Source organism: Solanum dulcamara, chromosome 8, assembly GCF_947179165.1.
Source record: "Solanum dulcamara chromosome 8, daSolDulc1.2, whole genome shotgun sequence".
NCBI classification, from domain to species: domain Eukaryota; kingdom Viridiplantae; phylum Streptophyta; class Magnoliopsida; order Solanales; family Solanaceae; genus Solanum; species Solanum dulcamara.
The window spans coordinates 67,352,339-67,474,234 of record NC_077244.1 but is presented as its reverse complement, the minus strand read 5'-3'; the positions used below and the strand labels follow the sequence as shown (position 1 = coordinate 67,474,234).

At 33.7% G+C, this 121,896-nt stretch overlaps 9 protein-coding genes and 3 pseudogenes across 15 annotated transcripts; 6 read left to right on the top strand and 6 right to left on the bottom strand.

Annotated features, from left to right (window-relative positions):
• Positions 1 to 12,554: 12,554 nt before the first annotated feature.
• On the top strand, positions 12,555 to 22,262 carry LOC129899856 (agamous-like MADS-box protein AGL11). Its single transcript, XM_055974863.1, has 9 exons — positions 12,555 to 12,679; positions 13,383 to 13,564; positions 17,916 to 17,997; positions 18,203 to 18,264; positions 18,375 to 18,474; positions 20,513 to 20,554; positions 20,659 to 20,700; positions 21,408 to 21,597; positions 21,985 to 22,262. The coding sequence occupies exons 2-8, from the start codon at positions 13,383 to 13,385 to the stop codon at positions 21,594 to 21,596; spliced, it is 699 nt and encodes a 232-aa protein (XP_055830838.1). The 5' UTR covers positions 12,555 to 12,679; the 3' UTR covers position 21,597; positions 21,985 to 22,262.
• Positions 22,263 to 22,634: 372 nt separating this feature from the next.
• Positions 22,635 to 24,778, bottom strand: LOC129900742 (protein yippee-like At4g27745). 2 transcript variants are annotated; one of them, XM_055975763.1, is made up of 4 exons: positions 24,658 to 24,778; positions 23,814 to 23,970; positions 23,087 to 23,166; positions 22,635 to 22,969 (listed from the first exon to the last, which is right to left on the bottom strand). In XM_055975763.1, the coding sequence occupies exons 1-4, from the start codon at positions 24,658 to 24,660 to the stop codon at positions 22,742 to 22,744; spliced, it is 468 nt and encodes a 155-aa protein (XP_055831738.1). In that variant the 5' UTR covers positions 24,661 to 24,778; the 3' UTR covers positions 22,635 to 22,741. The 2 variants fall into 2 exon arrangements, with proteins under 2 accessions (XP_055831738.1, XP_055831739.1); XM_055975764.1 differs by lacking the exons at positions 23,814 to 23,970; positions 24,658 to 24,778 and having other exon boundaries at positions 23,087 to 23,179.
• Positions 24,779 to 24,882: 104 nt separating this feature from the next.
• Positions 24,883 to 27,470, bottom strand: LOC129900741 (immune-associated nucleotide-binding protein 9-like; annotated as a pseudogene).
• A 10,600-nt stretch (positions 27,471 to 38,070) lies between these two features.
• LOC129900098 (immune-associated nucleotide-binding protein 9-like) lies at positions 38,071 to 39,390 on the top strand (annotated as a pseudogene).
• A 1,117-nt stretch (positions 39,391 to 40,507) lies between these two features.
• Positions 40,508 to 42,296, top strand: LOC129901639 (immune-associated nucleotide-binding protein 9-like). Its single transcript, XM_055976888.1, has 5 exons — positions 40,508 to 40,739; positions 41,109 to 41,386; positions 41,484 to 41,649; positions 41,745 to 41,878; positions 42,086 to 42,296. Exons 1-5 carry the CDS (start codon positions 40,508 to 40,510, stop codon positions 42,287 to 42,289), a joined length of 1,014 nt encoding a protein of 337 aa, XP_055832863.1. The 3' UTR covers positions 42,290 to 42,296.
• A 2,369-nt stretch (positions 42,297 to 44,665) lies between these two features.
• On the top strand, positions 44,666 to 49,775 carry LOC129900814 (putative methylesterase 12, chloroplastic). The gene is made up of 5 exons (XM_055975879.1): positions 44,666 to 45,359; positions 46,284 to 46,523; positions 46,627 to 46,770; positions 47,775 to 47,909; positions 49,132 to 49,775. The coding sequence occupies exons 1-5, from the start codon at positions 45,099 to 45,101 to the stop codon at positions 49,402 to 49,404; spliced, it is 1,053 nt and encodes a 350-aa protein (XP_055831854.1). The 5' UTR covers positions 44,666 to 45,098; the 3' UTR covers positions 49,405 to 49,775.
• A 1,018-nt stretch (positions 49,776 to 50,793) lies between these two features.
• Positions 50,794 to 55,192, top strand: LOC129900813 (omega-amidase, chloroplastic-like). 4 transcript variants are annotated; one of them, XM_055975875.1, is made up of 10 exons: positions 50,794 to 50,914; positions 51,022 to 51,138; positions 52,737 to 52,958; positions 53,215 to 53,314; positions 53,688 to 53,762; positions 53,840 to 53,918; positions 54,483 to 54,498; positions 54,580 to 54,660; positions 54,753 to 54,835; positions 54,917 to 55,192. In XM_055975875.1, the coding sequence occupies exons 1-10, from the start codon at positions 50,852 to 50,854 to the stop codon at positions 55,038 to 55,040; spliced, it is 960 nt and encodes a 319-aa protein (XP_055831850.1). In that variant the 5' UTR covers positions 50,794 to 50,851; the 3' UTR covers positions 55,041 to 55,192. The 4 variants fall into 4 exon arrangements, with proteins under 4 accessions (XP_055831850.1, XP_055831853.1, XP_055831852.1 ...); XM_055975877.1 differs by lacking the exon at positions 50,794 to 50,914 and adding an exon at positions 51,680 to 51,956 and having other exon boundaries at positions 51,029 to 51,115; XM_055975876.1 differs by lacking the exon at positions 50,794 to 50,914 and adding an exon at positions 51,680 to 51,956 and having other exon boundaries at positions 51,053 to 51,138.
• A 641-nt stretch (positions 55,193 to 55,833) lies between these two features.
• LOC129900812 (uncharacterized) lies at positions 55,834 to 59,539 on the bottom strand. Its single transcript, XM_055975873.1, has 5 exons — positions 59,392 to 59,539; positions 58,241 to 58,486; positions 56,857 to 56,988; positions 56,632 to 56,748; positions 55,834 to 56,562 (listed from the first exon to the last, which is right to left on the bottom strand). Exons 2-5 carry the CDS (start codon positions 58,484 to 58,486, stop codon positions 56,233 to 56,235), a joined length of 825 nt encoding a protein of 274 aa, XP_055831848.1. The 5' UTR covers positions 59,392 to 59,539; the 3' UTR covers positions 55,834 to 56,232.
• Positions 59,540 to 61,740: 2,201 nt separating this feature from the next.
• On the bottom strand, positions 61,741 to 63,135 carry LOC129900939 (uncharacterized). Its single transcript, XM_055976030.1, has 2 exons — positions 62,569 to 63,135; positions 61,741 to 62,476 (listed from the first exon to the last, which is right to left on the bottom strand). The coding sequence occupies exon 2, from the start codon at positions 62,441 to 62,443 to the stop codon at positions 61,943 to 61,945; it is 501 nt and encodes a 166-aa protein (XP_055832005.1). The 5' UTR covers positions 62,444 to 62,476; positions 62,569 to 63,135; the 3' UTR covers positions 61,741 to 61,942.
• A 26,982-nt stretch (positions 63,136 to 90,117) lies between these two features.
• On the bottom strand, positions 90,118 to 91,770 carry LOC129900904 (NAC domain-containing protein 1-like). The gene has a single exon (XM_055975987.1). It carries the CDS (start codon positions 91,723 to 91,725, stop codon positions 90,277 to 90,279), a length of 1,449 nt encoding a protein of 482 aa, XP_055831962.1. The 5' UTR covers positions 91,726 to 91,770; the 3' UTR covers positions 90,118 to 90,276.
• A 2,334-nt stretch (positions 91,771 to 94,104) lies between these two features.
• On the bottom strand, positions 94,105 to 110,458 carry LOC129898763 (uncharacterized). 3 transcript variants are annotated; one of them, XM_055973427.1, is made up of 11 exons: positions 110,089 to 110,458; positions 107,889 to 108,013; positions 106,230 to 106,671; positions 100,526 to 100,638; positions 98,306 to 99,020; positions 97,469 to 97,867; positions 97,189 to 97,377; positions 96,858 to 97,085; positions 96,013 to 96,334; positions 95,711 to 95,891; positions 94,105 to 94,769 (listed from the first exon to the last, which is right to left on the bottom strand). In XM_055973427.1, exons 1-11 carry the CDS (start codon positions 110,293 to 110,295, stop codon positions 94,289 to 94,291), a joined length of 3,402 nt encoding a protein of 1,133 aa, XP_055829402.1. In that variant the 5' UTR covers positions 110,296 to 110,458; the 3' UTR covers positions 94,105 to 94,288. The 3 variants fall into 3 exon arrangements, with proteins under 3 accessions (XP_055829402.1, XP_055829401.1, XP_055829404.1); XM_055973426.1 differs by having other exon boundaries at positions 95,711 to 95,894; positions 110,089 to 110,457; XM_055973429.1 differs by having other exon boundaries at positions 95,711 to 95,894; positions 107,889 to 107,944; positions 110,089 to 110,457.
• Positions 110,459 to 113,458: 3,000 nt separating this feature from the next.
• Positions 113,459 to 114,660, top strand: LOC129900867 (immune-associated nucleotide-binding protein 9-like; annotated as a pseudogene).
• Positions 114,661 to 121,896: the final 7,236 nt, after the last annotated feature.

Below are 121,896 nucleotides of genomic sequence, written 5' to 3'. Positions count from 1 at the left end.
GATAATACTACCACCAATTTCTCCAAAATCATTATACAACTTCCTTACCCAAGTCATCTCAAGTTAGATCACTGATAACATCCGAATTTCTGTTCGTGGCCCATGACCACGAGCCTAATTATGAAATTTCTCATTAAATCTCTTTATACTACACAATAGGTATAGATTTAACTACTCGGATAAGAGAAGCCTAGTCTACATGGGTGCCAAGTAGCTGTGGAGAGATAAATCGACTCCAATCCTTGGTTCCAAATATTAGATGGGCAAGACAGGCTTGAATTCTACTTGTTGGAATTCCTCCGGGGCTGAGATTCCTTCTTCCCTCCTTCCCAAGTATTAAGCAACCTTTTTGAGGGTTTTTCAATAACTCTCGCCCATAACTCACACTTTGGGAGCAGTATGAAAATAAGAAAATCGCGACTTAAGTTTCTGTCTCACGATTTCCCGCTCTGGCGGCAGATTTCCCACTGGAGCGGCCCTACTATGGCGGGATCGTGGTGCTCAGTTGACTTATTTCTTTTGCAATTTCTCCCGCCCTTAATTAACGACAGTTCGGATCGTTACATATATCTGAGTCATTTTTGTAATGTACGTAAGAATATATTAGGTCTTTTTCCCTTAGATAAAATACATATAATGATAAATATGTGGCAAAAGGAGAATTAGACATGTGGCAAGAAGGTTATGGACGCAATTTGATATTCACTCGCCTATTGATTGAAGTGGAGATCATCATCAAGTGTCTCTCTCCGCACTCCAACCCTTGCGCGTCAGTATGCGGTGTTCGGAAATATATAAGAAAAAATAGATGTGCGTGACAACGACGCCTCAAGATTCAAGGGGTAACAATTTTATTTTATTTTTGTTTTTTTCTTTTAATGTTCGATATCCACATTGAAGCCTGACTAAATCCGAATTTTCGAAAGTCACAATCTATCTAATCAAGGAGTCCATTATCTTCACGTTAGTAACAACTAATACGTGTGTAGAATTAGAGAAGGAAGTTAGTCTGATCAAGCCAAAATCTACCCCATAAATCATGAATTTTATCTCATCTAATTTTTCGCGGGAATATGACATTGATATCCACTGTTCACTGCAAACATTCAATTATTCAAGCATTAATGCATAATTCAAGTCATTTACATTACTATTCCAAGAGATCCAATAAGAATTTCTTTTTCTTTTACTATTTAAGTTCTTTCAATTATTATTAACTGCCCGCTTAGCTTTTTTTTCATTGTTTCAAACCTTAAATATCGGATTTACACCACCAAAGGACGTAGTCCAGTGGATGGTGATGCTCTTTCCTAAATCAAAGGTTTCGGATTCGAACCCTGTGTATGAAAAAATTCTTGATAGAGAGCGCTTCCCTCCGAATAATGTCTATGCGGCTTGAATCCGAATTAGTCGTGCTCCAATACGAATATCGGATATCGAATGAAAAATTAATCTTTTAAAAAAAGATTCACAAGTAATTTTTGAGTAATTTTTTTGCTAAAGACCTTTTTAAAACATATTCAGCAGATTTTCTTAATAAACGATTTTTAGGCTAAATAATACGGCTATCATGTAAGAAAGTTATAACATTAAAGCTACAAACACATGATAAAAAATTAACATATTTCAAAATTATGACATGCATATCATGTCATTTTTCGATAGGATTAATTTCGTCATATATATTCAACCTAATTGTTCTATTGTACCACACATAACCTTACCATACGTCAAGTATTGTTTTAACTCTCTTAAAACATAACTACACAATTAAGCAAGGATATATACATTCATCAATTTAACACAAAGAAGAGCAAGGATGTGGGTGTATATATATATATATATATATATATATATATTCAAAAGGAAAAAAATAATTAAATATCAATAATATTGTTGCATCAATACTTTCCTACCACGCTTTTTTTTTTGGCTTCGTTAAATTAACTTTAGCAAAAGTACATTACGAAATAGGATTTGGAGGTTAGAACTTGAACGAAAGTCCTGATGGATCTCCAAAAAACTTGACGAATCGATCACTGGAATTTTAGTATATAGAAATTGTGTCATAAGTCATAACTTTAAAAACAAATTTATCACAAGTCCTAATAAATCACGTGAAATATTCGATGGATCACCAGAACTAATTTGTAACAAATTAATATATATGTCGATTACACATAGTTTTTTTATCCCTCTTAAGAAATACATTTTAACATGAAAATGGAAGTTATTAGTTAATCTTGGAGTCACTTGAATTTCTGAGAACTAAAAGAAATTCAAAGAAAGATATGGTCTTATTGGTTTACCTAAAACTGGATGTGGTCCAAATTGTATAATGGACTTATAAATGGTAACTGACTCTATTTAGAATATTTCCCTTTTTAGTCTAGGAAATAACTCTTATTTCACACCATAAGATACGAACTTTTTCTTTCGAATATTTTCACACGAAACACCAGTTTTTCTTATTAGTTTTTTTTGGTTTTGATTTGTTGACTGTCCTACAAATTGAACCCACCACGAAACCAACAATATACAAATATCAATCTTATTATAATATTACTATCAGTGTGTCACATAATATGAATGATATTTTGTATGCTTGATTAGATCTTTCAATTTTAATTTTTGAGGATGAAGAAATTTTTGAAAGGAAATATTTTCCTCTTATACAATGTGAAATCGGATTAAAATACGATATATTGACCTTATCGTAAGAAGTCCAAAAGCGATATATTCCGTGACATGCGTTGTAACCTATACAAGGGCTTTCAACCTCCATTTGGTTGTGCTGCTATGATGTAACGTGCGCCGTACAGCATTTTGCTCGTCATAGTTTCCGATTCCGGATGCATTAAAAGATAGAACCTTTTAACACCATATTTTATCTTAACTATGCTTCAGGGACTTTCGTATTTTTCCATTTGAAATGTAAAAATAATGCATAATAGCGCACAGTAAATTGTTATCCCTGCTATCAAAATATAAACAGAAACATGAAAAAATAGTGAAAGAAAAATTTAGTTTCAAGCCCATAGAAAATTGTGTTTTCTTAAAGAATTTAATATCCTCACTATTGTTCAAGGTTTGGATTAATTCTTCCATGATAGAATGAAACACTGTTCTGCAATATTGGCAATCGATATTGCAGAACTTCGACGAGCTCAACAAACGTAGTATATCACACGACACTTTCTTGTTTTGGTTGAAAAAAACTTTTATGCTAAGAAGAAGAGAATTTCTTTTTGATTTCTGACTGCTTTTAGAAAGTAGAATATTTCGTTTTTCTGTTTGTAAAATGACGCGAAACCTCTAAAAATTTATAGCCATTCCCTGCCCTTAGTTCTCAATTCACACCTTAATTAAATCCAATCGTAAAATCAAGTTTCGGGCGATTAAGATTCAATTATTTAGTTCAATGTAATAATTGTAGTACATAAAATTATTGCTTAGCTGACTTTTCTTTTTTTGAATAATTAATACCCCATAAAGTACAATAATTTGATCCCCCTATTAAGCTAAACTACTCATGCGGTTTGTTGGATTTTTCCTTTCTAAGCAGCAACTTGTAAAATTCATCTACATGTATTGTTTGCCTTTATCAAACTGAGAATTGAAATAACTGATAGAAAATTTGAAAAATAGTATAGTATTTTGCTAGTGGAAGGGGAATTAATTACATCACAAAGACCTTTGACTACTCTTTCACCCTTTTGACCTTTAATTTTGTCTTAGTAATTGTAAATTTTATTATTCATAATTATTACTGATTTATCCGTGCAAGTCTCACTCATAAACAAATTAGAGGTTGTTTAGTAGTTGCTTAAAGTTGGACAGATATTAGTAATGCAAAAAATGGTTATGTGGAAATCAATGTATTGTTTGATGCAAAGTTTAGTTTTTCATATAATAGTTATTCTACATTCTAGCTTACTTACATAACTTATAGATGTTTTAGTTATACAGTATCTAAATTGCAACTAAATACTTTATTAGTTTTATACATGGATAATTTACCATCTAACCAACTATATATCAAACATGATATTACTTATACATACATAATTTAATATATATATAATTCACCGCCAAATCAACTACCAAATTATCCCTTAGGACTTGAATCTTCTACGCGGAAGTACATTAAAGAAAGGGTACATATTTGCTCGTCTCGAGTAGTGGTGTCCAATGGACGAATTAAGTTTTTGATGGGTTAAAATGTGTTGAGTTAATAAATGAGTAGGTTATAATCCGTCAAAAGTTACTTGAGTTGAAATGGGCTAAAACACAAGTCACAACCCAATAATTTGCCCAATCCTTAATAAGTTTTAATTACTTTGTTTGCTACTTCATTTTATAATTTTTAGTACCTAAAAAACTATTTTTTCTTTATTATGACAATATATTAACATATTAAATTTTAAAAAAATCACATGATTTCTCATGAATCAATTTGAGTTATATATCAATCCATATTTTGTTTTATGAATTGAGCTAAAATGAGTTGAACTAATAAATAAATGAGTCAATTATCTTCTCAAACTTTGAGCAGGTTAGAAGGATTATATTATCATGGGATAATTTTGTTATCTGACACTTAATTAACTAAACAAGTAATTAACCTTAAGAGTTAACAAATCAAAGTTAAAACTAAATGCATGTCACTTAGCCATATTAGTTACAAGACTTGTATTTTATATTTATTAATTGGTTTGATGTAAAAAGCGTGGGAATAATTTTTTACCGGCCCTAAAGAAAGTGTATGGAAAGATGAAATGGGAAACAGAAGGGAATGCATAAGACTTAGGACCACCTACAAATAAAGGAGGCTTGAATTGCAGAAGAGGATCATAAATATGAATACCACCATCTTTGAAATAGACACAAAGTGTAAACCAATTAACCCTATACTGCAAAATCCAATTTTTCTTAACCTAATATCTGACCATCTGATAACTAACCAAAAATGGAAAATGAAAAAGACTTCAAAGTGGTGGTCCAAAGTCGAGCCAAAATTAAATGAAAGAAGCACATGTGAAATTAATTTCCATCAAAACCTTGGCTTATACGCCTTTGAAAAGATAATTTATGATTAGAAAGGGAAATTTATTTGTTTTTGGTACAAAAGATAATATTTATATATTACTTATGCTTTGTAACAAAATTCATGCATGATCGTTTCGGACATTTTATTGTCCTAGTATTGGAGAGAGGATGTTTGTCCAAGTTTATAAGTGATTGACTAAAGTATTTTTTTGATTTATTTATATGTTTAGTCAACACTAAAAATACTAATTATAAGTTTAAAATTGGGACGAAATCATAACTTGGTCATCGCAACTTATGATGTTACTACAATTTTTCGGATGGAGGAATTAAGTATATATTTTGGTATTTATCTTTTTCAACAGTTAATCTTACCTTTCCTTCAAAGTTCCAAAGCACACATCTTTTATTCTCAATTGACCAGCAGATACTCTTCTTTGACTAAATATTTCAATATTTGTTATGGGAAAAAAGGTTCAAATCTGTCATCGAGCTTTGAGAAAATGCTTATTTATTCCATTAGTTAAAAGTTTGGTTCATTTATATCATTACCGTTAGAGAAAAGGTTCATCTATCCATTATTTTTTAACTCTGGTTTAGCAAAACCACCTAAACAACTTTTAACACTTTTCAATTGGATTTTTGAATCAAATGTACTCCTTTTGTTCCTTCTTCTTCAACAACATGAAGAACACAAACACCTCCAAATTTTTAACTTCTTCAATTTTCAAGAAATCACCTCAAATTTCAATAGTAGCATCCCTCCAAGCTAGATATCAAAACTCAATATCTTTTAAGCTCGAATTCAACCTAACCCAACAAGACACACTTAAAAGTTCTTGAAAGTTTCAAAACTTTAACTTCCTTTAATGGTAGAATTTTCTCCAAAACTCCAAATCACTTGAAATTTTGAACATAGACAGTTTGAACTTTAACATAGTGTTTTTTGAGTCTATATTCAAAATTTCAAATAATTTGGAGTTATGGAAAAAATTCTATTATTCAAGAAGGATAAATTTTGAAACTTTGAAAAAAAATTAAGTGTGTTTTGTTGGGTTTGGTTGAATTCGAGCTCAAAAGATATTAAATTTTGATATCTAGCTCGAATGGATGCCACTATTGAAATTTGAGGTAATTTCGTGAAAAATTGAAGAAATTGAAATTTTGGAATTCTTGGTGTTCTTCATGTGTTCTTGGAGATAAAGAAGCAAAAAGAGTAAATTTGATCCAAAAATTCAATTGAAAAGTGTTAAAAGTTGTTTGGGTAGTTTTGCAAAACCGCAGTTAAAAAATAATAACATAGATAAATCTTTTCTCAAACGATAATGACATAGATGAGCTAAATTTTTAACTGATGATATAAATAAACCTTTTCTCAAAGTTTTATTCCTTTTCCCTTGTTACAATAATTTAGGGCAGTAAATTAAAAGTAGACCATAAAAATATGATTCTTAGGTACAATCCGTCCAAACTATTTTTGATGTATTTAATTCATTCCATTTAAAACTTAGTTGATATATAATTTAAATTGACTCATCAGATATTTTATTAAAATATTTTTTTTATTTATTTAATATAATATATATAATTATAATTTTAAAAAAATTAATCAAAGATTTAAATAAATTATAAGAAAATAAACAAAAAAATTAAAATTAAATAAGACTTGACGTGCTGGTTATGATTCATTATTTAAGCTATTTTAATTGTCCAGTCCATTTTAGCTAAACTAACCTTGATCAAATTAATGACCCGTCCATTTAACGCTCCTAGAATAACTTATGAGGTTTAACCTTCATATTTTTTTTTTGTTGTTAAAGAAAATGGCGTATTTTTGTTTGTTAATCAGATATTTTTTTCTCGGTAAGCCATTGATAGACACAGAATTAGATAAATTATTTGAGGGAAATATATATCTTGTTAAAATTCATAAAGGAGAACAAATTGTAAACACACACAAAAAAAGAATTAACCTAAATATTGGTTTTCTAATACTGTAACGGGGAAGTAAATTTAGATTAGATAAGTGAGAAAAAAAATTAACATTAGATAAATGTATAGTCAAATCTCTATGTAGTGATAGCATTTGTCTGAAAGTTTCATGAAAACTATAGGGAGATCGCACACGGTACTATATTAATGGAAGCCCTACCTATCGAGGAACCACATGAAACGAAGAATAAAACTTCAAACTCCGATAGTATATTTTAGAAAATTATTGAGACCCAAGTTCAAGCAAAACGATGTATTATTATATATATATACTAACATTTGATGTTTAGATCTCATTCAACTGTAATAAACAAATGTATGCAAAATTAGACCATAATTGATAGACACTATTTAAATACAATTATTTTCTTTTAAATATTTGTACTCGGAATTTACTTTGTGTAATGATGATTACCATATATGTTTTAATATTTTATTTTATATATAATATATTTCTTATAAGATACTCATCACATAATATTCAGGGTATTTTATAAATTAAAGACTACTGTTATACATGTTTTTTTTGTTAAAAGTAGAATATTATTATAGAAAAGTAAAAGATATAACATAAAAGATCGATTTTGAAGAAAATCAGTTTATAATAGTGAAATATCATTATAACGAGATTTGACTGAATCAGTTATGATAAGGGTAATTAAGAATCTTCCATTTTCATTTAAGAGACATTTTAATTCTTTCATTTTGATGTCCTTTCACTACGTGTACGTAATGACAGCTCGAAAAATTTATCGTGTCAAACATATTTGATATTAATTGTTATACTTTTTCTTGCAAACACTGATAGCAATATATCTTAGATTCTCTGAGGGATTTTAACCTATGAATCACAATTCCTTTTTGTTCTTTTGGAGATTTTACTGTCCCCAAATTTACCCATCTAAGGTCAAGATTTACCATCTAGAGGAAATCTTTGAGTGGCAAAAGTAACATTCATATATTTATAGATCATCTAAAGTACATTTCAAACTATGCAAATCCACATTAAACACAGTGAAAGATATTGTGGACTTTGCCTCTTATCAGGAAAAAAAAGTTCTATTTATTCATATCACTATTTTATTTTATTTTCACAGAGGTTTTTATGATTAATAAGGGTGATTATGAAAAAACTAAAAAAATTAAAAACTGTTGAGAGAATGCATTAGCACAGTAATTCTTGTTTTCTCACTTCAATGAAGTTTCTTCTAAGAATTTAACTCACTCTATAAAGTTTCATTTAATTAAGCAACTTCTCCCTGGATTAAAATAAGTTAATATATAAAAAATTCAAAAACTATTCATGTTTTGTTAGTTTAAGTACTTTATTATAGGGTGTTATTATTACCTCCTCCCCCACCCACATGAGAGCTCAATCCTATATATGATATTAACATAGTATATTTATATACAAACAGAGTATAATAGTAAATCATTTCATAATTGAGCCGAAGGTCTCTCGGAAACAGCCGTCCTATCTTGATAGGAGTAAGGTCTGCATACACTTTATCTTTCCCAGACCCCATGATGTGGGATTTCACTGGATTAGGTTGTTATTGTTGTTGTAATTGTGATTATGCTGATGCCATGTTGATTCATGTGTGGAAAAAGAAGGATGAACAAACATAGCTAATTAGTTTGGACTACATGAATATTGACAAAATTAGTAAGAAAGAAAACAAATTAGGATAATTAATTTACTTTTATGAGCAGTTTGTGTACTTTTTCCAATTTTTTAAGATATTAATTCTTAAAATAATGGTGAAGTGTCATCGTCTATATTTATTATAAAGGGATTTGGAAAGTGTACAAACTAAGTTCAATTCCGATGAAAGAAGATATGAACAAAGGGTATGTTTAATATGAGTGAAAATAAGTGATTTTTTATATGTTTGGTAATTAGTACGTAGGTAAAATAATATTATCTTAAAAATATTTATATATAATTATATATGCAAACAATACGAAAGGAGTGGGTATTTTTATTTTTAATTTTTCTATTTTTACAAGGAAAGTTATTATCTTTATTTTTAAGAAATATTTTTATGAAGAAATATGTTTTTTTAAAAATTGACCAATTAAAAATAAAAAAGTTAGAATGTACCGCACACGCTCAAAATGGAATATTACATTTTTGTAAAATCAAGTTATTATCCCTCTAAAATCCTCATAAATAATCATATTGCATGTGAATTGCTTAATAAATTAACCCTGTGTCACGACTCAAAATGGGCCATGAGTGACACCCACACTTAACTTCCTAGGTGGGAGAACCAACGATACAAACCCCAATTAATAAAGTATAATAATAACGCGGAAGCTCAAACTTATAAAGTAAGAAATAACAATCCACAAGAGTTTACTACATAACGTTCCCCAAAATCTGAAAGTCATCACATGAAGGACATCTAAATTCTAAAACTAAGTCTGAAAATATCAACATCAGAATAAACAATTAACATAGTGTGTCCGAAAACTAAGGACACCATGCCATGACAAGAGATTCTATCGCTAGCTAGAAGGATAGCTCACCCTTCAACTCGATGAATTGGAGACTGACTAAAGCTGAGGTCGAGTCGAAGTCGGTGGAACACTCGCTGCACTCCACAAAATAAAACAAGAAAAAATACAAGTAGGGGTCAGTACAGGACAATATGCACTGAGTAAGTATCATCGGCCGACTCAAAATAGGAATCAATATGCAATAAGTAATAGCGGGAAATCAACCGTAGCACTTAACATGTGGCAACCAATAAGATCAAGTGACAACACAATGAACAATTTCATAACCAATCAACAATATCAAGATCACACAGGAGGACTCATGCCTCCACATCACACTCTTTTGAAAAATGAGTTATTGGAGATTGGGTAGCATTAAGTCATTTTAAGTTGTTCTCCTTTTATATTACCGTGCCAGAACGTGACACCCTATCCAAATATACCGTGTCAGAACGTGACACCCGATCCAAACATACCGTGTCGAAACGTGACACCCGATCTAAATATACCGTGTCAGAATGTGACACCCGGTCCAAATATACCGTGTCGGAACGTGACACCCGATCCAAATATAATTACTTTATCATTCTTTATTATTACATTCCACTTCATTAATAATATTTTATCAACCTTCTATATTCAAGACACGATTTTTGATAGGGCAAGTTCAAGATTATGGATTTCATGGCCTCGGGATTTCAGACCAATCACAACAACATATCAAGCATCCAAACCACAACAATTAAATGCGTAGTAAACTTCACACATTACTCAATGATTATCAATCACTATGAAGAGTCTATCTATGATATAGAATAAAAATCATAACCTACCTCAACCAAAGAACCGAAGTAAAGCAAGCTAATCCACCAATGTTGTTCCTTTCTTCAATGTCTCAGACCAATTTCAATCTATCAAATATATAATATTTATAAGTAAACTAATCCGTAAACACCAATATTATATATATGTTTAACCTAGACCCAATAACTCACTCAATTCTATAAACACGTTCCTAATCTTGATGACACTTAACATGTAAACTCTCATATTTTCTGAACTTTAAAACTATGGTTAAACCTCAATTAAATTGAATAATCACTTTAAAACTTGAGCCTTTCGTAACGCTTTCGAACGATTAAAATCTGTTCAAATACATAATCTTCATAAGAATACGAATTCAATGACACCCATATTGCTATATTTATTTTTGAATCAAAAATTGGGTCAAAAAGTCATCCCGAATCATTGAAGTCAAATATGAAATTTTCTTTCCGATTATGTTCGCTTGTGATAAAATAAACTCCCATGTCAAATTTCAGCTAAAACGGGTCGTTATTCGACCCCCAAATCAAGATTTTATGTGAAGAACCATAGGATCATATTTTCTTATTTCAGCGTTATTTCTCCACCAATATACCCTAAAAATATGTTCATAATCACATAAAAATTTAATGGAAAGGATGAGAATAATTACCTTGACGCTTTGGAATGAAAATTCCTATTTTTATCTTCTCATTTATTTCCTTTTCCCCTTTCTTTTCTTTCTTCTTCCGTATTTTTTTCCCCAGCTTCTGCTTCTGTTCGTCGTCGTTGTTCTCTTTTTTTTTCTCAAACTAATTATGTATAAAAATTTATAAACCCTATCCTTTTCCTTTAATAATTGATATAGAGTATTAATTAAATTAATACTTTAACCCACTAATTAAATAAGATATTTAAGTTTTCCCCTCAACTAATTAATCGTAATTATCGAAAAGTCCAAAATACCCTATTAAAAATTTATGGAATGAGTCTTTTATGAACTAAAAATTTCTAATACTCAAAACGACCTAATGGGTCGCTACACCCTGACAGCCTAACTTTCACTTCTACATGCGGTTTCACAAAAACCCTAATGAGTCAAACCTTCGCTTTATCTATCGATTGATAATCAGAGATGAATTTATGATTTTAACTTTATAAATTAATTAAACTTTTTAAAATTTTTGTATTGAGCTAATTTTATATATATATATATATATATATATATATATATAAAAAGTTATGAATTCATGTATACTATTTGTTGAAATTTTAATTTAATAAATTTATGCCCCACGTTAAAAGTTATGATTTCAATTGAATCTTTATCCACGCCACGGCCTATTGGTCCTATATAAATTTTTATATCATCAAATTAAATTACTTCAACAACAAAATTATTATACCCAAATCCCAAACAAGTTAATATTGATTTGTATAAATCTTTATTGATCATTATTCTCTATCTAAATTCATCTAGATCCAACGTATGTAAAATAAAAATCAAGAATATCAATATTTTCTACTAATATAAAAATTTCGATACCATAAGTAAAAAAGCACATCAACGAGAGTATTTCTCCTTCTTTTTTAATATATGTGACACCTATGTCCAAGAATTAATTTTTTTTAATTTTTATAGTGAATTTAAACGTAAAATTATGTCTAAGTTTTAAAAAAATAAAATTTACATATTTGAGAACTATATAAAATAATATCGTAACTCAATAAGTACAATAATTAGTAGAAGGGGCATATTAGTCAAGTAGAAACAAAAATAACACGCTTTGCAATAATTGGTGAAATTTGAGTATGCAATAAACATGGTCATAACACCACGTCTGGTTTATATCTGGAAAAAAGCCATTTGAATGTCATTTTCTTGGCCAGCCAGCTCTATCTCTCTTCACTTTAATTTTAAGTGATACTCCATCCGTCCATCTTTGCTTATTCATATTTGATTAGGCACGAAACAATAAATAGAAGGATAATTTTATTATATCACTTTTATTTATTAATTAATTATAAGTCATCTAAATGTTGAAAAATGAGTAGTATTTAATTAATATCAAAGGTAACATAGACACAAAGTAGTAACTATGTCTTAATTTTCGACAAGTAAAGTTGGACAAATATTTTAATATACAAGACAAGTAAAGATGGACGGAATATAGCTTGGCATATACAAAGAAAGAAAGAAAGGCATATAAGTATTGTGTTTTTTCTTCATTCATCAGTGTACAAATAAGAAGTCTTTGGAAGTTGTGTGAATTTTCCGAAAGCCTTTGAAGTTCGCCGGAAAATAGCAATATTTTCAATTCAAGCCAATCAGGTCTCTTACGTTGATATTTTACATAGCATCAAATTTTAGAAATAAAAAAAATAAATCAAAACTTAAATTTCCCTTTCTTCCATGCATTTTAATTTTTTGCAGATTCTGAAATGTTTCTCTGTGTATTCATTATGGCAAAATTAATTTTAGTTTCGTGTGGAACTCATGAGTCAAGCTTTAGATCTGCAACCATAGCTTAGAGAAATATGAAAGATTTCATTTTTTATTCTTTCATCAGTTCTTTCCTTTTTATCGATCAGGCGTGCAGTTTTTTTTAACCCCTCCCTAGGAGCTTCGACCTTTTTATTTGGAGGTGAAGGGTGCTTAACGCATGAGCAACCCTCTCTTGTCACAAAAAAATTTTCTCGATCAAGAAAAGATCTCCTTGAAACATGGGGATCTTGTGTGTAAGCTATGTTTACACAAGATTGTTTTTGTGTGCATCTTTTCTTTTGCATACATGAGTTTATATATATCTTGAGGGAAAAAAAAAGGAATTGGAAAAACACTTGTACTACTTTCTATTATATCCCAAGAAATAAAAAATGAATTCCAAGACTAATTTGGATGATTTTTTTACAAAATGTTTTTTAATTAGATGTTGTTTTAAATTTCTCTACTTTTTGTCTTGCTAATGTGTTATTAGTTCACATGATCATCTGTTGGTAATTAATTAATTAATGAATGAATACTACTATGCCAGATGGGAAGAGGAAAGATAGAGATAAAGAGAATTGAGAACAACACAAATAGGCAGGTGACATTTTGTAAGAGGAGAAATGGACTACTGAAGAAAGCCTATGAACTCTCTGTTCTCTGTGAAGCTGAGATTGCTCTTATTGTTTTCTCCACACGTGGACGCGTCTATGAATACTCTAACAACAAGTAATTCCTTCTATTTATTCATCTCTGTTTGCATGTGTGATATAGTTAAACTATTCACCTAGGCTTTCACCTTTCGAGGTGGCGTAGACGCTTACCTCGTTATCTTGCTGTCTGACTCTGAATGATTCTTACTCATTTGGATTTTTCTGTTATTGATGCTCATATTAATTAGTAGCGACTTTAGGTTTAATATGAATGATATATGAATTGAAGGAACAAAATCACTTCCTAGTTGTTTCACTAGTCATCAATATAATTACATGTTTAAAACACAATTGGTAAGAAAATTAATTTACATTTCTATGGGTGTGTTCAGTACCAAGGAAATTGTTTTTCTTCCAATCTTTTTTCTCCCTAGTGACTCGAACCTACAACCTCAGGATTGAAGGTGAAAGGTGTTTCCCATCTAAGCAATCTCTATCTTTTACTGTGTTTGATATGTAAGTAAAAAGTACTTATCTTAAAAGCATTTATATATAATAATCAAGACAAATAATACTATGGGGTAGGGGGTTGGGGTGTGGGGTATGTGGGCAATGGGGAATGGGCGTTACCGGGTGGGGTGAAGATCGATGAAGTGTGTTGGAGGATAGAATGTCACTTGTAAAATTTGTTTTCTTTCATTTCATTAAAGAATTAATCATTTTTCTCAATATTTTCTAAAAGTTTCAACCGACCAACAAGGAGAAAATTGAAAAAAAGTTAAAAAATATTTTCCTCCTTATCGAACATACCCTATATAATGTATGTCGGTCAACACTACTGTACCTAAATTATAAAACATTAACAAGTAAAGTGATCTTAGGCCTAATAAACCTTACTGCAAAAAATTAGCTCATGAGGTAAAAATTATTCAAAATTATATAAGAAGACAAATTGTTACCTTCAAAGTTATATAGGAAGACAAAATCATATACTCCTTGCATGCTTAGTTCTGCCAACTGAAGGGTGGGCAATATAATACAAGGGTCTAATATCAAATAAAATAAAAGTTGAGATGGATCTAACTCTAATATCATGATTTTTAAAAAAAGAGCATTCTCAAGTGATGTCGAATAATAGCACTTGCGTATTAGGATATGTCCACAACCATAGGGCCTTACCTGCTTCCCGCCAAATAGAGCCGCTCACCACTAGCTAGTCGAATTAATGAAATCCCGATTTGGAGACATACTGAAAACCATGTCTTTCAAATAAAATAGAGGTGCATTAGAAAGAAAAATGAAGTGTGGCATGTTATGCACTCAAATTGCTCATACAAACATATTTCTCTTTATCTATAGCGTCATGTTATATATTACAGTCTTTACATTACTATTATGGATATATAAGAAATTTAAATTGGTTGAATCTTTCTCAATCATCCTGATTGAAATTTGTATGCAACACTACATATATAGGTCATAGGTGTATGCATAAAGGACATATAATGCACGCAAAAAGGTCTGAAACTTTTTTAAAAAAAATCAAAATCTTAAGAACAAACCTCTACCCTATCCTTCAACCCTCTACCGAAGCCTAGCTAGCTCAATCTCAACTATTAGTTCATTAAATTTGGATTTGCAAAAAGTTAAGTCATATTAGAAGACAAATTGCCACATCCACCACCAGTGTGTGATATAATTAAGTATATAAAAGTGTTCTCTCATAATAAATTTTTAGAAGAAATGATTCACACTTCAATGTAATACCAGAGTTGGTAGAGGTTCTGATCTCGACTCACTTCAACCCCTTGATATCAGTGTAATCATTCCTTTTGGAAGTACTTAATTCCAATCTCCCAATTAGCACTATTCTGTATGGGTGACAATTGGGCGAATTGAGTCAAATTTGGACGGGTCATAATGAGTTAAGACAACAATTGGGTCAAGACCCAACCCAATCCAACCCAACCCAAATTAGTTTGGATCAAAACAGGTTGGGTCAAAATGGGTTAGGTAATGGGTTATATAACGGGTCAAGAACCCAACCCAATTTTTACTAAGTTTAATTGTTTTGTTTATTCTTTCAAACTATTTTAGTACCTAATAAAATTATTTTTTTTCTTTATTATGACTATATATAACATATCAAATTGAAAAAAAAGTTTTTTAAAAATATTTCTCATGAGCCAATTTAGGTTAAATATCAACCCAATTATTTATGGGTTGAAATTGATTGAGCTAATGAATGGGCAGGTCAATACCCAATCCAAACTTAAACGGGTTGGATTGGGTTGGACGGATTGAATTGATTTTGCCCCCCCTACTATTCTAGCATGAGCTTATGCTAAAATAGGTTCCATTAATACTGTTTGATTCAATCGCTTCAAATCCTTTGCTGGCTCCTCATTACTTCTTAATTGAGAAATTGAGCTTAAATCTCAATGTGTATATATATATATATATATGTGCAAGAAAATGAATGAGTACTACTAATTAATTATCACAAAGAATATTGGTTTATACATGAAAGTGTAAAGGGCAATCCAGATTATTAAGCACTAAAAGAAGTATTGAGAAGTCTCATCATGAGTGACTTGTGATTCATTTCCAATGTATATCATTGTGATTATTGACTTATTGTGTTCTTCTGTTACCAGGGTTTTTTAGTTTCCTCTTGTAGCTTATCCACTATAAAGTTCTCTTGCTTGGTTTGTATCTATTCTATCTGAAAGAAAATCTATATTACTAGAATATTATATATTTTCTCCTCACTTTTACGTCTACATATTTAAAAAGTTGATGCATTGTACCATAGGGTCTTCCTTTTGCATGGATATGGCAAATTAATGCTACTACTAGAGGAATGCCCTTTAAAAATTTTTTTTAAAAATAAGTACATATTATCACCCTAAAGTGTAAAATTGTAAAAAGATATAATTCCAAAGATAGTGCAACATAAAAGAAGGAGAAAAGGAAGGAAGAGAAATCTTCAAAAATTATATCACAAAATTTCATTTTTCTTATCAAACACTATGATAAGTAAATCATTCTCTTGCTTTTATTTGTTTCCATTTCTGGCTTTCGGTTTTTTTGACATGATCTTTTAATGCATAAAAAAGAAGTACTACCTGACTAATACTTACGTGGCATTATTTGAATTTCGAGAGTTAAAATTTTCAATTTTGATCGTGAATCCTGATATAAATTTTTCAAGTATTTTCAAACAAAATTTACATACTCAAAAACTATATATAAAATATTATAAGTCACAATAATTGATAATTTAAAATATTTTTAAAAATCTAATAAAAGAAAAAGTCGTTTAACTCTCAAAATGCTAAGCGGAGAGAGTGCATGACAGCAATCGCTTTCCTGATTTTCTTTCCCCATCTAGGATCGAAGGCTTGTTCAATCAGAGACAGATTCAAAATATAAAATTTGTGGATTATCAATAAAATAAATTAATATGTGGAGTAATAATAATGGATAAAAAATTATTGTTGCGATTCTTGTGGGAATTGTTTCCGCGTCAAGCACGAGAGCACTGAAATGCGGTTCGTTCTTTGCAACTGAACCAATAATTTTTTTAGTTATGGGTTCTAAACTATCAATTTTTTTATTTATATAATTAATGGATTTTCTCAATATAAATATATGATTTAGGCAAAAATTACTGAATTTTCGAGAAAACAAATAGGCCTATACCTTTTAAATTTGTCAATAAATTTCATTTAAATACTCAAACTATGACTTGTTTCAGTTGAGTAGCAAAATACATGATAAAATATTCATATTAGAAATTTTCAATTCAAATTTTAAAAAAACTTTTGGCATGTTTTCTCAAGTGTCCATTAAGTTAACCACTTAATTAAAATACAACACCTTCTTTTAATAATATGCATTAGCCTTATTAAACCGTAAAACGATCCAATATATGGAATTATACTGGATTAGTTGTTATTGATATAGTGTGATACATTATGAAACAATACATAACAACAATACAAACAACTATAAGAGATTAATTCAACTTATAAATCTGCTTGAAAGGAAATTTTTACTCCTTCCTTATCTCAATTTATGTGTAAATACTGATACTCTTCTTTTTAGTTATTCCAAAAGAATGTCATGATATATTTATTTAGAAATAATTCAACTTTGAATTTCTCATCATATTCTTAATGAGATGATTTAGTCATACAAATTAATGTATATGGCTTGTATTGACTACATATTTCAGAAGTCTTCAATTCTTTCTCTCTCAAATTTCGTGCTTATATTGCCACATAAATTAGAACAGAAGAAATGGATTAGGTGCAACTTTCTTGCTCTTTGCCAATGTATCTTTTGTATTTCCCCTTTTTAAATATTTTGTTTAATTTATTGAGTATATGATAGAGCTGTTTGAAAACTTTTGGTATACACAGCATTAAGGCAACTATTGAACGGTACAAGAAAGCAACTGCAGAAACCTCTAATGCTTGCACCACTCAAGAGCTCAATGCTCAGGTAATTAATTAAGCAAAACCATTATGCTATACAAAACATCATGAATTAGCGATAGATAACTTTTATTGCTAAACAGAATTCTATCGTGCTAATTCTATTTCGCGATGAATTATCAAAAATAAATTATTATCTATATTTGGGCTATTCAGCGATTGTTTGCCTGATAAAAATAAAATAAAATATTTTTTGGCTATCATGGATGTAGTTTTATCAACAAGAATCAAAAAAGCTGCGCCAACAGATACAAATGATGCAGAATTCAAACAGGTAACATCATAATTCAATAAATTAAATTTGAGATGAATTTTAAAACTAATTCCATTAATCTTTTTCTAAAGATTTATATATATATATATAACATTTATATCCACGTGTAGGCATCTGGTTGGTGAAGGGTTAAGCTGTTTGAACGTAAGAGAGCTGAAGCAGTTGGAAAATAGACTTGAACGAGGCATTAGTAAAATCAGGTCAAAAAAGGTATATTTATAACATTGTTAAGAATACTAAAAAGTTGCTGTAAGTATATATTATGGCGTGTGGCAGAATTATCACATGAAAATATAACGCGCGCCTGACATGTCCAAGTTTGTTTAAAGCTATTTTGATGCGCTCATATATAGTGCAAGGCCCTTAATTGATTAATGAGAAATTATTGGCTTGTACGAGTCCATTGTACGAGTCAGGGGACCAGGTCTCTTGACACAATCAGTTAACAGAATACTCAACAGAATACTCAAGTTAGTTGCAGAAGGTAAAATGGCACACAATATTTACGAGGAAAACCTCCTTGTTCAAGGGAGGAAAAATCACGACCTGTTCGACGGGTTTTCACAACCAACTTCACTAAGATGCAAGAGCAAAGTAGTGTATTACAACCTATTGTAACTAGACACTAACCCTCTCCACCCCTTGGCCTGCAATACCTCTATTACAAGACTTTGAGCCTAAGCAATATCTCTATTGCCCATTACCCCGACTAACTCTAGTTGACATAGACTTTGAACACTCTGCTCAAGCTAACTCTAGCCATGACTCAAAAATTAAGCAATAACTCTATTGCCCACTATGCCAACTACCTCTAGTTGACATAGACTTCAAACACACCCTTCAAAGCTAACTCTAGCTATGAACTCGATGACAAGGAGTGTAATATGAAATGATCAAGGTTTCTTTATAGCATAGGAACTGATCTTACAATGTTAGAACATAAGACACAACATTACAATAAAGCAATAGAGAAAGACATTTCTTGATCAACTTTATCAGATCCCTTGCTACCTTAGTGAAGTTGTTCTTCCCGGAGAGAAAATAATGATTTTTGCTTGTATATTCTTGATGTGCAAAAACTTGTGTTTTTTGTTACAATGTTCTCTTCATAAGAGAGATAAAAAACACAGGAACAACGCCATTGATCGAGGCAACTGACCTTTCTGCGCCTATCCTGCTATGCCCACACCTAGTGCAGCTTTTTTGCAGCTTTACATCGGTAGTCCACTTTCTTGTTCTGGACAAATGTTACTCATGGAACCAGATCCCATAGTTTGTTAAATCATCAAAACACAAATATAACATTTTCTTCCTTTTTGATGATGATAAACTATATCAAGTTTGTTCCCCCTTTTCGATCATTGTCACTGCTTGTATATTCCCCCTATCAGTATGGACATCTTTTCTCCCATGTCTCTCTTTGCATCATTCGTTGTACGATAGTTTGTTAAATCATCAAAACTTAATATACTACAGAAACCTTGTTTTTTTTTGTTTGATATATTATATGGAGTCGTAAGAAAGGAAACAAAATGTTTTGATATTACTTCTGTTTGGTAATTAAACGAATTATAAGAAAACAAATTAATTAATTAAAACTTGATAAAAGTTGGACATGCTGGGTTATCATCCATATATACTGTATAACTTATCTTTGTTCCAATCCAGCTCAACCCATACCTATCAATGATCTACTCATTTATTAACTTAGAGCTCGTTTGGATGGGCTTTAAGTTGGTCAAACCAACTTATAAGCCCCTTTTTAGCTTTTGGACGTGTTTACCTAATGCTAACTTTAAGCCATAAAGTTTTTATAGTCAGTCAAAAATGAAAAGTTAGGATTTCTAACTTTTTTTTTCTAAGTGCTTAAAGCCATTTTGTTTGACCATAGAAATTACTTTTATATCCCTTATATTTTAACTAAATTCTCAAACTACCATTTTTATTCTTTTAACCCTAAAATTCAAACACTTATTTTCAGCATAAGCACTTTTATCCAAATACTCAACTGCTTATTTATAAAAATAACTTTCAGCACTTTAAAGTTCTAAAAGCACTTCATACATAAAAGTTACTTTTTTTAAGCCCATCCAAACGGGCTCTTAGTTCATTTTAACCTGATCAAATTTAGCCCAATCTATCCATTTGACATCCTTACATGTAGTGACAATGTTTAGCCTAATATAAGTAGCAAAATATTTACAAATCCTCATAACAATGGTTTGGTGTTTCTTATGTGGTTGAACAGCATGAGATGATACTGGCTGAAACTGAGAATTTGCAGAAGAGGGTAATAATTTCTTCAAATTTGTTCTATAATTTTTCTGTTTAAGGTTCAGACCAAATGCCACTATGCTTGGCATATTTTAATCTTTCAACTTGCTGTTTTAATAGGAAATTCTACTGGAACAGGAGAATGCATTCCTTAGATCAAAGGTACTTTTAATTAGTGGCACACATTTCTTTTTAATTAATTAGTCACTAGGAAAAAGGATACATTTTTATATTTATAAATAGGCTTAATACATTGAAAACCATTTAAACTTGTCAGTAAATTTTATTTAGACACTCGAATTTAGATCTGTTCCACTTAAGCAGCTGAACACATAATAAAATGTTCCTAGTTATTAAGACACTTTTGGTTCAAAATTTCGAAAAACTTTTGTTTGTTCTCTTAAGCGTCTATTAGGTATAGTTAAGTTAATCATATGATATGTTATTTCATATATCCATCGGTCTCAATTGGAACATGCTAAGGTTTTGTGACTTGCTTGAGGCTTATGCGTATAATTAAATGAGGCCGGTGACATATTTTAACTGATTAACTTAGCTATGTATTTGACACTTAAGAATATGTGCAAAAGTTTTTCCAAAGTTTGTACTGAAAGTGTTTGATAAAAACACTTTATCATATGTTTAGCTGCTCAATTAAAACACGACGCAGTTCGAAAGTCTAAATGAAATTGACACGGCAATTTTTTCCAAAATCACAATTTTTCATTTAGTATTTTAAATTTTTTATTAAAAAAATGGGAATTGGGAAAGGGAAAATGGGGAGGGGATTACGAGGTGGGAAATCGAACTCTTACCAACAAGGCGCTATTTTCTCTTATGTGTATTAATGAAAATATTATTGCTTTCAGATAGCAGAAAATGAGAGGCTTCAGGAACTAAGCATGATGCCAGCAGCAGGGGGGCAAGAGTACAGTGCAATACAACAATATTTAGCAAGAAACATGCTACAACTTAATATGATGGAAGGCCAAGGTGTCTCTTCATATGATCCATTGCCTCCTCCTCATCATGACAAGAAATCCCTTGAACTTCAGTAGAGTATGTAGTCTTCAATTCCTCAAACAAAAATTTCTATATTATCACTATTAATTTTTTGAGTTCAAGTTATATATACTATTAGAGTAATTAAGTAAAATTTTGCACTATCAAGCTGTCACATATACATGTCATAGAAAAAAACCTGTCTTACTTTCAAGATTACAAATATCATTTAGATGACAAATCCACAATTTGAGCCAAGTGTCTTTCAAAAATAGTCTATCTATCTCTATGAGGTAAGATAATTCATTCGATATGTTGTTGTTATACACAGTTTAAAAAATTCTTTACACTAATGGTATATATATATATATAACTTAAACTCTTGAAACCTTTTTCGTTGCAAAACTAAGCTCATAATATATGTTTAAACATATCTGTTTCCAGGAAGCGAACGAAAGTGAGCTTGTTCTCATCGAAGCGGTCATGTCTGCTACTTCTCGATTCTGTGGCAATCATCTTGGTCTTCTTTGAGAGTTTTACAAAGAAATTTGGTGTCTACAACTTATGAAGTAATCTCTGATGATTGTATGTTACTTAAACTAGTACCTTATTTAATGTATTTGAATTGTTTTTTTTGGGATTTGTAAGAATTTGAACTTATGAGCTTAGAACGTATGTTGAAGTCCACTCTTTATTCCGTTAACCAGAGGTCTTGGGTTCGAGCCCTGAGTATGGAGAAAATCTTATTGGGAGCGCCACCTCCGAATGAGCCCTGCAGTGCATGATTCAGATTTAGTTGAGACTCCACTGTGGGCTTCGGACACAAGGTGGAAAATAAAAAAAAGAAAGAAAGTGCACTCTTTATTAGCCTTTGAGAAACTATAGTCCTCAAATCAATAGAGATAAGCACCGATAAACAATTCAAGAAACTGTCATATTGTAACCAGTGAATCCGACTAGTACGGAATGAGTACGTATATAATTTCTGAAGATAATCGCGAATGCAGAAAGAATTCGTGAAACAAAAGTAAACAAATCAGTGAATTATACGGAACAACGGATGTTATAACATGAAACAACAGTGACTATACGGATGTGATAATTCTGTTGGAAAGTAGTCATGTAGAGTGAAAGCTCAGAGACAGGAAAAGATACTTACATTCAGTACTGACAAATAAATCAAAATGACTCTGGTAATGAGCTACCAATTATCTTTTACGATTTTGGACAACTCGAGTATGAATTTCCCTTCCTTGTACTTCTGTGATGGCTCAACAGCTCGTTCGTACTTCCAGCCCAAAACCTCGTTGCAATCCCCGCAGTATATGTCAGCAACTGTGTGAAGACCAGTTGTGAGATGTCTTTCTTCTTTGGTTCCAACAACAATATTCCTCACACGAGCAAAAAGGAAACCCTTGCCTTTCCTTCCCTGAAAAACAATATTTATTTTTTCTACGGTTAATGCACAGAAACCAGATGACCACAGATAAAGTGCATGACAATACCTATCTAGTAAAACTATATATGGCCAGATGAAATCGTTCACCTGAAACTTTTTAGAGATGATATCATCGTGTAATGAGACATGACTTCGACATTTGTTGCAGCTGTAAGAACGACGTTTGACTAATTCATCCATCCAACAAAACAGGAAGACAAAAGTTAATATTTTACACTAGGACAACAAGACACAAAGAATAAGCCAAACAGTGGAAGAACAGTAAATTTCTTTAACTTGGAAGGAAATGAGAACGATCCAGAAATCTGTGGTAGTTTAAACTTACAAGGCGGCAACACAAACTCTGTAATTTTTCTTTCAAGATTGATACTATTCGAAAGCTTTCCCACTAGCTAGCAAAAGAACTCTAAAAAACTTGACTTTACCAGCAAATGTCGCATGCCAATGAAAACTACCCTCAGTACCATAATCTATAATATATTGACAAAGTACTCCTATTCATTCTCGAAATTCAAGATCCAAATAATTAGACAAACTATTTATTATACACAGGTTATGAGTAATCTTAAAGTCTCATGGAGACAATAAACAAGAAGGAACTTAAGAAGTATGTTGTGTTCAGTATTCGCTAGCCATTGATAAACCATATGGCCCAATCTAATAGAAATCGGCACTGATAGAAATCCAAGAAAGTATCATTTTCTAACCAACATATTTTCGTTTCAGAGTATGAAGAGGGTAGAAAAGATTGCAAAAATAATCAAAGTACTAGTTCTTCCAAATCACGTCAATAACTAATAAAATAGACACTGACCTGTGAGCTCCTCAGTCTCCTTTTGAGTTTTCTCTAAGCTATCTTTCAATTCACGAATTTTGCTTTCTGCATATTTTTCTGCCTCCAACCGAGCAGTACGCTCCTCCTCCAACTGCTTTTCAAGACTATGCATGGTATCGTTCATCTTAGATTCAATCTATCAAATATATAAAGATAGGTCCGTAAAATGCTAAAGGGCACTATCTGGGAAACTAGAATTAGTTATGAGTCAAATAATATTTTATCTCATATAAGGAATTTCCCAAATTAACTTTTTAGCATTTACAAATAAAAAAATCTAATATTCATGCTTGACAATATTTTTGGATGCAATTTACAAATAGATAAATTTCTTGTTTAACAAAATTCAATTGATTTCCTACCAAAATTTGCAAATTGGCTCTCGAAAGAGAGTGTCAAAAGTCGAAACTGACACCAGCTATTAATGTAGCTAGTGAAAATGATTTCTGCAATTAATTTCTCACAGAAACGAGAACATATTGTGCTAGAACAAAAGCAATTTAACAGTCACATTTTTAGTCTGTTCCTCCCTGTGAAAACAGAGAATCATATATTTCAGTGTTGTCTCTCCGTTTATTAGACATAGTATCTTAGAAAGGAATAAAAGAGAGGCCAATCTAGCAACATGAAAGTATGAATTTAGGGAGCTCAGAAAGTCGACACAAGCTTGTTTCATCAAATTATAATTCTCTGCATGCTAAACTTGCTCTAGCAAAACGCAGTCGCAAGTAACACACTCAAAATGATGAAGTTTTATCTAACACTGACAACTGATGTTTTCAAATGACAAGTGAAGCAAAAGTGTGTCAACAGTGATATCTACCATTTCAGTTATTCATTTATATTGCTCCTCGAAAGACCACCTCTGCAGTTGTTCCTTCAACTCAGCTACCTCTTGCTTTAAATCTCCAAGCAAAGAATTAACCTCCATTGTGTCATTACGAAGCTTCATCTTCTATAAATGAGAAGAGATGAAAAAGATAGGTTATTCCTCCGCCCCCTTCAAAAGAACCTAAGCATAATGTGGAGAGAAAATCCAACAAATTACTTAATGTTGTATAGATACCTTTACTTCCTCAAACAAGTCATTCGTATATGGTTTTCCACCATTCGTTTGTACAACCATATTCACATGGAAAATAAGTTCCCTCAACTGTTCAGCTTTCTTCATTGGATCTTTAGTCTTATTGTCGAAAAGCACTTGTCTATTTCCACACATCTTAAGAACTTCCTGCAACGGTATGAACAATTAATTTTCGAACGATCAACACATTCTTGAGCATGCAAAGGTGAAAATAATAACTGACCAAGGGACTATTTTTAAACAAAAAACTATGACCATTCTCTAGTAGATTCATCCCACAAACTGAAACCATTTAGTTACAGAAGGAAAAAGAATTGTCATGACAAGCCAATAAAAATTCTTCGTTAGCTGAATATAACCATTGAAGATCAAGAAATCATAACAAAATGAAGAAACCTCTTGAGTATGCGGATGCTAAAATGCCTGCATATTAGTTAGTAGAATCAGTCAGCTTATTCCAAGGGATATGGTGCAAATACATTCAACAATAATTCTCTGCACATGATTTTACCTTTAAATGCTCAGGGCAGGAACGATCTAAGTGATCATTCAAAGAGTCATCGTCTTCGAGTCTATCCCCTCCAGTGAAGACCACAATCAAGTAATCACTAATTTTGGTCCCAAAGAACTCCTTAAAGTACTGGATAGAAGCTTGTTCCTCTTTTGAAAAGCGAGTTCGTACAGACAAAACAAAAAGAACAGCGTGGACACCATCATCAGCCAAATCAATGCATTTAACAATTTCGTTTCCAACCAATTCAGATTCAGCTGTAAAATCAAATCCTGCAATTCCCACAAGGCATAAACTAAGCTATCAGTGACTTTACAGATTATCTGACGGATATAAGAAATAGAGAAGCAAGTTCAGCAAATTCATGTTATCTATACTAGGCAAATTTCCTATGATGGTATTCTCTTTTCCCATATCCTAAGACATTCTTTCTGCTAATGTAATGCACCATATGTTATCAAATTACTCTACTTATCCCTTTTTATAGATTCAACATACCTCGAGCGACCCGAGCTAATTAGATCCTCGGTTCCCAATCAAACAAGCACGATTACAATCTACATGATTTAACAAATACGAGACATCAATCCCCAAGCCCATATTCCTTACTCACTTAGTGTTTTGGACGGCGAAAGGCGACAAAGCGAGCCGAGTGGCGAGGCTTTTTGAAGTGCAGTGCCAATTAATACCAAAAAATTAAAATCCTTAATTGCTTATATTAATAATCAAAATCTCAATAGCAATAACATATTAGCAAATATTTCAATCCAAAAACTAAAAATAGATAGTACATACTTAAAATCTTGAACTTGAATGAGCAAAACAAAACATAACAAAAGTCAAAACAGTGAGAAAAAAACAGAGGTAAAAGTAACTCTGACATCTGGAGAAGAAGAAGGAAAAAGAAAAAGAGGAAGAAGAAATTAGAAGAAGAAAAGGAGAAAGAAGTCTGGGCTGCCGGAGAAGTTAGTTGAGTCGCAATCTAAGAGTGCAACTGTGCAAATTTGGAAAGAAACCCCTAAAATACCTTTTAACTTTAAAATCCTAAATTAGTCGCCTTTTTTAAGAAAATACAAAAGGCGACGTCTTTCTTGCCTTTGTCGTCTCTCGCCTTTGTCGCCATTGTCGCCATGGCGTCGCCTTTTGAAGATCGCCTCACCACAAAGCTAATAGACGATGAGGGGTCGTCTCGCCTCGCCTCTCACCATTGGCAACAAGGCGATCGCCTTTCACAACACAAGTTAGTCCCATAATGACTTGAACCTTCCAATCTCGCCCTTTCCACTAGGCTATCCATAGCTTGTTTCAAGTATGCTATAACAACAAGAACATACCCAGTGTAATCCTACCAGCGGGATCTGAGGAATGTAGTGTACGCAGCCTTGTCCCTACCTTGTGAAGGTAGATAAGATTGTTTCGACGTACCCCCGGCGTTTCAAGTATGCTTCTTATCATATAATAGAATATGTTTAATCATACACACATTAAAAGAAAAAATATCAAGCTTTTCTTTAATAATAATTGACAGTACATTTCTCTTAGAATTAAATTGACTACAAGATTCTAGTTAACACATAGCAGTAAAAAGCGAGCTCATTTATAATTGATAGAAAATAATTGACCGTACCAGGGGTATCAATCACATCAAGAATCTGTCCATCTTCTAATCGAGTCCTCTGAATCTCACAAGTTTCTTGTAACACCACCAAAGCTTGACCTCGACTTGAATGCGTTTCTACCAAGAATGCTATTGCCTGTGGCACTTCTTCCATCACCTAGATGCCCAAACAGAAGTAGTGTCCGAGCTTCATTTGCAACAAACTCCCAATCATCACTGACTGAACTTCCTCCCATCTTATTGTATCTTATCGGATCAAATCACCTTAAGCAACGGGTCACCGTCAGGTTAACCATGAAACAGCTAATTAAAGATCAACAACAAACAAAGTCTTTTCTGATTATTACGTAAATCTACAAAATGGTAACCCCTTCAGATAAAAGATTCAAAGCATTTAAGAGAGCAGAACAAAATAGAGCCGTTATTTTTATAAATAAGTAGTTGAATGTTTGGATAAAAGTGTTTATGCTGAAAATAAATGTTTGAATTTTAGGGTTAAAAAGAATAAAAAGGGTAGTTTGGGAATTTAGTTAAAATATGAGGGATATAAAAGTAATTTTCATGGTCAAACAAAATGGCTTTAAGCACTTATAAAAACAAATAGTTAAAAATCCTAACTTTTCATTTTTGACTGAATTTAAGAATTTTATGGCTTAAAATTAGCATTAGCCAAACACGTTCAAAAGCTAAAAAGGGTTAAAGCTCGTCCAAACGGGCTCATAGACACTTTCTAAGAAGGGATTTCACATGCATATATGGCAGTGCTAAAAACTTTAATGATCGTATCCAGGACGATTAATTCTTGGATATGGAAAAATGGAGGTCGGGATGATCAGTTACAAGCAAGGTTCTCATAGGCTAATTAATATCATCAAAAAATTATACACAGTATATAGGTATTAATATTTGAAGAAATTTCTAATTTCAACAAAGTTTCAACATAGGAGAAGAAAAACGAATCTTGTTTGTAAGTTTTAGCATCATGATCAATCATAGTAGTGTTTATAATAAGTTAATTACTTGATCAACAAAAGATCAATGTTATATTTCATTTTTAAAAAAAAACAGCAAGATGATAGTAGAAATTCCTCCACATTATACAAGAAAACAAGTACAATTTTGCTGACCTTGAGAGAAAAAGGGGCTGCAGGAGATTGACTAATGAGGGCAAATAATCCCTTTCTTGAGAAACAAAAAGATATAAGGGCTGATTAATGTGTTAATATCTCCTTAAGAATTAGGATATAGTCATTTTTAATATAAAAAAAATATTTGAATAAAACTAATTTAGCTAAAAAAAAAATACGGAACAATTCTAGCACACTGTTAAAATTGAAATTTTTTGATAAGTGAAATTCGTGCGGAATTTCAGAAAGTTCGAGAGTTTGAAATTTTAGGGATATGTATAAGTTCAAACTCAGGGAAAGATATATTGAATTTAAAAAACGTATAAATGTTTAAATTTAAATATTTTTATAGAATTTGAAATAGATATTAATGACATAATTTTAAAATAGATGTTATAAATAAAATAATAGTAAAATATATATGATTTAGAATAGGTACCTTCGGTCATATAGGACCGTGAAATATTATGAAAGTGTTTAAACTATATTCTAGAGTTTCAACTTTATGACGGTATAAATTCTAAAAACAAAATTTTGCATCAAAATTATAGTATTAAATTATAGTGTAAAAATTGGGTTAGAATTCTAGGACATAATCACTTTTGAAAGTTTTCAGCTCTAGCGCATTGAATTGGAATGTCACTTATTAGATTTTTTTTCGAAATCTCAACCGTCCAAGTGGATATTTGCCAATTTCTTTCATATATATATATATTAAATAAAAGGAAAAAGGCTTAAATATGCCATTAAATTTTGAAAAAAGACTCAGTTATGCTATTTGTTAAAAACTTGATTTATTTATGTTATTTTCTTTTGAGAAAAGATTCATCCATGTCATTATTTGTTAACTGAAATGCATAGATGAGCCAAACTATTAACCGATGACATAGATGAATTTTTTCTCAAAGTTCAATGGCATATTTGAACTTTTTCAATTTTAAATAATAATTTAGTTAATGACGTGGCCGAATAATAATTGACCACATGTACAAAATAATTTTGCAAAACGAAAAATATTTTTAGTTTATAAATAACGGTATGAATGAGCCTTTTCTCAGATGAAAATGGCATAAATGAGCCAGACTTTTAACGGATGACATATATGAACCTTTTCTCAAAGTTTGAGGGCATATTTGAGCTTTTTTCCTAAATAAAATTACATATTTATTTCTGGAAAAATAATACTCCCTCTATTTCATATTAACTGAATTTTTGAGGCAATGCACACATATTAATAAAAACATTCATGGACATAATTTGAACCATACTTTCCACTATTGTCTTTTGTAAAATCATAAATATAACTTTGCAAGTAGTTCGATTTATCTCCTAGAAAATATAAAATTTCAATAAATGAAATGACAAATATATTTTTTTTTTTTAAATATTCATTTTAAATTTTGAATAATTCAATTATTTTGAATAATGAAAATTCCTAGTTACCCTATTAAGTAAGATTTGTATTATATAAAAGAATATATAATTCAAAAATTAAGAAAGAGTCGTGACAAGGCCCAACTGCAGCTTTCAAGTGTCCGAAGGAATGCAGAAAGACATCTTCTTAAAATGACTAAGCTGCCCTTTCATATTGAGAGGAATAGAATATTACGCAAGGGTTCAATTGCCTTTTCATAAGAAAAGTTTATTTATTACTCCACAGTCCACCGAATAAATCTTCTTCACTCTCTCAATCTCTTTATAAAGCTTCAACTTCAGATTATATTTTTTCTCACTTCTTCTTAATGCATCAAAATTATTTTATATCTTTTTTTTACCGTTATTTCCGTTTCTTTTATTCCCAAACAATATCACAACTTGTATTATTATTCATGTCCCACAGTATACACTGTCATCAGTGTGCAGAATTTTTAGGAAGCAGCGTAGATATTTATATATAAGTAAGTTATATTGAGGTTTGAACCTCCAACCCCAACCAAGAAAATCAGCCAATGATCCAACATGCCTTAAATAGTGTCATTTTATTAAATATATATCTTTATGCATAGTATTAATATATATGTTTAGTGAAAATCTTCGAGGAAGGGGTGTCGCTCAACGTGGGTCTGTTCCTGACTGTCATCTCAAGTGATGTATCCAGGATTTTGTGCAAACAGTGTCGGCATTTTAGTAACTGCACCAACGAAAAAAATACTGTAACAAGATACAACAGCAGAACTAAGCAAAAAGAATGGCTTCGTTGGAAATTATGATAGATACAAATAGAACAAAAATGAACATTTTCTATAGTTTTAAATTAATTGTTGATAGGAAAAGACTATATTTCTTAACTAATTCTTCCGAACTTAGCAAGTATACCAAAATCAACAATCAATAATGGCGACACGAGGATTTTTCTATCTCTAGCACAAATCCAAAAGATGAGGGTTAGATCAGATCCAGAGAGGTTCAAAAGTTAACAGGAAATAAGATTTCTCTTGGTCACTTACAAAATGAATAGAAGAAAAATATAGGTTTAGAACTATGACATTCTAGATAAAAAAAATGGTCTGTATACAAATGTAATCACCTTCTTTAATTTCGAAAAACCAATTCTCTCAATTACTATAGGTTATATATCGGTTTAGAACTATGACATTCTAGATAAAAAAAATGGTCTGTATACATGCTAAGAAGTTTAAAATATACAGGAAAATGTTGCTCAATAAATTTTTAATTGAATTATATTTATGAATAGTACTTGGAGTTGCAACCTATTTGATAAGAATCGGGTTGCGGAAGGGAAATTATATAGATTAAAAATAAAAATTGAAAGATATGTGAAATTGAAGAAGAAAAAATCTCCAAATTCAAAAAATGTGCTAAGAAGTCTAATTGATCTTAGTATTCAAAATTAACAGATTAAAACTAATTATGATACTAATAGAGCCAATTCTAGAATTTAGATCAAAAGTGATCTAGACCCCTATTTCAAAGAAATTGGAGACAACAATTAGTATAAGACTAACCACCTTCTTTAATTTACGAATAAGAACCAAAGATATCAAGTTAAGAATTAATCTTACCTCTTAAAAAATAAGATAAGTCCATAGTCACCACACACAAAGGTGTAAAGAAGAGAAACCTCTCAAATAATATTAATCATCATGTTGTCTTCAAAATAATAAAACCTACCTCTATATATAGGGAAAACCTATCCCAAATAGAATGAGATTCAATTCCTACTTTTATGGAAGTAATAACTAGGAAACTTTTAAATAGGAATTTCAAAATAAAAAACTTTTAAACTAAGAAACTTTGACTTTGAACGTCCGCTTCATATGACCCAATCTTCTTCCTTTTGGGCTTGAATTTGGACACTTCTTTCTTGATAAACATATTCTTGTTTTTTCATTGAAGTCCGTAAATTTTAATGGAAGTATGCCAACGTGGATGCTATCACTATTACTTAGTAGTGTTGTAGGGGCGGAGCTAGAGGGACGATACTTGAAGTTGCAACTTATTACTTATTTGTGCTGTAGGGGCGGAGCTAGAAGAGCGAAACTGTTATATAAGGTCAATTTTCTTTTATCTATATATAACATAAAATGAGTTACCTTGTTAATGTAACACCCCCTAAAATGTTGTATGTGATGTTTCAATTCTTGACGAAAATTATATTGTTTTTGTATTTTAGGCATAACTTTTCATAGAATAGTCCAAATTAGGTGATTCAAATTTCTGAATAACTCCAACATCATTATCTACAACTTCTGAGAGACCATATCTTACGATTCAAAGTCTAACTAGGTCAAATAAATTAATTTTTGCAAGATATGGTGTTGTGAAGAAATAGAGTATTTGTAGAAGAAAAATCATATCTCACTGTAGGATGCTCTAAAGCGATTGATTCTTACACGACATAAAAGCAGACTTCTAGAGTTACAATTCAAATGGACACCAAATCCTAATGAGAAAGTTATCTTGTTTAAACGCAGCTCTGAAAAAGAGTATTCCATTAAAAAAAATAATCTCACCAACCATGAAAAGATCTAGATCTATTTGACATCACCCATGACATCAATAGTCCTCCATTTGACATCATCCACGAGATCACAATCCTCCATTGAATTTTCAAGATCATCCTTTGTACTTATTTTTATTTATTGTCAAGTCTCTCCTCCACACCTATAAATACCCACCTTATTTCCTCATTTTATTTCATCAACCTTTGTCAAGCAACTCTTCTCTCTATACACTTTTTTACTCATTCTCAAATATAGTTTTAGTTTTTAGTAGTGTAGAAATATTATTTTGGTGATTCTTATACTCCGGATAGTAAACAAAATACTTCGGCGAGGAGAAAATGATAGGAGTTCAAGAGTGTTCATTGAGTTATTCAACTCAGAGTACAGCTTCAGATTCCAGGTATATAAGGCTATTCATAGCATTGGATTGAGTTCGTCCATGCGTCCAATATTTAAATTCATCGTAATTGAGTTATAGTTGAGTTTTACCCTAATTCTAGAATTTTAAATGAGTTAATTCTTCTTCTATTGAGTTAGATATATTTATGCATTGAGATTATTATTATTTTTATCTCTCATATTATTAAAATTATTGTTCGTGGCTACTTTTCCATGAACCCTAATTGATTTGATGTTCATTAATATTTTTACGCGTGTTTTTAATAAAGATGTTGAATTTTAATATTCATTGACAAAAAGTGTGATTTGAATTAATACTATATATGTATTTTATTGAGTTTTGAAAGAGAAAAATAATTAAGTTTAAATGAATTTGATTCTTTGGATTAAATGATGTTTTGAGCAAGATATTTTGATGAGATGTAAATGATGTTTTGATTTGTAATGATTGATGAAAATGTAATGAGATGAATTTGATATTTTAAATAAAAGTCCAATAAGACTAGACAATGAGATTAATATGAGCACATATTTTGGGAGTAGTATTGAGCACCGGGTTGTGTAAGAGTTTAATTGACTCAAACTCCAGAACTACGTAGCTAACGTAGGATGGAGGCTATGCCTCTTAAATCCCCAAAAGAGGACTTTGATGATTGGATCCAAGATGGTGATCTATTTTACCCTGGCAAGGTATTGGATGGATGTGGCAACGACATCGCTTTGTTGTATCATTACTAGCTCATAAGTGATGTTTGTCGGTTAGAGAAACTCCCAACTGAGTAAGCATTGCTTATTATTATTTTTACACTTGCATTACACATTGATGTTGAGATGATGTTGAATTCTGAGCTGAGTCTTCCTGAGAGGAGTTTCTTGATATCTGTCCTTACTTTCCTGCCATTTTACATACTCGTACATTCCATGTACTGACGTCATTCGATCTGCATTATTTTATGATGCAAATACAGATGTTAGAGATCCTCAACAGGTGCATCGTTGAAGATCATTACTTTTCAGCTATTTGATGAGTCCTTCTTGTATTCAGAGGAACTCTTTATCCTTTTATTATTGTTGAGTATTATGTTTCTTTTGAGATAGCCATGGACATGTCATTGACACCGTCTGATAGTGTTAGAGGCTTCGTAGACAGAGTTTGATGATGTAGTTTGAGTAGTCCTCCTTTGAAATTACTTCTTCTAAGAATTATTTCTTTCCTTTAATTTGTTGTTGATGATGGCAAGCCCATATAAGTATTCTTACTTTCATTTAAGTCTTCCGCTGATGAACGAATGAGTAATGAGACCACGTGGTTCTCTCGGAGGCTAGAGATAGTTTCTGAGTGCCGACCACACCTAGGGTACCCTCTCGGGGCGTAACAGTTAAAATTCCTACCCCTGCCACTGCTTACTAGTTTCGTTTATATTTCACTTGCATGATGGTAATCCATTAAATTAATAGATTAACAATGAAAATAATTCTTCTTTTTCTTCTTCTTCTTTTTTTTGGGTTGATTTTGCTCCTTTTATCGTATTTCAAGGTAATACACAAGTATCCTCTTCAACTATAACCGTAATCACTAGGACACACCTAAACTAAACTAAGGTCCTATTACCTCCCTAATTATTTTAAAGTGTAATAAACACACACTAAAACCTATATAATCACTCAAATGAAGGGAAATGCTTTACACTCGCCTCCACATCAATGCCACATCACTAATGTAACACCCCTTAAAATTTTATTGATTCATGGATCCTTTCATTCATGAAGTCCAAATAAATTATCAAAAAAAAACTATTTAATTCAAGCATGAACCTTTATGGATTTTCATATCATGATTCTAATTGCATAGATTATTAAATATTTGAAGTTTAATCACCTATCTTATGTTAGTTTATGTTGGCTCTTAAATGCATTAAATATTTTTTTTTGATTAATGAAAGGTCCTTATATGAAGACATAAAAATGTTTTAAAGTATTTTGATTATATTATGATCTCTCATGCCTAAAGTATTTTTATCATAATTATTTCTCTCATTACTAAAGTATTTTGATTATATTATGATCTCTCATGCCCAAAAATATTTTTATCATATTATGATCTCTCATTACTAAAGTATTTTGATCATAATTATATTCTCTAATGACTAAAGTATTTTGATTATATTATGATCTCTCATGTCTAAAGTATTTTGATCATAATTATTTCTCTCATGACTAAAGTATTTTGATTATATTATGTTCTCTCATTACTAAAGTATTTTGATCATGTTCTAAAGTATTTTGATCATATTCTAAAAGTATTTTGATCATAATTATTTCTCTCATGACTAAAGTATTTTGATTATATTATGTTCTCTCATGACTAAAGTATTTTGATTATATTATGTTCTCTCATTACTAAAGTATTTTGATCATGTTCTAAAGTATTTTGATCATATTCTAAAAGTATTTTGATCATAATTATTTCTCTCATGACTAAAGTATTTTGATTATATTATGTTCTCTCATGACTAAAGTATTTTGATCATGTTCTAAAGTATTTTGATCATATTCTAAAAGTATTTTGATCATGTTCTCTCATGACTAAAGTATTTTTATCATATTCTAAAAGATTTTGATCATGTTCTAAAAGTATTTTGATCATGTTCTCTCATGCCTAAAGATTTTGATCATGTTCTAAAGTATTTTGATCATATTCTAAAGTATTTTGATCATGTTCTAAAGTATTTTGATCATGTTCTAAAAGTATTTTGATTATGTTCTCTCATGCCTAAAGTAATTTGGACATAACTTTTCATAGGATGGTCCAAATTAGGTGATTCAAATTTCTGAATAACCACAACATCATTACCTACAACTTTCATGAAGAACATATCTTAAGATTCGGATTTTAAGTAGATCAAATAAATTGATCTTTGCAAGACATAGTGCTGTGACGGAATGGAGTGTTTGTAGAATAAAATTCATATCTCGATGTAGAATACTCCAAATTGGATGATTCTTGAACTAACTGAAACTAGACTTCTATATCTACAATTCTTATGAAGACATCAAATCCTAATAAGGAATTTATCTTATTCAAACGCAGCTTCGAAAACAGATATTCCGTTAAAAGAGATTTCATCTCACCTACCATAGAAAGATCTAGAACCATTTGACATCATCCATGACATCAAAATTCTCCATTGAATTTTCAAGATCATCCTTTATGATTATGTTTATTTATTGTTAGGTCCCTCCTCCACACCTATAAATACCCACCTTATTTCCTCATTTTATTCACCAAGCTTTCTTAAGCAACTCTTCTCTCTATATACTTCTTTACTCCTTCTCAAATATAGTTTTAGTTTTAGTAGTATAAAGATACTACTCTAGTGATTCTTATACTCCGGATAGTACACAAAATAAACCGGCGAGAAGAAAAGGCTAGGGGTCCAAGAGTGTTCCAATTCGAAGTAAAGCTTCCGATTTAAGGTATGTAAGGCTTTCATAGCATTGGATTGAGTTCGTCCATGCGCCCAATATTTAAATTTATTATAATTGAGTTATAGTTGAGTTTTATCCAAATCTTGAATTCTAAATGAAATAATTCTTCTTCTATTGAGTTTGATATATTTATGCATTAATATTATTATTATTGTTATCTCTCATATTATTGAAATTATTGTTCATGGCTACTTTCCCATGAATCCTAATTGATTTGATGTTCATGAATATTTTTATACATATTTTGAGTAAAGATGTTGGCTTTTTAATATTTTTATTGATAAAAAGAGTGATATGAATTAATACTATATATGTATTTTATTGAGTTTTGAAAGAGAAAAAGAATTGAGTTTAAATGATTTTTTTTGAGTAAATGATGTTTTGAGAAAGATGTTTTGATGAGATGTAAATGATGTTTTCGAAGTATAATAATTGATGAAGAGGTAATGAGATGAGTTTGATGATTTAAATTAAAGTCCAATGAGACTAGATGATGAGTTTAATATGAGCACATATTTTGGGAGTAGTATTGAGCACCGAGTTGGGTAAGAGTTTAATTGACTCAAACCCCAGAACTACGTAGCCAGCGTAGGATGGAGGCTATGCCTCTTAAGTCCCAAAAAGAGGACTTTGATGAGTGGATCCAAGATGGTGATGTCCTTTACCCTGGCAAGGTATTGGATGGATGTGGCAAAGACATCGCTTCGTTGTATCATCGCTAGCTCATAAGTGATGGTTGTCGGTTAGAGAAACTCCCAACTAAGTAAGCATTGCTTATTACTATTATTTTTATTATTATATTTTAAACTTGCATTACATATTGATGTTGAGATGATGTTGAGTTCTGAGATGAGTTTTCTTGAGAGGAGTTTCTTGATATCTGTCCTTACCTTCCTGCCATTTTACATACTCGTACATTCCACGTACTGATGTCATTCGACCTGCATCGTTTTATGATGCAGATACAAGTGTTAGAGATCCTTAACAGGCGCATCATTGAAGATCATTTCTTTTCAGCTATTTGGTGAGTCCTTCTTTTATTCGAAGGAACTCCTTATCCTTTTATTATTGTTAAGTGTGATGTTTCTTTTGAGGTAGCCATGGACATGTCATTGGCACCATCTAAGAGTATTAGAGGCTTCATAGACAGAGTTTGATGATGTAATATGAGTAGTTTTCCTTAGAAACTACTTCTTCTAAGAATTATCATTTTTTTTCCTTTTGATATTGATGATGACAAGCCCACAATAGTATTCTTAAGTCTTTCGCTGATGAACAAATGAGTAATGAGACCAAGTGGTTCTCTCGGAAGCCAGAGATGGTTTCTGAGTGCCGGTCACGCCTAGGGTACCCTCTCGGGTCGTGACAACTAAATCGTTAGATCTAAAAAAAATTAAAAAATCTCGTTAGATCTAAAAAATAAAATTTCAAAAATAATTTAATTTAGATTGTGCTAACCATATATTGCCTAAACTAAATCTCTAATATCCATTTTTTTTTGAATTTCATGTTAAGTGTCTGAGTAAAAAAGAAAGAAAAAGAAAATTCTTCTGATATTATACAAATTGATGAAATATCTAGAAAAAGATCACCGACAATTTAAGTATGTTGTGAAAAAAATATTTATATTTCTAAAAATGATAAAATTAGTCTCTATTTCATAATGAAAAAAGAAATTTAATTAAAAAGATATCAACTTAAGTTTTAATGTTAACTACTTATGTGTATTAATTAATAATGAAAATGGACATATTTCCAAATTAGTCAGATTTTATACTTCTTTTTCGTCTCTCACTTGTCTCAAAGAGAGTGAACAAACTCTCTGTGCCCCTCAGTACTGAAGGGCGTATTTATTACACTTTAAAATAATTCAGGGGTATTAGGACCTTAGTTTAGTTTAGGTGTGTCCTAGCGATTTCGATTATAGTTGTTGGGTTACTTGTGTATTATCCCTTGTATTTCTGTTAATGCTGCATTTCTTCAGCATCAGTTAGACTCATAGATTTTGCTGTTAACATGTTCCCTTTGTTTTAGATAATTTGATTAAACAAGTTATAAGATGGGTGGAAGTGCAATAAGTGATGGTTGGGGAATTGCTCCGAATGAAGCTCGGACACTAGTTATGATTGGACGTAGCGGAGATGGTAAGAGTTCTACAGGGAATAGCATTCTCGGAAGAATCTGCTGGTGTTACATCTACCTGTGAGCTTCAAACAACACAATTGCCAAATGGACCAGTACTAGATGTAATTGATACGCCTGGTATGTCTAGCACAACAATTTCTTGTATGTAACGACAATGTGTGCTTGATTAGCACATTTACGTGTCTGCAAGATTTTGTATATATGGTTATAATAACAACTCATCACGGAAAGCTTTATCCTGTATGACATTTAATAACGCTTTGTGCTCTAAAATTGTGGTGCATCAAGTTTAATTTTCCAAAAGAAAAGAATATGTTAAGATATGGGAGTTACCAATGAGCTAATAACGTTGTGGGAATTGCAGTGTGGTTTGATATTTCCATTGATCAAGAAATTATTGGAAAAGAACTCGTTAACTGCGTCGATTTGGTTAAATATGGCATCCATGCTTTTCTTTTAGTTCTTCTGTGAGAAGTCGCTTTTCAAGAGAACAACAAGCATCCGTCCAGTGTTTTCAACATTTCTTTGGTAACAATAATAGTGACTACATGATTGTGGTATTCACCGGTGGAGATGATCTGGGAGATCATGATATGACTTTGAATGATTACTTAGACGCCGTCTGCCCTGAAACATTGAATGTAAGATTAAATACATGTAGAGATCTTGTTAATGTCTATGCTTTTTAGCATTCTTCTGTTCAAGATTATTTTCTTTATTGGTTTTCAAATATCTTTTACTATGATTTGGCTTAAATTTCTCATGATGAATACTGTGAAGATTGTTACACAGATAAATTATTTGGATTGACGTTGCAATGTGCCAAAATCGACTAGTTCAGTTTGACAATAGGACTAAAGACCCAATTAAGAAAGCTGAGCAATTGAAAGACCTTCTTTTCCAAGTTAATTCAGTTGGGGAAAAGAATGGTACATACAATTTGTTCAATGAATTGAAGGTTTGAATTTGATTACTATTTTAATTGTTTGGATTCTATTTAAACATTATTCCCTTTTGTTTGTCAAGTGGGATTAGATCCTCCATTTGCATTTACAGGAAGTAGCAACAAATTTTCATTATCAGAAGGTAAAGGTTGATTCTTCAACCGGATATTCTGAGGAAGACATAAATGTATTGAAGGACCAAATGCAGAGGTCCCACGAGGAGCAGCTTAGACGAATAACTGGAGCAGTATATAATTGTGATTGTTCTTCCTAATGCCCTTTGCTTCCTAATGATTTTACTAAGGGTGTTCAAAGCTTCACTATACATCTCTAAAAATTTGTTTTTGACCTAAATATATAATATTGTTTTCTATATGTACTATATATTTTTTCCACAAAAGGATTCGAGTGACCACTTTTGGGTCAAAGTAGCTATGTCCCTGGCTGAATGTGCATTTTCATTTGGTCTGTGCTTATGAGTTGTTGATTATCGCAGAGCCAATATCTACTGGTGTCCCGGAAATTATCATAATGGCTTGTTGAAAGTTAACTAGTATATCTTTAACATTAGATAAGTATGCTCAATATTTAAAAGAATTAAGAATAAACTATATTTTATATTATTTTTTTAAAAAAATGTGAAAAAGGCTAAAACAACAATTAAAATGGAATGGGAAATTAAGAAGTTTTGTAGTTGCCGAAAATAAAATTCAAATATTAAAAGAGAGTCATCATGAGGCCTAAAGTGCGACTTTCAAGTGGAAATGAGACGTTTTTCGGAAAATGAAAAGGCAGGGGGCAGGCTGCTCTCGTTAACCAAGAAAAGCTTATTTATTTAACTACTCCACTCCAAGTATCTTCTTCAGTCTCTCTGTAAGCTTCAACTGCAGAGTTCTTTTTTATAAGAGTAAAGGTATTTCACTGCTTCATAGTACTTATTTTATATTCTTACTATTGTATTCCATTTCTTGAATAATAAATATGTCTAACATGCATGGTCTGATCAAGAATATGATCTGATGAAAAAAAAATCCCTTCAAAATCATATAATGTGGAAACATCTGTACTCTGCATAGTAATAAATATTTACTATGTTATTTTAACACCATAGACTAGTACTTCTAGGTAGTTCCATAGTATATACTTTGTCATCTTAATATGTACTAGTTGAAGTTGCAGCCTAATATATACTTACATGCTGTGAATCCATTATCAAGGTGTGCTTCCTTCTATAGGTATTACAATAGCTATCACTTTATTGCTTTACATGTTATAGTAGACAACTTGTATAAATTTCACATTTAAAGGAGATCTATGGATATCCTTTTTTTGAATGACTTGATAGTGTACAATCAAATCTCACATTTGATGATCTGATTCAATAAGATAAAATGGGTGGAAGTGCAATTTTAAGTGATGATTGTTGGGAATTTGGCAACAATGAAGCTCGGACAGTGGTTCTAATAGGACGTACTGGAGATGGAAAGAGTTCGACTGGCAATAGCATTCTTGGGGAAAAGGTATTTAGGTCAATGCCTCAATCTGCTGGAGTTACAGCTACTTGTGAGGTCCAAAGAACGCAATTGCCAAATGGCCAAATATTGGATGTGATCGACACGCCTGGTACATAGATATACCAAATCTTTTTATGCAACTACAGTGTGTTTGTGTTTAATTTATTACAACTCAAGGAAAGCTTTTATCTTATAGTCAATTTTTTATGGAAAAAAGTTTGATACTTCTCCGCATTTGATAACCGGTACATAGAGTGTCAATCTTTGTAACTTGTGCTCTCAAATAATGTGAGTTCATTCGAAATTGAGTGGTGCATCAAGTTTGCCACAAAAAAAAGAATATGTTAAAGATATGGGAAGTGCAAAATACAGAGGAAATTCTCCTTGCTTAGTATGGTTTTTCTGGACACTGCATCTCGTAATTTTGACATGTTATCACAAGAGTTACTGATAGTAATTAAGATTGTTGGAATTGTAGGGTTGTTTGATTTTTCAGATGATACCAAAATTATTGGAAATGAAATTGTTAAATGCATCAGTATGGCTAGAGATGGCATCCATGCTGTCCTCTTAGTTCTTTCTGTAAGAACTCGCTTTTCAAGAGAACATCAAGCAGCTATCGAGAGTTTTCAACATATCTTTGGCAACAAAATTAGTGACTACATGGTTGTGGTATTCACCGGTGGAGATGATCTTGAAGACCATAATGTGACTTTAGATGCTTACTTGGGTGCCGACTGCCCCGAGCCTTTACAGGTAAGATTACATCTAGAGATCTTACAAATGTCTAAAGGCTTGTATTTTGGGTCGTGAAGATTGCTCCACAGATAAATTATTTGTATTGTCATTACAGGAATTGGTTGCTATGTGTCAAAATAGGGTACTGCTTTTTGACAATAGGACGAAAGACCCATTCAAGAAAGCACATCAACTAAAAGAGCTTCTTGAACAAGTGAATTTGGTTGTGGAAAAGAATGATGGAAAACCATATACGAATGATTTGTTCAAGGAATTGAAGGTTTGACCTTAATTATCAGTTAATAGTTAGTTGAATTCCATTTTGACATTATAGAATTGAATGGTTAGAACTTTGTTGTCATATTCTATCTCATTTAAGGAGCCATAAATTTTCATTATCAGAAGGAAATGGTTGATTCTTCAACAGCACATTCTGAGGAAGGCATAAATGAATTGAAGGACCTAATGCAGAAATCCCATGAGGAGCAAATTAGTCGAATAACTGAAATGGTAACTGTGATACATATTATTATTGTTAAAGTCTCTTTGCTTGCATTACTAGAATTTTGTTGATGTACATATCATAATTGTTGATGCATTACACATACGTCATGGCTATGGACCCCTAACAATAACAAAAACTATGCCTCAACTTAAAACAAATTCTGGCAGTCCATGTTGTACCATTTTATGGAACAATGTTTATGTTTTTGACAGGTAGAATCGAAGCTAAAAGTGAACATACAAAGACTAGAGAAGCAATTAGAGAAGGAGCATGCTGCTAGGCTTGTGGCTGAACAAAAGGCGGAAAAAGCACAGAAAGCATCAAAGGATGAGCATCGAAAGCTGAAAGATCAACTTCATAGCTCCCGTAGGGAGATTCAGAAGCTCCGTGGTCGGCCTGTTTGTAATATTATGTAATTAAGATATGGGGAATGTGTATGTTTTGGAAGTATCTTAATTAGCTTATGTTTGCACTCTTGTTTTCAATTTTGTGAAACTGATAATATGTAGCTGGATGTTTTTTCATTTAGTTTGTTTGTTGCCTTTATGCTTTTGGATTATATTATTTGTCAAAGCTTATGTTTATGGAACAAATTTATCTGTATTTCTTTAAAAGTAGAAATGTTATTTTCTTTAAATTCTTATTTAATTATTTTGTAATATTTATCTCACCTGTTATTTCAATAAGTGTGCGATTTATAGCTTCTAATTCTACATACACGTGCCATGCAAATACACTAAACTAGCTTATTAAATATTCTTATTTGAAATATACTAAGGGCCTGTTTGGAAAGTTATAATGTAATTGAAATTTGGTGTAGTTGGGTTTAATTACACTCTTTGACATGTTTGATAGATCAAGTAATTATTTGGTAAAAGAAAAATTGAGTGTAATTGAAGAGATTACACTTTTCAAATCCCAAGAAAGGGTATGAAATTTGTGTAATTACATGAAATTTTTTAAAATTCTTCTTTTATTTTTATTTTTATTTTTTTATTTTTATTTATTTTTTTATTTCTATTATTTTAAAAAAATATTTTTATCATTCTAATATTTTCTAAAAAAAAATATTTTTTATTTTTTATATTTCATTTCATTCTCATTTTCAACCTTTACTTTTTCATATTATTTTATGTAGTTTTTCATATTATTTATTTTATTATTATTATTTTTTATTTGCATAATTTTGTTAGTATTTTATTTTTTAAAATCATATTTATGTACGTTGTGTTAAAATTTGATAAATGAGTATTATGTTAAATTTTTTGTTTTGAATTTAGAATTTATGTTATTTTGAATTTCATTTGTTTTAGTAGTATTGACTTGATATTTCATATTACAAGCCGTTTATTTTTTAGTTAAACCTGATAGATTATTTTTTTGTCAAATATTTTAATAATTTTATGCCATTATATTTATAATATTAACATTTTTGTCAAACATACATTTCATGATGCTTGTGTTGTGGTTTTCGTAGTTGCAAGAATTTTTTTTTCGAGAAAAGGTCCCCTCCTTCAATATCATGATTGGGTCGACCAGTTCAGAAAAATCTTATACTTTTAGTTTTTTGATTAAATTAATTAAAATATATTAATTTAAAAAATATAAATAAATTATTTTTTATAATATTAGTTAAGATCATATGTTTATTAATTAATATTTAATATAATATTATTTATAAATGTCCTTATTTGTTTAATGTAAATTTTAACTTTTAAATGATTAACTTTTATTTTTAAATTTAATATAACCTTATGATTGAATTTGTGCAACCAAACAGTACACTTGTAATTACATTCTGGCAAACAAATAGGTAAATTATAATTACTAGATTATGTAATTACTAGGTTGATAATTACTACCCTAGTAATTACACCAAATCCAATTACTAGGTGACTTTCCAAACAGACCGTAAAAGTCTTCAATATACAAAATTCTTATTTACTATTTCTTCAAATTATTATTTAATTATTTTTATAATATTTATCTCACCTGTTATTTCAGTAAGTGCGCGATTTATAGTTTCTAATTCTACGTACACGTGCAATGCACATACACTAAACTAGCTATTAAATATATTCTAATATTAATAGGATTTTGAAATTGATTAAAGTTATAACTATTAAATTTTGTAATAGATAAGAATTCCTAATATTTAATACATTGAAATTGATTAAGATTTTACTTCCTAAATCTTCTTTTATTTGAAATATATTAAAAGTCCTAACATTTAAGACTTTAAAATCAATATTTTTATCTTACATAAATATTACTTAAAATTATGATAAATAGATAAATAAAGAAATTATAAATATATATAAAAAAGAGATTCACATGTCTTAAAATAACATTTTAACTTTCACATATGAAGTTTTTATTATTTAAATAGATATAATATTTATTTTAATATCAATTATTATTTTTTTATATATAATTTTATTAATTAACGTGAAATACACTGCACAATAAAATAGGTAGACTAAATTAGGGTTTATGAAAACGTAGTAATATTCAATATGATATTGACTAAGTAAAGATAATTTTGTGTTTTTTCGCCTTTATATTTTAGGATAGGATGGTAAAGTTCTTTTTTGGCTACTATTATTAGAGACAAAACTGGAACTTCCAAAAAAAAAAAAGAGAAGACAAAAAGGGAAAAAAAAGTCATAACAGCAAATATTTCTACTACCAGGAAAGGAATGGTGAATATCCAAAAACTTTGACCCCAAAAAATCCAAATTTGCAGTCAGAGGTTTTTGCATTCGAAATAGCGTTTTAAAGAGTTTTTACCGCATCACAATCGTAATTATTTGCAGTCAGAGTTGACACAGAAATTTACCAACCAAATTTCAACATCACAGAGAAAAATGCAAAACAGAAGTTGAAACTCGAAAATGACAGAGAGAGAATCACTGAAGTACGTTCACGAAAAAAAGAAAGAAATAATGAAGCATTGAATTCCTTTGTATATTTTAGTTGTTTTTACAGATTTTTCTCAACGATCAAATGAATTAAAAACCCCACCTCCCTTCCACTTCTACTTACTGTGACCTCAAAAACGCCGTCGTTTTTCAAATATACCTGCAACTCCATTAACGGTGCCGCTTTTACAGATTTTCTGCTTCTTTTGTGCAAAATAGTTTTTGGGTCTTGTTCAATTTTATTGAATTTCAGGCTTTCACTGTCCAGCTTATCTGGGTTTTGTTCAAAATTGAATTTTGGGAAATGGGTAATACTATGTGCATGACGAAGAAGGATATAAGAGAAGCTGGGAAAAATGGAATTGGGTCGAGGAGTAGGAGGATGGAGAGATCAAAGAGGAGGTCATTATTGGAAGAGGAGTTGCTACACAGACAAGCTTTGTCTATGGCAATTCAGCAGCATCAGTTGTCTCAAAGATTTGATGGGTCCATCTCTAGGCGTATCGGATCCACTAGCTCTCGCCGTCGCAATGATTTGCCCGAGCAGCTAGCCAATTCCAAACAGGTAGTAACTATAGTAGAACCCCTAATTTTGTTTCTATTTAATTATTCGGAGTCCCTTTACCTTTAATTTATTATATATTCTACTAGACATTGAATTGTATAATGGGTCTGACTGGAAAGTTTCTTTGGAGCTGCATAATGCAGAAAGGTAACATTTTTCTTTATTTTTTATTTGGTTTGGTGGTGGATATGATAGGTTTCTTTAAGATTTGTGATATTGCTGAAGTGTTCCTGAAAAGGAAAAAAGTCAAAAGGCACTTTTGTTGCAAAAAAAGTGAAAAGTTTTGATCCCTTCTCCCTTTTGTCCCTTTATCCCAAATTGGTTTATTCAGCTAAGATTCATTATTAGACTGTTGATTATAGACTTAACGTGAGTCTTTTGCTTTTCGGGTTTGGACGGGATATGTTCTGCAAAATTCACATGGATGGACGAAAGAGAACAGTAAATAGATCCACCCTTCTCCTTTGTGATTCTTTTTCTTGTTTTTGGTTATTGCTGAATATTATTTTGCCAAAGTGATTTTTGAGTCCCTTCTTTAGGCCTTCCTTTTTGTCTGGTGATATCTTGTGGTTACAATCATATTTGTGGGAAGTATACCTTTGAACTTTTCACTAGCTTTAAGTCCTCATGCTTGAGTTGTAGAGAGATATAATACCGATAGGAAGCGTATATGTTTAAATATATAGGTCAAGCTAAATAACGAGTGATTGGAAAAGTTCAAATCCATGTAAGCGACTGTTTATTGCCTAATCAGTGGGGATATTTTGAATAGAAGGATGTAGAAATTATAAGGTTGCCGGTAACATGCCACTTAATGAAGAAAAGGAGACACCGGAAATCCAATAACCATTAATATCTTTTTGGCCAACTCTAGAAAATTTTCATGTGGCACTTCAATTACCTTACGGAATTTATGCTGTGAAGTTACCAGAATTTTTGGAGAACATCAAAACAAAGAAAATTGTTCTGATACACGGAGAAGGATTTGGAGCTTGGTGTTGGTACAAAACTATCGCTCTGTTGGAGGAAACAGGATTGGTACCCACTGCCTTAGATCTCACTGGATCTGGCATTGATCTGACAAATACAAATAATGTTACAACTCTAGAGGCATACTCAAAACCATTGATTGATTATCTGGAGAATTTGCCAGAGGATGAGAAGGTAAGATAGATTTGGTTTTAAGTTTCAAGTTCTTTTCGTTTATGAATTCAAGCAAAGATGATTTCACATATATTCTGGAAACATTATGCATATACCTCTTTAGGTAATTTTGGTTGGTCACAGTGCTGGAGGTGCTTGTGTTTCCTATGCCTTAGAGCATTTCCCAACTAAAATTGCAAAAGCAGTATTTCTTTGTGCCACGATGATATCTGATGGCCAGAGGCCTTTTGATGTGTTTGCTGAAGAGGTACGCATCCCTTATTTTCTATACATTTCATAATAATTACCAAGAATGGTTACCAACCGTTTTTTCTGACCTTGATTGGGACACCTGTTGAATTATTTAATAGTAGCACTTCTTAAACTGTATGTTTTAAAAGTACTTTGTGTAGCAGCATAGTTGCTCCTGGTATTTCACGAACATTGTTTATGGTTATGTCTTCAGAAAGCACTGTTTTGGTTGTGATGTCATCTTGTATGACATTCTTGTTTTCCTATATGGAGTGGTTAAAGTTAAGAATTTTTCAAGAGAACAATATACGAAGGTGTGAGGCACATGATCCAGAAATGGGAGGTCAAAAAAGTCTGTCAGTTGAAACTTCTATAGTTCTTAAGCATGGCAAAAATAGCACCAAACTGCATTGCAAGTAATTGAATGCAAATTCCTGAAATTTATGGTCAGGTTGGTACAATAGGAACTTTGCAAGTTATAGAATATCTGACCCAATTTATATACATTAATAAAAAAAGTAGGGGCTTGTACATAGAATGGAGCTCAAAAGGTAAGAAAAAAGAAAGTACAATAAGAGATGATGTCTGCTAGTGATTGCTAGCTCATCAGTTTAGTCCACATCCCAAATCAGCATTCTACTGTCTGTCTGGTTAATATGCTTGCGTATATATTTTGAAATCTTATTGCATTTTATAATCTGCTGGGGATGGGAATGAGTGACGACCTCATTGTAGACTGATGTAGGAATTCGATGATTTTTGAACAGAGTAATCTAAGGTCAATTAGCCATAACGTAATGTTCTTCATGCGTGATTCATGATGTTTAAAGACGTTGCAGATGTATATTGCAAATTCATTGGTGGATTAGTTGTCATTCATTATTACCTATCAATTTGAACTCATTAAGGATTTGTTTGGTCTCAAAAATAAATCCGCTGCTGAAATTTTCTTCTAGTGTCAATAATAGTTTTATATCTTTTCTCTCCACTTTGATGTTTTCATGGTTGAAAATTTTGCAGCTTGGGTCTGCAGAGCTTTTCACCCAGGAGTCTAAGTTCTTAACTTATGGGAATGGTAAAGACAAGCCTGCTACTGGCATCATGTTCGAGAAGCAGCAAATGCATGGGCTATATTTCAATCAGTCTCCTACAAAGGTACTTCCTTTATACAAGTTGCAAGGATTCATCTATTACTATGCTAATTGCTAAACTTAAATCATCCCCCGTGTGTGGAAATGTGCTTTCTAGTGTGCATTATTCTATGCTGTTTGAATTGAATATACTGTAGAAACTAGAAATGACTACAGAAAAATACAGAGGCATCAATATGCACAGCTCTGCTCGGTCAAAACAAATGCAGCTTCTCTCTCTGTCTCTCTGTGGTAGTGGGAACGGTAGTATGATGAAAAAGTTCTCATGATGACATATGTTTCTCATGTCATATACATCACCTAAAGGCAACAGGCAATAGAATGGAACAAAAATATAAATGTCAGTTCTGGTTGCACTTATAATGAATTTGGATCATGCTTTTTGAGTTAACAAGTTCAGTAGAAAGAAATGTTGGGCCTGTACCTGCTTTGAATTCACAGAACAACTCTACAATTTTGGAATTGGAAATGATTATTTACACCGCAACTGAAAAAAGAAAGAAAGATTAACAGTAAAGACTTCATATGCTCCAAATTAAGCTAATCAGACTCTTTGGAGCTCGACTATCATTTTCATTATTGTACTAGAGTAGTGGAAACACTTCAAAGAGCTCCAAGTCAAATACATAAAACTGAAAACGGGCTTATTTTTCTTGATTTTAGTGGGAGAATATGCTTACATTTAGGAGTGAGTTCACCGGCTTCTTGTGGTCTATGTTGCTCAGACTCTCCAAAAATACTACCATACCCCTGTCAGATCCTCTAAAAATGCACTACTTTTGGAGAATCCGGCACGCACTTGTCGACATTTTTGAAGAGTCTGAGCAACATAGCTTGTGGTAACATAGAGAAGTTGACTACAGTGGATCAGAACCGATCCTGTTTTCTTCGGGGTTTGGTGTAAATAATGATTCTGACATCTAATTATAGCCTATTTCAGAATTTAAATTATTGCCAAAGAAGCATCCAAGAGAGTGTCCTAGTGATCAATGAAGTAGGAACCTAGGAGGTAAACCAAGAGGTCTCTGGTTGAAATCCCAACAGAGGCAAAGAAACATTAGGAGATCTCTTTCCTTCCTCCTTAGGCAGATTTCTCCGGTACCAAAGAAACCTTGTGTGTATTTTAATATCTATCTAGATGTTGTCAGATCTTTTTCCGAAAAAGGAGAATGTAAATAGACGGTTTCATGAAAATACATCATTAACACACTATAAAATGATTGCAGGATGTTGCTTTAGCAATGGTTTCTATGAGACCTATTCCTCTTGGTCCGATGATGGACAAGCTGTCACTGACACCTGAAAAGTATGGAACTAGTCGTAGATTTTATATCCAGACCTTGGATGATCATGCTCTTTCACCAGACGTCCAAGAGAAGCTTGTGAGGGTAAACCCTCCAGAAGGAGTTTTCAAGATCAAAGGCAGTGACCATTCTCCATTCTTCTCGAAGCCACAGTCACTGCATAAGATTTTAGTTGAAATTGCGCAGATTCCATAATGTTAATTTCTCAGGGGATTTCTTTCATATCAAGAATGGTTTCATTGATTCTTATGGAGGCTGTAGAATCCATAAGGTGGTTTGGTTGTACAGAAGAAGAGAATGACTCAAGCTTGTTTTATATCCATTTTCATATTTTATTTCACTTCTAACATTTTAGGCATTGGTTCATAGTTGAAATATTCTTCTTGTAGTTACAGCTAATATATCAATTAGACCTGTGGTAGCACTTTGTTCTCTCTATTGTTTATTTCTGAAAGAAACATTGAGACCACGATTACTTTATATTTTTTGTGTTCATAAATAACTTATCTTCAACATCACGTGATGCACATGCACTGTCTCGGGAATATTAGTAGCTCAGTTTGTTAGCTACATGAATTTTCACTTTATTGGTGAAGGCTCGATTCCCCACCTCAATCCCCTCTCTCATCTCCCCTTTCCTTACCCTTATTTGAATTTTTTTAAAGAAAACTAATAGTAATTTAAAGGGAAAGGAAGTGATACGTTATCCTTGTTCTCCGTGGCAAATGCACTTTTGTGTTCACAGTCAGTTTTGTCGAAAGCAATCAACATTTACATTATTAAACTATTATTGTTCGTGTTTTAAATTGTGTGTCAGCTAAACCATGGTTTCTGAAGAAATAAAGAGAATTCATCATTTATTATATATATATATTCAAGTAAATTTGATCTTATATATAAAACGTAATATTTTGATATAGGAATAACGTTTTCAGATGGATCCCTTAGCTCCGCACATGGTAACTGGGACCTTTGATAGGATGGAGACATGGAGTCCTTTTAAAATTAGGAGTCGACGAGATGGATAGGAGGAAAATGTCATAAGTACTAAGAAGGAACGACTCGAGGGCACAAACCCTGGTGAGTGAATGCAAGAGGACTTGTATTTCAACGGCGTGGCCAAAAGGATATATACACAACTATTATTTATAAATAGCTTATGCATGATAGGAGAATATTGACTGATACTACTAACAATCTTATCACGTTCATTAGGTGTAGTGCTTTATAAGTCACAATACAATGAGAACAAACATATTTTCTTGTGCTCCAAGCTTTCATTATTTATCAAGTCTATATTTCATTACACTAAGATCTCGACGTCAAAATAAGCAATATCGTATTCAACTCTCATCTGAGATCAAAAATTTCCCCAACTTTATATTTATTTATTTTAGCATTATTTTCTCGCTTTTATATGTTAAAATAATAATAATAATCAAATTTTAAGACCTAAATATTAAGATACATGTCTTTTAACTAGCTCATATAAATTCAAAGGGTGGTACCGTCTTTTCCCAGGTGAACTCGTTTATCGTTATTGCTATTATTTTGAGGGTTTGTCTCAGTCCCAGCTTTAAAAACAACTTTTAGCATAATTAATGAAGAGTATAGAGCCATTTCTCACAAAATCTGCACTTCCATGGAGACAATTACTGCTCAGTCCTTAGTCTCTGCTCCACTACAAATTCCCAAAATAACACAGGTCTGTTTCCTTTTCAAAATACCCTTTTGGTTTCTCCATTAACAACAAACTCAAAACATGACATTTTCTTGATTCTTGATTATTTTTTATTTTTTTTGTAAAAACAGTTCAAGATTGGAATTTGTCAGCTGAAAGTTAGCACAGAGAAGAGTGCAAACATCTTCAATGCTCATAATCTAATTCAAGCTGCTGCAGAACAAGGTGCAACTCTTATACTTTTGCCTGTGAGTAGCCTTTCCCTTCACTAAACTCTTTTCAAAATTTTAGCTTTAAAGGGTGTGTTCCGAATGAAGGAAAATGTTTTTTCAGGAAAAAAATATGAATTTTTGCTTATCTTTTTTATAATCCAGAGAAATACTATGGGAGGTGAGAGTAGGGGTTGGGGGTGGTAGGGATGAAGGTGAGGATGAGTTGCGTTGGAGGGAGGAGAGGACACAATCAGAGGCGGATTTGGGATTTTGAATCTGAGTGCCTTGTCTTGAACAGTAACTTATGGCAAAAACTCTAGAACAAGATAATACTTAATATTTATTAAATTTGCATACAAAATTTAGACTTGTTTTATTGATTTAGTTAAGATTTTACTTACGAGAGGTTGAGGGTTCTAACTCGAACTTGCATCTTATAAGGTGGTAAACTAAGGTGGTAAACTTGAGCTTTAACCACTGCCACCACAAGGTTTATTATTGGCATTAAGGCTCATTATTAATATTTATACTTTCCTTATAAATATATATACAAATATGCATATATATATATATACAGATTTTCAATCAAGAGCACGGGTAGCGTGGCACCCCCTCTGAGCAACAAAGATCCGCCCCTGGACACAATCAATGTCGAATGCTATTTGTGGAACTTGTTTTCCGACTTCTACTTAGGAAGTCATTTTGAAGGAACTTGTTTTTCTAGAGAAAATGAACAACCGAACATGGGAAGTTGCATACTGAACGCACCCTAAATATCACTACTTATTATTGTTACCCTGAGCTTGTTGGCATGAGGGACAGATCGTAGAATATCTTGTAGGATCTACATTAAGGTATTCTCGATATGGTAAATATGTAAGAGATATTCTAGATAATACATTCAGTGTAGAAAATTGTGTGTTAGTTTTTGAATAGTATGCAGATTAATTTATAGGATTTACATTAAGTGTAGAATATTTCTCTTGTGTATAGTACCGATGTATTCTTATGTATTTGAATCAACAAATTGAGACTATCATTCCTCAGCTTTTCTCTGTTTTTGACCAAGCTCCTTTTTCTTTTTTGTTTAACATAATTCTTTTGATAAATTTAATGCTGATTTATACACTAACAATGTAAAAGGTTACATGTTGTAATATGACCAATTTTAATAAATCAGACACTCTTGCATATGTTAAAAACTCACACTTCCTTAGAAATTTACCCCACAGTTGGTTTTAAGTAATTTGGTTATGCAATTGTTTACACCGTTAGTGTATAAAACTTAAATTCTAAAAGAAGATTGTTATATTTCTTGTTTTAGATTATCCATGCCTTGTACCTTTTTTAGTCTTTGTTTATTCACTGTGGAAGTCTAGCATAGTGATTTGACCTAAACGTGTTGACTAGCACATTCTTATTATTTCCAGAATAATGTTTTACGCTGTTGGAAGTTCGTTGTGTTCTTTTCTGCTATAGCTTAAAGAATAGAACTTTATATGAACTCAGATAAGCTAGGAAAGTATCAGCCTAAAGAAGTTTCTATCTGAAGATTAAAAAGAGATGGTCAAAGGATGTAACTGTGTATATCTTAACAGCAATGTTGGATGTGATGATTCAGTCATTTGTTGTAGGAAATGTGGAATTGCCCTTGTTCAACTGACATGTTTGCAAAGTTTGCGGAGGACTTCAGTGATATAAACAGCAGCCCTTCATTGCTTATGTTATCTGAAGTGGCTTCTTTGTTAGGAGTCACCATTATAGGTGGATCGATTCCGGAAAAGGATGCTGATCAGCTGTACAATAGTTGCTCTGTGTTTGGACCTAATGGAGAGTTAAAGGCTAAGCACAGAAAAGTAAGCTTTTTTTATTAGGAAGATACATAGAAAAGTCTACAATGAAGAACACATCTTTTTCTTTTCTGATTAGTGTTATATTTTCTATTTTCATTACAAGTAGAAAGCATTAAGCTAGTTCCCCAAAAGCTGTACGAAGTAAAAGAATGAATATAATGATAAACTTTAGTTGCACCAAAAAGAAGTTAAACAGGTCATTGGAAGAAGAAAATGGCAAGACGAACTAGAAATGTAATTCTGCAATGCCTTTCTGCAGATACATTTGTTTGACATGGGTAAGCCACTGCTGGGAGAAGTTCAATTTAAGGAATCAGACAACATTTCCGCAGGAGAGGAGCCTACAGTTGTTGAAACAGGTAGGCAATTGTTTCCTCGCTTAATGCAATGACCCTAAGTTTGGAAAGCCTACAGTTTTAGTATGTCCCATAGATCCCTGAGGATATGATATAATTCTTCTGTGTATCTCGCATGTCAAATATGTTGACATTTTCTGCATCAGGAATCTTAAAATATTAGCAGAAAATGAGAAACTGTTTTTCCTGCATCTGGCACGTTCATACAAATTAACATCTACCAGTCCAATTCTGATTTAGGTCCCATTTTTTTGGCTCAACTTGTGTTGCTAGTAGTTTCTGCTCACTCTAAGATTCTTTCTTTAATTGCCCTGCCAGGCTTCCTACTTGAAACTGTACTTTTACAAATATCGTAACGGAAAACTTCAATCTGCAGATTTTGGACGCATTGGAATAGGAATTTGTCATGATATACGATTTCCTGAACTGGCAATGTCATATAGTGCCAGAGGTATGATGGTTTACATGTTGAAGTAGTTAGTACTTCTGTTGAACTAATTGTCTCCTTAATTTTCATATGAGAATCAGGTGCTCATTTAATATGTTACCCTGGAGCATTCAACATGAGTACTGGGGCGGCCCTGTGGGAGCTGGAGCAAAGAACAAGGCAAGGTGATCCTGTCTTGTCTAGTTGTGAATAGAGTTGACCAATAAATGTTTTCTGAAGTTCTTTAGAATATTTCATTTAAAGAGCGACCAATGCAGTTGCACGCACTTCCATTCTCAAAAGAGAAGAAAATTTGCAGTTGCACACACTTATAGAAATCATACAAAAACCTCCGATTAATGGCCCTCTCTGTCCCCAATTAATTTTGTACTTAACCCCTCTAGAATTTTTTTCCTAGTCTTGATTTCTCCTGATTCCTTATCCTCCGTCTTGGACAAACGTGGACACCTTAATATAGGAGATAAGAATATACAAGTTTCTTAGAATTTAATCAATTATGAGCGAGTTGTATAAGATTTATTCCTGATAGAGGACCTTTTTAGGTAGTATCTTAAGTGTGTTACTCTAGATGGTGAACTTTCTTTTAGCAGAAACAATGTGCTTCAATTTGGATATTTCCCTCTGATTCTCTCTTCTTATCTGTGGTGTAACAAAGTTCTGTGCTGTATTATTATAACTGATAGCTGCTCCTTCCTTATTGCTCATTCAACTTCGATTTTGCAGGGCAGTAGATAACCAGGTAATATCATGTTACTTTATAATGATAGTCCTCTTTGTCTTGTAATCATACTGAGAAGACATGTAACTGCATTTTCCGTAGCTTTATGTGGCATCTTGCTCCCCGTCTCGAGATTCAGCCTGTAGTTACTTGATATGGGGTCACTCCACTGTGGTTGGACCGGTATGTTAGGAAATTGCAAATAGTTACTTTGGATTGCAGAACATAGGTCTATATAGAGCAATCAAAGAGATGTTTGTTTTTCTGGTGGGCAGATGGGTGAAATAATTGCAACCACGGGGCATCAGGAAGCAGTTCTAATTGCTGAAATTGACTATGCTGCAATTCAACAGACAAGGTGATGCATCATTTCTTTTAAAAGTTGATTTAGTAGTATATCTTTACTTCTTTTTTTTCACTTTTTTCAAAGCTCGTGCAGGGAAAGTCTCCCTTTAGAGAGCCAGAAGCGCAATGACATCTATCAATTCGTAGACTTGCTCAGAGAAGACTCCCAAAAGGCTTTAAGAGTAGGACATCTTGATCAGATATCATATCATGGCTAAGTGAAGCTCTGAAATGGGATTTTTCAGGAGTTATCCATCACCAAGAAAATTCTTTGCTAATTTTGTTGGCAACAGTGGTTGTATCTTCTTTTATGTTTATTCCAAATGACAATAGTTCACAAATTTGGTAACGTTTGGCATCTCATCAAGACGCTAACAAAGATTACCAGGGTTTAATTGAACTGATTCTACTCTATCTTATACACTCCTTAAGTATATAGATACAATGTAGTACTATGTTGGCATTCATCGATGATAGTAGTGCTCTCTTCTCTCTTCTATATTCTTCCATTGCTATTATCTGGGATAGTATCCCTGAGTTGGTAAACCTCTTCTTCTAGCCTCTGCTCCTGGAAGTTGATTTTGGGTTACTTGTAATTATGCAACAGCCCAACTATGGTGTATTGTATATATAACCTTACCTAGAAATTTTGAAAGAGACTATTTCCACGGCTTGAACCTCAATCAATCCTAGAAATTTTGAAAGAGGTTGTTTCCACGGCTTGAATCCTCAATCATCGTATAATCCAATGCATACTCAGGAATCATTCAAGAAGATCATCTATCTTTGGTTGCGACTATAGTTGTCTAATTCCTCTAATTTTGTCTTGGTGGATAATCTAGACTAGTCGATAGATGGCTGTTATCATAGCATCATGACGATGGTTAGGACCGACCTTGACAAACCGGAATTATGAAAGACTCGTGTACACAAAGTTGCAACTTCTAAGATTTTTCGAAGCTGAAACTAATAAATATGCAAATCTCTCCAGTCCATGCCTCATCAAGTTACTAGATTTTAATTGTAATATATATTGATATCAAACAATATGATACAAAATGATGTTGATCTTCATGAAATTGGTTATACATAACAATTTGATGGTCCAAAACCCCCAAGCCAGTAATACACTCACAAAATAATAGCATCATTCCCACCCCCAAGTTTAGCAGGTACAACAAAGATAAAACACCACCTTGTGAATAGGAATCGAACACCCAAAACTTCATTCTTAAGAGCTTTTTGTGCTAGACGTATGTCTAAAGCATTTGGTATCTGGAGGCTCAGTCACTAGACATCAGAATCTGGAAAGGAGCAACATACCCCAAGCCTAATTAAGACTACAATCTTTATGAGAGGAACTCCGGCGCTTCTTTTCAATTCAGGAGAAGTTTATGAACCAATAGAAATCTAAAGTTTGAAGAGCTCTGGAAGGTGAGCATTTGTAAGCTTAGTCCTCTTGCTAATCTCATGCTTCTTCTTCTTGGTTTTGGGCTTGGGGGCAATGCCATGAACTTGTGCCATTGCCCTTCTCTTTGCAGTGTTTGTAGCGGGTTTCATCCCATTCTTCTGGAGATCCCTTTCAATATCAAGCATGTCACGTGGTAATTCAATACCTCTGAATAGCTGTTTCAAATCATCATCAACCTTAATAGGTACTCGTGGATCATTAGGGAAGGCAATGTCTTCCTGGGAGTCAAAATTTGACAGCAGCCATATTTGACCAGCACCTTTGAGAGCCTATAGGATATTCCTGTATCAGTACATTGAAAGCGAACAACTCAAAAAGTAGATTGGCATGAGAAATACCTGCAGGTCCTCCATGACAGTTGGGTATGCATCCTTGAGGTCGATTACAGCAATACCCTCAGGGAATTTTCGTATCAAGATAAGTAGTTGATCTTTATTTTTCAAAGCATGTTTCGACTGTTGACAAATAATAAATGAATTAATGATACTAAAGACAGAGAGAATCAGAGTTGATTGCAAATGACTTAAAACATGAAGGAATACAACTAAGAAGATTTTGATTACCTTATAAGAGAAGCGATTGCCATCATAATGTACTTTGAGGTTGTTCCTCAAACTGTCAAACACAGCTTTATTGCCATTTATATCAACATAACATGCTTCATTGATCTGTTCTGGTGTGAAAGCTTGCCTTGTCTGCATGTATGAAAATTAATTAGTTATCAAAGTCTAACTATTACGGTATTACTATTAAACAGAACGTGTCACAGTTTCCATAAGATAATAGGACAAGACACCATTAATCAGGGCGAATTTTTTTACCTACGGAACTCCACCCTGGAACGGACCAAATAGAACTTTTTTGTTTTATGTTTGGTGCAAAATGGAACTTGCAAATGAAGTTGAATAAGTTCTTGATTCAGACATTATTAGTGCTTTATTAAGCATAATCTTTACCATTTATATCTTTTTTCTGAGCATGTTTGGTGTCTTAATTTTGCAGTAATTCTACATAGTTACTGCCCAGTAGCATCAGGGAAGAAGAACGAAACAATGTTATATGTGAATCAAATCTACCAACTTGAAGCTAAAAGAAGAAACACTGGAGGCTATGACGTGTTATGCAGTTGTGCCAGGTAAGAAATATGTCACCCTGAAGTCGATTCACATGATATTTAGTTAATTACATCAGTCCAGCTAAAAGAAGAGATTAATCATCATCACCAAATCCATGAAGTTGAAAGGTCTTTCAGTGACTCATTTGAGGCCTGTAAATTTATGGTTATTCAGCAGACATGCAAAAGACTTTACTTGAAGAAGAAGGGAATAGATACTTCAGCTAATAATGCAAGCATCCACCTCTAGCTTCAAGTAGCTCTTGCAACTAATAATAAATGGTTGACACTCCAGAAACTAGAACTAGCTTGTAATAGAGTTAAGCATTTGTACTACTCCAATACGACATGAAATAATTATACAGCAGTACAACAAACCACATGAGACATACCACAAAAAAAAATCCCCAGAACAGCAAAAGGCCCCCATTTAAACTGCAGTATTTTAGAACATCTGTTTGTTTCTTGTTTGATATACCCTAATAAAAGCACTTTGGATCAAATCAACTGCACCATCCAACATTGCATGAATCCTCGGTGGTAGGCCTAGTCATAGATCTAAGACAATTGCCACAAGGTTAATCGATCTAATCTCAACTAGCAAATAAGTTTTGACTGAAAACCACAGTAAGCAAAGTTAAGTTGCTCCATAATTTTAAGTCTGTAGGTCGCTTAATCCTAAGCTATTTTGCTATGAGATAAATTTAGAGATTTAGCAGTTTTTACACTTGCTTCTTGCCGCTAAGTTGAATTACCAGCATCATAGCTCTTAATTTAGAAATAAAATTAAAGAAAGATTGAAAAACAATGAGAAGAAAGTGGAGGCACTATACCTCCAGAAGCAAGTCTATGACACGTTTTATCTGAGCCCCAACAGGAGCTTTCCTTATACTATTTATATGCTGGAGCCTTTCCGTGTCATTAGAAAATTTGACTGCAGGCGCAGGAGGTTTTGCATTTGCTAGTCTTGGAGGAGCTGCCACCTTGGAAGGTCCTGCTCTGGCAGCCATACTACTAATAGCTTGGCACTTCTCTTGCTGCTTCTTGAACTTTTGCAACCTTTCTTCAAGTGATGTCATCTGGTAAACAATAGAAAGCTGCCATTAGCAAATGCTAGCCAGGCAAAGACAATAAACAAACCACTGCATAACTGAGTGAATGAAACATCCTAACAAGAACAAGTTTTTCTAGAAGTAACATTTAAGCTTTCCCTCATAACTTGATGTATTTCTCGCAACTCAACACAGATTTATAAAAGTGAATTTCTTTTGTCAGAAAGTGGTCAACTTATACAACCCCTCTTTTCAAGTCCCTACTTTCTTTTTGGGTCATCCAAAGATGCATCAACTTTAATTAAGGAACAAACATTCCAATCACCCAAAGCCTTTTCAACATCTATTACGAAATATATAACTTTTAACACCCAATGTCTACTAATAATGTTTAAGTTCCACAAAGAATAAACTATATCCTGTTTTGCACTCAGGTACATAAAAATCACGATAAAAATTCAATTAGTCCCATTATTTGTCCTCGTACTATAAGTACTACAAATTAGTATAACAGTGTCCTTGTACTATAAGTACTACAAATTAGTATAACAGCAGGGTACAATCACACCATGTACTATTCCTCATTAGGGATCCTTTAATTCAACTCTAAAAGACATTAATAAGCAAGAATGCTATATGGGTCATGAAATTAATCTAAAACATCACCATTTTAAGTCACATCTAGTATTTCGATTCCAGAAAAACCGACACTTCTAATCAGTAATGTCCTTGACCTATTTCTTCTTTTCAGGCTCAATCAAACAATGACTCAATCGATCGATCAATCAACTACATCTCAATCCCAAACTAGTTCCGATCCCCTATATGAATCCTGTGTAACCATTTCTCTCTATTCACGCCCAATAGCATTAAGAAGCACAAGAAATAAGCTTCCAAAAAGATAACAAACACAATAGAGATTCGGGCTTGACCTTGGATGGACACGATAGAGAGGAAGAATTAGCCGGGGAAAACGTTCGGGGTGGCCGGCGGGAGTCGACCACGGCGGCGATCAAGAGAGAGCAATGATCGGAGAGGGGTTTGGGCCTTTGAACAGAAATTCTAGTGAAAGTGAATTGAGGTTGGCTTGGAGACTATTTAAAGCTGACACGAAAGGATAGAATATCACTTTGATCCCTAAGGGTTGGAATATTGATACTTCAACCCTTATATTTATTGAAGAGGTGCCCTCACGGTCCCAATTTTTGACCAGTGACCACTCTCCTCCTTAGAATTATAATCCGTTAGCAACACTGGTCCAGATATAATGATATCTATAGATATTTCTTATGCTCTATTTGAATGGTTATTACGAATTGTCTGATAATGTATTAATTTGTGTTGTATTGTAGTATTTTAATGAATATAATATTTTGATGGATTATATTGTTTTTCATTGTTACACATCAATAATCTAAATGATAAACCTACAAAAAAAAATAGGGGACATGATAGAACTACTATAAGAAGTAGGACAAAGGATAAATTTTGATTATTAAATAATATGTAAGTATAAATAAGAAAAAAATATTAAGATAATGTCGCTATCACACCAAAGCGGTCTTTACACAAAATTGAATTTTTTATTGTTACCTACCTTCGGATTTAAACGATATGATGTAATAAAAATTAAGTAACGATCAAAATAAATATTATATTTAAATTAACAATACAATACAATGTATAACAACCATCCAAACAAGGTGTTAGGAAAAGTCTGTCCGGTCATAATATAACCAAGGTGCAAGTGCAATCGAGTGTATTGCAACCTAATCGAAATTTTTGAGTTGACTCCGGGCACTTCTCTTCAACTTTTAAAGCAAACTCCCTGTTTGTCTGCTCCTTTTTAAATATGTAATATATTTTTCTTAATACGATTCTTGCATATATCATTGACCCGTAAAGGCAACACCAACACAGGTGAACTTTGCCGATTGCGAAACTATTTGTGTTTTTTATCAAAATTGTAGAGACTCTAACATCAATTTGAAGGATATGATACAATTACTCAAAAAAAACTCAATAATTCTTTGAATGATCTTCGTCATCTCATATTTTTATTTAGTATTCTCTTTAAATTGTAACGGAAAATGTTATCTTATTTTTGTTGCTATGTTCATTTAGTAGAAGTGTTAATTCTTATGCAACAGAGAGGTCATTTCACTGAATTCCTCTATGAAATAATGAACCAAAATAACATTAAATCAATATATATATATATATATATATATATATATATATATATATATATATATATGTTGGGTTTAATTGATAGTTTGAATGGGAAATTGAGGGAAAAAGAAGTGGAGAGGAAAATGATATGTTCTCTCTTGCTTTATTAAATAAGCTTTGGTCCCACATAGGTGGTGGAAATGAAAAGTCTCCTACTTAAAAGTAGAAGGACTCCTTCATGTTGCTAAAGGGTCAAGAAGAGGGTCTCCCCTCGCGCCGTCGTCGCTCGCTCGGCTCGGCTTCGGCTACGGCTACGGGTACGGGTACGGGTGCATTTTCTTAAAAGGTGCAAACAGTCTATATATGTCTCTTAATCCTCAGAATGTTTAATACGAAAATTCTGAAATAACATCTTCTTCTTCTTCTTTCTGCACTTCCTAAATTCGTGTGATATACAGCCTTCGAGTGGTTCGCAGTCACCAAAAGGACACACTGTGCAGTCAGTGGGCTCGATTTTGTTCTTGCATTAATTTTCCAAATTCTGTGTTTTATTACTTTTAGTTGTTGTTACTGTTTTAATATTTTCCAATACAGTTTATTAACAATCTATATATACTCGGCTTTATCTTCAACAGAATACTCGGCTTTATCTTCAAAAGATGGTTAAATTTTAGCATAATTTGTCAATTTTATATATTTTCTGGATTTCAAGTTTGTCGCAAAAGAAACCAATCAAGTTTGTGGCATATTTATGGGAAAAATTAGATGCAGTATGGGTAGCTTGTATGAATTATAGCATAAAAGCAGGGTGATTTTCACCAGGATGTGATTCTAAAAAATTGCCAGTTTAAGTGTTTGACCTGAGATTATCACTTGCAACTAGATTTTGGTACAGGATGGTAATTCAAACGAAAAAAGAAAGTTCAGGGGTAATGGAAGCATCCTACACTTAGCGTGTTTAAGTCGCAATTTAGGGGGATTTTACGTATCAAATTCTCAGATGATGAGATCTGTAGACGAAACCTAAATCATCCAGTAGTGGATTTGGTATAGACAGAAGAAAAAATTTCATTCGGGGAGGACTGTATGAACTTTTGTAACAAGTGATCAAGCTTATAATAACAGTTTCTTTGTCAAAGTTAGAAATTGAACACAAGATTTGGACAAATAGAATTTACATAAACTATTAGAAACATCAAACTAAAAGATTAAGAAGAGGCTCAAAACTCCTGATATTGTTTCAGAAACTGAAATTAGCTAGTTAGTAATGTCCCCAAAATTAGCTGAAACTGTCCAGGTAGTACCAATTCTTCAGAGCAGCATATCTTGTAGATGCACTTTAGACTGCCAAGATTGTTGGTCCAACATTAATGTACTCTTACTCGCCCTAATTGTATCCAATCTATCCTTTATAGGCGCATGATCTAACAAGGCTTCCGCAAGGTCAACAACCAAGCTGGATTCTTCTGTTTCACAAAGTGTTTCAGTTTCTTCTTGGGGTGTTGGTTGATATTTTGTCTGGTTCTTGTCCAACAATATGTCACCCGTATCGAATATTTCAGTCACGTTATTTTCTGGCCTCACAAATTCTTGAACTTGAGAAAAAGGCGCAGTTAGCCTCAACAGTCCATTCTCTTCACCAGCAACCTCCTGAGTCTGCACCTGATGTTGATTAGATTCTAGTATTGCTTCAATTTGAGAAGTAGTAGTTAGCCCCAACACACCATTCTCTTCACCTGATGAACCCTCTTGAATTTTCACCATTGGTTTAACAATATTGATAGGAGTGATCGCCTTATATTCCTGATCCATTTATGGCTCAACAGAATTTATCCCTGAAATCACCTTTGTATCCAACATGTTTTCATGAGGAAAATCCACAATAGTTGTCACGTTTCTACTTGGAGAACTATTAGAAGAATTTTTTTTGGACTTACTTTTTATAGCACAAATAACATAATTTCTAAACTTTGAGTTTCTGAACTTTCTAAGAATAGCTTCACAAACGCGTATTCCTTCATGAGCCACTTGACACCATCAGTAGAACACATCTTAATGTCATAAAAGAGACTCTTCTTGTATCCGATAATCACAGCGTTGTTCTGTTTACTCATCACCTCTTTTCCCTTATCTTGTTGCTTCCAAGTCCCAAGTTTTTACCCACAGACCTGCAAAATTTGACGTTTACTTCCTCGTTCTTATGCCTTGGCGAAATAAAATATCGGAAAATACTAGTATCCCCGTCATCTTGTCCTCCACAGTGGCGGCCATAGCCATATGTTACCCAAGGTTCTTATTTGTAAACATCACGCTCCGTAATAAAATCATTGTCACACAAATCGTTTTGTGCAATAAACTTGAGAAGGAATGCGAGTAACGCTGAATCGGTAGGATGAAATCGATACCCTTCTTCTTGCAACTCTATCACTATTTTTCAAAGTATAAGGGCAGAGAGAGTTTATGAGTTAATGACTATCAATTTATACAACAAAAAGGAAAAAGGTTGAACGCAATGGGAACAATTTTAGGAATGCCTGTAACGCACAACTATATTTATAACTAAGTCAATCCTTGCCTTATTGGAAACCCAATTGGTAATAACTTGGGAAAACAAGTAAACCCAATTGGTAATAACTTGAGAAAACAAGTAAGCATTTAGAAACTTACGATTTTATTTTTTTTAACTCATGATTTTCAACAATAAAACATATTTAGAAACTTAGGATTTTCAATAGTAAAACAATATTTGGAAACTTTCGACTTTTCTTTTAGCTTAAGATTCTCAACAATAAAACAATGTATTCTATTTCTTCATTTATGGGAGTACCTTTTAAAAAAAAATAGTTTAAACGAAAAGGGATTAATAGGTTTGGTCTAAAAATACCTACAACTAATAATATGGTCCAAAAATGCTCATATTGTTACTTAATAGGTCAAAAATATTTTTTTCTTTACGAAGAAGGGTCGAAAATGCCCCTTAACTATTCAAATTGGTACAACTACCCTCCGTCCACCTTTCGGCCAGCAAATACCATTGGCGTCAACCTTTTGGTTCAAAAATACCCTTGATATTAACTTTTTTGGTCATATTGCCTTATTTTTACAGTTCTCCTAAAGTAAAATCATTAAATATTTATTTATTATGTTGCATATTCTGATTGGTCCAAATTTAAACCATTCTCAAATAAATAACAAAAATCACATATAATTCATAGTTTGACCTGATACGTTTGAAAATAATATTCAAAAAAATATTAATTTCATGATAGCTTTCTATTAACCTATTTTAGATTAATACCCAATTTATTATAGCCCACTTATAACTGGGGATCCATCTAAAATTGCGTCTGAATGTCCATTTAAAAAAATTATTACTTTTTATTAACATAAGATTTTCTATTAATTATACAATTTTCTTGTTCATTCCCCCTTTTTATTCTTTTTTTAATCTCTTATTCTTAATTAAGATATCAAAGACTCAAACTTGACATAAAACTACATGTTTATATTCTTTTAATTTATATTATTATCATGGTGGGGGTAGGGGTGGAGATAGGAAAAAAGATTATTTTTTATTCGTTTATTTGGAATTTTGGGTACACACACAAAAAAAAAAGATATTATTAAATTATCTTCTATTGAACTAATTATTTCTATATGAATGTCCTCATTATTTTATTTCTTTTTTCCTCCCTTATTTTGTCATAATTTTAAAAATAAAATAAAATGGTGAACAAGATTTCAAGAAGAAAAAAAGTGCAACAGAGAGAGAAAGTGAAGGAGGGGAGGTGATTTTACTATGCAACCCAAAGTCAGGTCAATCATATGAGCTCATATATTAAGTAATTTTAAATTATTTTAATAGATAAGGGCCTAAAATATCCTTAAACCATGGAATTTGATACAATATTGTCCTCTCATCCACTTAATGAGTGTGGGCCATTAGAAATAACGATATTTTTTAGTCAAAAAATTGACGTCAAGGGTATTTGGGGGCCACGAGATGAATGGAGGATAGTTTTGTACCAATTCAAATAATTGAGGGGCATTTTAGGCCCTTCTCCGTTTTCTTTATAAATATATATTTTTTAAAAAAAAACACACATTTAAATCTTGTTTAGGGAAATAATCTATGATTAAAGTTATGATTTAAATCTCTCATTTTGCTTATTTGTTGAATGATTTTTATTTTTAATAAAGTGAATTAATTGTTTCTTCGGAGAAGGGCTTAACTTGCCCTTTAACTGTTTGAATTGGTTCAAAACTATCTTACATATACTGCATTTTTTTTTGTGTACCCAAAATTTAAAGTAAAAAAACAAAAATAACTTTTTCTCATATCCCAACCCCACCATGAAAATAATACAAATTAAAAGCATATGAACATGTAAGTTCATTTCAAATTTGAGTTCCTGGTATCCTAATTACGACTAATCGATTAAAAAGGAATAAAAAGAGGGGATAAACAAGAGTAACATTGGATAATTGATAGAAAATTTATATTAATAAAAAGAATTAGATTAACAATCAGACGGGGAGAGTATGAATTTTATTTGGATCCCAGTTGTGAGTTGGGTTATAATAAATTGGGGGTTGATTTAGAATAGGCCAATACAAAGATATTGTGAAATTAGATAAAAATTAATATTAATTTCAAGCATATCGAGTAAAATATGAATTAATAGGGTTTTTATTACTTATTTGAGGATGGATTGAATTTGGATCAATCATATTAGGTAACATAGTAAATAAATATTTAATGATTTTACTTTTGAAAAAGGCCTAAAATATCCTTAAACTATTAGAATTGGTACAAATATACCCACGGAGTTTGGGTTGAGCCTTCGTTAGGAATAGGCCAATGGAGAAGGATTTCGTGCCAGAAAACTTCGGGTAGTAACTTCGGAAAATTTGAGCCTAGGCCAGACTTGGACAAATTCTGAGTCAGGTGACTTCTAGGGCGATCAAGTGAATGATGGAAGGTCAAATCTATAATTTAATTGGATAAATTGACATCCAAGATGATACGGAGCATTTACAGCTTCACGAAATTACATTCGGGCGAGTAAAACTCTCAAAATCGAATTTGACGTGAATGGTATAATTTTAATACATTCTTAGAAGGGGTGTGTTGTGAAATGGGGGCTTGGAGCTTGGAAGGCTTGTGTTGTGAAATGGGGGCTTGGAGCACAAACTTCGAGCTCACTATTTTCGCATATCCCACCAGAGAGAAATGGGTCCCGTCAAAGTGGGACAGTCGAGACTTAAGTCGTGAAACAGTCCAGAAATGGTCTTTTTCAGCAAAATCAATTTCTAAAACTTCAAGAGGTGACCTAGGGCGAATTCTACCAATTTCTCACGGATTTCCACGCTTAAGGTAATGTTTTTATTCTCTAAATTCATTCTTTGATTCCTAGAAACTAGAAAGTATGGGTGGTAATGATTGGGGGAGGGTTTGAACTAAAAATCTATGGTGGGAATTAGCCCTAGGGTAAGGTTAGGATCAAGGGTTGGCCTAGGGTGTGAAATTATGTTACATTTCCTGATAGTTGGGTCATTGTGCTGATCCTTTATATGTATTTACTATTTTCTAGACCAAGAACAAGAAGAACGAATCCGAAAAGGGAAGACTCTTGCATTGTAAGGTTGTTGAAGCTTGAATTTGAGGTAGGTAATGGTCTAGTTTTCCGTATGTGTTTCATATACTTGCTAAATTGTTTCATGATATGCATGTATGTATATGAATAGGAAAACATGTTAGATTATGTGTGAAATGATTGCTGGCTTGTTTGTATGATGATCTTGTTCTTGGTGATATAAATGTTGTAAATACTAAATGTATTTATGATTATGGTATCTTTGGATCGGATGTCATATTTTGGTACATAATTTGGAACGGGTGTCACGTTTTGACACATATTTAGATCGGATGTTACGCTCTGACACATAATTGGATCGAATGTCACGTTCCAACACAAAGTTGATTATTTATAGGTTTTTTGAGAGGACCCTGATGTGAAGTTATAGCATGTGGAAGTTATTGAGTTGTGATATTGCTGAATAATAGTTGAACTTGAGATTGGTTGACTTATTTTGTATATGTATATGCCTATTGTGTTGAATTTACTTGTCTATGATCCGCTTACTGACTAACCGCGTGATCCTACTAGTACACCGTTGTCTTTGTGTACTGATACTACTATTGCTCTGCCTTTTTGTTGAGTATAGAGAATATTCAGCCGGTTGCAGAGAGACCTTGGTTGGAAGATTAGAAGTTTGTTCAAAGTCCAATGATGAGCTATTTTGTCATACTGCCGTGGACTTTTCCATTAATCTTAGTCCTTCTTTTGGGACTCAGATGTTTAGACACTGTTTTAGTATTTTGACTTCTGTTTGGGGAGTGTTTTCCTTTTTCTTACATTGACACTAGTTAGAGTTTTGGTACGGAAGACTTTAAGTTCCTATGATGTGTTGACTTCCGCATTTTTGTAGTTATTAAAATTGTTGGCTAACTTTATGGGAACTCGGTATTATTTTTTGGTTATATTCCTGCTTCTGCAAGGTTTTTAATATTTATTTCTTAAGTTGATAAGCTGGGCTGTAAAAATATTTCTCCCACTGGAATAAGTATTATGGGTGCCAGTCACGGTGGGTCAGAATCGTGACAAAGTTGGCATCATAGCTTAGGTTCGTTGATCTCGTCATACCGAAATGAGTCTTGTAGAGTCTTGCGGAATGGTACGGAGACGTTTGTACTTTTTTTCGAAAAGCTATAGAATTTTAGGAAAAATTTCACTGTCTTCTTTCATTCGTGCTATAACTTGATTCCAATTGGTATCTAATCGCTTTCACCCTCTTGTCCGCAGATGGTTAACACATGTTACAACGGTGTCAGGACAGTAACTCTAGTTGACCCCGAAGAAGAGCCAGCATTTCGAGGGCATGAAAGAGGGAGAGACAGGAGAGGTAGGCGAGGCAGGGGCAGAGGAAGGGCAACACCTGCCAGAGTAGAGGTCTCTATTGAAGAGGTGCTGGTAGGTGACGCCCCTCCTGTTCCCTATAATGAGGAGAACAGGAGCAAGCTGAATAAGAGGAGGATAACCAAACTGAGGCTATTGGTATTCCCCTTCTAGACCCAATTTTGTCCCAGCGGATCATGGCCTTCCTGAGTGGCTTAGCTTGCACGGGCGCCATCCCACCATGTCTGTAGCACCAGCTTCTGTTGATCGTGTTATGTCGAAAAATGGATGAGAGTTTAAAATTAATTTCATCTTTATAAGAAAAAATCAATTGTAGTATAAAAAGGAGTCGCCACTTAATTTTTTAAAGAAATTAAGAAAACTTAATTTAAAAGACTCTAACAGATTTAAGTCTTAAAAATTTAGAGAAAAGGGTACGGGGTTCATATTACTATTTTAAGAAGGTTTTAGCACTTAAAATAGCCGCTAACATGCGGTTGTCCGACGATTTGAAATTTATTTGACTAACTTTGGAAAAATGTATTTTAACAATAATTGAAGCATTAAACAATTTGAAAAATGTAAAATTTTAAAATATTTAGGATAAAAATAGACTTGGTATGAAAAATGATTAAATAAAGGAGAGATAATTTAAGTAAATCAATAAAACAAAAATGGTTTCTCTTTAGGGGATTTAATTAAGTTAAATTAAACAATTAATGTTAGCATTAGTACAGGATAAACAAATATCATCAACTCTTTAAATAATGGTAAAAGGCAAACGAAATAATATTTAAACTACCCCAAATATATACAAATAGAAATATTTAAAAAAAACAGGGTAAAAATATTTATGTACTCATATTCTTTGGATCAGCGCCGGCTTAATAATCGGGAGACAAAAATATAGTATTTTGTCATTTTTCTGCTCGGGTCGACTTCCATCATTTCCGAAGGGCCTAACTACCCCTACCCCTCCTATGTTCATTTGTTATTATAATCCTAGAGCGATCTAAGAGAAATAAGAATTATCGTCCTAAAACATGTCTATCGACCCAACCTAACATCCAAGAGGCATTGAATATACTATTAGGGTAGGTTTTAAACCAAAAAAAAAAATATAGGCATCCTAATTAAACACATCGTCAAACAAAACAAATAAGACTACATTTAGCACGTAAATTCTCAAATAAGCCTCTACATTAATTAATTAATATAGTTGAAAACACAAATAAGTAATGAAAGTTAAAATAATTATACGTGTGTGCATACAATCAAATATACGAGATTTAATGCAAAAATTTAAAAATGATAAAAATAACGACATTCTTGATAATTTTTAATTATTAACTAATAATATTTATAAATCCTATTAACATGATTTTTAGTTAATAGCATGCTGAAAATTTATTAAAATAATATAAATATGATTTCTAAATGATTAGCATGTTAAAAATATTAATTAAAATATATATAAACATGATATATGAAAATTATAAATCCTATGGACATGATGTCTATACAAAATAGTATGTTAAAAATATTAATTAAAATATATATGGACATGCTATATTAAAATTATAAAATTCTATGGGCATAATATCTATATGAAATGGCATTCGAATCTAAATATGATTATCATCATGTTCAAAATTATTTAGTAGATCCTACATATATAATGCCTAAATAGTTAATATGACATAGTTATTGTTTGAAACTATAAACACGGTTTTAAGTTTCAAAGGCAAGTTATAATGTATAATAATCATCAAAGCAATTATTCTAATGAGATTTAAAATTTAATAATCAAAGATAACACATAAAATAAGTAAATTATTTATTTTTTTTGAAACATATATGATGATAAACGATACTTATCAAACTATCCTTAAATCATTTTATTTTATTTTATTTTTTGATTAAAGTAAACATCTTGTAAAAATAAAATACTTATATCATGAATAAATGGACCTAAACATGTGGAAATGAGTAGTATAACTAGATCACATGCATTCAAGCACACATAAATTTATGATAAACTAAAAAATGAATAAATAAAGCAAGTAGCAAGTATATCCCCTCCCCATATATTTTTCCCTTTTTATTATATACAGAGTTTATTATTACATGCCAAAATAATTAAGAGAGAATAATAGTATCAAAGTATGCTAGAAACTCTTTTTGTTATTGTTTTTGTTTTCGTTTGATGTATTGATGATGTAAAGTAAAATGTTTCCTTTCTTTTTCTTTCAATACTCTCTATGTTTGTGTTTTCTCTGTGTGTCCCCCCTCCCTTCTCTTTTCTGTCTGTGTCTTTATATTGAATGGATCCCATGGGTAAAATGTCATGAAGTCAACAAAGACAAATGGCCAAAAACTTTAATTCAAAAATTTTCAAATAAGTCAGCAATCCGTTTCAAAAGGAATCCCTTTTTTTTAAAATGTCAACAAAATCAGAAAAAATCCACTTTCCAGGATTTGCCCCTAAAAAACATTCAAAAGATGGTGCAAAAGTCAAAAGTTATTTCAAAGGAACCCCATAAATAATGTAGAAAAAACTAATTGATTATAGATAGTAATCAATTATTGATTATTATAACAAGAAAAAATGAGAACATCAATTATAAGACATCAATTGTATATACTATGAAAAATGAAAATTGATTAAGGGATATCATATCTTACTATAAGTATTTCCTGAAATCAAGTAATCAGAAACTAGAAGAGAGTGGCGGAGGGAGAGAGTAGAAGAGGCGGCGTTGTTGTCTTCTCCTTTTTGGAGAAGATGACCAAAAGAAAATAAAAAGATTAGTTTAGGTATAGGGTGGTTAGAGATGGAGAGAGATAAGGATGAATGGGAGTCATCCGATCAATCAAACGAACGGATGAGATTGAAATAAAATAGACTATATTAAATTGGGTTAGGCTATAATTCTAATTAGTTGTAAAAATAAAATGTCATCTAATTAATTACCAAATACATGTTGAATAAGTAAAAATCATAAATTTATCAAGTAATAGTATTTTTGTACATAAAATAACTATTCATGTATATATTATGTAAATATGTATGTATGTATGTATATATATATATAAAGTACGTATGTATAGAGTATGTACTAAATAAACGTATAATTAATATAGTTAACTAAAATATATAACAAACTTAATTAAGTAATAATCTTTTTATATGCACCTGTATATAAAACGTACAAAAATAGATATATAATATTTACCTATTAACATGAATAAGTAAATTATAAAATAAACTTAGTTAAGAAAAATATATATATTTTTATATAAAGAAATACACGCATATATAATATATACTAAATAGACACGAAAATAAATATTTGAACGTATTAAAATAAAAAATAATAGTAATAATATTAATAAATAGAAATAATATTATAAATTACGAAATGTCAAAATATATGATTTTTTGGGTAAAACTAAATATAAATTTATTTATTTAATAAAGAAATAATTTTTGAAGAATGTCTATAGCAATCCGAAAAGTAGTTATGGGTAGGTCAAAATTGGGTGTCAACAGATCGTTCGTTTGGTGCTGCAGTTCCGCCAATAGATGGGGTGGTTGGCACAGATTTTTCCACTAAAAATGAGGATGCCTACGAGTTTATTCTTAATTGCTATGAGAGGATGCACAAGCAGGGTATAGTATATCAGAATGGAATAGAGTTTGTGATTTTTCAGCTACAGGGTGAGGCCAAGCAGTAGTGGAGGGCCTATGTAGAGTGTCGTTCACCTGTATTGCCCCTACTCACTTGGGCTCAGTTCTATGCTCTGTTTCTAGAGAAGTATGTACCCCGTACCTTGAGAGACAGAAAAAAGGACAAATTTATGTCCCTTGAGCAGGGGGTTATCAGTGGTTGCTTATGAGGCCAAATTTCATGTGCTGTCCAGGTACATTATTCAACTAGTCACCACTAATGAGGAGAGGGTCAGGTTGTTCGTGAAGGGGTTGAACCCCGAGTTGCAGGTACTTTCTGTTCATATGACTTCGTCCGGCAGGAGTTTCAATGAAGTCACAAACTTTGTTAAGAAAGTTGAAGGTGTGAGGAAGGATGGGCAAGTCAAGGCTTTGACTAAAACGCCTAAGACTGCAAGTAACTTCCAGGGATCCTATTCTAGAGGGTCAGGTAGGCCAGTGATTGTTGTCCGGCCAATTCAGTCAACACTGCCCGCTTTCACTGACAGCTTTTCAGATACTCTACAGCAGCATCAGGCCTATGAGGGTCAAGGAGCTCATTCCAAGTAGCCGCCCGTCTTTTATTCATGGTTGTTTTAACTGTTAAGAGTCGGGCCATATATGGAGGGAGTGTCCTTACCCCCGCAGGACAGTTTCAGCACCCTAGCAGGCCTGATTAGTAGTCCCAGCAGCTAAAGGAAACAGTGGTAGAGGACGTCTACAAAGTGTGCAAGGAGGAAATCTGAGAGGCTGTGGAGACCGAGGAAGTAGTAGTGCAGGTCAAGGAGCAGTCCAGTCAGGTAGGGAGGTGGCCCATTAGGATGACCCGGCTCAATTTTATGCATTTTCGGGCAAAACCGAGGCAGAAGAATCTAACGCAATTATTACAGGTACTATTCTTGTCTGTGACCGGATGGCTACTATTTTATTTGATTTAGGTTCCACTTATTTCTATGTGTTTATAAGATATGCCTTAGATTTTGATGCATTGTGTGATATATTGAATGCCCATGTTCGTGTTTCTTGTCACGCCCCGAGAGGGTACCCTAGGCGTGGCCGGCACTCAGAAACCATTTTTGGCTTCCGAGAAAACCACTTGGTCTCATTTCTTATTTATTCATCAGTGGAAAACTTAAGAATACTAATGTGGGCTTGTCATAATCAAAGGAAAAATAGATAATTCTTAGAAGAAGTAGTTTCTAAGGAGAACTACTTCGATTACATCATCAAACTCTGTCTATGAAGCCTCTAATACTCTTAGATGGTGCCAATGACATGTCCATGGCTACCTTAAAAGAAACATAATACTCAACAATAATTAAAGGATAAAGAGTTCCTCCGAATACAAGAAGGACTCACCAAATAGCTGAAAAATAATGATCTTTAACGAAACGCCTGTTGAGGATCTCTAACACCTGTATCTGCATCATAAAACGATGCAGGTCGAATGACGTCAGTACGTGGAATGTACGAGTATGTAAAATGGCAGAAAGGTAAGGACAGATATCAATAAACTCCTCTCAAGAAAACTCAGCTCAAAACTCAACATCATCTCAACATTAATATGTAATACATGTTTAAAATATAATAATAAAATAATAGTAATAAGCAATGCTTACTCAGTTAGGAGTTTCTCTAACCGACAACCATCACTTATGAGCTAGCGATGATACAATGAAGCGATGTTGTTTCCACATCCATCCAATACCTTGCCAAGGTAAAGGACATCACCATCTTGGATCCACTCATCAAAGTCCTCTTTTGGGGACTTAAGAGGCATAGCCTCCATCCTACGCTGGCTACGTAGTTCTGGGATTTGAGTCAATTAAACTCTTACCCAACTCGGTGCTCAATACTATTCCCAAAATATGTGCTCATATTAAACTCATCATCTAGTCTCATTGGACTTTAATTTAACATCAAACTCATCTCATTTCATGTTCATCAATCATTATACTTCCAAAAACATCATTTACATCTCATCAAAACATCTTGCTCGAAATATCATTTTCTCAAATTCATTCAAATTCAACTCTTTTGCTCTTTCAAAACTCAATAAAATACATATATAGTATTAATTCATATAATTTTCTTTTTATCAATGAAAATAATAAAAAGCCAACATCTTTACTCAAAACATATGTAAAAATATTCATGAACATCAAATTAATTAGGATTCATGGAAAAGTAGCAATGAACAATAATTCCAATAATATGAGAGATAACAATAATAATAATATTAATGCATAAATATATCAAACTCAATAGAAGAAGAATTATTTCATTTAGAATTCAAGATTTGGATAAAATTCAACTATAACTCAATTATAATGAATTTAAATATTGGGCGCATAGACGAACTCAATCCAATGCTATGAAAGCCTTACATAACTTAAATTCGAAGGTTTACTCCGAATTGAAACACTCTTGAACCCCTAGCCTTTTTTTCTCGCCGGAGCGTTTTATGTACTACCCGAAGTATATGAATCACCGGAGTAGTATTTTTATACTACTAAAACTAAAACTATATTTGAGAAGAAGTATATAGAGAGAAGAAATACTTAAGAAAGCTTGATAAATAAAATAAGGAAACAAGATGAGTATTTATAGGTGGGAAAGAGTGACCTAACAATAAATAAAATAATTATAAAGAAAATCTGAAAATTTAATAGAATATATTAATGTCATAGATGATGTTAAATGGAGGACAATTTATGTCATGAATGATGTCAAATGTATCTAGATCTTTCCATGGTAGGTAAGATGAGTTCTTTTTAACAGAATACTCTTTTTCGGAGCTGCGTTTGAATAAGATAAATTCCTTATTAGGATTTGGTGTCTTCATAAGAATTGTAGATATGGAAGTCTAGTTTCATATCGTTCAAGAATCAACTAATTTGCATCATCCTATAGTGAGATATGAATTTTCTTCTATAAATACTTAATTCCGTCACAGCACTATATCTTGCAAAGATTAATTTATTTGATCTACTTATACTCCAAATCTTAAGATATGTTCTTCATGAAAGTTGTAGGTAATGATGTTGTGGTTACTCAGAAATTTGAATCACCTAATGTGGACCAACCTATGAAAAGTTATGCCCAAAATACAAAGGCTGTATTATTTTCGTCGAGATTTGAAATACCGACATACAACATTTTAGGGGTTGTTACAATATCTCTCCCTTGGGATCATTCATCCTCGAATGAAGATGAAAATAAAAATAAGGATTTGGTATAATAATATAATTTTTTTTATTTCTATTTAGTATTTAGAAAACTACAAAGTTTAGAAAGAAAGAATGAATATCATCAATACATCAACTCCGATACTCAAATGGTCAATGACTCAAACTCAAGAATAAACATCGACTCAAAGGTAGAAGTAAGGAATATTACCTTGAATATCGTCATCAGAAGGCATAAATAGATGAGGATAGTTAGCCTTCATATCTTCTTCAGCTTCCCATGTAGCCTCTTCAAAAAATTGATTTCGTCATAGGACTTTGACAGATGCCACTTCCTTAGTTCTTAATTTGCGAACCTGACGATCAAGAATTTAAACTAGAATCTCTTCATAACTCAAACTCCCTTTCACCCCAATGCTCTCAGCTGGGACAACAAGTGAAGGATCTCCCAAACACTTCTTAAGCATAGAGATGTGAAACACGGGATGAATAGCAGCTAATTCTGGAGGCAACTCCAATTCATAGGCTACGTTTCCTACCCTCCTCATAATCTGATAAGGACCAATGAGCGGGGACTAAGCTTCCCTTTCTTTCCAAATCTCATCACACCCTTCATGGGTGAAACTTTCAAGTATACCCAATCGTACACTTCGAACTCCAAATCTCTTCTTCTAACATCAGTATAGGATTTTTGGCGACTTTGAGCAGTACTCAACCTCTCTTGTATGGTTTTCACCTTCTCCATAGCTTGGTGAACCAAGTCTGGTCAGATCAACTCAGCTTCACCAACTTCAAACCAACCAATTGGTGATCTACATCTCCTCCCATACAGAGCTTCATAAAGAGCCATTTGAATACTCGAATGGAAACTATTATTGTATGCAAACTCAATAAGAGGTAAATGATCATCCCAATTACCTTTGAAGTCAATGACACAGGCTCTTAACATATCCTCCAAAGTCTGTATCGTACGCTCTGCTTGGCCATCTGTTTGCGGATGAAAAGCAGTACTAAGGTTCACTCTTGAACCCAAGCCCTTCTGAAATGACTTCCAAAACTGAGCAGTAAATTGAGCTCCCCTATCAGAGATGATAGACAAAGGAACTCCATGCAGTCTAACAATCTCTCTAAGATACAGTTTGGCATAATCCTCTGTAGTGTTCGTAGTCTTAACCGGCAAGAAATGGGCCGATTTGGTCATCCTATCCACAATCACCCAAATAGAGTCATGTTGTTTGCGGTTTCGTGGTAAACTGGTAATGAAGTCCATATTGATCATTTCCCACTTCCATTCCGGGACCTCTATATTCTGAGCCACTCTACAAGGCCTTTGGTGCTCAACTTTAACTTGTTGACAATTCGAGCACTTAGACACAAACTCTGCTATATCTCTCTTTATTCCACTCCACCAGTATACTTCTCTCAAGTCATGATACATCTTTATTGAACCTGGATGAATGGAATATTTAGAATTATGGGCTTCTTTCATGATTCTCTCCCGAATACCATCAACACTTGGAACACATAATCTTTCTTGATATCTCAACACTCCATCTCCTCCTTTGGTAAAAACCATTACCTTCTGCTTGTGAACCTCATCCTTTAGTTGAAGAAGAATGGGATCCTGATCTTGCTTTTCTTTCACCTCTGCAACTAGAGATGATTCAGCTCCATTTCGTACTATTATACAACCCTCACTAGAGTCAATAAGTTGAACTCCCAAATGTGCAAGTCTATGCACTTCATTTGCCAACTCCTTCTTTTCCTCTTCCACATGGGTTGTACTCCCCATAGATAACCTGCTAAGAGCATCAGCAACTACATTTGCTTTACCTGGGTGGTAGAGAATGCTCATGTCATAATCCTTGAGCAACTCTAGCCATCTCTTCTACCTCAAATTCAGCTCCTTCTGGCTGAATACATACTGTAAGCTCTTATGGTCTGTGAACACATCCACATGTACACCATAAAGATAGTGACGCCAGATCTTAAGAGCAAATACCACAGCTGGCAACTCAAGGTCATGAGTGGGGTAGTTCTTCTCATGAGTCTTAAGCTGCCTGGAAGCATAGGCAATGACCTTACCTTTCTGCATCAATACACATCCCAACCCAACTCTTGAAGCATCACAATAGATTACAAAACCATCCGTTCCTTAGGGTAGGGATAGTACTGGAGCAGTAGTCAATCTAGCTTTCAACTCTTGAAAACTTTTCTTACAAGCATCAGACCATTAAAACTTAGCCTTCTTCTGAGTCAGCTTAGTCAATGGTGAGGATATGGATGAAAATCCCTCAACAAACCTCCTGTAGTAACCGGCCAAACCTAAAAAACTCCTTATGTCGGTTGGAGAGGTGGGTCAGGCCAGTTCTTAACTGCCTCAATAGAGTATCAACTTGGATTCCATCTCCAGATATAATATGGCCTAGGAATGCTACAGACTCAAGCCAAAACTCACACTTTGAAAACTTAGCATACAACTCCTCCACCTTAAGAGTTTGAAGGATAATCCTAAAGTGATTAGCATGCTCACTCTTACTTTTAGAGTAGACCAAAATATCATTGATGAAGACAATTACAAACGTATTTAGGTATGGCTTGAATATTCGGTTCATGAGGTCCATAAAAGCTGCTGAAGAATTTGTCAATCCAAAAGACATAACAAGAAACTCAAAATGACCATAGCGGGTTCGAAAAGCCGTCTTCGAGATGTCACATTCTCTCACTTTTAACTGGTGATAGCCTGATCTGAGGTCTATCTTAGAGAAGCATGTGGCACCCTGAAGTTGGTCAAATAAATCATCTATTCTGGGGAGAGGGTATTTGTTTTTAATGGTGACATTGTTTAGTTATCGGTAATCAATGCACATTCTAAGAGACCCATCTTTCTTTTGCACGAATAGGACAGGAGCGCCCCAAGGTGAGACACTTGGCCTAATAAACCCCTAATCTAGGAGGTCTTTCAGTTGTTCTTTCAACTCTTTCAACTCAGCAGGAGCCATCCTATAAGGAGGAATGGAGATAGGTTGTGTATTAGGAAGGACATCAATACCAAAGTCTATCTCTCTATAAGGAGGGATTCCGAGTAGATCCTCAGGAAAGACTTTAGAAAACTCATTCACAATGGGAACTGACTCAAGAGATGGAGTCTGATCATTAATATTTTTGACTCAGACTATATGATATATACATCCCTTAGAGATTAATTTTCTGGCCTTAAGGTAGGAAATAAATTTACCCCTAGGCACTATAGAATTCCCCTTCCACTCTAAGATAGGCTCGTTTGGAAATTGAAACTTGACAATTCGGATCCTACAATCAACTGAAGCATAACAAGAATAAAGCTAGTACATGCCAAGAATCACATCAAAATCAACCATGTCCAATTCAACTAAGTCAGCTATGGTATCCCTATGATAGATTGACACAGTACAATTTCTATAGACCCTCTCAGCTAAGATAGACTCACTAACAGGAGTAAACACGCTGAAAGGCTCAAGAAGACACTCAGGAAGGATCTCAAATTTACTAGCCAAGTAAGGAGTCACAAAAGATAATATAGCACCCGGATCAAGTAATGCATACACATCAAAAGAAAGGACTCAGAGCATATCAGTAACAACATCGGATGCATTCTCTTGGTCTTGGCGACTACCCATAGCATACAGACGGTTGGTTCCTGATCTTGGGCACATTTATAAGCCCATGCACTATGTTTGGCCATTATTGTGTGGCATTCTAAGAAGTTATTGAAGCCAAATGACGTATTTTGGATGGAATATCAAGCAAGTGTGCAATAAGGTATGAGTTCCAACATATGCAGGAAGTTTGCAAAGCAAAAGGCAGGAAAAATGGTCCTGGCGCTATAGTGGCGTGATGCGCCACTGCAGCGTCAAAACCTGCACAAATTCTAGTGGCGCGACGCGCCAGGATACAAACTACTAAGGCATGTTTTGGGCGCGATAGTGGCGCGATGCCCCACTGCAGCGCCAAGCGAAATTCTTCAGAAATTCTCTAGGCGCGATAGTGGCGCGATGCCCCACTACAGCGCCATCAACTTTCCAATTATTTATTATTCTGCCCTTCAATAATTGAAATAAAAGAGCACTTTAAATAGTTTGGTGTGCTAGGGCAAGCCGGAGAGACGGTTTTGGAGGCGGAAAAAGAAGAGAAGAAAGAAGAAGAGAAACACAAAAACATCTTAGGTTCCTTTCTTCCTTTATTGTATTTTAATGTGTATAGAATTGATTCCTTGGTGTTGTTATTTACATATGAGTAGCTAAACACCCAAATTCTAGGGCTATAGCTACGAAACATGGTTTAATAGCATTTAAACTTGGTGAAAGATGGGTTGTTAATTCTAATTACTCTTCTAGTCTTGTGGTTATGATTTTGATATTTGGCCAGCATTAAGATATATGTGTTGTTTATCTTGGAATCGGAAGAGGACACGTAGATAGAACAAAAAATGGAAGGAATGTGTTCATACTAATATATGTTAGCGTGATTAGTAGATAGGATGCTTATGACACATACCTATTTACCACATATGGTTATGATAAAGGATGATAGTTAAATGCATTTTTATTGTTTTATACCTATCACCGCTCAACGATGTAGTTAAGTTGGCAATGAAGATAGGCAATTATAGGTCAAAAAACCATAATTGGATTATTAACCCTTTTTATCATTAATTAAATAGCCCATCGGAAACTAAGATTGAATGATAGTAAACTTGATTTCACATTATGCTATAGCCCTAGAATCTCTTCAAGCCTGATTAATATACATAACTATTGCATTGTCTTCACTTCAAGATTTTTTTTTTATACTTCCAAAAATCAGTAACAAACAATCTTAAACTCTTTGCATAACTATAATTAGTGTAGGCATTTGAAAGAAACTGTTTGCCTTATCAAGGTCCTTGTGGGTTCGATATCTGGCTTGAAAGAGCCGCTTTACTACTTGAGAGACTACGTACACTTGCGTGTGCAATTATAGCCACAACAAGTTTTTGGCGCCGTTGCCGGGGACCTTAGAAATTAGGCAAGTTGACTTTCTATGTTGATTGTGCAAGCGTTAACAACTTGGTCTTAGCTGTGAATTTTCGCAGGTAACTTAAACATTACATTGGACAGAGACAAAGAGCTTGTAGATCCGTTATTTGAGCCTGAACGATTCTTTCAGCGGAAAAGGCGAACAACGGCTTCGCAAAACTTAATACATAAACTAAATCTAGCAGAAAATCACGATTTAGAAGGAGAGGTCTTGCCGGAGGAGTTCTCTGCAGCCATGGCAGCCAGGATAGTACGTGCTGTGGTAGTCCCACTCACTGCAAATGTCACCTCCAACATTCAGAAACCGCCAGCTGGAGGGAGATTTGAATTAAAACAGAACATGGTGCAATTATTGCACTCTAATGGACAGTTCACGGGATTGCCTCATGAAGATCCTCAAGTTCACATCCAAAATTTTTTGGAGATCAGCGACACTTACACGCCAATTAGGGTATCTCCTGATTATGTGAGACTAACATTGTTCCCTTTTTCTTTGATAGGAGAAGCCAAGAGATGGTTGAAATCGGAACCACCAAATTCAATCACTTCATGGAATGATTTGGCCCGCAAGTTTCTTATAAGGTTCTTCCCTTTGGGGAAGACGGCTAAGTTGAGGGCTGAAATTTTGAGCTTCAAGCAAAAGTTATGAGAAAATTTGTACCAATCGTGGGACAGATTTAAATCATTGCTCATTAGTTGCCCTCATCATTATCAAGCTAACGAAGTATTGGTCCATACCTTCATAGAAGGGTTGGAACCCAACACCAAAATTTTTCTTGATTCAGCTGCAGGTGGGCAAGCCTTGGAGAAAACATATGATGAGTTATACACATTATTAAATCGCATATCCCAAGGAAATCTGGAGTGGAACAGAGGAAATGATAGATCTGTCACCCAAAAACAAGCAGGCATGTTAGAGGTTGATGCAGTAACTGCATTGACAACACAAATTGTAGCAATGCAAAATATGATGATAACACATTTCAACACGCTAGCAAAAGGACAGCAGCAGGCTTTAGTGAGCATGGTTCAACAACAACATATGAGGTGGCGTTTCTGTTATGGAAGCATAATAACCCGAATGTTGAGGGCTCAAGAAGTTTAGGAAGAAAGTCACGATCTAAGTGCACCAAGGGTACCACATTTGATTTGTAAGGTGGTTGTCGTAACCAAAACAAAGAGTCATGATGCAGCACAGGGACAAATATTATCGGTTGTAGAACCACAAGCTCGCGACGAAAGTTGGATGGGTCGCATGTTTGGAATGGCAGAATTAAAATTTTGTATTGGTGGTCGTCCGGCAACGGACGACGAGATGACAGAATTAGCAGAGCGCTATCCTCTTATGGATAGTGCTATGCATATGTGCAGGGTAGGGCCAGCTTTTCAAGAGCCTATGGATGATGATGAACCCACCATGGAAGAGATGGAAGAAGACGAAGAAGATGAAGAACAAGAGGATACGGCTACCACTGCTCTTATGGTGGTAGATAACACAGCCACAATAACTGGAGAAGATGATGACTGAGCTATGGAGGGAGTTCTTTCTTTCACTCTTAAAACTATGCATTGTTATAGAGCACTGGAGACAGTGCTTTGTTTAAGTGTGGGGTTAGAGTTGGAATTGATCATTGTACCTTTGTAGAAACTTTATTTTAGTGCATTTTTCATTTTGGGTTTTTTGATAGTTGTTTTCGGTTCTTTAGCCAAGGACAGTCCCTTTTGAACCGTATAAAAAAATGTGTTTCAGTCTGTTGGTATGGAAAATGTCTGACTAGGCTATGCATGTGAGGAAAGGCATGTTATGAAATGAAATGACTAGTTTAAGACACTTAAATTCTTGTATTTGACTCAGGTGATGCATGCTTAATTTTAATTCATATGATTGTGTAGTTGGCATTCAATAGTTATCATTCTTCAATTGTACATGTGCTATGTGTGAGTGAGGATTGTATGTATTCAGTGCAGACATATCGAGAGCTAGAACTTGCCCGGGGTGTATGCGAAACAAAATAAAGATTGTATAGTTTAGGAAAGAAACTAAGCATTTCTTAGATAGCCTTGGTTATTTTCCCTTACTTTATACTAAACCTAATCTTTCAATACTCTCTTATCCCTATTGAGCCTCACTTTGCAGTTTAATCAAATATATATATATATATATATATATATATATATATATATATATATAAAATGGTGAGAAGGGTAATGTATTGAAGTGTTTAAGAAAGGTACCAAATAATGATTCTTACCATCCCACTATTTTAAATCACAACCTATGAAGACCTATGAAATCCTAAAACTATTGCATTCTTGTATTAGTAGAGCAAAACACGAAGGGCAAGCCTATGGAAATCCTTGTGTCGCACATGAAGTCGTTTGAGAGAGTGAGTGATTTTTTTGTTTTCGCAATATACACACAAAGCTACTCTAGTGCTTGGGGGTATTTCGATGTAGTGAGATGCACATGTTAAATTGTAAGGATTTGATAATCTATAGAATGTCCAATTAAATGATGCATATGGGTTTGCTGTGTTATAGAGTCAATTCTTGAGTTTAAGAGGTGTTGAACTAGTTAAGATGATTGAACATGTGTAGCCAGGTACTCAAGGTATATCTGAGACAGATTGCCTTATGTTCATGCTAGAATCAACGTCTACGCTCAATTCAGGTGTTTATTCGAGGACGAACAAAAGTCTAAGTAGGGGGTGGTGATCTTAGGCACATTTATAAGCCCATGCACTATATTTGGCCATTGTTGTGTGGCATTCTGAGAAGTTATTGAAGCCAAATGACGTATTTTGGATGGAATATCAAGAAAGTGTGCAATAAGGTATGAGTTCCAACATATGCAGGAAGTTTGCAAAGCAAAAGGCAGGAAAAATGGTCCTGGCGCTATAGTGGTGTGATGCGCCACTGCAGCGTCAAAACCTGCACAGATTCTAGTGGCGCGACGCGCCAGAATGCAAACTACTGAGGCATGTTTTGAGTGCGATAGTGGCGTGATGCCCCACTGCAGCGCCAAGCGAAATTCTTCAGAAATTCTCTAGGCGCGATAGTGGCGCGATGCCCCACTGCAGCGCCATCAACTTTCCAATTATTTATTATTCTGCCCTTTAATAATTGAAAGAAAAGAGCACTTTAAATAGTTTGGTGTGCTAGGGCAAGCCGGAGAGACGTTTTTGGAGGCGGAAAAAGAAGAGAAGAAAGAAGAAGAGAAACACAAAAACATATTAGGTTCCTTTCTTCCTTTATTATATTTTAATGTGTATGGAATTGATTCCTTGGTGTTGTTATTTACATATGAGTAGCTAAACACCCAAATTCTGGGGTTATAGCTACGAAATATGGTTTAATAGCATTTAAACTTGGTAGAAGATGGGTTGTTGATTCTAATTACTCTTCCAGTCTTGTGGTTATTATTTTGATGTTTGGCCAGCATTAAGATATATGTGTTGTTTATCTTGGAATCAGAAGAGGACAGGTAGATATAACAAAGAATGGAAGAAATGTGTTCATACTAATATATGTTAGCGTGATTAGTAGATAGGATGTTTATGACACATACCTATTTACCATATTTGGTTATGATAAAGAATGATAGTTAAATGCGTTTTTATTATTTCATACCTATCACCGCTCAACGATGTAGTTAGGTTGGCAATGAAGATAGGCAATTATAGGTCGAAAAACCATAATTGGATTATTAACCCTTTTTATCAGTAATTAAATAGCCCATCGGAAACTAAGATTGAATGATAGTAAACTTGATTTCACGTTATGCTATAGCCCTAGAATCTCTTAAAGCTTGATTAATATACATAACTATTGCATTGTCTTCACTTCGAGAAAGTTTTTTTTTTATACTTCCAAAAATCAGTAACAAACAATCTTAAACTCTTTGCATAACTACAATTAGTGTAGGCATTTGAAAGAAACTGTTTGCCTTATCAAGGTCCCTGTGGGTTCGATATATGGCTTGAAAGAGCCGCTTTACTACTTGAGAGACTACGTACACTTGCGTGTGCAATTGTAGCCACAACAGTTCCCCCACCTGCATTTGAAGCTGCACCTCTATGATTACCTCTATTCTATGGAGCTGCAGAAGAAAACTGAGCTCTACTACTTCCATCTCCCTGCCTCTTTGAAGGACACTCATTCTGGAAGTGACCTCTCTTTCTACATCCGTAGCAAGCATTGGTGCCCACACGACACTCTCCCAAATGGAGCCTCCCAAATCTAGCACATGGTGGTTTCCCTCTAGAACCTTGAGCCATACTTAATTAGGACTAAGAACCCTGAGATCGGAAGTTTTGGTGACTTAGCGATCTCTGATCATACCTGGTATTAGGTGTAAAAGCATTTGTTGGGGAAGGTACATAATTGGAAGACCTTTTCTGAAAGAAAGACTTATTATTCTTCCCTTGCTTCTACTCATTCTCATGCCCAACAGACTTAGCCTTCTTGCTTAGGTGTTCCTCTCGGTCTTTTTTCTTGTCATCCTCAACCTGCTGAGCATACACCATCAATCTAGAAAAATCCATGTCAGAAATCATTAGCATTGCCTTACATTCTTTCTTTACATGTTTGCCTAGGCCAGAGACAAACTTCCTCATCTTAGACCTCATATGAGGAATCATTTCTGGGGCATATTTGGACAATTGAATAAACTTCAAATTATACTCTTTCACAGTCATACTCTCTTGCTTGAGGTTCACAAACTCCTCAATTTTTGCTTCACGTAGCTCTTGGGGAAAGAAGTTATCAAGAAATGCTCTTTCAAACTCATCCCAAAGAGAAGGCTCTGCATCTTCACCTCTACTTTCTTCCCACTGGTTATACCAGACATTTGCCATATCCTTGAGTTGATAAGACACCAACTCAACCCCCTCGATCTCTGTAGCATGCATCGCTTTTAGTATATTCCACATCTCATCAATGAAATTTTAGGAGTCTTCATCAATATTGGAACCCATGAAGACCGGCGGATTCATTCTCAGAAAATCTCTGATCGTCGTGGCAGCAGACGGCTCTTGATAACTAGAGCTAGGAGTTGGTGAACTCTGGCTACTATTTCGAGCAGCCACCAACTGGGTGAGCATATCAATCGCTCCTCGAAAATCTTCCTCAGAAGTAGGAGTGGTCTAAACAGTAGGTACTTGGGGTACCTCAATAGACCTTGCAGGTCGGCCCCTAGTTCTCCGTGGAGGCATCACTAACTGTGGAACCTCAGTGCTGGCAGCGGTCCTTTGACTAGCTGAACGTTTAGGAGGCATGTCTGAAACGTGTAAACGCACGAATTAGAAAGAAAGCTTTTATAGAGTTAAACTCTATCGCACGAACTCAGATTATGAAAGAAGTGAAATAATTCTTAATGTCCTATAGCTTCCTGATTATAAGTGTAGTGCACGACACACCCATAAACAAGACTCTACTAGACACGGCTTCATAGACACCCTAGGACTCTTGAACTCTGTGCTCTGATACCAAGTTTGTCACGCCCCGAAAGGGTACCCTAGGCGTGGCCGGCACTCAGAAACCATTTCTGGCTTCCGAGAGAACCACTTGGTCTCATTTCTTATTTATTCATCAGCGGAAGACTTAAGAATACTAATGTGGGCTTGTCATTATCAAAGGAAAAATAGATAATTCTTAGAAGAAGTAGTTTCTAAGGAGAACTACTCCGATTACATCATCAAACTCTGTCTATGAAGCCTCTAATACTCTTAGATGATGCCAATGACATGTCCATGGCTACCTTAAAAGAAACATAATACTCAACAATAATTAAAGGATAAAGAGTTCCTTTGAATACAAGAAAGACTCACCAAATAGCTGAAAAATAATGATCTTCAACGAAACGCCTGTTGAGGATCTCTAACACCTGTATCTGCATCATAAAACGATACAGGTCGAATGACGTCAGTACGTGGAATGTACGAGTATGTAAAATGGCAGGAAGGTAAGGACAGATATCAATAAACTCCTCTCAAGAAAACTCAGCTCAAAACTCAACATCATCTCAACATTAATATGTAATACATGTTTAAAATATAATAATAAAATAATAGTAATAAGCATTGCTTACTCAGTTAGGAGTTTCTCTAACCGACAACCATCACTTATGAGCTAGCGATGATACAACGAAGCGATGTCGTTGCCACATCCATCTAATACCTTGCAAGGGTAAAGGACATCACCATCTTAGATCCACTCATCAAAGTCCTCTTTTGGGGACTTAAGAGGCATAGCCTCCATCCTACGCTGGCTACGTAGTTCTGGGGTTTGAGTCAATTAAACTCTTACCCAACTCGGTGCTCAATACTACTCCCAAAATATGTGCTCATATTAAACTCATCATCTAGTCTCATTGGACTTTAATTTAAATCGTCAAACTCATCTCATTTCATGTTCATCAATCATTATACTTCCAAAAACACCATTTACATCTCATCAAAACATCTTGCTCAAAATATCATTTTCTCAAATTCATTCAAATTCAACTCTTTTGCTCTTTCAAAACTCAATAAAATACATATATAGTATTAATTCATATAACTTTCTTTTTATCAATGAAAATAATAAAAAGCCAACATCTTTACTCAAAATATGTGTAAAAATATTCATGAACATCAAATCAATTAGGATTCATGGGAATGTAGCCATGAACAATAATTCCAATAATATGAGAGATAACAATAATAATAATATTAATGCATAAATATATCAAACTCAATAGAAGAAGAATTATTTCATTTAGAATTCAAGATTTGGATAAAACTCAACTATAACTCAATTATAATGAATTTAAATATTGGGCGCATGGATGAACTCAATCCAATGCTATGAAAGTCTTACATACCTTAAATCCGAAGGTTTACTCCGAATTGAAACACTCTTGGACCCCTAGCCTTTTCTTCTCGCCGGAGCGTTTTATGTACTACCCGAAGTATATGAATCACCGGAGTAGTATTTTTATACTACTAAAACTAAAACTATATTTGAGAAGAAGTATATAAAGAGAAGAAATGCTTAAGAAAGCTTGATAAATAAAATGAGGAAATAAGGTGGGTATTTATAGGTGGGAAAGAGTGACCTAACAATAAATAAAATAATTATAAAGAAAATCTGAAAATTTAATGGAATATATTGATGTCATGGATGATGTTAAATGGAGGACAATTTATGTCATGAATGATGTCAAATGTATCTAGATCTTTCCATGGTAGGTAAGATGAGTTCTTTTTAACAGAATACTCTTTTTCGGAGCTGCGTTTGAATAAGATAAATTCCTTATTAGGATTTGGTGTCTCATAAGAATTGTAGATATGGAAGTCTAGTTTCATATCGTTCAAGAATCAAGCAATTTGGATCAACCTACAGTGAGATATGAATTTTCTTCTATAAATACTTAATTCCGTCACAGCACTATATCTTGCAAAGATTAATTTATTTGATCTACTTATACTCCGAATCTTAAGATATGTTCTTCATGAAAGTTGTAGGTAATGATGTTGTGGTTACTCAGAAATTTGAATCACCTAATTTAGACCAACCTATGAAAAGTTATGCCCAAAATACACAGAGGCTGTATTATTTTCGTCGAGAATTGAAATACCGACATACAACATTTTATGAGTTGTTACAATTCTACCCCTATTGGAGAGTTAGTCATAGTCACCCATGTGTATCATTCTTGTTCTGTTGTGTGTATGGGATAGAAAGCTTGGGTTGACTTAGTAATCCTAGACATGACATATTTTGATGTGATCTTAGGCATGACTTGATTGCCCCCTACTTTGCGGTACTTAATTGCAATGCAAAGACTGTGACTCTAGAAATCCCGGGGAGGAAAAAGTTAGAGTGGGAAGGGGTGTACAAGTTTAAGCCAGCTAAGATCATATCCTTTCTCCAGGCTAGAACAAAGAAACCTCTTTAAATAGAAGAATGCAAGACGTTGCAAATGCATTAGATAGAATAATTTGAAGCTAATTCTAAAGTGTATAGTGCAAATATTCCTAATTCCGAAGTGTATAGTGCAAATATTGCACGCAAACATTTCAAATATTGCACACTGATTTGAAAGCTAATTCCTAACTCAGTGCACTTAATTATTTCTTTTATAATCAGTTCAAACGATCTTAGCTATCAGTAACCAAGTTGTATTCTTCCTGTTGTGTTTGATTCTTCTTCAACACTGTATTTTCAGCCGTTTGATTCAAAATGATTAGCACGATAATAGTTGAAGAAAGCATGTATAAGTGGCTTCAAGTTGGGAATATCGATATGTCCACATATCCCTTATTACATTATCGTTATTTTCTAACAACGCACTATTCGTAGATTCTTGAATTTGAGAAGAAGTATTTAGCCCCAACACATGATTCTCTTCACCTGATGAAGCCTCTTTAATTTGCACCTCGCCATTGGTTCAACAATAGAGATAGGAGTGATTGCATTATTGTAATGTTGCTTATCCATCTGTAGCTCTGTATCCACCTTCTCTTGTGCAGAAAAATCCATATTATTGCCACTTAGATAATAACCATTAGAAGAATCTTTGTTGGACCTCTTTTTTATGGCACAAATACAATAACTTTTAAGCTCAGAGTTTCTGAACTTTGTAAGAATAGCTTCAGAAAACTCATATTCCTTCATGACCCACTTGCCATCATCAGGACAATAAATACTCTTAGTATCATAAGAGAAACTCCTCTCAATTCCGACATTTAAAGGTTTGCTGCTCTGATTACTCATAACCCTTTTCCCCTTATCTAGCTGCTTCTAAGTCCCAAGATTTGCACCCACAACCCTTCTGAAATCTCACATTACCTTCCTTCTTCTTATGCCTTGGCGTAATAAAGTAGCGGAAAATACTAGTGTCCTCATCATCATCTCCTCCACAGTGGCTCCCATACCCATAAGTTATCCAAGGTTCTTGTTTGTAAACATCATGCATCGTAATAAAATCATTATCACGCAAATCTTTTTTAGCAAAAAACCTTAGAAGGAATGTGACCAACTCTGAATCCGCAGGGTGAAACCAAAACCCTTCTTCTTGTAACTCCATCATCATCACTCTTTCTTGCGTATCATATATTTTTCAGACTTTTGAGTCAAAAGGTTGATATCAAGGGTATTTGAGGGCCGAAAGATTGATGGGGTAGTTTTGTACCAATTCGAATAGTTGAGGGGCATTTTAGACCTTTCTGCACCGTAAGAATTATATTGTATTTAAATAAAATGTTAAAATATATTTGATAATCATTAGTGTCATGCATAAATTTATATATGATTGAAATTATATTTTTTTATATAGAGAGTAGATGTTGAATTCCTTTTGACTTTTAGCGGCCAAGCTTATTTTTACCAGAAGTGCCTATTTTTTTTTAAAAGAGTTGTTTGGTCAAGCTTTTGGGAGAAAATAAGTGTTTTTGGGAAGTAATAGAAGTTGTTTTTTAGACTCTAAGAAAAAGTAGTCGTTTTCCTAAAATCACTTTTTTGAATAACACTTTTGAAAAAAAAATACATTTAAAAAGTTTGCGCACAAATTATTACTTAAAAATATTTTTAAAATGAATTGATTAAACACAAATGAAAGTATGATAGAGTAATATTTGGTGATGGGAGCAACAAATTGCCCAAGTAAGGCAATAATTAGACGCTTTGGGGTTGGAAAACTTTGTCTTAATAGAACCAAGATCGATACTAAACTATTGTGATCTTTCGATCGGTTGGAAGCTAGGGTTCTTACTGCTATCACACTTGGGGTTAAAGATTTGAAGACTTTGATAAGAAAATTCTTAACCTTGGCTTATTTCTTCATTTCCTTGTTATATATTGAATTTAAGTGTGTAGTATTTTTTTTCAATACTTGTATATTGTTTATGGAAATATTTTATGATCAAAGTTTGGATTAAATCTCTCGTTTTGCATATGTATTGAATGATTGTTATTTTTTAATGAAGTGAGTTACATTAATTGTTTCTTTAATTCTTCTTCTTCTTTAATGTTTCTAAGGAGTAGCTAATCATAGGACTCACGCATTTACTTTGATTATTTGAGGTCGAAAAAGAAAAATTGAGGTTGGAAAAAATTAATTAACAAGAATTTCGGGTGTTTAATTTACCCTCATCTAATAGTTCGTGCTAGCGAAGGAGAACTACTTGTAGCCACATTTGGATGTCGTTAATTGGGCTAAAAATAGTCAATTACGTAGTCTTGTTAGTGTCCGCGAGGAACTAATGTAGAATCATTATCCGAGGCTAATTAACATAAATTCACTCTTATTATTAAAATCGTGAAATAAATTAGAGTGCTTTCCCTTGTATCCAATGCTTCTTGCCATTTTACTTGCTTTTAGATTAGTTTATATTTTCTCAAAAATCAAAATATTATCAAGTGTTTGGCTTGGAGGAGTTGATAATTCCTCACTTGTTTGATCACCTATATATCGTTCTCTGTGAGATTTGTCATAGTTGGATAAATTATATTGCATAGGATCAAATTAACTTGCTTATTTGAAGAGTGAATTTGGACGTTTATCAAGAGAGGCATAACAAGCAAAAGGGGATACTACCAAGAAAGAAGTACACTTTAAATATCTAAGAAAAAAAAACAAGTTTGATCATAACAAAGAAACCTCTTTAAATAGAAGAATGCAAAAACATTAGATAGAATAATTTGAAATCTAATTCCAAAGTGTATAGTACAGCATTAACAGAATCCATCATTAGCTCGATAGTAGTTGAACAAAGCCTGTTGTATCATTGCCTTGAAGTTGCCAATATCCAATATAGGCCTCATTAACACCAAAAGTAGTACAACCTTCCTGCAGGTCTGCTGGTTGATATTGTGGCTGGTTGTTTTCCAACACCAGTTCCTTGAGCAGATTTTCTGGCATCGCGTAATTTTCAAATCCCAAAACACCATTCTCTTCACCTGATGAAGCCTCTTGAATTTGCACATCAAATTCCACCACTGGATTGATAGAATGATTGATCATCCCATAGTTCTGATCATTCCACATATTCCTTATTACAGTATCATTATTTTCTAACAACCCATTGATACTAGATTCTTGAATTTGTAAAAAAGAAGTTAGCCCCAACACATCATTCTCTGAAGCCTCTTGAATTTGCACCTTTGCCATTGGCTCAACAATATTGATAGGATGACTGATCATCCCATAGTTCTGATCATTCCACATATTCCTTATTACAGTATCATTATTTTCTAACAACCCATTGATACTAGATTCTTGAATTTGAGAAAAAGAAGTTAGCCCCAACACATCATTCTCTGAAGCCTCTTGAATTTGCACCTTTGCCATTGGTTCAACAGTATTGATAGGATGACTGATCATCCCATAGTTCTCATTCCACATATCCCTTATTACAGTATCGTTATTTTCTAACAACACACTATTCATAGATTCTTGAATTTGAGAAGAAGTAGTTAGCCCCAAAACATGATTCTCTTCACCTGATGAAGCCTCTTGAATTTGCACCTCTGCCATTGGTTCAACAATAGAGATAGGAGTGATTGCATTATTGTAATATTGCTGATCCATCTGTGGCTCTGTATCCACCTTTTCTTGTGCAGAAAACCCCATATTATTGCTACTTGGATAACAACCATTAGAAGAATCTTTCTTGGACCTCTTTTTTATGGCACAAATACAATAATTTTTAAGCTCAGAGTTTCTAAACTTTGTAAGAATAGCTTCAGAAAATTCATATTCCTTCATGACCCACTTGCCATCATCAGGACAATAAGTACTCTTAGTATCATAAGAGAGACTCCTCTTAATTCCGACATTCAAAGGTTTGCTGCTCTGATTACTCATAATCTTTTTCCCCTTATCTAGCTGCTTCCAAGTCCCAAGATTTGCACCCACAACCCTGTGAAATCTCACGTTACCTTCCTTCTTCTTATGCCTTGGCGTGATAAAGTAGCGGAAAATACTAGTGTCCTCATTATCATCTCCTCCACAGTGGCTCCCATACCCATAAGTTACCCAAGGTTCTTCTTTGTAAACATCATGCATCGTAATAAAACCATTGTCACGCAAATCTTTTTTAACAAAAAATCTTAAAAGGAATGTGATTAACTCTGAATCCGTAGGATGAAACCGAAACCCTTCTTCTTGTAACTCCATCATCATCACTCTTTCTTGCATATCATATATTTTTCAGACTTTTGAGAAAGTTTATGAGTTATGGGAAGAATTTTAGGAATGCCGTATATTTATAACTAGTCAGTCCTTACTTTGCTGGGAAACCCAATTGGAAACAACATAGGAAAACAAATATTTAGTAACTTACCATTTTCAACAATAAAACAATATTTAGAAACTTACGAGTTCAATTTTTCAAATTTCTTAATTTTTTTCAATAACCATAAAAAGAAAAATATTTATATATTGCTAATAAAAAGAATATTAGGAAACTAATGTGTTTAAAAATAAAAGAAATAATCTATTTATTTGGAAAAAAGGAATTTGTGACCCTGATTTTCTAAAAGATAGAGATTGTGCAATTTATGTATACCCGCTTAGCTAAGGCTGACTCATCAACAGGAGTAGCTTTTAAGTCAAAAATAAAAAGTCAAACTTAAATGACTTTTAAGTGAAAAAATAAAAAGTAGGAGAGGCCTACTTTGATTTTTAACTTATTTTTATATTTGCTAAACACTTCCAAAAGTCAAAAACTTGCTTAAAAGTATATTTAACCAACTTTTAAGTCAATCTAAACGGGCTCTAAGAAAGGTTCTAACAAGATTTTGGAATTGAAATCGAAATTCACTGCAACGTAAAGAGTCACAAAAGAAAGTGCGGCTTCTGGATCTAACAATGCATAAACGTAAAACTGAAAGACATGCAACATACTAGTGACTACATCAGGGGAACCCTCCTGATCTTGTCGAGTCTGAAGAGCATAGAATATTATGGTAATCATCAAAAATCTCATGCATCTATCTTGTAAATCTCAAGTACGAATATCCAAAAGAAAAAAAATATTTAAATGGTGCCATTGTTATGGTTATAACTTCACGACGAAACAATAGTGGTGTTTGTCTTCTTCTTATTTAAAAGTAAATTTGTTAACTAATGCATTCACACTTTTTAATAAATAATTATTGATTTTAGCGATACTTTTTATTTATTACCTTCTATAGCAATACATAGCAATATTATGATATATCTGTCATGTATTAAAAGTGAATTATGCATACAATATAAATGTATTATAAGTGTTTTAAAATATATTATACTTGATTGATAAGAAATTGACGCAATGTATTATAAGTGTATTAAAGTGTGTGATAAATATATTATCTATGAATAAAACTTGTATTATATGAGTTTTATAAATTATTCGAGCTAATATGTATTAAAATTATATTAAAACTGTATTATAAATATATTATAAGTGTCCACTGAAAAAAATATTATTGCTATAAATATTTTCTTAATATAATGTATTTACGTAATTTTCCCTTCCTTCTTCTTGGGACACACAATCATTAAACTAATTTTGTTTGCATATATTAGTTTATAAAAGCTAAATGAGATCTGAACATCAAATATCAGTGTGCATATATAATAGCACCTCATAACTATAGCAACCCTGAAATTTTCAGGCAAACACTATCACTATAACGAGGTTTGACTATATCGTAAAAATTATTCAAACCCTACTTATCAAATTACTATGAAATTAAACTAAAAAACTAATCAATATGATATTTAGCTAAGAGTCTAAAAGAGAATTGTGTAACCTCTATCAACGATCCATTAATATAACTATTATCAATTTAAATAAATCATAACCTAGTTATAATTACTATAATTTTTTGGGGCTAATTTCAAAAAAAAATACTATAAACTAACTTATATAGCAAAAATATAAACCTACATTGTAAATTTTTAGCCCAACATATAATAGTCATTTCTGATGAGAAAACGTTTTTGCCGTTATAACAGTTTACACAAAATTATATTTCAAGTAATTTCCTTCCACTATTTCACTATTTTCTTAGGAGCAAACAACATAAATCCCATTAGTTTAGGTCCTAATCATGTGCGCGAATACATGTATCTGATTCATTCAAATACATGTGACTTGATTGTTAATATTATATACATATATAAATCTGAGTATATTTTCTTCTTTTTAGCATTGAAACTTCACCATCAAGTAAGTATTTTGTGAAAGCCCCTCAGAAAACTATTTAAGATAACAATTCAAGCATATTCTTTTTTGACAAAATAGAAGTCTTTATATCACCTGCTTTTCTTTTTATAACCATAAATGAAGGGTTTAATTTTTTTTTTGTCTCAAGGACAGAATTCCTCCATTCTCAGAGGTTACGAAATTGAGCCATGGCAATATAGAAATGGCTAATAAGGAGTGCGGGCGGGCCCTATGCGATACCAAATACCATGTGATTTAAGAAAAACACCAACACACCGTTCTTCGTGGTATAGTATAAGCAAGATTCCAAATCCTTGCTTCTTTTCCTCTCAGCAAACGAAAATGGTCACAAAAACCATATCTTGAAACACCAATATATATCGTCTCATTTCATTTTACTTCCACCCATCAATCAACTCTCAATCAAAGATGCTGAAACATTTCATAATACATTATATGGCATATAGTAACATGAACTTTCCCGTCCTATACATGTATGAATGCAAGCTGACAATTTTCTTGAAAAAGTATATGCTAATAAGCTAGCTACAAAGCTCTCATATTTTTAAGCAGCTCTAGATACCATGAACCATGAACTCTGGCTGACACAGTTGACACAACCAACAGATCTTCCATAGCCTCAACCAGCTTTCCAGAGAGTAGAGTGGCACCGATACGTTTCAGGGTGTTCTCAGCCAATCGCCTACCCTCGGCTCCGCTTCCGCAAATTAAAATAGCTTTTGCTGCCAAGAAAACAGTGCGCGAAACTCTAGTGAAAATGGCATCCCCTGCTCGCAAGCTCTTTGCCAACACGTTCGCCATGATCTCCTTCCTTGCTTGAAGCTTCTCTGGCTCATCACCTTCTAGGCAAAGGCTCAGTGTCTCAACTACTTCCGTAATACCAGCTTCCTCCACGTTATCCAGAAGCTTAAACAGCTTAGTAACAGATTTAGATGATATATCTTCCATGTCTGAGGGGTTGGTAACCAGGCATTCAGCAAGAAGAGTCTGCCGCAAAACCAATATGCTGCGAAAACACAAAAAATAATTTTGTTTTTTTAGAATTCACAAAAAAAATAATTAAAAATTAGCAAGCAAAGAGGCCCTCCTCCACCACATCACATCTTTTTGCCTAAGTCGGGCAATACCACCCAAAGTGCAACAACACAAGGCAAAACCTCAAAGGAATTCAACAAATCAAACCTTCCAGTTGAAAACAAGAAGTCATGGATAGCAAGTAAATTGACACACTAGTAACAAATTTTAAGATGGAAAATTGCAATTCACCACTTTCTGACTCTACAAGGAATATCCTGCTCACAATGCCTTGAGGAATTGAAGAATCTTCTACTATCATGACCAGCATATTCTATCCAGACCTCCCCCAGCATATGTTAAACCTCACCCAGTTGAAGTATCCACAACTTCACAACTATATATATACTTGCCTAATGCACGGTTGCAACACATCTAAGAATAATGCATGCTGCCTTAGATATGTAGCCACCTACAAATTTTCATGACTGACCTCACAATTACAATTTATGGGATGTAACTAGGCAAAATTTATCCTTTTCCCTAAGCATGCCCAAAATTAGCATTAAATGTTACATCCTTAGCTAATAGAAACCATCGTGAATTATCATTTACCGAAGACAGTTTCCTTCGACCAAAAATAGGATCTACAACAACAACACACCCAGTGAAATCCCACAAGTGAGATCTGGGGAAACCAAAAATAGGATCTAAACTAACAAAAATTTAAAAGGCATTTTTGCTTTAGATGAGACCAACAGCCCATCTGAAATGTAACTTACAAGTCATTACATACCCCTCACAATGGAACATAGAAATTAAATTTCTGAACAGAAAAGAGGATCATCGTAAATAAATAAACTGTGTAACACATCATCAAAATATGCAGGCATGAGAAAGGAGCCGGAAGAAAGGCAAGAAAAGTAACAGCACCTAGTACAGATTACAATGATTTTCTGAAGGAAAGCCTGAACAGCTCTCAATCTGGAGAAATTCAATCTCAAAGTCTCAGGTAGTGTTTCCACTGTCAACCCCTCAATTTCACAGACAAGTCGCAACAAACCGAGCCTTAAAAACAGATCAACTTTCTCTCCCTTGCATTCTGGTTGTTTGGCTGCTGAAATCAAAGATTCCAAATGTGATAAAAAAAATGAGTACTGCTTATTTTGTGTTAAGGTATTTCCGCATAATCACAGATAGCAGTTGGAAAAAAAAAAGGTACCAAAGTAACTAACCATTAGTCTTGAGGTTTGGAGGATCTGATATCCTTAGAGAGCTACCTCCAGCTCTAAGTGTGATTGGAGCTTTCTCCAAAGAATGTGCCCCACTGCTTAACCTCAGAGATGATAATGAATTCAGGTGGTCATCCCACTCTTGCTCAGCCACTAACATGACAGAAGATAGCCATTGCTTCACTAATGGTAGAGAGATTAGAGCCTCAATAGGAGGACCATAGCGGTTGGAAAAAGAACTTCTAAGGTATTCAAAACCAGCAGGTCCCTTGATTAATGGTTCCAACAATTTGATGCGTGCTTTGCTTATTTCACCTTTGAGTGTCTGAAGGAAAATATTATGAATTATCAAATCAAAATATTCGTGCACGGACAAACTAAACAGCACAGAGAAGGCCACTATTACGATTTCTGTTTCTTCTTTTTCCTGGTTGAAACTACCAATATTCATTTGAGACAATTAAGCTCAATTTTCGACTTGCATTTATTCAAGGAGGCTCAGTCAAAACAAGTTATGCCACAAAATTAGCACTTTATGATACTGTGTTACAAGAGCTAAATGAATCGAGAGCTGGCATAGAACTGGTGAAGCAATAAATAGGAACTAAATACTTTGCCATACGACCTGCCTGCTTGGGTTACCATCAAAACACATAATCTTTAACAAGTAATTAAATGTGGGGGGCTTAACAAGCCAAAGATTTATGCTGTATTTCCTTCTCTTTCCCTATACTTCAACAAGTTCCTTTCCCTCTAAATGACCATGTAATTGTCTCTTCCTTTTACTTTTTCCTTCCCATCCAAAAAAGAACTCAGACAAACGGAAATAATAAATATTCAACACTCACCTTAATCTGCCTCAGAACAAATTGCAAACCCTTGATAACCAAAGCAGCAAACAATTCAGTGCTGTTTTCTCCGCCCTGAGTATTTTCCCCTAGTTCTTTCAGGAACTTCTGGTGATTAGTCTTCAATTGATCTTCAACCAAAGGTGCTGAGAGTTTCCGCAAAGTAACCAAAGCAAATTCCAAAATCCTTCCAAAATAATCCATGTCCAATGTCCCTGAGTTTAGAACCTGATAATATGACAAGAAGAAACCTAAAGCAAATCGGACAGCGAGCAACATTAACAAACTGCTATTGTGGAAAGATATCCAATTGTACCAGCAAATTTAGTACCTGTGATAGGATATCAATATCAACAGTTTCGACTATCTCCTGTCTCCAACTTGGAGGAGACATCTCACACAGTTCATTTTGTACTTCCTTCATGAGCTTGAGAACCCAACTGAAATCAGGGTTATCCTGATTCAAGGATTGCATAACACCATCCCAGAAAGCCTTTTCCATTCTCTCTTTCACTCTAGCCTATAATGACAGAGCAAGAGACTGTAGGTGACCTCTCTCAGTTTATATAGAGATGAAACAACTATCCATTAAGTAAAGCCAAGTTATTTACCTTAGCACTCGCTTGGTCTTTACTAACGACCTCAAAGCCACAACCCTTGTGAACAATTTCATTCACAAGCATTTCATTCGCAGTCGAACGTAATGAACCATTAGATATGCTTTTTAGAGGAGTTCCAGAGCCACGTTTATCGCACAAGTATGAATCATCTTCCACAGACACGGGGCACACAATACCCTGTGTACCATAACACCTTTCATTTACATTGAACTCCTCCGAATTCTTGATTTCAGAGTAGTCGGATGAACCAGCAGAACTCGGAGAATCAGTCTCCATGGAGTGAATAAACCTGGATCGCAGCTCAGAAAGAGCATGTTCCAGACGTTCAAGTCCAGCATTGCCACTCAGCTTTTTGACCTTTGCCCAAATAAGTTTCTGATTTTCAATCACCTGTAACAGTAAATTAGCTTCATGGAATTAAGCCAGTCAACATGTATTCTATCTCCAATTCAGTGTCCCCTTTTTTCCAGACAAAATCAATAAAATGAAAAATTGAGAATATACACATGATATAGAGAATGCTTATCAAGAAAAACAATAATTGATATAGACAAGTGGGGAAATTTAGAGGCCAGAACTTGATATTCTTTTTTTCCAACTGAGGCAGAAAAGCTAAAAGGCAGCTGTGAAGTATCTTGAAACTAGATTATTGGTGATATCTAATAAACAGAACGTCATAACCAATAAGACATTGAAATCTCGACTTGTAGAGAAGTGGATATTATTTTAGGACAACGAAATGAAAAAATGGACGTTCAGCTACAGGACAAGGGAGGGGGAGTCATCAAATGCAAATTTCAAGAACAACTCGTGTCTGCAAATGCACACCTGCCTCTTGAAAGAACTGAATTCAGCTGTGAGATCATCGTAATCTCCCATAACCTGCTTGCAAGTCTGCATCAGGGAGAGCTCCAGTTGACAAGCAGTATTTATCAAATCCTCTTCTAACAACTTGACATCCTTAACTTTCCACATCACAAAGTGAAACAGATAAGAGCACCATGCTTTATCAAAAGCTTTAAGCTGAGAACTGAAAGCCAGCTGCGGTGGGCTCTCCACTTCTGTAGATTTAATGGAACCTCCTATAACAATTTTAAGCAGCAATTCGAACTCTTTAACAAAGGTTCCAGCAGATTCAGAAAGACCGATTTCAGACTGCCCCTTTTCAGTGAAAACTGACTCTGGATGTCCTAGAATCATATATGCACAGAGAACCACTCTGGCTGGGTACCTTGATAACTTGACTGGAGCTTCCATTTCCCCCTTATATGGGACTGAGGAAGCGGCACGCTTAAGAAGATGATTAATATCTTCAAAACAAAGTACATCTCTGGGACTAAGAAGCTCATGTCTGATACTAATGCGGCACTCTAGTCGATTGAGTAATGCCTTTGCATTTTGGATGGTCGCATTTGACCCCATCTTCACTGCAAGTTGCTCAAAAGGCATTCTTTCAACAGATTTTTTGTTAATATCTAGGATCATATATGCTTTAGCCAATGAAAAAGTGGTTCGTCTTAGTTCGATGAACCGCCTCCAGCACCTGGAAATAATAATAACAATACGCTACAATGAGGAATAGAAGAGGACAACCACAATGCATAACCACACCACTGAGGAAGACTATAAATAGCAAGTTATCTGTACACAATATTAGATAAACAATTGAGTTTATTTTTACATACAAGAACGTCCAAGTACGAAAAACGACACCACCTCATAGTGGTAGTAGCACATCAGAACATAGGGAACAAAAAGATTGCTGTGTGTATTTCTTTCTTCTTTTGTTTTTCTTTTAAATTAAGACTGACATATATTTCTTTTCTTACAAATAAAAAGAATACTTATTTCTCAAAGAAAAAGAGCAGCAAAAATTGTTGTGTATTTTAACCATCACGCAATACCCAACTCCTAAGATATGCATCAAGAGTTTAAAGTCTCTTGGAAGGGAATGTAATTAAGGTGATCAGTTTGCCATTTGCTTAATCCTTAATGCCTGGTACAAATTTCAGTCCAAGAATGGGTTTGACTGCAACATACATCCCTCCGATAATGTAGAATCAACTACATAACTTTCTTTTGTAACCTTGGTGATCGGAACAACTTGCATGCACCTCAATTTATTTCATGGGTAACTGCTACTTCCCACCAGCACAGGTACCAAATCACCTAGTGTTTAAAATCAACTACATAGTTGAGTAAATTATAATCTCTCTGATCTTTATGATGCAAAACCTCAAAGCCTCAACCTACTCCTCAGTGTCACAAGAGAAAAAAAGTTCTCCAAAGGGGAGGGATGTACATGATAATACATGCCATGCAATAATTATAGATCTTTTTTTTTGACACAGTAGTGTCAAGTCAGCTTGCCCGCATCTTGACAATTAATTATTCCATTGGGCACTACTACTACCTCCCACCAACATAGATACACAGTCTGCCAATCAAAACATAGACATATGGGAAAAAATAACCTAGAGTCTTGTCTCTGCTGAAATTTAACCTTCTGTGACCCATGGGTTTCACTCACTTCATTGACCATTAGTCACACCCTTGGGTGCAAGAATTATGAACTTTCTTAAGAGCTCACATGAAATTATATTGAAGTTCAGCACAACATAGACGGCCCCACATCACATTATGGAAGCCTAATAAACTTAGATACTTCATTGCTTTTGCCTAAATGAACCGAGAGAGTTGCAGCGATAAAAGTTCTTGAAATTCCCTGCAACCTACTTTTGAACATGTTTGCTTCTGCTACTGTATTGGGCTGTTATGCCAGTACAAGTTTTCTCCTGAGACTCTGTACATATCGCTTTGGTAATAAAATTCCACTTTTATTTGCCAAAAAAAAAAAACATGTTTGCTGAAAAGGAGTCTGGAACTTGACTTCCCATTCAGTTCACTGAATTCCTTCTTGATTAATAAAGTGAAAATGACAAAAGCCTACTTTAGTTTACAATTGATATCAACATTAGTTATCCACAGGAAGAAACATCTAAAATAATGAATGTAAATATAAAAGAAAGCTCATAGCTCCAAATTTACCTTGCTACGTTAATAGACAGAAACTCCCCCCAGGCAATTATGTCTGAACAAGCACGACGTGAACTTAGCAGACTTCGCCTCTGCTTTAAATACTCTGCTCTTCGCCTCTTCGCCTAACGATTAAAACAATATTAGACATTGGTATAGAAATGATAGCTTGCACTTCATACAAGAAAAATAATAAATCCAAGTACCAGCTAAGAAACACAGAGGGGAAATCTATTGGGTCAAACATGTCTGACATCAACACCAATCAGACACATGTTTCATGATAACTCTGTGCCATCTTACTTTTTTTAATGAATTAATTGAAGGGGAAAAGGTCAATTTACCCCTCTACTTTAGAATTTTGTCTACATTTAACCTCCGTTATACTATCGGGACAAATTTACCCCTGCGGTTAGCAAAGTTTTCGAAGTTTCCCCCAGCCCCAACGGAAATCCCCAATTTTCAGATTCAGATCTCTTTTATTTAAGACACTTATTTATACCTGCAAGTTCAAAAAGTGGCTGCAAATTCACTAAATAATTGCTAAACCATATATAAATGGAGTTTTGCATGGACATTAATTAGTTCCGGGAACACAAAAATTGACTTGGTTCAGTTTATATACACTCGAAATGTAAAAGACTATTAATCTATTCATATTATTTTACGTGTCGCAATAAGTAATTTAATTAATCACGTTTTAAGGTTACATATCTATGTTTGCCATAGAAAGATTCCTATAAAAGGATATTTAGTGACCTAATAATGAAGTTCATTTTATATCGTCATCAATGTAAATTGTCAATCAATGTATAAAATTACCAAAAAAAAATGTATAGAAATTAAACTCAATATATATGCACAACATAAAAAATTAAAATTAAGAAAAAGGTACCCTCATATCAGCATCTCTTATTGCTCAGTCCTCTAATTTGACCCACCAAAAAAGGTAAAAATCATCCAAGATTCACCTCTTTTCAGAATAAGTCTTCATGTCTCTTACCCCTTTTGAAACTTTTCTTTTTTTCATATAATTAATAGAAGAGGGATACAACAACAACAACAACAACAACCCAGTGAAATCCCACAACATGGGGTCTGGGGAGGGTAGAATGTACGCAGACCTTACTCCTACCAAGGTAGGACGGCTGTTTCCTGGAGACCCTCGGCTCAGTAAAAGCATAAATGCATAAAAAATGTTAGATAAGAATAGAAAATTAAAAGCTTTATGAGAAAAACAACAAACAAATAACGAATAGATAACAAATAAATACAAATAAATAAATACTAATAACAAATAACGATTAAATAAATAATGAAAGCGTCACAGGTAAAATTGAGTAATCAAAGCATAGAAAGTAATAAATAATAACAGAAATAACAGAAATCAGAAGTCAAAGCGCAAGAGATCGTAATGCACTACTACACCTATGAATAGAGAAGAATAACGAGACTATGAACTAGCCTTCTACCCTAATGTGGGTCCTCCACATCCTCCTATCTAAGGTCATGTCCTCCGTAAGCTGTAACTGCGCCATGTCCTGTCTAATCACCTCTCCCCAATACTTCTTCGGCCTACCCCTACCTCTTCTGTAACCATCCATGGCCAGCCTCTCACACCTCCGCACTGGGGCATCTGTGTCTCTCCTCTTCACATGTCCATACCATTTCAGTCGTATTTCCCGCATCTTGTCTTCCACTGAGGCCACTCCTACCTTGTCCCGAATAGCCTCATTTCTAATCCTGTCGCTCCTGGTGTGCCCACACATCCATCTCAGCATTCTCATCTCAGCAACTTTCATCTTTTGAATGTGAGAAGTCTTAACTGGCCAACACTCCGCCCCATACAGCATAGCCGGTCTAACCACCACTTTGTAGAACTTGCCCTTAAGTTTTGGTGGCACATTCTTGTCACATAGCACTCCGGAAGCGAGCCTCCATTTCATCCACCCTACCCCAATACGATGTGTGACATCATCGTCAATCTCTCCGCTGCCTTGCATGATAGACCCAAGATACTTGCCACTACTTCTCTTTTGGATGGCCTGAGCACCAAGCCTAACTTCAACGTCAACCTCCTGAGGTGTCTCACTGAACTTGCACTCTAAGTACTCTGTCTTTGTCCTACTCAACTTAAACCCTTTAGACTCCAAGGTATGTCTCCAATCCTCCAGCTTAGCGTTAACTCCGCGGCGAGTCTCATCGATCAGGACTATGTCATCCGCGAAAAGCATACACCATGGCACCGCACCTTGAATTTGTCGTGTCAATCCATCTATCACCAAGGCAAATAAAAAAGGACTAAGAGCTGATCCTTGATGCAACCCCATCACCACTGGGAAGTGCTCTGAGTCCCCTCCTACTGTCCTTACCCTGGTTTTGGCTCCCTCGTACATGTCCTTGATCACCCTAATGTATGCCATAGGTACACCTTTAGCCTTCAAACATGTCCATAGTATTTCTCTTGGGACTTTATCATAAGCCTTTTCTAGGTCGATGAATACCATATGCAAGTCCCTCTTCCTCTCCCTATGCTGCTCCACCAGTCTCCTCATAAGATGGATGGCTTCTGTAGTTGAGCGTCCCGGCATAAATCCAAACTGGTTCTCTGAAATAGACACGTCTCTCCTCACCCTCATCTCTACCACTCTTTCCCACAGTTTCATAGTATGGCTTAGTAGCTTAATACCTCTATAGTTGTTGCAACTCTGGATATCCCCTTTGTTTTTGTATAGAGGGATCATTATGCTCGACCTCCATTCTTCGGGCATCGTTGCTGTTTTAAAGATGACATTAAATAACCTAGTCAACCACTCCAAACCTACCGAACTCGTGCTCTTCCAAAATTCCCCAGGAATCTCGTCAGGTCCGGTTGCTCTTCCCCAGCGCATCCTACGAACGACACTCTTAACCTCCTCGACCTTAATACTCCTGCAATACCCAAAATTGCAACGCCTCTCTGTATGTTCTAAATCTCCCAACACAAAGTCTTTGTCCCCTTCCTCATTCAAGAGTTTATGGAAATAGGACTGCCATCTCTGTTTAATGAGGGTCTCGTCTACCAATACTTTTCCATGCTCGTCCTTAATGCACTTCACTTGATCCACATCGCGTGCCCTTCTCTCCCGCGCCCTGGCTAGCCTGAACAATTTTCTATCCCCATCTTTCTCTTCTAGTTCAGCATAAAGGCGTTCAAAAGCTGTTGTTTTTGCCGTTGAAACCGCCGACTTCGCCTCCTTTCTCGCTATTTTATAAAGTTCCCTATTTGTCCACTTCTCCACCTCATCTATGCTTTCTATCAACTTTGCGTACGCCATCTTCTTTGCTTCCACCTTTTCTTGCACTTCTCCATTCCACCACCAGTCTCCTCGATGCCGACTACGACTACCAGTCGAGACTCCCAACACTTCCCTTGCCACAGTCCTAATACAACTAGCCGTCCTATCCCACAGACTGGTCGCATCCCCATTACTATCCCAGGCCCCCATGGCCTTCAACTTCTCTCCCATCTCCAGGGCATTAGCAGTGGTCAAACGCCTCCATCTGATCCTAGATCGATCATCCCCGACCCTCTTATTCCTCATCATCTTGATCCCTAAATCCATCACCAAAAGCTTATGTCGGGTTGTAAGGTTGTCTATCGGAATGACCTTACAGTCTTTGCACAGACCTCTATCGACCTTCCTCAGGAGTAAAAAGTCTATCTGAGTCTTAGCCACCGAACTATGGAATGTTACCAAGTGGTCTTCCTTCTTTGGGAAACTCGAATTGGCTATGACCAACCCAAAAGCTCTTGCGAATTCCAAAAGTGAAAGGCCTCCTACATTTCTGACCCCGTAGCCAAAGCCTCCATGCACATCATCATACCCTCCTGAAATAGACCCGATGTGACCATTGAAATCTCCTCCCACGAAAAGCTTCTCAGTAGGTGGTATACCTCCTACTAACTCGTCCAAATCCTCCCAAAAGCGCCTCTTATCCTCCTCTCTTAAGCCCGCTTGTGGCGCATAAGCACTAATAATGTTGAATGTGCTCCCTTCAACGACCACCTTAATCGACATCATCCTATCGTTGACTCTCCTAACCTCCACTACCTGATCCCTTAGATCATTGTCTACTAAAATGCCTACCCCATTCCTATATTTTGATCTACCTGAAAACCAAAGCTTATACCCGTCTACCTCCCTAGCTTTAGAACCTACCCATTTGGTCTCTTGGACACAAGGAATTTGCCCAAAAATTTCATGATTCTTCTAAAAACTTGGAATGTGTGAATTTGTAGTCATTTCTTGAATTTGCAGGTATAAATAAGTGACTTCAATAATACGGATTTGGGAATTGGGGATTTTTGTTGGGGCTGGGGGTAATTTTGAAAGCTTTGTTAACATAACGGTAAATTTGTCCCTATAGTATAACATAAGTTAAATGAAGATGATATTCGAAAGTAAAAGGGAAAATTTGACTCTTTTCCCTTAATTGAATGTGGATACCTGAGTCACACTACTAGACACCAATATGACGCTACATTCCTGTAGAATGTTTACATGACAAATAAGTTAAGTTATATAGAAGAGAGTTTTTGAAAGGGCAAAATTGATTTAGTACAAAGAACTAATGAAAAACACTCTAACGATCACCTGTATCAGGACCAAGACTTTGATCAGAAATTACGATAGGAACGTGGGTAAATTTAGACATTTGGTGTAGTACTAGATGCTCTCATATAGCATGTCGAACTACGCCAAATGCTCTTTTTAATTCTTAATGTGATTTTCAATCACCATTATACCCAAGGATGTTCAACAACTTGAGTTTTATTGCTTCTGATGTTATATTAAAATTGCAGAGTGCTTCTGAAATTGATTGGGGGATTACATGGCACTAATCTGGAACCAGACAGATCAGTGTGGGGACATCACAAGGATGGGAAGTTCTCTGTAAACAGAGTTTACATCTGGGGATTATTTGGAAATGCAGGTCCTTGGAAAACGATATGGAAGAGTGTGGCCCCAACCAAAGCAAAATGCTTCACTTAGTTGGTAGCCAGAAGAGCCTCCTTGACTCATGAGGCTATGCAGAAGAGAAGTATCAACATTGCATCAAGGTGTTTTTTGTGCAAAGAAGCTTTGGAGTCCAACAAGCATCTAATTACTCCATTGTAGAGTAACGGCACAGGTCTGGACTTCATTTACCAAGAAAGCCAATGTTAACTGGACCAAGCCAGAACACACAGCAGACTTACTAAGTTGTTGGATCAGAAGGAGAGGTAGCAAGAGTCCGAAGAGGTGGTGGAAAACACTCCCAGCATGTATTTGGTAGAACATCTGGAAAGAAAGAAATCAGAGAATTTTTCAAGGGAAAGAATGTACTAAACAAAAGATAAAGAGGAAACTAAACGCTTCACTAGGTTTTTGGTGTAAAGAACAGGATATAAAGGAGGAGATCCAATAAGTGGATTTTATACGATCTTTATAAGTATTCTACCTTTTCTTTGATATCCTTTTTGGAGGTGGCCAACATCCCTCAATGCTGAGGGATATAAAAAGTTACCAGTTTCAAAAAGTAAAAATAAATTGCAGAGTGCTTCTGTAAGTCTTTGTATCAATTATAGCTTCCCTCAGTAAGTTTTTTTCCCCCTATTTGGCCTCCTGTTCATGTTAAGTTCCTTATATAGAATACATAGTAACCTTCCGCATTCATTTAGATTAGCACATACCTTTTGGAGACGATCCTCCAGTTGATCTTTTAGTCTTATCCTCTCAATCTCCCGTTGACTATATACAGAGTTTGCTATCTTCTTAACTTGTAATATTCTTGCACGTGCCTTTGATATCTCTGCTTCCAGAAATCCCAAACGCTTCTTTTCAGCAGCAACCCGCTTCCGATGAATAGCTGCCCGGACACATTCCCTGTATTTGCTCTCTTGCATTGCCCTCCTTGTTAGCAACTGTGAAATCCGTTCCCTTTTTGCAGCCTTCCGTTGCCTACATTTAAGAAGAACCCTCCGATTCAATTCTGCCCGCTGAGCTCGTGACTCAACCAAATTGCCCAACTCATCACGTTCTTTCTCAAAACGCATTTCCACAGCATTTTTAGCCGCTTGTCTAAGCTCATCTAATCTTGCCAAGCGCTTCTGAACTTTTGCAAGGATGCTCAACCTGCTTAACAAGTACAAAGCCAATAACATCCATAGTGAATTTGAGGCCAGTAAAAGTTGCATGTACAATGATTAGATTGGGGCGACCAGTAAACAACAGGTTAGGCTTTGACTTGACATTTCAAATTGAAGTCTTACCCCTACCCAAAGTTAATTACGTTTGTTACTCTCACATTTTGCCAACACTTTTTAACCTTATCCTTTATTCTCTTCCACACAAAAAAATTCACTACGTCACATGGTGTACAACTAATACAAAAATTGGAGACCCCTAACATTTACCCCAAATTATCTAATTGTAGTTAAAAGATCAGCAATTAATAGATCTGTCAGAACACCACAACTTTCTCACCCTTCAACCCAATGCTCAAACCAATTGCCACCACCTTAACTCACTGCTCTGCTCTTTCCCTTCTTGTCCCTCTTCTCGATATACTCCAACCTTAGACCTACATCCCTAAAACTAGCACACATAAAATTCATTTTTTTTCTCAAAGTTAAGTTTTATTAAAAAAGCATCAAAGGGACCTAACTATTGAAGCATACAATGACCAAACTCAAACATCAAACACCACATAAAAAAAAATGTAGAGAAGTTAAGTCTTCATCACCTTCTGCTTGTTTTGCAATCTAATGAAGAAAATAGTGCAGTCCAACTAGATAAATGGCCATAGTCTTGAGTGGTCGGGAAGCTCAGATAAGTATCTAATGGGAGAAAAGGGGAAACATATTTCATTTCGCTCTGATTTCCATTCCTCCCTTTTAATTGATAGCTTCAATTTATTTTCTTTCCTTTTTTTCAAATGTCAATCAGTTTCATATCTTTCACTTTGAAATAATAATTTGATCACAAAAGTTTTGCCTTATCATTTTTAATCAATAACAAATGGGAAACAAAAAATGCAAAACAGGAAAAAGTACAATTGTCTACCCAAAATTGAAAAGATGTCTAAAGTCAAAATATTAGGAATGATGAAGTTATGAAGACTAGAAATGGGCTACACTCACTCCACCCCTTCCCAACTGGAAAATCAAAAGGAAAACCATAGGCCTCTTTTGGTAAGGGAAAGGAAACCATAGGTCATATCTGCAACATTAGAGGCTTAATTTTTTAAAATGTATGACACTCTTTTACAATAAAAAAAGTATAGCACTATTTTCCAAATACTAATGTGTGATGAAGAAGATTGACAAATATAAAGAGTCCGAACAGCTTACCTCTTCTTTTCAGCAGCAAGAAGCTTGGCTTCTAGTTGCTTTCTAAGCTCCCCATCCTGTGATAATGAGCATGTCAACAATCTCAGTTTTGGTCGTGCCTTGCTCGACAATAACTCATAAAATTGCTGCATTTTATTAATGATTGGTCAACGAATCAATATAGAGGAACCACATCAAGCATAATAACATATTTATAAATTCCTGGATTAGTATTCATTTATACTCTAAACCATCAAAGCAGCTAGGCAACTCATTTCAAGTTAAAAAATGCCTTAGCATAATACTCAACTACAAGTTTTGACTAAAATTTGATTGCTCGTCAAGTTAAAGCAAGTACTTAGCTGAATCAAGTAATCTTTTTTTAGAGAGAAAGTGAATCACCTAAACTTAAAAGCACACTATTTCAAATATTACATCAGACTAGATCTTTAGGGTCAAATTCTTTGTGGTAATATCATTCTATATCTTGTATTGTTCAAGAGCTAGGCAAGTAGACAAATTTCTAAAAAAATACTAAATATGAGCCCCACATATCTTTCTAAAATGCCATCATGAACAAGTTTTTCATTTTTAACACAATAGTTAACTAAATAATTAAATGAGGTGAAAGCATCTGTTCTGCATCTCATTTGAACTTACTCTGGATAAACATAAAAAAAATGCTAAATACTTAACATCAGCTAAAGCAATATTGTGCACGTTATATTGTTAGAATAGACTTAAACATAGTAAATGAGTTTCTTTTTTAATTTAAGAAAAAAGGTGAGAATTTCAACATAAGATTTTAAGGAAGAGTCAACTTGACAAGGAACTCGTTTGACCTTACAAAGTCATAGGTCTACCAATCCTATTTCTTCTTTCTTCCTTTTTCTTTACCTTTATATTATCTCTTTCTTCTCTATTTCTTTTCTTTCTTTTTACTTCACACAAAATTTCTACCTTATAAGTTAATGCACGAATGCAGCATGGTTTACAGTTTCAAGTTTCTAAAAATTCAGGATGGATTTGGGAATATAATAAACTATGGATGGTTGATATTTTTTTTAAAACTTCCCTTTGGAAGTTGATACATTTGAACCAAGAATAATAAGAAAAACAAATTCCTTCATTCCGTTAAAGAGTCCTAAGCAGAAGTCATTAGCCTCACTATCATTCCTAAATTTCCAAGTTTAGCAGACTTTTTTTGATAATCAAAATCCCGGTAGATACAGAATATAGTTTTACTGATATTAAGTATCAATTCTTTTAGCATATCTGCACCAGACAAAAACCTCTACTAAATATCTGGAGTAGACAATTTCATTCAAACAATAAAATATATATAACCAGAAATCCCACTTGCAGCTACACTGTTCGACTACATAATACTAAGTAGTTTTTATTTAACATTCCTCAATTTGATTAAAATACTAAAACAATTTTCCTTCTTGTTGGGCATCTGCTACTGCTATATCATGACCAAGACCTATAGCATGGAGTAGTACTTTGCACTCTCCCCATGGCATATCCATATCATGAAAAGACCTATAGCCTTGAGTAATAATTTGCTTCCCTATGCCATATCCAGAACTTTGCTTAATTGTTGCCCGGTCATGGCAAACTGATGCACTATTAGCAAAGACAAACTCTTCTAGGTAGGGTTACATAGCTGAGAGAACATTCATAATCCTTCTTTCCCTTTAAGGAAGTGCCGGCAGTCCTTGGCCCGCTACCAAGATAGCTATAAACAACCTTGGCCTACCAAACCCACAAACCATACTTCACTTACAGTTATATGCAACCAATCAAGCAGCACATGGAAAAACTTCCCTAACCCCTATTGTTCAATTTATTCATATGAATGAACTGGCACTCTTCTAAGTTCTACCCCAATAGAATGCCTCCAAATCACAAATTTGGAAAATGATCACTTTCCACTACACAGCTACTGCATGAGGAGAATTCAACAAAGCTACGCTGCTCCAAAATATAAATCTTGTTTCTATCTAACTCGCATTCGTAACAATCTTTCCATTTTGAGACATTCCAAATTTTGATACCAATTCATTAATAAATAGTCAAGAATGCAAATTCATTTTCTCAACCATTTCTATAATAACTTACATTCTACTACCACTAGTTATAAATACTATCCTAGCAAAGAGGATCACATATTTGCAACAATAGGAATAAAAGAGAACGAACAAGAAAATATAACTACCTGACGACGTAATTCGGCGTCCTTAAGCTTGGTTTCTATATCTTGGGCGGTAATAATGGAGGGACTTTTGGTTTCAAGAAGGCGTCGGCGAAGGCGTCTAGGGAGAAACGACGTCGTTGAATTATTCGAGTCATTCACCGGAATGTTCAAAGCCATTCCGGCGACGCGATCGGATTTCGGAGTTGCCGATTCTATTCTCATCTCCATTTGCTGGCGATGATTGAACGACGATCGATGAAATCAACCGGCGAAAGTGTTCACGTTGAGGAGAAGAGAATCGAATTGGCCTTCTTTGAAGATTTTTGATATTTTCCGACCTCCAATTGATTCAAATTTGTTTCTAGAAGTCCTTTTTTGAAAATATTTTTGGGTAAACCGTAAACCCAAGCGGGACTTGAAAATTTATGCATGCACTATCCACGTGAGTTTCGATGAGACTCGTAGCGGAGTTAACGCTATGTTGGAGGATTTGATACATACCTTGGAGTCTAAAGGGTTTAAGCTGAGTAGGACCAAGACAGAGTACTTAGAGTTCAAGTTCAGTGAGACACCTCAGGAGGATAGCGAGGAAGTTAGGCTTGGTGTCCAAGCCATCCAAAAGAGAAGTAGTTTCAAGCATCTTGGGTCTATCATGCAAGGCAGCGGAGAGATTGACGATGATGTCACACATCGTATTGGGGCAGGGTGGATGAAATGGAGGCTCGCTTCCGGAGTGCTATGTGATAAGAAGGTGCCACCACAACTTAAGGGCAAGTTCTACAAAGCGGTGGTTAGACCGGTTATGTTGTATGGGGTAAAATGTTGGCCAGTTAAGATCTCTCACGTTCAAATGATGAAAGTTGCCGAGATGAGAATGTTGAGATGGATGTGTGGGCACACCAAGTGCGACAGGATTAGAAATGAGGCTATTCGGGACAAGGTGGTAGTGGCCTCGGTGGAAGACAAGATGTGGGAAATGCGACTGAGATGGTTTGGGCATGTGAAGAGGAAAGCCACAAATGCCCAGTGAGGAGGTGTGAGAGGCTGGCCATGGATGGTTACAGAAGAGGTAGGGGTAGGCCGAAAAAGTATTGGGGAGAGGTGATTAGACAGGACATGGTGCAGTTACAGCTTACCGAGGACATGACCTTAGATAGAAGGGTGTGGAGGACCCACATTAGGGTAGAAAGCTAGTACATAATCTCGTTATTTTTCCTTATTCGTAGGCAAATTAGCTCATTACAATTTCTTATGCTCTCATTTCTGTTATTTTTGTTATTATTTATTACTTTCTGTACTTTCTGTACTTTGATTATTCTATTTTATCTGTGAAGTTTTCGTTATTTATTTTCCTATATCGCTTTGAAATTTTTAACCTTATCTGATCCTTTTTTTATGTTTTTATTGAGCCGAGGGTCTCTTGAAAACATCTGTCCTACCTTGGTAAGAGTAAGATCTGCGTACATTCTACCTTCCCCAGACCCCACGTTGTGGGATTTCACTGGGTTGTTGTTGTTGTTGTTGCTGCACTATCCACGTGAGTTGATAGGAATATATAATGGTCAATGTGTCATTTTGACTTATATAATTAATTATTTTAAAAATTAATTATTATAATTTTATAAGAATTGTATTATATATAAAATTTGTTTTTTTTTTGAATTTTTAGTTCATTTCTTCTACTAAAGATTCATATCTATCTATAATTATAAAGCTAAAATTATAAAAGGTAAAGTGACACCCTTCTTAGACAAGATATTTATTTATTTTTATCAATTTTTTAAAATAATTTTCTTAAACTAATTGCTCAAAAATGAAGTTACTTTATCAAAATTTTAATAATAATTATTTATACTTATTGCTCAATTAAAAAGAGAAAAAACATTAAAGAGAAATAAAGTATGTCTGAAATGTTTCAGTTTTTAAAGCCTAAAATTATATATATATAATTTGATTTGTAATTTTTTTTGAATTTTTAGATCATTTCTTCTACTAAAGATTCATATCTATCTGTAATAATACAGCAAAAATCATAAAAAGTGAAGTAACACCCGTCTCAGTCCAGATATTTATTTATTTTTATCAATTTTTTAATATTTTTCTTAAACTAATTGCTCAAAAATGAAATTACTTTATCAAAATTTCTATAATAATTATTTATATTCATTACTCAGTTAAAAAGAGAAAAAACAATTAAGAGAAATAATGTATGCCTGAAATGTTTCAGGTTTCAAAGCCTAAAAATTCTTTTTCAAAACTGCTCATTTTAATTCTCATCTTTTTATTGTTCATTATTTTAATTTATGTGAATAAAATACACACTCAGAGTTTCTTCTTTTTTATATTGTTGATGGTAGTACATTGTACATAACCTGAAAATCCTTTACTTTTGCCATAAATGGTGAGTTCTACTAACCAAGTTTCAGTATAAAAAAAAATGATCTTTTTTAATGTCAACTTAAGTTAAGAATTTATTTTTTTCTTATTTGTTTTATTCAAGAGGAAAAAATAAGTCTCGATTCTAACCAAAATAGAATTTGTCTTTTCATTTCTCTTTAATTTATCAAAAATTATTTTGAATTACTGTTATACCGCAAGAAGCACGGATAAGCTTCCTAGTGAAGTTATTATAACTGAAATGATAATTACATACTATTAAATAGTACTAATTAATTATAATTAAATGTAAAAAGATAATTGGTCTAGTGCAAAAACTAGGTGTGCGTGAGTTTTTTTTACTCATTGGTCTTAAAAAAGAAATGTTTTTGACTTTTAATCTTGCTGAAGATGCTCATTTTTTTAAAACAATTTAGGAACCACAAAGTCACAATTTGAACCTAATGTTAGGAGCTTAAATTCAGTACTAGCTTAACTGTATTGTTTATGGAGGGTAATGGTAGATTCCTGTCACGTAAGGTGAATGATCATAGGGACCTAAATACTTACCTATCTTTCCACATGTGCCAGAAAATAAGAGCTCGTGTGGATTAACTTATAAGTTGTTTTCAGTTTTTTTGAGTATTTGACTGGACAACTTAAAGTCATTTTGTGCTTAAAAAAAGCCCAAAACATAATTTGATCTGTTTGATTTAGCTTATCTAAAGCAATTTATACCCTGAAAATAACTCTTAAGCTACTTAAAATAAATTAAGTCAAGCAGGGATATTTTAGTTAACTAGCTTTAGTTAGAGGACATTTACGAAATAACAAGGAAAAGTCTCTTTTTTGTTTTAAATTCTTACTGATCATCAGTGAAATTTTTTCTGTTATTTACTGATCCAATATTACTTTCAAGTAAATGATGCAATTCCAGTTATCCAAATAAGTTTCATCCATAAAATCCCAAGTTTCATATTTTGCAAAACAAAATAATTTTCGTTCGAGAAAAATATATGTATTTAAAGAAATTCAGAGCACCATTATCTTTCATCAGCCCTAAAGCGGATTTTTTTGTAATTTGTAATTACAGATTATTAAATTAAGGCAGTCAGAAAGTTGTCTTCGTAAACTGCAAGTGAAAATTTTGGGAAAATGAAAAAGGCAGGGAAGGTTCTGTTGAATGGCAGAGATATCCTTTCAATTACTCAAGGATTAGTATTACACACTTGTAAATACTTAGATAAAAGAAGGGTCCAATTGTACTCGCTCCTTTTAAAAGGATTATTTGTCCTCATCAGTTGTTCAATCTACCACATTGTGTAGTACTATGGTCAGCCAGAAATAACAAGGTAAAAATTTCTCAATGATTCATTCTTTTTGTTTTCTTTTTTAAGTATGTACTGTATAAGACCTTTAATGTGTTAATTTTCTGATAACGAATTATAGAAAAGGTTGATTTAAACTTTTTTTATGACTGTTTTTTTTTTGTTTTTGTTTAATTTTACTATACTACTCTGACTCAGTCATGTAGTTTGGTGTAGGTAATTTGATTGAACAAGATAGTATATAATTAAGATGGGTGGAAGTGGAATGAGCAGTGATGATTGCAAAATTTGTATAAATGGAGAGCGGACACTGCTTCTGATTTGGACGTACAGGTGATGGGAAAAGTGCGACAGGCAATAGTATTCTTGGAACAAAGGCTTTCAAGTCGATGCATCGCTCTTCTGGTGTTACAACTGTTTGCCAACCTCAAAGTACTCAATTAAAAGAAGGAAACATACTTAACATCATTGACACCCCTGGTAATGAATGTATAGCCAAATTTCTTCATTTCTAGGGAGATTTCTGTAATTTTGGATCACGTTCATTTTGAACTCACTAATTCTAATTAATGCACATATGATTGTTGCATCTTGTTTTATTGTGTAATCTGGAACTTGCAGGATTGTTTGATATTTCTCCTGGTCCTGATTTTGTTATAAATGAACTTGTTAAGTGCTTCGATCTGGCTAAGGATGGCATCCATGCTCTACTTTTGGTTCTGTCTGTACGAACTCGGTTTTCAAGAGAAGAATTAGTGATTACATGATTGTGGTCTTCACTGGAGGAGATGAGCTTGAAGAAAATGAGGAAATTTTGGTTCAATACTTAGACCATTGTCCTAGTCCTTTAAAGGTTAGATCATTTACAGATATCTTATATATAATAAACTGGCAGATCATACTTTCTTTTTGAATTACATTTTGGCATATTCTTGAAGTAGCATGTATATGTTTATTAAAAAAATAAATTAAAATTGCTTGCTCCTGAGTGTGAAGGTTGATCTAAATTAATTATTTGTACTTCCGTTACAGGAAAGACTTGAAAAATGTGGTAATAGACAAAGTACTTTTCGATAACAAGACTCAGGATCCAGTGAAGAAAGCTGAATAATTGAGAAATCTTATTTTACAAGTGAATTTGGTTGTGGAAAAGAATGGTGGAAAACCATATACAATAGACCTGTTCAAGGAACTAAAGGTAATGCATGTAATCAACCGTTATTACTCACTAGTAGTACTTATTTTCCCAGACAGCTCAAGCAGGAAATCTTGGGAGTTTGTGACTTATCAAGTACCTTGTATATATGATATTCTTGTACCTTTTCGTATTCAACAGGTTCAATCTAAGCTGTGTGAGATGAGCCATCTTGAAGCGGAGTTGGCAAAAGAGCGTGTTGCTCGGTTGAAGGAAGAACAAAATGCAGAAGCAGCTCGAATGAACTTGGAAGATATGAGGTCAAGGGTGACGCCTCAGGAAGTCGAAGCAAAAAAATCAAGATTTTTTAGCAAGATGTGTCTTATTTTATGAAATACTAATTCTTGATGCATATGTTTTTGAAAGATACATTCTCAAATTTAATTGAGGAGTACCTATGGTTTTGTCTTTGGAGTTTAAAACATTGTTTATGTATGAAGTTTTCAAATCCCTCGTATTACTTACTTGGAAGGCTTTCTAATCTTGAAAGGTTGTCTCTGAGTAAAAATTAGAATGGGTAATTAGTTTGGACTACTTGTTAATATTTAATTACCATTTCTAATATAATTAATGAAGTATTAAGGCAGAAATAAAAATTTAATGAAAAAATATCTTGGCTAAAATACGGGATGACTCTATGATTCCAGTATACATAAAAGAAAAAAGATTGCTATAATAATAATAAACTATATTACTTTTTATAAATAAACTAATATACTTACTCGCGCGATGCACATTTTTTAAAAAACTAATATTTTTAATCATTTCAAAATATTTTTTGATCATGTTAAAATCATATAACCTTGAAAAAAAGTCCAACTATCATATTATTTCTCAATAAAATATATATAAAAAAATGTCTACACTCCACCCCCTTAATTTTTATTTTTATTGTAAAAAATATTCTACTCTCCCCACATCTCCACCCCAATCACCCCATGACTCCAATACCTCGACCTCTAATTAAATTATACAAAACATATTCACATAATTATAAAAAAAAGACTTTTATTCTTCATAGATAGCATGAATGAAATAATGATGAAATATATTAATTTTTAAATAGATTACTTGAATCATTTCACTCATGATATCTTTTTTGAATTTCATGATAATGTCTCTTTTTCGTAGAGTCTGAATAAGCCTTTCACTATCGGATTTTTCCATAAGTGAAACTCCACGTCTAGAGCAGTTCAAACATATATAACTGAAACTCTAGAATTTTGTTATAGAATTTAGTAAATATATATTGTCCAATTTGAATTTATTAAAACAAATTCTAATTCCACGAATCCTTGACTTTAAATCGATAAAAGTTGAAATTTAATACATTTTTCTTAGTTCAAACTATAGGTATTTGTGTTAGTTCTGACTCCAGGAACAGTTTCTGGAGTTGCTATATCTCAAACTGTACTGGATGTATTTGAAATTTTTAAAGATTTCATATTTTGGCTTAGGAGTATGATCGTCCAAATAATATTTCCTATTTAAAAGTGGGTACCGTTTAACTAGTTTGAACTAATGCTTGCTTAGTTTCTTCATTATGTGATCATATCCCGGCTTCTTATTAACTCATCGACGGCCCCTTAAAATTGTCTGTATATTTTATTTAAACATCTTAATGAGGACTTGTATCTATTAAACACTTCTATCTTAATAAATTTATAAATATTAAACAAAAATTGAAAATCAATTTCTAGAATATTATGCGTGTATCTCACGCGTTTAATGTTATGAAAACCAACCAGTAAAACAATGACATATGTCATAAAGTCTCAATTAAAATAAATTATTAATTTAATAAATAAAAAATAATTTAAACTCTTATCAAAAACAAAGAAAAAAGAAAAACTCATTACCTAAACAACTCCCCACCCGCGGTCACCCTCCCAGCTAAACCACCTACCTCTTCTTTTCCCCTCATCATTGTCCCCCATTATTCCTTAAATTTCTTTAAGGAGCTCAGTTTTTTTTCCTTCTTGTAATAATAAATCATTAAAAATAAAAAAGAAACTCTTAGATTCAAGTGTTAAATAGAAATTGTAAATGAAAAATATTATTTTTTGTACCAAATTACATAAAAGGAGATGGCAGTGATAAGATGCTCCGATGATATTAAACCTATGTATTACTAATAACACTAATAAATGGAAGGTATCCGTTAATGGGATAATTACAGTAAATGGTCATCCGGTCATTTTAATTACCAAAAAATGATTGTTCGTTGTATATTCATGTATTACTAATAACACTAATAAATCGAAGGTATCCGTTAATGGAATAATTACAGTAAATGGTCATTTGGTTATTTTAATTACCAAAAAAATGGTTGTTCGTTGTATATTCATGTATATTTGATGTATATTTCATGTATAAGGTGTATCATAATATATATTCGGTGTATAACTCATGTATAAGTAATCTATATAGTATAGTCAATGTATAATATTCTATGACTTTTGGCAATCTATATTGTATAGTCACTGTATATTTCCTATGATTTTAGCTTCTTTTTTTTATGTAAATAAAACATGACTATATTTGTTGTAAAATAATTAGTTTATTGTATATATTTGAAATTCTCCCTTAGTTAATACCATGAAAGATGTATAACTAATCAATGAATTGGTTATACATAGGCCCAAAATTCCTACCAAACATAGTACTAAATAATACCATACATAATACTTCCTACCAAATATCCCCCAAGTGTTATCTTGATTAGCGGATGAAAGAATAGTCTGTTCTATGAGACTACTAAGTGTTATGCTGATGATCAAAATGATAGCAAGTAGATCATGAAGGAACATTATAAGCTCTATCTTCCTGAGTCAGGGATTGTTCCCAAATTCAAACTCAAGATTTGGACTGTTTCACATGTCTTTGCATATTTTGCCGTATTTGCCTTTGCACTGACCCCTTCTTGTGTCTCTGCTTCCTCTTTTAGTATTTTTACTCTGTTTTTAGTTTTGTCTATACTTTCTTTGAAACAACTTCTATACTTTTGATGGGACCAGTTCCTTTGTTTTCACGGACAAGATTGATGCCTTGTTTTTTCTGTTGTTGCTTTCATTATTCTTTGTTATTATCGGTAGCAATTAAATGAGGCACACCATTAGCTTCTAAACAAAAACAATCACGATCTAAAATAATCTTTACACTATCAAATCACCTAAAATCATTTATGTATCTGTCCAAAATAAGTGAAATTAGTAATGTGAAAATAAGGTGGTCATGACCAAACATCCTATACAGAAACACTCTACCATTAGTGTATTTAAGCTGAATCATATTTTTATATACTTAAAAGAGTTCAAACCCAAATAATTTTTTTTATACGTTAAAAGTGACAAGTATAGGTAAAAATTTAGATATTCAGTAGGTCCATATTTTTTTATTTTGTGAAGTTATAAACAGGAAGGAATCATGGATTCTTAACGTTCTATTGCTTTTTATAAATACATCAAAAGTTAAAAAGAAAAGTTGTTATTATGAGTTCTTGGACATCATCGATAGTACTAGAATGGAATGTTTACTTTATTTTTCCTTTTTTTTGAATATAAATTCCACGGGAAAAAATAAGGCAAACCATAATAATTTGTGCCATCTTCAAGTTAAGCATGATTTTCATCATTGTCAATTTGCATTAGTTATATCTATGATATGACACGATCGAGGCTTAACTCTCAGGGAATATCATTTTTGTTTTACTTTTTCTCTAATTTTCTCATAAAGCACCCCACAAACATATGCATGTGTTGCAGAAGGTGAACCATAATTAGATTATTACATTTTAAAAAAATCAGACAAAAGTATTCCTTTATAAAATAATTGTAGTTCTTGGTATGACCAATTATTATAAAATATTACTCCCTTTGTTCCAATTGAAATTTAAGAATAAAGGAAATTTTTTATATTTTGTGGTCTTAAATTAAAATTATGTATAGTCTTGAGCCTAAATCCTAGAAAGAGAAGCGTGGTAATCCGAGCAGAAAAACGATCGAGCTACAATACAAAATGCGTGAGCTATAATGAAAATACTGTTCATCTACAGTAATACTATTCACTACAGTGAAAGTGAATCCCATTGACATCCACTTTTTTACTTGTGTTACAACACTCCTCTTGGATGTTCATGTACAAAAGAAAAATATGTACATAATTATTTGTAATACACATTGTTTGCTCCCTCATTATTTTCATGATGAAAACCATAATTCCATCCTTTCTACTTGAGTTACTTGCAAGTTGCCTTCGTGATTGGAGTCCATCAAAAGATAATGTGCCTCATTAGAACCTTATTAGGAAAAACCCAGTGGGAAAAAGTTTAATGAAGGAAAAAGAGTGTACACACATCTGATAATACACCTTGAGTGCTGCCTCATTAAAAACCTTACCAGAAAAATTCAGTGGGACAAAACCTTGGTTAAGAAAAAAAGAGCGCAGCGCGTATTTTACTCCCTCTGATGAAAACTTCATTTGATATTTTGGAGACAATGCATTTCAATCTTATATCTTAGTTTTTTAAAAGTTGATGTTGGTAATGCCTTTGTGAATAAATCTGCAAGATTGTCACTCGAACGAACTTGTTGTATATCAATATCACCATTCTTTTGGAGATCATGTGTGAAGAATAATTTTGGTGAAATATGTTTTGTTCTGTCTCATTTTATGAAGCCACCTTTCAATTGAGTTATACACGCGGCATTGTCTTCGAATATAACTATGGGTACTTTGATATCATTTTTCAGCCCGCATCTTTCTTTGATGAACTGAATCATCAATCTGAACCACACACATTCTCTACTTATTTTTTGAATTGTTATTATTTCTGCATGATTTGAAAAAGTAGCAACAATAGACTGCTTTGTAGATCGTCATAATATAGCAGTTCCTCCGTATGTAAATAGATAGCCTGTTTGAGATCGAGCTTTATGTGGGTCTGATAAATAATCTACATCTACATAACCAATAAGGTCTGCACAACCTTTGTTCGTATAAAATAAACCAATATCAATGGTACCATTTAGGTATTGTAAAATATGCTTAATACCATTCCAATATGTTCGCGTTGGGGATGAACTATACCTTGCCAGCAAATTAACAGAAAATATTATATCAGGTCTGATTGGGTTAACAAGATACATAAGTGCACCAATAGAACTGAGATATGGTACTTCAGGACTAAGAAGTTCTTCATTCTCTTCTGGAGGTTGAAATGGATCTTTGTCCACTTTAAGTAATCGAACAACCATTGGAGTACTTAATGAATGTGCTTTGTCCATGTAAAATCGTTTTTAGATTTTTTCAGTGTAGGCAGATTGGTGGACAAAGACCCCGTCTGCTAAATGTTCAATCTGCAGATGCAGACAAAGATCTTTCATCTCAAATTCTTTCTTTAGATATTCAATCGCCTTTTGGACCTCTTCAGGGGTTCTAATGAGATTTATGTCATCAACATAAACGACGAGTATAACAAACTCTGATTTCATTTTTTAAATAAAAATACATGGACAAATGACATCATTTATATAACCCTCATTTATCAAGTACTCACTAAGGTGATTATACCACATACGCCCTGATTATTTCAAACCATATAATGATCTTTGCAATTTGATTGATTACATCTCCCGAGACTTAGTACATTCTTCAGGCAATTTTAATCCTTTAAGGATTTTCATATAAATTTCATTATCAAGTGGACCATAAAGGTAAGCTGTAACTACATCCATTAGATGTATTTCAAGATTTTTATGTACAGCTAAACTAATGAGATATCGAAAAGTTATTCCATCAATAACAAGGAATATGTTTCTTCATAGTTGACCCCGGGTCTTTGAAAAAATTCTTATGCAACAAGGCGTGCCATTTATCTTACAATTTCATTTCTATCATTTCGTTTTCGCACAAAAACTCATTTATAGCCAACTGGTTTTACACCTTCAGGGGTTTGGACTAAGGTCCAAAAATCTCACGTTTAGCAAGTGAGTCTAATTTTGATTGAATTGTCTTTTGCCATTCTGGCCAATCACATCTACGTCAACATTCTTCGACGGATTTTGGCTCAAGACTTTCACTATCTTGAATGAGGTTAAGTGCAACATTATATGCAAAAATATTATCCATCGTAATTTTTGATCGATCTAAATTTATCTCATCACCAGTATAACTTATTGAATTTTTTCATTCACTTGAGTCTCGGGTTCACTGATTTCTTCAGGAATATTAGGATTACTCAAATCTTGACATTTTTCAAGAGGTTCTTTTGTAGTATCATCTTTATTATTTCTCACGCTTCTCTTTCTAAGATTTTTATCCTTTGAACTCAATGATCTACCATGCTTCAGGCATGTTTGGAATTCAGAAATTATGATACTAGTAGATGGTCCTTTTGGGATACCAATTCGGATAGGCACATTCACTGCAAGGATATGTGACTTAGTTATCCGTTTCAAATCAATAAATGCATCTGGCATTTGAATTACTAATTTCTGTAAGTGGATAATTTTCTAGACCTCTTGCTCACATGTGCGGATACGTGGATCAAAATAAGACAGTAATGAAACTTTTCACGCAATTTCTCTCTCGGGTTTCTTTTTCTCTCCCCCTAATTGTAAAAACGTTATTTCATCAAACCGACAATCTGCAAATGAAGCAGTAAATAAGTCTTCTGTCAACGGTTCAAGATAGCGAATTATGGAGGGTAAATCAAACCCAACATATATGCTCAACCTTCATTGCGGGCCCATTTTTGTACATTGTGGTAGTGCTACAGACACGTATACCGCACAATCAAAAATTCGTAGATGGGCTATATTTGGCTCATGACCAAATACTAATTGTGACGGAGAGTATTTATTATAATTTATCGATCTAAGACGTACAAGTGTTGTTGCATGTAAGATAGGATGATTCCAAACAATAATC

Excerpts from the sequence above, each read along its gene's own strand:
- LOC129899856 (XM_055974863.1), top strand. The coding sequence starts at position 13,383 with ATGGGAAGAGGAAAGATAGAGATAAAGAGAATTGAGAACAACACAAAT. Across the intron at positions 18,475-20,512 it reads GTAAAATCAGGTCAAAAAAG|CATGAGATGATACTGGCTGA; the intron begins GTATATTTATAA and ends GTGGTTGAACAG. Across the intron at positions 20,555-20,658 it reads CTGAGAATTTGCAGAAGAGG|GAAATTCTACTGGAACAGGA; the intron begins GTAATAATTTCT and ends CTGTTTTAATAG.
- LOC129900742 (XM_055975763.1), bottom strand. Across the intron at positions 23,167-23,813 it reads GGAGACTGAGGAGCTCACAG|TCAAACGTCGTTCTTACAGC; the intron begins GTCAGTGTCTAT and ends TGGATGAATTAG. Across the intron at positions 22,970-23,086 it reads TCATCTCTAAAAAGTTTCAG|GGAAGGAAAGGCAAGGGTTT; the intron begins GTGAACGATTTC and ends ATTGTTTTTCAG.
- LOC129901639 (XM_055976888.1), top strand. The coding sequence starts at position 40,508 with ATGGGTGGAAGTGCAATTTTAAGTGATGATTGTTGGGAATTTGGCAAC. Across the intron at positions 40,740-41,108 it reads GGATGTGATCGACACGCCTG|GGTTGTTTGATTTTTCAGAT; the intron begins GTACATAGATAT and ends TTGGAATTGTAG. Across the intron at positions 41,879-42,085 it reads TTAGTCGAATAACTGAAATG|GTAGAATCGAAGCTAAAAGT; the intron begins GTAACTGTGATA and ends TGTTTTTGACAG.
- LOC129900814 (XM_055975879.1), top strand. The coding sequence starts at position 45,099 with ATGGGTAATACTATGTGCATGACGAAGAAGGATATAAGAGAAGCTGGG. Across the intron at positions 46,524-46,626 it reads ATTTGCCAGAGGATGAGAAG|GTAATTTTGGTTGGTCACAG; the intron begins GTAAGATAGATT and ends ATACCTCTTTAG. Across the intron at positions 47,910-49,131 it reads TCAATCAGTCTCCTACAAAG|GATGTTGCTTTAGCAATGGT; the intron begins GTACTTCCTTTA and ends AAATGATTGCAG.
- LOC129900813 (XM_055975875.1), top strand. The coding sequence starts at position 50,852 with ATGGAGACAATTACTGCTCAGTCCTTAGTCTCTGCTCCACTACAAATT. Across the intron at positions 51,139-52,736 it reads CAACTCTTATACTTTTGCCT|GAAATGTGGAATTGCCCTTG; the intron begins GTGAGTAGCCTT and ends CATTTGTTGTAG. Across the intron at positions 54,661-54,752 it reads ACTCCACTGTGGTTGGACCG|ATGGGTGAAATAATTGCAAC; the intron begins GTATGTTAGGAA and ends TCTGGTGGGCAG.
- LOC129900812 (XM_055975873.1), bottom strand. The coding sequence starts at position 58,486 with ATGACATCACTTGAAGAAAGGTTGCAAAAGTTCAAGAAGCAGCAAGAG. Across the intron at positions 56,749-56,856 it reads GCAATCGCTTCTCTTATAAG|TCGAAACATGCTTTGAAAAA; the intron begins GTAATCAAAATC and ends ATTTGTCAACAG. Across the intron at positions 56,563-56,631 it reads CTGTCATGGAGGACCTGCAG|GCTCTCAAAGGTGCTGGTCA; the intron begins GTATTTCTCATG and ends AATATCCTATAG.
- LOC129900939 (XM_055976030.1), bottom strand. The coding sequence starts at position 62,443 with ATGGATCAGGAATATAAGGCGATCACTCCTATCAATATTGTTAAACCA.
- LOC129900904 (XM_055975987.1), bottom strand. The coding sequence starts at position 91,725 with ATGCAAGAAAGAGTGATGATGATGGAGTTACAAGAAGAAGGGTTTCGG.
- LOC129898763 (XM_055973426.1), bottom strand. The coding sequence starts at position 110,295 with ATGGAGATGAGAATAGAATCGGCAACTCCGAAATCCGATCGCGTCGCC. Across the intron at positions 108,014-110,088 it reads ACGCCGAATTACGTCGTCAG|CAATTTTATGAGTTATTGTC; the intron begins GTAGTTATATTT and ends AATAAAATGCAG. Across the intron at positions 97,868-98,305 it reads TCAGTTCTTTCAAGAGGCAG|GTGATTGAAAATCAGAAACT; the intron begins GTGTGCATTTGC and ends TTACTGTTACAG.